At 44.8% G+C, this 123,600-nt stretch overlaps 1 protein-coding gene and 1 pseudogene across 2 annotated transcripts; both read left to right on the top strand.

The window, feature by feature from the left end:
• Window positions 1-20,446: 20,446 nt before the first annotated feature.
• Window positions 20,447-21,653, top strand: LOC113603276 (bcl-2 homologous antagonist/killer-like; annotated as a pseudogene).
• A 6,792-nt stretch (window positions 21,654-28,445) lies between these two features.
• On the top strand, window positions 28,446-110,892 carry GLRA1 (glycine receptor alpha 1). 2 transcript variants are annotated; one of them, XM_015063962.3, is made up of 9 exons: window positions 28,446-29,312; window positions 62,116-62,243; window positions 68,060-68,127; window positions 88,207-88,430; window positions 91,175-91,257; window positions 93,133-93,270; window positions 95,593-95,807; window positions 103,857-104,003; window positions 110,402-110,892. In XM_015063962.3, exons 1-9 carry the CDS (start codon window positions 29,257-29,259, stop codon window positions 110,714-110,716), a joined length of 1,374 nt encoding a protein of 457 aa, XP_014919448.1. In that variant the 5' UTR covers window positions 28,446-29,256; the 3' UTR covers window positions 110,717-110,892. The 2 variants fall into 2 exon arrangements, with proteins under 2 accessions (XP_014919448.1, XP_014919449.1); XM_015063963.3 differs by having other exon boundaries at window positions 110,426-110,892.
• Window positions 110,893-123,600: the final 12,708 nt, after the last annotated feature.

Raw genomic sequence — 123,600 nt, forward strand, 5'->3', positions numbered from 1 at the left:
GAGGGGGAGAAGAAAAGAAAGGACTCCAGTATGACAGACCCCTCAGCCAGGCTTGTAAGAGAGTCTTACAACCAACACCAGGATGTCTCCCAGAGGTATGACCAGTACCAAAGAACTGTAGTTATGGGCCATTAGCAGGGACCAGGGAGGAGACCAGAGTGTGCCCGGGAAACTGAAGCCCAAAGTCAGGATCCAGGGAAGGGCAGGTGGCAGGTTCCAGGAGAGCAAATGCTGACAACTCTGTTCACCCCAGGGGAAGGCACGGGGTTGCTGTGCTTAGCTCAGAGCTGTACCTTCTAAGTACCTAATGAAAGACTCAGACTTAGTATGTGTGTTTCTCTTTTTCAGGACACTACGGTCCCAAAGAGCCAGTACAGTCATCCCTTTCTTAGAGAAAATAAAACTAAGGTCCAGAAAAGGGAAGGTGTTGACCAAACGACAGGGTGAATTAGCACCAAAAAAACAAAAAACAAAAAACAAAACAAAACAAACCCCTAAGATCCTCCTGTTAGCCTTTCTTCAGCAGAAACATCTTCTGCAGCACCCAGCAGCCCTGGACAGGGGACCATCGTTCACTGGACAAGCAGCCTGGGAAATCCCAGCCATCTGGCCTCTGCTCCGGCTTGTCCCCAGCCTCTGCAGACAAACATGCCACATGCCACCATCTGCATGGAGTCTTGATGAGAGGACTGTGATTTCCTGGTGTCTTGGCCAAGCTGTTTGCCTGTCCCAGCAAGTGATCACCTCTGACCTAACCTAACATAGGCCGTTAGCCCCTACATGGCCTAAATAAATCACCTGGACTCCTCTCATCTGCTCTGTAATAAATAGCCTCCTTGGTCAGGGAAATACTTTTTTAAAATTCTGACAGCAAGAGAAGAATGAGAGAAATCCTGTCAGGTTTACAGGTTTGAAAGGAAAACTCCTAGCTTGGTCTGCCTTTATACAAAATGAGATTCTAAAGTGCCTCGTCTCCTGGGATCCCTTTGCTACAGAAGTTATGAATGGTAGCCCCACTCTCAGGGTCTTTGATGAGATGTCCACGAATAATAAGGTGTTTGAGGAAAGCAGAAAAGAGAGACTTCAGTGAAAGCCCACTAACGACTAATGTCCTTTGTCAGTAGAATGGTTTGACTCTACAGGACAAGGAGTCGAGGGGGAGCTGAATCCATAGGGGACCCTGTAGCAGATCCTATGTGAGTAGAACATTAAACAGAGGCCTTAAAATCCCTTCCAAGTTGCAGGTTCTTTTCCCATGATTTGTGGAGGGCAGCAGTATACACAGCAAAGATTTTAGAATCAGGACAGTGCAATTCAGTCCCGGCTTTTCTATTTAGAGGCTGGATGACCTTGGGTAAAGCATTCCTGATCAGTAACACATGGCTAACCTTTCCTCTACCTCTTTGGGGTATCACTGCGTGCCCCCTGTGGGGCACATAAGTACTCAGCAAACATTAGTTCCCTCCCTCTCTCCCTCTAAGGGAATATGCAGAATTCCAAGATCCCAACATTCCTAAAATCATTAAAAGTCTGTGATTCCAACAGAAACAGGGCAAACGAAACACGGATGTGCAAACCTCCTCTCCCGCCATTCCGTAACACGAAGGCAAGCTTCTCTCCAACCTTTCAGAGAATGCCCACGTTGATGTTTACTTTCAAACTTGCAATTTGGCCCCCTGCTCTCGCCTTTTCCCACCTTTTTCTTCAAGTGACTTAGGTTGAGCTGTTGCTTGAGCCAAAAAGAAAAAGAAAAAAACACCAAGCTGAAGTCTGCACCCTTCCCTCCAGAAGATAAATTATGTTGGTTTTTGCAGTGAGTGAATTGGGGCAGGAGAGAGATTTCACGAGAATAAAATGTTCTGGGCTGAAGTAGATCTGCTTTGTTTGCAGAGGCTCCCGGACCCCCTCGATTTGCAGGCTCCAGCCTCAGATTGCGGCTGTCCCCCAGGCCCTCCCGCAGCGCCTGGGGTGAGCCTCTGAAGACCTGAAGCACAGGTGGCCCAGTATGGAAGGGCCCTGAACACTGGCAGCCTGCCCTCTACCCTCTTCCCTGCCTTGGGACAGAGCTGTGTGTGGAGACAGGAAGAAATAGACCATCCCGATTCTTTTCAGGAGGAAGAGAGCTTTTAGCAGAATCATCTAACATATCCCACTCGAGAAGAGAGAAGGCCTGCTTCCTGATTCAGCATTTCCCAATCAGGGTAACACCGACTTCACACGGTGCAGGAGATGATTTTAGGTAAGACGCAGACACAACATTCAATCACACTGACTCACGTAGTACGGAGGTCATTTCCTTCCCAACTCTCTTTAAATTCTTCTCATTATGAAGAAGAAAGCCTCAGTTTGGCACCAGTGGGTCTTTAACCCTGTTCTCCCACTCCTAATCTTCCTTTTCAACAAAAAGCAGGCCCTGCTTCGGGTCCTGCTTCGGCCGACAACAGTACCTGCTAGGTAACTGCTTCTATTTCGGTTGTGTTTATTTTCACATCACCTGCTTTTTAAAGCAGATGGTAATACCTTCCCATTTATTGGAATAGTATTGAAAACTCCCTTTTAAAAAAAATACATGTATGATTTTTTAAGTGGGCTGATTTGTTTAAATATTAAGCAAATAATATTATGACTGGTACATAGGTATGGCAAAAATCACAAAGAGGGCATACAAAGGATTAAAATCGGGGGCGCCCGGAGGGCTCAGATCATGATCTTGCGGCTCGTGGGTTCGAGCCCCACGTCAGGCTCTGTGCTGACAGCTCAGAGTCAGGAGCCTGCTTCGGATTCTGTGTCTCCCTTCTCTCTCTCTCAAAAATAAAATTAGGGGCACCTGGGTGGCTCAGTCGGTTAAGCAGCCGACTTCGGCTCAGGTCATGATCTCTCAGTCCGTGAGTTCGAGCCCCACGTCAGGCTCTGTGCTGACAGCTCAGAGTCTGGAGCCTGCTTCGGATTCTGGGTCTCCCTCTTGCTGCCCCTCCCCTGCTCATGTTCTGTCTCCATCTTGCTCTGTCTCCATCTTACTCTCAAAAAATGAATCAACTTTAAAAAATTTTTTACATTTTTAAAATTTTCAAATTAAAAAAAAAACACCAAAAAATTAAGATTGAAAAAGCTCTGGATTAACTGGAAAGAAATACATGACATGAAGACTTTTTCCTCCTTTCTCAGTTTAAATAATAATTAAACAATATATCTTATCGCCTCATTTTTCCAACTGAAATGCAGACTTGGGCTCTCTCACTTCTTTTTTCCTTTCTTTTCCCAAGGCTTCCTTAGCGACTGCAGAATTTGCAGCTGGTGAGCCCTATGAGTATATCATTTTCCTTCCCCTGAAGTTCCAGGTGAATGCTTCGAGCTATAAAAATGCTCATTATACTCATGTATTCATTCATCCATTTAGTAACCATTTGGGGGGCACCCGCTCTATACCAGCCCTAAACCAGGTGCCATGATATAACAACAAGCAGGTCTCTGCCTCCCTCAGGCTCATAGGCTAGATGGGCAGACAGAGTACCCCACAGCGACTGCAGTGTAGTGTCACAAGGACTGGAGGGGGACCACGTGACACTGGGAGCACCAATAGGAGCTCGGGGAGCCCGTGCCTGGCCTGCGTTGCAGCTCCCGTGTAGTTAGACGTGGAGACATCCCAGCACCACCTCTTTCCTGCTGGGAGACTTGGGCAAGTGACTTCAACCCTCAGCCTCATTTTCCCAGTCTATTAAGAAGGGATAATAACCTTATCTCCTGCTTAATATTATTGAGAGGATCGAGTGAGACAATGAGCGTAAAATGCTTCACCACAGTGCCCAGCACATAGTAAATGTTCAATAAGTGCCAAATAATTTTTTAGCATCTTTCATCCAAGTCCTATTTCTCTCTCTCTCTCTCTCTCTCTCTCTCTCTCTCTCTCACACACACACACACACACACACACACACACACACACACCTGAAATTTCATTCAAATATCCCTACCTGACCGGAGAAAACTCTATTTGAAAAGCCAAAGAGAAGTCAGCATGCCCTTACAGCACACAGCAGATCTAGGACAATACTGAATAGAAAAATATGTTCTTGCTTCTGATCTGATGGTATTTCCTTAAGTACAGTTTGTTCTAGAGGAAGAATCCTGGGGTTGCAGTGGAATCAATTATAATGGCCGAGATGGGGAAGTTCAAAAGGAAAGGTGGGGAGGGAGGGGCTCCTGGGTGGCTCAGGAGGTTGAACATCTGACTGTTGATTTCGGCTCAGGTCGTGATCTTGCAATTCATGAGCTGAAGCCCCACGTCAGGCTCTGCACTATATAGCACAGAGCCCACTTGGGGTTTTCTGTCTCCCTCTCCCTCTCTCTCTCTCTGCCCCTCCCCTGCTCATATTCTCTCACTCTCAAAATAAATAAAAAAATAAATAAATAAATAAATAAATAAATAAATAAATAAATAAATATTAAAAGGAAGGAAGGAAGGAAGGAAGGAAGGAAGGAAGGAAGGAAGGAAGGAAGGAAAAGAAAAAAGGTGGGGGGACAGAATGCTTCTTGTAACCAGTGGTGGAGGAGTGGAAAGCAGTGTGGAAAATAGCAAGTTAATGAAAGTATGTTAGAAGCAGGAGAGAAAGGAGAGAATAGAAGAGGGGCACCTGGGTGGCTCAGTCAGTTGAGCATCTGACTCTTGATTTCTGCTCAAGTCATGAATCTCACAGTTCAGAAGTTCAAGCCCCACATCAGGTTCTGTGCTGACAGTGCGGAGCTTGCTTGGGATTCACTCTCTCTCTCTCTCTCTCTCTCTCTCTCAAAATAAACAAACTAAAAAAAAAAATAGAAGAGATCTTCAGAATCTGTTAGAAAATATGAGGAACGGAGCTGGCATTTATGAGCCCACACTGTGTCTCACAAAACAAAGGTTAGAACTATTAAGGGAAATAAAAATATCTTGGTTTTCTAATGCTTGCACATTTATAAAGTGCATTCGCACATATCCAATCCTCACATCAGCCCTATGAGGTAGGTACTATTATTAGCTCCATTTTATAAATGGAGACCTGAAGCTTGGAGAGAAGACTTGACTTGCCCAAGGTCACCCCATGACAGTCAAAAGTGCCAAGGGTGAAGCTCAGGTGTCCTGACTCCAGGTCCAAGGAGCCTCCAGAACAGAGGTCAGCAAGCTTATTTTGCACAGGGATAACAGTAAACACTTTACTTTGTACGTCTCTGTCACAACCGGTCCACTCTGTCGTTGTGGCGTGAAAGTAGCCACAGACGATACGTAAACAAATGGGCATGGCGGTGTTTACAGAACTTTTTTGACAATGAAATTTGAGTTTCATGCTCATGAAATATTATTCTTTTCATTTTGTTTTCAACCTTTTAAAAATATAAGACCCATTCCTGGGACGGGGAGCGGGGCGGGTAGTGGGCACCCAGAAATAGGCAGTGGGCCAGATTTGGCTATGGATGTTAGTTTGCCAACTCCTGTTCCAGAATATCTCTAAGATGAAGGAAGCACAGCCCCTCCCCTCACATACTTGAGAGGAAAAAAAAAGGCATAACCGACACTCTTCCTGGAGAATTTGTTTCAGCTCAATTTCAATCACTACAGTACAACTTCAACAATACTGGCCATGTCTGTGAGGACACTTATTTAATCCTTTTTTCCATCACCAACTCACTTTTTGACTTCAATAATTTTCTTTTTTAATGTTAAAATACTTTTATTAATGTGGGGTGCCTGGGTGGCTCAGTGGGTTAAGCATCTGACTCTTGATTTCAGCTCAGGTCATGAGCTTGTGATTCATGAGTTCGAGCCCCACGTCCGGCTCTGCACTGACAACACAGGATGGAGTCTGCTTGGGATTCTCTCTCCCTCTCTCTCTGCCCTTCCCCTGCTTGTGCTTTCCCTCTCTATATATCTCTCAAAAATAAAATAAACATTAAAAAAATACTTTTATTTGTGGAAAACCCATATTACTTACCAAAAATAGAAAGCAAACATAAACAAAAACAGTATAATTAAATGAACACTATTAATTCTAGCTACCTACAACCACTGTCAAAGACTCTGGGCCTGAGGACTGCTCTGCCCTCCGCCTTTATTTGAAAAAAAGAAAGTGAAAGGGGCAAAAAGGTGTGAAAGACATAGCGTCAGCAACATGAGAAGCTCTTCTTGATGAAGTCAGAAATACCAAAAGGAGAACAACTTCTATACCACATTCTTCAATCTCAGATCTCCGTCTCTGTGAGACATCCTCCGGGCTTGTGCTCCCATGCTCTGGGAGCTGCTGTAACACAAGCAAAGCGCTACAGGTTTGTACAAACAGGAGATAAACATGCAGGTGAAACACAGGAAAGGTGTTTCATGGTCTTTCAACTGGACTTTGAATAATGCCTGGGACTTCACTAGATCCAAATTCAGGAAGAGCAGTCCAGACTCACTGAATGAAAGAGTGAGTGGAGGAGGCACGTAGAAAAGACGTGGCTGCTACATTGTGAGTGGTCAGGAGAACCATGCCACGGGCTTTAGATACAACTTGCCTTGTTTCCTAAAATGTTCCCCAAGTCAACGATTGTATTTTTAGGCTCTTCTATGTGAGGGAGATAAAGAGATGTTGACCAGGCCCATGAGCATAGTGGGAATAAATTGGGACTGGTGGCTCTCGATTTTTGTACCCCGGAGGACCTGTTTCACATTCACCCTCGTGCACTCCTGGCTTCCAAATATTCCCATCTCAACAGCATGATTTAAGTCCTGATCATTGTTCTTCTGCATCCTTCACCAAGTCTCCCTAGTTGCCATGAGACTGATATCGACCACACTGAGTTGCTCTAATTCCAGCCAAAGTTAAGGAGGTCCTCTGACAGCAGGATTAACAGGCATGGTCTCCCTTGGGTGACTGTAGTGAAGAATCTCGCTGGTTCCACATCAAGTGCTTTCAACCCTGAACACCACTGCCCTGCTCTGATGCCACATACAGAATATCAATCAGGGCCACCAATTGTACTATATCACACAGAACTGGTTTGGGAACAGGAATGAGACAACCTTGATGGTAATTTTTTAAAAGAAAGAATGCTAAGTGTACATCAAGAGACAAAAGGGTAAAGATGTTTTATAAACACACACATACCTAATGGAATATTACTCGGCCATAAAAAGGAATCTTGTTATTCACAACAACCTGGATGGGTCTAGAGGGTATCACACCAAGTGAAATAAGTCAGAGAAAGTCATACCATATGACTTCATTTCTGTGTGGAATCTAAAAATAACAAACAAGCAAACACACACACACACACACACACAAATAGTTTCATAAATACATGATGGTCAGAGGGATGGGGGAATTGATGAAGTAGATGAAGGAAATTAAGAACCACAATCTTCCAGTTATAAAATAAATAAGTCATGGGGATGAAAAGTACAACAATGGGAATGCGGTCAATGATATTGTAGTAACTTTGTATGGTAACTACGCCCATCGTGGTAAGCACTGTTTAATGTACACAATTGTCAAATCGCTAATTTGTCTACCTGAAACTAATACAACATCGTAGGTCAAATATACTTCAATTTTTTTTTAATATTTAATAAGTAGAAGAGACAAAGAAAGAAAATAGAGCATCATATGTTCAGTTGCTTGCTTTTACATCCCTCTGGAAACCCATACATAAATATTGGAACTGTCCTTCCTTACAGATGGCACTGTAATCACTGGGAAGCAAATGTAGTTTGTGGGAGCTGCCTCCCACCTGCAGTGCTCCCAGAGTGTTCAATAACTCAATAACCTCATGATTGGCCGGTGGAATAGCAGCATAAGGCAATGTGGCTGCATTGCAGCTGCAGAAAATGTCCAGCAGGGCCTCTCCCAGGAGCTCTGCTGAGGTGGCCAGACTGGCCTCTGGCAGAATCAGCAGAGAAGCAAGGCCATTCTCACACCTCCTCCTCCCCCGTGAACACAGGGCTTTGGGGCTGGCAAAAAGCTCACCTTATCTCATTGCACACTCACAATTTCCTGGAGGACAAGTGGGCCAGCTGAGTCCCATTACCTGATGTGAGACGATCCCCAAACTCCCACTGCCTCCAATGATCTTTCTGGCCCTGCCCACCTACCTGGCATGGAAGATCATCTCATAAAAAACAAAAGTGCTACAAGTTTATCATAGCCTTCCCATGTTCCAGCAAATGCTTTCTAAGTGTGCAACCTCCCATAGGCCCAGGTCTGTGTTAATCTCTTTCTTTTTTTAAGTTTATTTACTTATTTTGAGAGAGGCAGAGAGAGCATGAGCAAGGGAGGAGCAAGAGAGAAAGAGAAGCTCAAGCAGGCTCTGCAGGGTCATCATAGAGCCTGACATGGGGCTCGAATGCACAAAACTGTGAGATCATGACATGACCCCAAACCAAGAGTCAAATACTTAACTGACTGAGCCACTCAGGCGCCCCAGGTCTGTGTGAATCTCTAAGGCAACATTGCCTACCTCATCTTCACCATCTTTAAATAGATCTACCCTATGACCCAGCAATAGCACTGCTAGGAATTTACCCAAGGGATAAAGGAGTGCTGATGCATAGGGGCACTTGTACCCCAATGTTTATAGCAGCACTTTCAACAATAGCCAAATTATGGAAAGAGCCTAAATGTCCATCAACTGATGAATGGATAAAGAAATTGTGGTTTATATACACAATGGAATACTACGTGGAAATGAGAAAGAATGAAATATGGCCATTTGTAGCAACATGGATGGAACCGGAGAGAGTGTTATGCTAAGTGAAATAAGTCATACAGAGAAAGACAGATACCATATGTTTTCACTCTTATGTGGATCCTGAGAAACTTAACAGAAGACCATGGGGGAAGGGAAAGAAAAAAAAAAGGTTAGAAATGGAGGGAGCCAAAACATAAGAGACTCTTAAAAACTGAGAATAAACTGAGGGCAGATGGGGAGGGGGAGGGAGGGAGGGTGGGTGATGGGCATTGAGGAGGGCACCTGTTGGGATGAGCACTGGGTGTTGTATGGAAACCAATTTGACAATAAACTTCATATTAAAAAATAATAAAAATAAATAAGTAATAATAAAATAAAATAAAATAAAATAAAATAAAAATAAACTGTTCTTCAGTGCTTTCAATTTGGACTCGAGGGTTCTCATCGGCTTTATTCCCCACTGGTCACCTCCATCTGCTTGGCTGAGTCCACAGGCCATCTTCTTCTCCCACCCTTGTATCCCATTAAGCGTACTCTCTACAACACTCTCCTCTCATTGATCTACCATCGGCCTGCTCCCAAAGTTTGCTGTCCACCTCCTTCAGGAGGCACCAAGTCCCTCTGGAGTGTGTCCACAATCCCTGCACGAGTGCCCTCCCCAGGACTCTTGTCCTCCCCTCCCCATGTTAGAGGGGTCTGTTTCCCAGATGATGAATTCCTCATGGGCGGAACTATGCCGTCCTCCCCACTTCATTCCCAGCTCTAGATCCGGGACATCCCCCAGTGAAGATACTCAAAGAAGGCTGCCTGAATGAATAAATTACTCATCAAATGAGCAAGTAAACACAGGCTTGGGAGTCAAATATAACCCACCTCAAACTCTGACTCTACTAGTCTTTAGAATAACCCATACGACAGTGGGTGAGCCACTTAAACTCTCCAAGTCTCAACTTCATCATCTGTAACACCTGTAAGAGAGCCAGAATACCCTCCCCAGGGGTTGTTGGAAGGAATAAGTGAGGTGATACATGCCACACTCAGCACATGACTAGAGCAAGTAAACCATTCAATAGATGGTACCCACAGGTATAGACCTAGAACCTCGACATTATGCCAAGCCCTGAGATAGGCATTGGGGTTCTGCAGCCATTAAAATACACTCCCTGCTTTGTATTTTAATTCCTTTATTTATATGTTTTATCTACCTATTTATTCAGCACTTACTATACTAATAAAATAGCACATGCTTTGTGCCAAACGGTTTATATTAATTATATCCTGTGATCTTCACAAGAACCTTATAAATTAGGCTCATTTAACAGATTAGGAAACAAGGCTGAAAAGAGTTAATTAACTTGCCCTAAAGTCACATGGCTAATGAGGGACCAAACAGACCCTTGAACACACATTTTCGGACTGATCTCTCAATACCAAGCTCTCTCTTATCTCCAAGCATTTATCATTGACCTTTTCCCACCCTCGCGCTGACCTCTGTTACACAAAAGTCACACTCAAGGTTACATAAACATCTATGAAATGCAATTTTGTTCATGAAGTCTGAGGTCTCTGGGGGGTAGGATAACTACCAATAAATGGGGTTGGGGAAGTGAGTGGTGAAGCAGGATGACCGGTTTTCAGGTAAGCTATACCCTTGGCAACTACCTGATGTACAACGAGTGGACTGAATGCATGACTGGGAAGAGGAGACTCAAAGCAACACCAGACTGGAGCCCCTGAGTGGTCAAGAGAAAGTTCACAACTCAGGGAATTGGGAAGGCAGGCAGGAAAAAAAACATGAAATGAAGGGGAACCAAAGCAGAGCTTCCTGTAAGTGTGAACGGCTGGTTCAAACCCATTTGCTCCCTGGTGTCCTTGTTTGACATCAGGCAAACCTCCTGACCTCAGGCCCATCATTACTGAAACAGGGTACCTAAAGCCTGCCCTGGCAAGCTTGCTGAATCACTGAGGGACTCCAAAAGATTCCTTAATGTGCTTTGAAAAAAATGAAAGAAGGCATATTTGGAGCATGAGGTTTTAAATGTATTTCTTATAGGGCGACAACCGTGACATGATGGAAGATACATCCCCCAACTGCTCAAGAAGAAGGGTTCACGGGCGCCTGGGTGGCTGAGTGGGTTGAGCGTCCGACTTTGGCTCAGGTCATGATCTCACAGGTTGTGGGTTTGAGTGCCACAGTGGGCTCTGTGCTGACAGCTCAGAGTCTGGAGCTTGTTTCGGATTCTGTGTCTCCCTCTCTCTCTCTCTGCCCCTCCCCTGTTCGTGCTCTCTCAAAAATAAATAAATGTAAAAGGAGAAGGAGAAGAAGAAGGGTTCGCATCCTAGCTTTGCTTCCTTGGGCAGACCCCATAACTTCTTGGCACCTGTTTTTCCTATCTATAAATCAAGAATAGGAACATCAGGGGCACCTGGGTGGTTCAGCTGGTTGAGTGTCCAGCTTTGGCTCAGGTCATAATCTCCCAGTTCATGGGTTCAAGCCCCGCATCGGGCTCTGTGCTGACATCTCAGAGCCTGGAGCCTACTTCAGGTTCTGTGTCTCCCTCTTTCTCTCTCTGCCCCTCCCCCACTCACGCTCTGTCTCTCTCTCTCTCTCTCTCTCAGAAACAAACATTAAAAAAAAAAGAATTGCTTAAATTTTTAAAAAAGAATTGAAAAAGAATAGAAACATCAAACTCTTGGGGTTGGTCTCACTGCTTAATGTGAAGAAGTACACATCAGCTCGTTGTACATGTTTGTTATCTTGTCTGACAGTTCTACAACTCTTTTGTTATTTTGTTTAATTTATTATATAAACAATTAGCCCTTGCCTGGGGTCCTCGTAACCAAAGGCAGCATGGGTCACCATGAATGGCCCCAACTTTGGGGTCAAATAGATCTGCCTTAGTGTCTCAATTCTGTCCCTTATTAGCTAAGTGGGGGGGGGAGGGGTGGGGAGCGGGAACATGCCTGTGTTTATTTTAAAGCAGAAGTGAAAACACTACCTCATTTCTCTTCCTTAAAATGGAGAGGATATCAAGTAGGTGAAACATACTCAAGTACCTGTGCATGTAATAATTTCTTATCAAGGAACTTATACAAAAGAAGAATGTATGTGAGAGTCTCTGAATCCATTTTGTTCCACTTTTATTAAGTCTCAGAACTCGCAGGACAGAGAATTACTCTGGGAACAATTTTGCTCTCAACCAAGGGGTGGGCTGAGAACTTGAGATGTCCTCTTGCCATTCTCTAAAGGACCAAAGGACAAGAACAGATTTTCCATTCCCAGGGCACATGTTTTGTTGATGCACTAATAACCCAGGCACTAGAAATTCAGGTCAGGGATTTGGGGGAAAACTGAAGAAACTGTCATCAATCTTTTGGGAACCCAGTGTTAGACTCTAAGCTTTTAAAACAAAAAAGGACCCCTCGCTTCTGAAATTCAGGAGAAAACTGTCTTTAATGAGTGCCGGCAGCCAGGATCCCAGAAGAGGTTGGAGAGATGATACTGTGTTTTTAACTCGGATTGTTGGCTTTGGCAAGCGGCCGGAGGCCTCACAGGCTCAGCTCTCCAGTCTCACAATCAACTGTCAACTGACTGCTCAAGGGGCACAAACTCTGGGGTCCCTAGAGGACCTGCTCAGCCCTCTTCTGCCTGAGACCTGAGATAGCACCAGGAGGGAAGGACTGAGACAGCCCTTGGCAAGTGCAAGTCACAGACCCAGCCTGGGGATCACCATGGGAGAGGGAGGTGGTGGTAACAGTCACAACCAGGAGAGATGGGCACTTTGCCTGTGCCAGGCTAAATGTACTTTGTGCGTTCCTACACAGCATCCCACTGAGGTAGGTCTGTGCCATTACCGCCATTTTACAGGTAAGGAAACTGAGGTTCAGAGATGTTAAGTAGTTTCGCCAATGTCACACATTAGTAAGTAGGGGAGCCAGAATTTGAACCCTGGAGCCTACACTCTTAGTCACTGTCACTACTGCCTGTGTGTATAAAATGACTGAGGATCTACCTCCTGAGTGTAAGCTTTGCTCCCAAGAGCATTCCACAGACAACCATGCTGAAGATCTCTTGAATACTACTGAATGAATAGGGAGGGGGCCTTGAAGCCCAATCCCTCCTAAGATGCTTGGATCTGCTCTGCACTATCCTTGCCAAGTGATCACCCAATACTTGCTTTCATACCCTCAATGACAGACTTTAACTTACATGGTAGCCCCTTCACCTTTGAAGAGAGTTGGCTACAGGAAACCCTACATTGAGCTGAAATGTGTCTCACTGAAATGTCTACCCAACTGGTCTTATTTCTGCCCTTTGAGATGTTGCAGAACAAATTCCACCCCTTATCCCCCTAACAGCCCTCTGGGGTTGAAAACAATTCTGGGGGTGCCTGGGTGGCTCAGTTGGTTGAGTGACCGACTTCAGCTCAGGTTGTGATCTCGCAGTCTGTGAGTTCGAGTCCCACGTCGGGCTCTGTGCTGATGGCTCAGAGCCTGGAGCCCGCCTCAGATTCTGTGTCTCCCCCTCTCTCTACCCCTCCCCTGCCCACGCTCTGTGTCTCAATAATAAATAAATGTGCTCTCTCTCTCTGTTCTCTCTCTGTCTCTCAATAATAAATAAATGTTCATGAAAACAATTCTGGTTCCTTCAGATATTCCACCCTCCTCTCTCCCTACCACGCAGGGGAAAAAAAATTAAGGCGTTTATTTACTTGTTCACACTCAGTAAACACGGTTTGAATACCGACCACAGATCAAACACTCTGCTATTTATGTGCCGAGGGAACGACAGAGCTTAAGTTCTAAGAGAGAAGATAAAAATACACACAAATGATTACATTACCAGATAGAAAATTATGAAACTGTAAGAATACCTGAAGGAGCGCTGCACGGATCCAGAAGGGAGATCTCTTCCCATTGAGGATGTGAAGATGGCACAAAGGAGATAATGTTGGAGCCTGGTCTTGAAGAATGAGAAATGTTACTGACCATCTGCTGTTGCACAGAACTGGGTGGCCTGAGGGTCCTGGGCTGGTGTGAGAGCGAAAACATCGGGCCGGGAACGGATCTGCTACGCTGCGCCTGTCTCTCTGCCCCTCATTCCAGCCAGAATCTGCAAAATGCAAATAACAGCCACCTGCCCTGACTATCCCCAAGCGGCCATGAGTATCAGGTGCAAGGGTTTTGAAAGAAGACACTAATGAGAGGAAAGTGCTCTGAGTAGGCAAGGAATTAGTAAACCCAATTTTCTCATTTGAAGATTACTCTGACACTTTCACAATTTGGTGAGAGCTGGAAGAATCGGAAGACACATGCTTTGGTGAAAGCCCAAAGGAGGGGCTTCGAATCCAAAACAAGCAGAAGGAGAAGAAAGAAAACTGAAATTCAGAGAGAAGAAATGTGGCCCAAGTGTGAGGCAAGGTAACCAAATAACAGCCTCGGCTCCTCGGTACCATCTCATTACAGAATAATCCTATAAGGCATGATCAAAGAAGGGATCAACAGCTCAAACATATTATCAGCCACCTAAGCCTTGAGAGGAGAAGGCCCACTGAGAGATTAAGACACTTAGGACATGTCTGAGAGGTTTTCCTGCAGTTAGAGCTTCACTAATTGATATCCAAGCCTCGGCACCACTCTGCCTGGCTTGTTATTACCACCACCTGAGAAAGGAGAGCCCGCCCTCACGAAGAGTCAAGGGGCCAAAGCAGAGAGAGGTGCATGGTGAGATTTTCTGCAAGGATCCATGAGAGGCCCTATGCCTCTAATCAGGCTACACAGATACACACTTGGTTTGGGTACAAGTTGCAAAGGCACATGGTCAATCAAACATCAAGAGGTGTATATTGAGCACTATATAAATCAGGGCTCTTTCAGGTGCAAAGGAAAAAGAAATCCAACTATCACTGGCTTCAAGCACAAAATCAATTAATTGGTCCATTTAACTAAAAAAGCCAGAGGAGATCATGATTTGAGGCTGGCTGGATCAGGCGATCAAGCAATATCACTGGGAAATTGGCTCTCTCCTATTCTTGATTCTGATTTCCTCAGTATTGGCTTCATCCTTTTTGTTTCGTTTTGGCGAGGGGAAGAGAGTGTGGGCTCTCCTGTTTACATCATCAAAGCATTAAGACTAAATAGCTGTGATTGGATAAATTTGGGTCATACGTTTATTCCTGAGCAAGTCCACACTCAGGGGCTGGAGTATATTGAGAATACAGTCCTGCCAGGCCCTCTCACCCCTGGATCTTTGGCTAACCCCACCCAAACTACCTGGACTGACAGTGGGTGAGGTAAGGGGTATTGGTATTCCTCAAGGAAAATCTAGGTGCTGTTACCAGAACAATGACAAATGGATGCCAGTTGGGCAAAAACAAAAGACATCTATTCGTAAAACTCTTCTGGTGGAAATCCAAAAAGGAAACCCACAAAAATGCTGTATTTTTTCATCAAGGAAATCATTCTTTAGTTGAGGGAAAGTTGTCACAGGTAAAATTGATAGAAAACCTAACTGATTATAACAAATAACCTAAAGTGCACACTATAGATCACAAGTCTGAAAAATGACATTAGCTGCTATCCTGAGCAAGACGCTTGATCTCTCTGTGCCTTAAACATCATTTCTCTGTAAAATGGGGACAATAATAGACTCTACTTCATAGAGTTATTGTGATAATTTAATAAGAGAGTTCTCAGGAGCATGAAGCACAATGCATGTCACATAGTAAATAAATCTTGTAGGACTTGATTCATTCATTAAATTTTACTATGTGCCAAGAACTACTATGGGTACTGGCAATACAGTGAAGAAGAAAGTTTTTACTATTGTGCTGCTTTAAATTAAATTTTAAAATGAAAAAGTAAATGTATACATAAACAAAAACTTTTAGATAAAGATAAATGCTATGAAGAAAAATAAAACAAAATGGATGATAGGGATGGGAAAGAGGTACCTCAGGGAGAATCATCACACAAGGCTTTGTTGAGAAGCAGCATTTGAACTGAGATATGAATGACAAAAAGATCTGGGCTCAAAAACAAGTGAAAAAAATTGGTAGCTTGGTGAGATAAGGGGGAGGTGTGGCACAAGGTATGGTCACAGAGGGGAGGTCAGGGCTGATCATCTAAGTCTGTGGTGAGGAACTGTATTGCATTCTAAGTACAAAGGGAATTCAGTGAAAAGTCTTAATATTTTAAATGTTTTTTTTAATTTTTATTTTTATTTTTGATAGAGAAAGGAAGAGAGAGAATGAGCAGGAGAGGGGCAGAGAGAAAGGAAGAGAGGATCTGAACAGGACTCTGTGCTGACAGCAAAGAACTCAATGTGGGGCTTGAACTCACAACCTGTGAGATCATAACCTGAGCTGAAGTAGGATGCCCAACCAACTGAGCCACACAGGTGCCCCTGAAAGTTTAATATTTTAAAGATTACTCTGACTCTTGAAGACAGAGAACAAACTGAAGGTTGATGGGGGCTGAGGGAGAGGGGAAAGTGGGTAATGGGCATTGAGGAGGACACTTGTTGGGATGAGCACTGGGTGTTGTATGGAAGCCAATTTGACAATAAATTATATTAAATAAATGAATTAAATAAATAAATATTTAAAAAATAAAATTAAAAAAATAAAGATTACTCTGGCTACTGTGTAAAGAATGGACTATGGGTTGGGTGTAAAAGTAGAAGTGAGAGCTAGAGAAGAAAAAATGCTTGATGGAAGCATAGAAGTAAAAAAGTAACTTTCCCCGAGGAAAGCATAAGGTAAGACAGAGATAAAGAGGGTTCATAAATGAGCTAGCTGAGGGAGACATGAGCATAGTGCAGAGTAGTGGTGAGAACCCTTCAGTGGTTCTCTACTCTCTCCTTACTCCCTCCTTTCTTTACTATGAAGAAGTAATTTGTGCCTGAAAACTATCCCACTGAGAAAAACTATAAAAACTGGGTCAAAAGTAAAACTGAATGTTAAGTTGGAGCAACCAAGGTGGCCACCATGACTTGAAGGGCTGAATCAGTGCCTTCTCCACTCGGGGCATTTTCTGAATCTCACTGCAGAACAAAAAGGCAAAACAAAAAACAGTGGCTTAGCAGTTCCCATGGGGTACAAGGCCCCTCAAAAATAGTTATAGGCAGCCAGAAATTGAAGAGCCACAACCCTAGAGAAAAAGCAACCACAGAAAAGTGAGACCAACATCCCGCAGGCAATTTCTCATCAGTGCATTTGCCAAATTCTCAAATGCAGGTGTAGGTGGTGAGAGTGTAAGAAACCAAGCAAACATAGGGGATAACTTCCTCCAAGAGGTGGAGCTAATTTCCCTCTCCTTAAGTAAAAGCAGGACTTAAAAACACATGGAAAGAACACAGTGTGGGAATGGAAAAATAGTAACTCTGCCATGGAGAAACCTGTCGGACACCACCTAAACTAAATGATCAAGGTCAACATCAACAGTGGTAAGTCAGGGAATATCATGTACCCACTGTTACCACATGACAAGGAGGGCACCTCACCTCCATGATACTCTTTCAAAAACTCATAACCCCAATCTAATCATTAAAAAAAAAATTAGACACACTAAAAGTGACTGGCATTCTCCAAAATACCTGACCAGCATTCCATGACTGCTCATGGTTAAGGTCATGAAGAACAAGGAAAGACTGAGGATCTGTCACAGTGCAGACGAGACTAAGGAGACGTGACGACTAAATGTCATATGGTGTTCTGGATCGGAGTCCAGAACAGTAAAGGGACAAAAAAGGAAAAAGGGAGAGAAATTCAAATAAAATTTATAGTTTAACTAATAGTAATATGCTAATGTTGCTTCCTTACTTTTGGAAAATATATCATTTTATGTAAAATGTTAACATTAGGGAAAACTAGGTAAAGGGTATTTGGGAACTTTTTTGTAAATTCCAAAATAAAACAAAAGTAATGATAGTGATGAGGGTAGTGCTTCAGGGAGGATGGTCAGGGAGGGATTCACCACAAAACAGAATTTTAAAAGATGGTTTTTGAAAAAGCTGCTAACAGGTGAAAATACTAAGTAAGGATTTGGGCAGCCCCAGAGACATGTGAAAACAAAAACTGGAATTCAGGACCCACCAAAAAGAATGTACTGGCCTTTCAGTTGAGACCTGATGGGCCATGCCGAAGGGGCAAGGCAAATCAGAAATAGACCCCCCTCCTTTGGTGACGGATAGTAACTAGCCCTTTGGTGGTGATTGCTTTATAGTGTATTCTGATGTCAATTACAATGTCGTACACTGAAATTTATACAATGTTACATATAATTTTATGCCCCAAAAAAAGTCACACTGAAAAAAAAGAGGGGGGTAGGAAATAGACACTCCTTACAAAGCCTGAAACAGAGCTTGAAATCATCTCAATACATGGTTGAATCAAGGTGATCTGTCCACACTCTGCCAGCCAGAAGGAAATTTAATCCTTTCTACAAGATAACATGATTCAGAGCCAGTGTAATTTTTCATATACAATTTAAAGTATTTACTGCAAAAAATACCAGGCATGACAGTAAACAGAAATGATCAAAATTCAATTTTTAAATATGAGGCAATAGAAAGATACCCATAGATAGCTCAGATTCTAGAATTATCAGGCAGGAATTTTAAGATAATTATGATGATTATGTTCCAGAAAATAAATGAAAAGATGGATAATTTCTCCAGGGAACTGCAATCTATTTTTTAAAGAAAAAAGGAGTGAAAATGCTAGCCTGGAAATTAAAACAATTGAAATTAATTCAGTATATAAGTGTAAAACCAGATTAAACTCAGCAGAAGAGATGATTATTGAAAAGAGTAGAAAAGATCCAAATAGATGCAGAGAAAGGGGGGGAAAGAATAGAAAATGCAGAAATAAGCATAAGTGACATAGAAACATCATGAAAAGGTCTTAGCATATGGATAATTGGGATTCTAGATGGAGAAGAGAAAATGAAGGAGTGATAATGGAAAAAATACTGACGACTGATGAAATACATCAAGACACAAATTCGAGGGAGAGTGGGACAGAGGACCTGAAGAGTTCTGTGAGTCTGAGCAGGATATTCACAAAGAAAACCGAGTCTCACCAGCCACTGTGGACTGCTTGGGTGGAGGCCACAGTGGGCAAGAGGCACAGTCCACAGTCCGGGTATTGCCAGGACCAGGCAGAGGGTGGCATAGGATGGACCGGGAAGAGAACCTGGCCGTATGTCTGCTTCCCTCCGAGTGTGTACTCCAGGAGGGAAAATCCCATCAACAGTGTTTGAAGGAAGGACACTCCAAGCTTTGAAATATTCATTCCTTGCATGTAAAATATCAATGTTGGATGCCAGATCAAGATTCAGAGGAAGAAAAGTTTATTGATACTATTATGTTTTACCAAGGTGAAAACAACAGAGAATTTTCTCTGGTCATTAAAACAGAGAACCAAAATGGAAAACCTATTTTCTACTAATACCTCTTTAGTTGAACCAGTTTCTTCCTCCATGGAACACTGGAGAAAATGGATGAGTTCTGTTTTTTCAATACATATAAAGTAAATGATTCTCTTACTCCAAGTTATTTTTAGAAGAAACACTTAATTGAGCAATTATGGGCTGGGAGCAGAATAAATGTGTTTTGAGAATTGTTCTAAAAGCAAAAAGAATGGAAAGATTGTTATTTTCAAACTTGACTCTTCAAGCAAATCACACAATTTGTACATCTTTTGTGAATGGTATGAAGGTGGCTAATGGGACTGGTATAATCCATAACACAGAGCTCAATGAGAAAATGTCTATCAGGAAAGTTCAGCTTACAACTTCATTCAATCTTTCCTATTTAGTTCTAAAATAGCGTTGGATGGGGATGAAAGGCACAACACAGAGAATGTAGTTAATGGCATTGTAAGTGTTGTATGGTGACTGATGGTCGCTACACTTGTGAGCACAGCATAACATATGGACTTGTCGACTCACTGTGTTTTACACTTCAAACCAATGTAACATTGTGTGTCAACTATACTTCAATAATATATATATTGAACACACACACACACACATACATGCAAAAAAATAATAATTCCTTAAATTGTGTTTCACTCTTTGGGGAAAAAAATCAAGCAAACGTTCATAGGCACATGATATAAATGGATAAAACCAAAGTCTGTAAAATATTAAAAACTACAGGAAAAAAAATCCATTGCCTTTAAATGACAAAAACTAAGGCCTATAGCTGACTTTTCAAAGATATTATACTAGATAGAAAAGAATAGAGTGATATAATTAACAGTACACTTCCAAATACCTCTAAGGATCAAAATCTAAAGCAGGGAAAATACTAGAAAGTATTTTGAACTGAATAATAATGAAACCATAACTTGTGGGATGCATCTCAACTAAAGCTCAGGAGAAAAGACGAAGTCTTAAATATATATTAGAAAATAAGAAGGAGGGGCGCCTGGGTGGCTCCGTCAGTTAAGTGTCTGACTTTGGCTCAGGTCATGATCTCACGGTGCGTGAGTTCCAGCCCCGCATCAGGCTCTGTGCTGACAGCTCAGAGCCTGGAGCCCATTTCGGATTCTGTGTCTCCCTCTCTCTCTCTGCCCCTCTCCCGCTCGCACTGTCTCTGTCTCTCTCAAAAATAAATAAAACATGGAAAATTTTTAAATAAAAAAAAAAGAAAAGAAGAGGGTTAAAAGTCAATGAAGCATCCATTTCAAGAAGCCAGAAGAGGGCCAAGCTGGGGCAAGCAGAAGCTGCATCCAGACATCGGGACTGCACTGATACCTGTTCCAGAAAGCTGGGCCTGGGCACCTGACCCCCAAGAGCAGCCGCTGGCCCCTCAGGATCTCTGGCCTTGGCCCCGTGAGCCATCCCAGGCCTGGGTGAGGGTCCTGGCAGGCTAGCGCTGCCCTCCGCTGGGACCCAAGAAATGGCATCCGAGCAATGCCCAGGTCCTCCCAGGCAGGAGTGTGAAGAGACTGCCCCATCTGCTACTTCGGAGGAGTAGGTAGCCTGGGACACCAAGGAGGTTTTCCGCAGCTATGTTTTTCACCATTAGCAGCAGGAGCAGGAGGCTGAGGAGGCAGCTGTGCCTACTGACACAGAAATGGTCACCTTGCCCCTAGAACCTAGCAGCACCATGGGGCAGGTGGGTCGGCAACTCACCATCACTGGGGACAACATCAACCAGCGCTACGATTCAGAGTTCCAGGCCATGCTGCAGCGCCTGCAACCCACAGCAGAGAACGCCTATGATATTTTCACCAAGATTGCCTCGAGTCGATTTGAGAGCGGCATCAACTGGGGCCGAGTGGTGGCTCTCCTGGGCTTTGGCTACCGCCTGGCCCTCGACATCTACCAGCACGGCCTGACTGGCTTTCTGGGCCGGGTGACCAAACTGGTGGTTGATGTCATGCTGCGTCACTGCATTGCCGGTGGACTGCACAGAGGGGCAGCTGGGTGGCAGCCCTGGACTTGGGAAATGGACCCATCCTGAACGTGCTGATAGTTCTGTCTGTGGTTCTGTTGGGCCAGTTTGTGGTACGAAGATTCTTCAAATCATGACTCCCAGAGGGGCCCTTTGGGGTCCTAACTGAGACCCTTGCCTGGGCTTCAGCCAAGCCTTCTCCCATCACCCCCCCTCCTTTACAGGGGTCCCCCTCAAGAATACAGAAGCTTTAGCAAGTGGGCACTCCAGCTTTGGGAGGGCCCTTGCCTGGGGGTCAGTCAGGCTGCCAGGGGTGCCCCAACATTGCATGGTGCTAATGGGCCCCCTCTCTGGGCCCCATCCTGTCAGAGAGGGGGTATAGCCTTCTTCCTCAGCTCTCTGGGACATCCTCAGCCCTATCTATTGGGCACTGGGGAGATTCACAACTTGGGGAAGCAAGAGGCTGAGAGTCACTTCTCCCCTCAAAATTTTTAACGGTTATATCTTTATGTAATACCCTTGGAAGGACCCTCCCCCCACCCATTCCCACCGCTCTGCCCAAGCCAGGAAGTCTGGGGTGTGGGGGTTAGTAGACTACCCTGTGTTCCCCAGGATTCAGCTGTTCTAGAAGATCAGAGCTCGATTGCTAGGCCTGGAGCCCAGTCCTGGCCCTTCCTAAGCTCTCCCCCTGCTCCCACTCCCCCCCACCCCCACCCCATATCACATTTGCAGTGGACTCGCAGGGATTCTGGGCCTCGGTATGGGGTAGAGATGAAGTTGGGGGCACGGACCAGGGCTGTCAGAACCTCATCAGCATCCCCCAAGCCCGCCTCCCAAGATCCTCAGTTCTCTCCCTTCCCCTCATCTATTACCACTTAAACCCAACCTGTTCACTACAAGTGAAGCCCACCCTGCCCCCATCACTCCAAATAAGGAAGGAGGGGTCTTGGGTAAGTGGAGTGCTGAGGTTCCCTCCTTGCCCAGGTACAGAATTTGGTTTGTTATTGTCAGGGAAAGAGGGTAAGGAACTCATCTTGAGGTTTCTGAGAAAAGAGCTATTAACGCCACTAGGAACCCCAGGATTGGGATCTTCCCTCACGGCCCAGGTACAGTGTAATCTGGGGGTGTGGATGGGGAAACTGTGAGTACTTGAACTCTACCGCGACCCCCCACTCTCCACACTCTTCACCTGCCTAAGCCCCTCCTGTGGGTGGGGTGGGAATGCCTTGTCTATCTTGCACAGTCTAGAGGTTTGGGGGTAGATTAAGCCACATGCAGGGAGGGGATGCAGACAGAGCCCACTGGCCAGCCCCCACCTTCTGAGTGTGTCTGAAATAAACTGCAATCTCTGAAAAAAAAAAAGAAGCCAGAAAAAAAAATTAAACAAACAAAAAAATGCGAGTTGAGAGCAAAAATAAAAGGAGGGAAAAGAAAGAATAGAAAACAAAGATACATAATATAGAAAAGATTTTAAAGCTGGTTATTTGAAGTGACCAAAAAAATGGCTGATCCCCTAGAAAGAACAATCAAGAAAAAAGAAGTACAAATTATTGTATGACAAACAGACAAGAAGACATCACTACAGATTCTAGAGACTAACAAAGTAGGAGGATTATGGCAATTTTATGCAAATAAATGTGAAAAATCATATTAAATGGAGAAGTGCCTAGGGTAAAAATGCAACTTACTAAAACCACCACAAGAAGTATCAATCTTAACAGCCCTATATCTATTAAATAAATTGAATCTGTAAATAAAAACTTTCCACTAAGAAACCTCCAGAAAAAAAAAAGTTAGAGAGGGGGAGAGCCAAACCATAAGAGACTCTTAAAAGTTGAGAATAAACTGAGGGTTGATGGGGAGTAGGAGGGAGGGAAGGGTGGGTGATGGGCATTGAGGAGGGCACCTGTTAGGATGAGCACTGGGTGTTGTATGGAAACCAATTTGACAATAAATTTCATATATATATAAAAAAGGAAACCTCCAGGCCCATATGGCTTCATCAATGAACACTTCCAAGCATTTTAAAAAGAACTAACACCAAATCTTATATAGATGTTTCTAAGGAATAGAAAAGAGAAAACATTTGCAACTTGTGAAGAAGCTACCACAATCTTTATACCAAAACCTGAAAAAGACATTTTTAAAAAGGAAAGTTATAGGTTAATGCCCTCTCATGAACGAAGATGACCTCGTTTAGCCAAAAGCAAGCAAAATAAAAGTAATAGAAATTAGAACAGCAGCTACCTTTGGCATGCAATGACTGGGAGGGAATGTGAGGTAGGCTTCGAGGGTGCTGGTAACGTTCTGTATCATTATATCGATAGCATCCATTTTATGAGTAACAACAAAACTTATGCACTAATATATGTGTATTTCCAGTTTAAATGGTTTTTAAATATGTAATACAAGAATCGCCTTCAACCAGCACTTATCATGACCCATTTGCCATAATTCCTAGCACAGAGAAGGTAGTTCATCAATATTTGTTAAAAACCAAATGAACAACTCTTTTAGTAGAGATGCAAAACCTCAGCACAGTGTCACACAGTTCGTGTGCAAAATATGTGTACTTTTTAAACGAATGAACCTCTGAGTGAAGGTATATTCTCTGCCAAGCCTTTTTCATGCCAAAACTCCTTGTGGAGGCAGTGAGAGACCCAACAAGAGGAACTAACTGGATAAACATGAAATAGGAGTTAAGACAGACAGAGCAGAAAGTAGGAAAAAAGAGACGGAGAACGTTTGATGGAAAGATAGGAAAACAGCACAAGGAGATGATGAAAAGTCTCACGTGGATGTCAAGCTGCTGGAACCCAGGATATACATATAGACTTGGCTGCAAAACTAAATTGGGGAGTCTCTGGGCAGAAAGCCAGGGGCTGATCAGTCTTGATATGAGGTCTTTCTTCTTCACTGATCCTACCTCCTCTTCCTTTATTTTAGGTCTCCAAATGCAGGGGTTAGGAGCCAGGACATGAGAGATGGGAGTCCTGAGTTCTAGATCTTGCTTTGTGGTGATACCTTAGGCCAGTCATTCCAATTTCCTGGCTTCTGTGTGACTAATCAGAAAAATGGAAGGAAAGGTCTCTCAATATTTTATGCATCCACTCCTTATGACTAAAAAATTCTCCCAGGGCCACTGAGATCTCCCAAATACTTCTGAGGTCCCTTCTTTAAAGCACAGAAAACATACTGTTGCTTTGCAATTCAGAAGAAGAAGAAGAAGAAGAAGAAGAAGAAGAAGAAGAAGAAGAAGAAGAAGAAAAAGGAGGAGGAGGAGGAGGAGGAGGGGGAGAAGGGGAAGAGGAAGAAGAAGAAGGTACCAAGTTCATTCTCTAAGTTGGGTTCGGAAAGGCTGGCAGTAGCCTCCAGCTCCTTGGAGGAAAGGCTTTTCCATAGTACTATTTGAAGACCCATATTCATCATAATACTTCAGCACAATTAGGCAAGCTGCTTAGTTGCTCCGAATATCTGTCTCTCTTTACAAAGTATCATTGAGGCCTGTCAAAGAAGTCTTGAGACGCCCAGACCTCTCCTCTGTGAATGTCATTATGGTCAGAGACTTGGCACTGTGTTAATTACATTAGCTGGTTCAGGCCTGCGTAATCTCACCTGATTAACACTATTCCTTCCTCTTCTCTCTTCAGGCCCTCTGCCTAAATCTTTTTGTTCTTCTTTCACTTATTCACTTATTCATCCTGGCAAGAAATATCTACTGAGCTCCTCCTATGTGCCAGGCACTGTGCAGGTGCTAAACATATCATCAAGAAGCCAGGTAAAGTCCCTTCCTTGTAGATTTCCTTTACCTACCCTTCCCATGCCCTTCATCTTCATGGGAGCAAAAAATGGTGGAAAGACCCTTCAGCTATAATTAGGTACCTGTATTCTTGTCCCAACTCTGCTACTAGTCTAGGGGGTGAGTCACTGAACCTCTCTGGATATAACTTTCCTCTTCTGTAAATAAAAGTGTTGAACAAGAACAGTTTCTAAGACTCTCTCACATGGACTTTTTTCAGTAGCTTCTAACTAGTATCCTTGTTTTCATTTTGCCCCCTCCCTCCCTACACATTTTATTCTAAGCACAGTAGCCAGACTAATCTTGTTAAAATGTTAAGTCAGAACTTGTTACTCCTCTGCTCGAAACCCTCCAATGGGTCTCACTCAAAAGTGAACCCAAAGTCCTTACTATGCCCTGGAGGTAGTGTATGCCCCAGCCCCCGAGCCTTCTCTAACCTGGTCCTCTCAACTTCACTCACTCCACCCAGGCACAATGGCCTCCTTGCTATTTCTCACACACTCTAAGCATATTTCCCTCTCAGACTCTTTACATTTGCTTTCTGCACTGCCTGGAAAGCTCTTCTTCCCCTCCCCCCTCCCCAAGGTTCACATGGCTCATTCCCTCACTTCCTTCAGTCACTTGTTCAAATGTTTTTCTTCTTTTCAGAAAGCACGCCCTGGTCTAACCACACTATATAAAATAGTGCCTCTATATCACTCTCTGCCCTGAGACCACTTTCTTCTCTTTAATCCTTATGATTGCGTAGTACATCATAAATTGCCTTTTTTTTATCTTCTGTCTCCCTCCACCGGGAGATACACTCCATTAGAATGGGGATCACTACCTGTTTTGTTCCCTGCTATATCCCCATTCCTTAGCACAGTGACTAACACATAGTAAATGCTCAATAAATATTTTGTGTCATTAATGAAAGAATGAATTGACTCTAGTAATAAGTCTCAGTATAGGTCAAAATGTATTCATACTTGGAAGGGTTCAAATCTGGCTACCTATAACGAGCCACTCAAGTATGGGAATTAGGCTACACAGAATACTTATCATAAGAAATGGACCATCTGCTGAAGCAAACTCATTCCATTCCATTGAGATTTCTGTTTCATAGCATGTAGTCACAATAAGATTAGACCTGAATGCCATTTCTTCTATGCAGCTTCTTGTGATGAGATGAAGGGATGTTACTCTCCCTGTTTGACTTAGGCCCAAAGAGATTCGGTCACTTACCCAACATCATCCAGCCTTTTTGAGGCAGAGATAAAATAAAAACATAAATCTCTGACCTCCAAGCCTGCAGGTAGTTTCGATAGCGACCTACAACAAGAGAGAAAGATCCGAGTATACCGCTTATGGGCATAAGAAATACACGAGATATGGGGTAAAAAGTGTAGATTCGCAACCATGAGGAGCTTTTCCCACTGAACCTCCAAAGTGATTTCATGTTCAGAAGTTCAAAGCACTGTTTCTCTTACATACTGTCATATCCCCAAGGCCCAGAACACTCTTACTTCATGTATGCTGATTAAATAAAAGTAAGGGCCTACTAGAAAACAGGTGCCCCCAGGCAATAATTACTCTCATCTCCAGAACAGCCCAAAGCCTTGGAGCCAGTCACACCCACTACAGCAGCAGCAGCAGCAACAACAACAACAACACACACACAAACACACACACACACCACACCACATCCCTTCAAGGAAAAGAAAAAGTAACTTCTACATGCTGCATCCCACCTGCCCACACAATCGCTTCCTAGCCAGGTAAGGAACAAGCACAAAGTTGTGACATCACAGTTTGTTTCAGTACCTTCAGGGGTACAAAAATGTCACAGATAGGTGCATACATATATGCCTTTGTGGACAGAGACCATTTACAAACACAAATGTGTAAATAAACATATGCACCACACATTTGCTTCAGAATTAGGGTGGCTACGGATCACAAATCAATTTGTACACGCAGAAATATACACGTTTGTCTTGCACAAGCTACTCACAAATGTACACAAATGCATTCACAAGGATAATATTTACGTCAAGCTATTACTGTGAGAAGTAGATGACATTATGGGAAGTGAACACTAGTACCTGATACGTAAAAAGCATGCTAGTAAAGGTTAGTGATAGATATGGGTGGGTAGGTAGGTAGGTAGGTAGGTAGATAATATAAATTTTTATCAGACTCCTATGAAAATCCACCTTTAAAGCAAAATTTCCTTTTCAGTCACTACTCAAACTCATGGAAATTCTAAGCAGCCCATTACTGTTCCAGTGTGTGGAAGCCAATAAAAGAGAGTAATGTGGGGTGTGTAACAGTGGTGTGGGGGGTGGGGGTGGGAGAAATCCCTGTTGGTAGGAGGCTGGAGAACAAAGCTTTCCAGGCTTCTTCAGGGAGAAAGCCTGGGCTTGGAGAGACCTGAACTGTTAAGAACTATTCTAGGGAAAATCAACCTCCAAAAACTCAAAAGAAGGCATTCCTAACACTGCTGAGAAAGAGGGAAGGGTTGTCCCCACTTGGTAGGCTAGAGGAGAGACCCCAGAGTCCCAGCCAGTTCAAATCAGCCAGAAAATCCTGCAAGGCTATTAATCTACTAAATTCTGGGAGCTTGGAGAAAATCTGATTAACTCCACCTCCCCAGCTGGGCTCTAGAGTGAAATCTATAGCTAGCTGGTTTCTGAGACTCAAATAAGATGGGAAAGAGAGAAGCAGGAGGAAGAGAAAAAAGGAAGCAGGAGTGGTTAAGTACTAGATACCTGTGTGTATAGCTTGGCTCAATCATTGTTTTGGAACAAGACACAGCTCTCTTAGGCTCTGTTGCCGTAGGTTGTGAAATGTAAATAAAACTGTCTCCTGTCCTGTTGGAAGACTGCATATCTTCCTTATCTCCTCTAAGGGCTCCAACAGTGAGACCAGGACTGCTCCCTCTGGACCCTGGGAAGTGCTCAAGGAATTTCTCCTGTATTTTCCCATTGCAGTGGCCCAGGGGAAGAGAAGCAGTCTTTTATGGGCCAGACGTCTTTTTGAAACCTCTCCTTTACTTCTGTACCAAGTATTAAAACTTCAGAGCTCTAAAGAAACTCAGGGATCCGGTTCAATTCTTCCCTTTTAAGATGGTATGCTGAGCCCAGAGGCAGGTCGGAACTAGGACCCGTGGTGTTTGTTTTCCTCACATACAACTACATTCTTTAAATATCAAGGCAATATTTTAAGAGACCTCAAGAGATTAACTCCATAATCTCCCCCACCCCACCGCCCGCTTGCAAAGGAAAGAAGAGTCGAGGATCTCGTCCAGCACTTTAAGCGTTAAACTCAACCTAGAGTCTAAAACGCGATTGGCCAAACACTGAGAAAAGATCTGGTTTTCGCAGCCGTGGGCCAATGAGCACCTCGAGTGGGAGGGTTTGAAGATACTAAGGAGTTTTTCCCCCCTTTTTTTCCTCTCCACCCCCTCCCATCGGCCTTCGCCCGCCCCCCTCCCAGCTCGCATGCCGCCAGTTTGTTAAATTAATGCAGTAAGAAAGTCTGAAGATCTGAGGGAGTCCTGGCCAAAGGAAGATGGGCGAGCTCAGAAAATCGAGATGCATCTGAAGCCCTGGGCTCCTCAGCCCCGCGGGGTCGCCATGGACCCTGACAGCCCCTGAAACTTGCCCTGAGCTCTCTCATGCCTGCAGCCCTGAGCAATGGGACACCTTTCCTGCAGCGATCATAACTTATTCGGCGGGGACCAGAGAACAGGGATCGCAAGGCGACAACAGACTCGCACGCAGGCAGGGAAACGAGATTCCGGGACTCGGTCGCGATGCGCCAGCCTGGCACATTCTCCGGTATTTAACTGAAGGCAGCACCGTCCATCGCTTTCCCTGGCCCCTAGCCCCCTCAGGCCAGCCCAGGGGCATAAAGCCCTGCTCTCTCTACCCAAGATGCTCGCCCAATCTAACGGTCGGAGGCCAGCGCTCTGATCGCCACAGAAGATTTTTTTCCCTTGCATGGAGCTGGCCGTTTAAACAGAAAAACAGGGGTAAAAAAGAAAATATACCCACCCCCAAACGTGCCTCCCCAGCGCCGCAGGGAGCCAACAGACAAGCTGGAGTTTAACAAACAGCAATACTCTTCGCGCTCCTGAAAAGCAGGGCTGGACGCTCTCCGTGGTGCTGAAACGCTTCACGGCTGCCTCTGTCCGTGGTACCTACAGCCCCCTCGTTCCAATTTCCCCTGGGGCTCTCCCTCCGCGCCCCTGTTCTCCACCTCCCCTTAGCATCTGGATTATTTTTTCAATAGCGCTCGCTGGTTTTGTAAGTGCCAATTTGAAACATTTTTTACCCTCATAACTCGTGGACTACAAAGCACAAGGACCTGAAAAATGTACAGCTTCAATACTCTTCGACTCTACCTTTGGGAGACCATTGTATTCTTCAGGTATGCAATTTTCTACTGACCACATCGCTGTAATGGAAATGGGGGAAAGGAGCACTGAGGCTGACTCTGTCCGTTATCCCTTCATTTTGGGGGGAAGGGGCTGCTGTATACCGCTGCAATCGGGTCCTTCCATCCCCCGCTCCCCCACCCCACCCCTCCCGCAGGGTGTCTGGCTTGTGCGTGGAGGTCTGAGACAGTCGCTGCTCTAGCAGCTGTTTGCCTGTTTTTTTGTGATTTGTTTGTCCTTCCATCTGCTATACCCCCGCCCCATCACTGGCCCCCAGCCCCTCTGCATATTGGCTTTCACTGGGCAGAGGACTTTAAGGGGAAGCTTTTGGAGTTACTCAGTTTAATTAGGACTGCATTCTCTCTAACCGCAGTGCCGAAAACCTCAGCTCTCCCGTCTGGGAGCCAAGTGACAACTAGCGGTGACGGGGAAGGTTGCACTCGAGCTCACTGGACACAGAACATTTCATTTTCTCTCCTTTTTTGTTGTTGTTTTCTTTTTCTGCGTGGGGCGGGGGGGGGGGGGGGAGTAGGCTGAGGCTTAGTGCTTGGAAACAATAGTGTTATGACCTCCGGTTGTAAAGCCCTGAACTTGGGTGCAGAGTGGATCTACTTAGGAACAGATTCTGGGAAAGATTTCCCTTTAGAAACTTTGACTCCCTCCTCTCACCCACTCACCTTTCCAAACTCTTACTTTGTTAGCTGCAGATCCTGAACTGATGGACAATTCTTGTTTGTTTTGTTTAATTTATGTCTGTCCCTGAATCTGTAGCTGAGTTCCCTCATCCGTTATCTCTTCAGGTTAAAATTTTCTGCCTACAGGCTTAGCATTCTATGTTAGTACAAGTGAAAAGTGAAAAATCACCCTCTTCAGGAAGCATTGAAATAGATAGTTCTTTTGTAAGTGGGTGAATCAGCCATCGTCAGAGATGGTTATGATAAATTCCATTTATATGAATTGAAAAAAATTATTCTTCCTCCATGACCCGCAGGGATCATTAATCTTCCTCATTTTAGATACCTGCCTCTCATGTTTTACCATGGCACTGTATTAACAGCCATTTGAAAAGCCCACTCTAGGTTATTTTTAAAAATAAGTAACCACCAAATATTATTCTCTCCCATCATAAACCAGCAACTAATTATTGCTTTTCCTTTTAACATTGTGGAGAATTCTGCATATGAATTGTTAGTTTGACTAACCTGTCGGTTGGTTTATTAAATGAATGACTCCTCCCCCAACCCCGGATTATAAGGGTCTATATGTGAACCTCTCTTCATGTCTTTCTCTTGAGATGGAGAAAAGACCCCCTCCTTCCCTGAGATACCCAACGCTAAAGCTTCGAATCTCTAGTTCAAATAATTCTTTGATAGGCCATAGTCCTGCCCACAGCTCAGAATGCAAATAGTCAGGGAGTCAGATAGAATGAAAAAGTGCAACGATCCAGGGCCCTGTGAAATGTAGCTACTTTATGGAGGAATGGGCAGGAAGTATCCTCTTAATATCAAATCCTTTCTCCCTTACATACATATAGAACTGTAAAATGCCGCGGAGGTGGGGTACTTGGTAACATTTGTATGCAAATTGATTCTCTGTTTGGCTTACCGAGACAGAACTGAACCAGAAAGATTAAAGAGCAAATTAATAGGACCAAGCACATCACTTCCCCCCACCCCGCCACCACACACACACACCCGACTCCTTTTTTATTGATGAACAGTACGTTTGATTTTCTTCTCCCCGACATTGTCTTTCACAAAAGGGAGACGCGGTCTAAAAGGTTTGCATTGTAATCATTTCGAGAAGGTGATGAATCCACTGTGCTAATTCTTTAAGTAAACTGGTGGTAGCCCATCAGGAAACATCACTCTACATCTCCTTCCCCTACATGTGTCAAGGCATATCTGAGCTACAATGTGTATGGGATTCTGTGTTTATAAGGAAAGAAAAGTCATGACTCTGGAGAGCTGGGAAGGGATTGGTACCACTGCACTTTCAAAATATAGGAATGACTACATCATCTGAGGAGTCAATGTTGTTTCAGAACTGTTCTGAAACATAAAATAATGAAGCTAGGAATTGAACTCGGGAAATACCCTCAGCAATTTTTCAGAGAGATTGGAAAAAAAAGGTCAAAAGGAGGGAAAGTATTATCCTTGTGTCATTGGCACTTTCATTTCTAACTCTCTCATTTTTTAAATTTTAGGTGAAAATACAGAAGCATTAAAATCTGGGGACTCAATAAAATTGTATGTGGGGGTAAATGGAGACTGGCAGCCTAGCAGGTTCCATGTGAATAACCCTTTCTCCCCCAAGGGACAGGCACCGTGTTGGAATGAGCCAATCCAATCATCTCAGGCACCCAGGTACTACTTAGATTAAATGATGCCAGCTGCTCACCTTGTTGGGGGAAATCTGGGGGCTAGAAAAGGAAAGGCCATCAATAACAGAAGTGCTGCTGCATTAGTACATCACCAGCGAAATGGCCATAATGACAGTAAACAGTAAAACAAAACAGCAGTCGAAGTGAGGCAGAAACCTCATATGGTGCCAACACAGAGAACGCATTGAGGCCTTCAAAAGAGCTGAAGGGGAGAGAGACATAGGGTACTGGGACACAAACAGCATTGCAGTGCTCATCAACTGTGACCCCATAAGTAAAATGAGGTGATTTGGCTGAAGTTCCTCCTTTGGTATTTTAAAAGCCTATGGTTCTAAAACCATGAGTGACATCCTAGGATTCGATAACCTAAATTTTGTCTCTTTGTTTGCAGTTGGAGATGGGGCTTTATAGCCAGACTGGCCAAAAATAATAGACAAAGATATGGTTTTTGGGGGTTTTTTTAATGGTAGAAGCACATTCCTTTCAACCTCCTTTGCAAGCCAAAGGGAACTTGCTTTGATTCACAGAACGCTTACCTTCTAGCTTATGGCTGGAAAGGCCCAGGAAGACCCCAACATTTTTTATCTTCTGGGTAATTCATAGCGTGTAACTGTGTTTCTCAGTCTCGGCACTACTGACATTTTGAACTGGATAATCTTTATTAGGAGGGCTGTCCTGTGCATTGTAAGATGTTCAGCAGTACCGTGGCCTCGGTGACATCCCCTCCCCCCAGTCATGACTATCAAAAATGTCTCCAGACCCTGCCAAAAATCCTGGGGTAGGGAGTGCAAAAATTGTATGCAGTTGAGAACCACTGGTATTGAATAACCAAATTCTTAATCTGCTGTTCCGATGTCCTAATTACAATGAGGAGAAAAGTCTAGTTTCCTTGAGAACATGCCCCCCATGAACCACACAAATCACCCCAATGAAGCAAAAAGGGACCTAGCTCATGCTTGCAAAGGGAATAAAGGGAGAGGAGATAAACCAAGTCTAACCCATGGATGGTTTTGCCATGCTTCCTTGCACAGGGCTTTGTGCTGAATATGACACTCATTTGTTAAGAAAGGTCACTAAAATCTTGAAGGAAAGATGTTTCTATTCACACAAGGGTCAAGAGAAACATGGCAGATAGATTGTTTCATATCTGGGTCCTGGAAACCCACCCAGTTGGAAGGTAAATGAGTTTTCTTTTGAGGTGCCCCCTCTGGATCTCTTCCTCCCAGTAGCATAGCTGTATTTTCCCTCAAATCTTACCCGCTGCATTTTGGGCACTGCAGAAAGCATTTAAGAGCTTCTGAAATGGGCCAAGGACTTTTTTACCGAGGAAAGAAGTTCCTTGGGCAAGCTTGCACCAGGCCCAATCAAACTGTCAGTCTACCCTCTTCTGGGGGCTTAGGAACCTTGAGTAAGAGAAAAGAAAACATCACATCTTTTATTCCCAAAGGATAGCTTAGATACGGCCCCTAGGCTGGTAAATAGAGTTATGAATTGGCGCATAACTTCTGTGTATTTGCAAAACTGGTGATGACCTATCAGGGGATATTTAGGGAATTTATCCCTGAGACCAACTTAACTCCGAAAGAGGTTGCAAATGTGGTGCAGTGGAGAAAGCAGTTAGGCTAGGATTTGAAAGCCCCCTGTTCTAAAGTGAGCTCTGCTCCCATCCTGCAGCATGGCTTTCATAAGACTCTGCATCATGGGGACTCAGTTTGCTTACCAATCAACTCAAATGACTGATTCCAACACCCCTATGTTGCCTCCAGCCTGGGATAAGGTCTTTGTGAAAGACAGAGGCCCACACCCACAAAGGCTCAGAATGAACTTGCTTCAACACTGACGCTGCCTTCATTTCTTCACTAGGCATTTATTTATCATGTATTTATGTGTCCAGTCCCAAACTCTGCACTCTATGGGGGACACGGAGGTAACAGATGCCACAGTCCCTGTCCTTGCAGAAAGAGGAGACACTGCTCCCTTTAAAGCTACATTAAAAACCTCTTTCCTTCTTCAGAGGGCCCGCAGAGCTCCTCTCCCGACAGCCTGTGTACGCGTCCTGCGACAGCATCGCATTTATGTGGGCGTCATTAACTTTATTTCCTTCATCAGCTGGCAGAAGCCAGAATGATTTTTAAGACGGATGGCACTGTCTCCCGCCTGGCCATCTTGACGCTATTCTGCAGGTTTTCTGCTGCTTTAGGCAAAGCGGACTTGGCCCAAAGGGCAGGAGACCTGGGATCCAGAATTTAGCTAGTGGCCTGACCTTGACAGGGTTCCATGACCTTTCTGGCCCTCAGTTTCCCCAGCTGTAAGATGAAGGGAATCAACACATCAATCTCTCTAAAATCATTTTTAACTGTGCCAGTTAAGAATTGTCCTCCTCCAATCTCCATGATAGAATGCTTTTGGTTAAAAAATATTGCCTCATATTTCAATTGTTATATGAAGTAGTGACATTGCATTATATGCAGACTCAAAAGTCTGAAAGAACTGAGGACCTCATTAAGCAACTTCACTCTGGAGGGTTATCACATTCTAGATACGATTATTAACAAATCGCATGGATATGTCTCTCTCCCCCAGGAAATGCTTTGGATGATGAGAAAACATGGTGTTTGATTACTGTCCCCATAGATCTGAAGAGGAGCATGAAAAGAGACCAAAAGTTTCTATACTTTTATCAGGGATTCTTTTTTGGTTTTTTTCCTCGCCCATAAAGTCTATGCTTTTAAAATTTTGTTAACCAAATCCTATACACCATTAACTTATTTTCCCCATTTTTATTAATCGAAGGCATCCATAACTGCCTTTGATAATGTTCAGAAATACTAAACATCATGGTATAGACAGTGTCGCCACACTGAGTTGACCTAAGAAAAAAACAAAAGCAAAGACACGTGATGCCTTTTAGTTAGTCCATAGAGCTTTGTCAGAAGTAAATATGCAATTTGTTAGAGTCTCTGAAATGTTTAAAATGGATTCCGAATCCTCATTACTATTTCATGAACCCCATAGGTATCCAGGGACCCCATTTGGGAAACATTAAAGTTGATTTATTCTATATAGCTCCAAGATAAGAACTGGAGCAAATTAATGGGTAATTATTTTACTGTACACACACACAAATTCTAGCTCAATGTAATTTGGAACTTTCTGACAGATTTGTCAAGTGGTGCAATGGGCTGCCTCAGTGGTAGTAAGGGTCCCTGTCACCGGAAGAATGAAGGCAGAGAAACCCACCTCCCATGAGAGATGTAGAAGAAATCCAAGCTGCTTTTGAGGATTGAGATTTGTAATTTACTGCAAAAAAGTAAATGAATGCAGGTCAGGGACAAATCTTTACGATATTTATATTCCCTCTTTTCCTGATCCTCAAATTACCCTCCGATCTTTGTAAGCTCTCTGGGTACACCCTAAACACACATTCACTCATAACTTTTCCTTCTTTAAAATGGACTGGTGACGAATAAATTGGGCAATGAATACACACACACGATGCAACAAAGGATTATTAAAAGAAACCACCTGGTTATGTAAGAGGCTGGTTTTAAGAAATGAGAAGAACCTCAGACTAAGAAAATGTCAGAGCCAAAAAAGACCCCTAGAAAATGCACTGGTCTACAGACAAGTCCACAGGCACGGCTCGTGTTCACAGGACCGATGGCCTGTATGGCTGAAGGCCTCTTGGCCCCGAACTCCCTCTGTCCCTTCTGAACCAACCCTCTGGTAAGCCCAACACACAACTGACCCCCCATAGGGCCAGCTAGCAAATGCGTTCAGAAAGCACGTTAGAAGGGAACAATGCCCTGAGATGCTGAGGAGACGGACTTATCCGCACAGTGCCTATGCTTTGTAATGCAAGCTCTTATGAGGGGTGCTGAGGCCCCAAAGCCTTTGAAACTCCTTATAAAGGATCGCTTTGTGGTTTTCTGAAGTTGATATTGTCCAAGTCTCCCGAGGCTAATTCAGTGCAATTAGATTACCACTCTCCGCCTTTGGATTCGGCTGTTTTTCAGTGTCCATTGCTAAATGAGTTTACCGTCTTAACAGGGAGCTGCTGACAGTCATTAATCCCAGCCGTGAAATGGGCAGCGTTCTCTCTTGCTTCGTGTACTGGGCAACCCACAGGCACCTAGAGTATAAGCCTCTACTCCCTTCCTGGCAAGGTCCGTCCTCAATTTCCCTCCCATTCTCCCCCAGAAAATCACACTTTCCCTTCAGCGAGTCTTAAGTACCAACAGAATCATGGAAACTTAAGGCAATTCTAGAATTCAACAGCTCTCCAATCTAGCAGTGAGCGGCTTGTCAAACGTAGAGTTCCCTACCATCGTACCAGACTACTGAAACAGGATCCTTCAGGCGGGGGACCCAGAAACCTATAATGTTACCAAGAGTCTCAAACTTTAGTGTGTGTATGAATCACCTGAGAATCTCAGTTAGATGCTGATTCAGGCTCAGAAGGTCTGGGCTGGGGGCGGTGAGAGTCTGCATTTCTAAGAACCCCCAGGTGATGCTAATGTTTCCATGGACCAACAGTTTGAGTAGCAAGGTTCTAAATGATCCTGGCTAGGGACCCCTGACATAGATCAACCCTTTTATTTTGCAGATGAAGAGAGGATAAATAACTTCCTGAAGGCTACAGAGTGAATGGCAGAGCTCCCAAGGTCCTGTGGGATTATGTTCGTCCCCCAAACTTACTCCCCCGCATGTCATCTCTAAGGGCTGTGTGCCCTCGACGCTGCCACTACACTTTCCTTCCTTTGGCACTCTCACACGCCGTCCTCCCTCACAGACACAAACCTCAGACAGCTATCCCCATTCCCTAACTGGTGGGTGGCCTGGGCCCTGAAGTCCTAGCACACCAAAAGCGCCCATTTACGCAGCCGGGCACACTAGCCATGTGATGCTGGATAAAGAGAAGGGGCACCTGAAGAATGGGCTTTAAAGCCGGGCACTGGGGGTGGGGGGTGGGCGGCCTAGGACGTAGCACTGAGAGTCTCTCGGGACTGATAGAGGAAGTAGATCAAGGTGATGAGAGGGAGGAAATCTGTGGTTTCTTTCTCCAACGATGACCCAACATAACTAGAGTATTGTTTAGGACTCCCAGATGTTCAGACACCATTGCCCCATTCTACCATCTGTCTGACCTCGGGACCACATCCTTCCTTCTTCTCTACCCCCTTTGACCTATTAACCTTTCCGCAAAGCACATTATGATCGTATACATCAAATGAAGTGACTGCTATGATCTTCGGCCTTTGCGAGCTGCGTGTTGATGGCGGTGTGCTCAGTTCTGCAACACTGCCCGGCTCCAGAGGAATGCGGCAAGTCCGCTGCAACCCTGGCTGCCGGGCAGAGGTGCAGCCCTCTCTTACAAGAGCACTTCGCAGTTTAAGGAGCGTTTCACGTTCACGATCCCATGGGAGCTTCCCAATCACCTTAAAAAACAGATACAAGACAGCGGTTACTATCCCCATTTTAGAGTTAAGAAAACTGAGGTTTGGAGAAGTGACTTGCCGAACACCCTGCTGTTACTCTCAGGGTAAATCCAGGATTCAAATATAGATCTCCTTTCTCCTAGCTCACCACACCGCCATATATATATATTCCTAAGCCACAGCCCTGGGGAGCCGGGGCATTTATCAGGCTAACAGCCCTCACCCTCTGCCAGTGGGCTGCAGTGGGAGGGTGGCAGGAAGCTCCTGACAGGAGAGCTGGGAATTTCCCATCAGGCCTTTAGTTCGACAGTCATATTCTTCTGATTCTGAGCCAGATACGGATTTCCCTTTCTCTGTTCCTGATCATTTTTAATTGTACAATATAGGCATATATTCTCTTTTCAAAAAAATCTAATACTAGACTTAAGCTTAAAACTCCCCCTTTGGTATGATCTCCAGGTCCCTCCCAGCTTTATGTTTCCTTAAGGGGTATTGTACTTGATCATTTTTATTCATATATGGGTGTGCATGCGTAGACGTATACATACACACATGTGGGTATCACTATTGAAATATATACGTGTAGACTATCATTTCATGGAATTATATTGCCTACATAAGTCTGCAATTCATTTCGTTCGCATCTCCACAGGTCTTGGGAAGCTTTACCTGTTGAGGCACACAGCTCACCTCATTCTTTTAACTATTGCAACCATTTCATGTTGTGTGTATTCCATTGTTTTCCAGCCATCCCCCCCCACTGATGGGCATTTATACTTTTTTTTTCTAAGTTTTCCACTGCCTTCAGTGCTGCAATAATCACAGTGTACCTACATCTTTGTGAACACATGTGACATTTTTCCAGGCAGATAACAAGAACAAGAAATGGAACGGCTGGGGCACAGAACATGTGCATCTTTTATGCTAATAGATACTGCAGTCTGCCATTCCTTTCTTCCTGAATCTTCCCTCCTCGCTCTCTTGTGCTGCTCCCTCTCAGCCTGGGCCGTAACAATGCACTAATAATAGTTGTTACTATTTATTGAACATTTATCGAATGCCAGGTACTGTGCTAGCAACATCACGTGCCTCGTCTCGTAAGCCCACAAAAACCCTTAGACAGAAGTACTAGTATATTCCCATTTATAGGTGACAAAACTGAGGCATAAAGAAGTTATGTAATTTGCCCAAGCTAAGACCACTAGCAAGAGGCAAAATCAAGATTCAAAACCAGGCTGACTCCATAAAACACTCTTTTAACCACTGCACTGACACTGTTACTCCCAGAATGAACCGGGAGGGGGAGAGAGGGGACTGAACTGGATGAGAAAGACAGAGGTAGAAAAGAGACTAATTTCCCTCTCTAGATGATCAGGGGCTCATCTCTTTCCGAGGGCCCATCTCTTTCTAGATCATAATAAAGTTAACATACATCCATAAGTAGCTGAGTTTTCAATCTCCACCCTTCTCACGGGAGGGGAATGGCACTAACTCCCACCCGCGTTCCAGAGGGTCATGGTTGGGGCTCTAAGGGCAGACAGGTTGCTGCAGCCTTTTCTTCTTTATGCACCTGCACCTGCCTCGTGACGAAAAGCGCTCAGATAAAAGAGCTATCGAGGGTTCTGTGAGAGAATTTCTGACCTGGTGGGGAGGAAAAGGAGAAAGCCAGCACCAATCCTGGCCCTTTTGTTTTTTTTAATTGTTAATTGCTGGCCCTTAGTACTCACATCAGAGCAAAGCCTCACATCCTAACCCACAAACACACAAGACCAGGAACACCAGTTTCCTTTTACCTTCCCTGAAGGAGGTTGGAGATACAGCCCGAGCTCCAGCCCTCACCACAGGCTCCAAATTTGCCTTTCCCAAGGCACACCCAATGATGGGCTTCTCAGAATATCCCTGGGAGGGGAGGGGCTGGGTTGCTCAGTCGGTTAAGTGTCCGACTTCCGCTCAGGTCATGATCTCACAGTTTGTGAGTTCGAGCCCCACATTGGGCTCTGTGCTGATGCTCAGAGCCTGGATCCTGCTTCAGATTCGGTGTCTCCCTCTTTCTGCCCCTCCTCCACTCGTGCTCTGTCTCTATCTCAAAAATAAATAAACTTAAAAAAAAAAAAGAATATCCCTAGGCAGGGGAAACCGCACCCAGGGCCCGAGGAGGGTGGTGGGTGGTGGGAGCAGAACGGGGCCAGGAGGCAAGGACGGGGCCAGCTCTCCTATCATGAGCTGCACTCCAGACCTGGCCTGTGGGAAGCCCAAAACTGTTGCCTCAGACACCTGTTTTCAACAGGCCTGCTGCTAATAGCAGAAAAAAACACAATAAAAACAAAGCCTCCAAATATCAACCTTGAAATAAACTTGCTGGTTTGGTTACATTATAAGCATTCCATGTTTGCCATAAAATATTTAAATCACATGGGGAAATATGTTTAAAACCAAAATACACTGAAATCTTACCCCCCAGGGTAAATTACTCAACAGTTTGCTATTCATCCTTCCAGATGATTTTAATAACATAATGACCAAACCATGAGTGCTCGCTTTGTGCCTGACATCTTTCTAAAAGCTGAATATGTATTAACCCATGGAAGCTTCAGAACAATCCTGTAAGGCATTATTCATCCCATTTTATAGATGAGGTTACAGAGGAGGAAACAGAGAGGTTAAATAATTTTCCTAGGGTTACCCAGCTTGGAAACAGCAGTGCAAGATTGAAATCCAAGCAGTCTGGCTTCAGAGAGCCTTCAACTGCCATGTTCCACTAGTGAGCGTTTCTGTTCTACAAAAATGGGATTATACTAAACACCATGTTCTGCAACTTACCTTTTTTCACCCAGCAATATGTTGTCAGTGTGCACACAGATGCATCTCATTCCTTTTTGCATTTGCGCTGCCCTTTGCCGAGAATGCCAGGTTTGGGCAGGATATGGCTCTCAGCTTGTCACAACACAGCCCCTACCTCCACTTCCAGCTTCTTGCCTTCCCACAGACCAAATTCCAGCCCAAACTGAACTTCTCACCGGTCTCTGTAATATGCCCACTCTTCTCATCCCTGTACTATTCTCACACTCTTCCCTATCCCTCCATAAATCGAGAAACTCCCCGCCCCTCATTTCAGCCCTGAAAGGCACACCAGCCAGCCCCAGATTCAAGCTAATTTGATTTTGAATCCTGCCTCTGGCACTTCCTTGCTGTATGATCTTGGCAATTTACCCAACCTTTCTCATCTTAAAACTGTTCCTCATCTTAAAAACTGAAGACACAGTTGAGTGTCTGACTCTTGGTTTCAGGTCAGGTCCATGATCACATGGTTTGAGCCCACATCAGGCATGGTGTGTTCGAACCCTGCATCCGGGTCTTCACGGACAGCGTGAAGCCTGCTTGGGATTCTCTCTCTCTCTCTCTCTCTCTCTCTCTCTCTCTGCCCTTCCCCTGCTCATGTTCTCTCGCTCTCTCTTGCTCTCTCAAAATAAATAAATAAAATTAAATTAAAAAACTGAAGAGAACAACTTCACCAACAGATAAATGAAGTTACCTTTCAAGCACTTTTTCCGTGCAGAACTTAAGCCTTTAACAAAGGACAATCCCTTTTCCACTTCCCTAAGATCTTGTCCATGCCTCAAGATCCACCTCTAGCCCCACTGCCTCTGTGAGGCAGCCCCTGGACTGCCACCAGCCCCCTAAATGGGTGTAGACCCTCCTTCCTAAATCCTCTTGGAGAAGTAGGCATTACCCTTGGCACTCGGTTTACTCAAAGTGCCCTTACATACATTTGGGTGCCCTTCTGACTTCCCTACTGGACTGTGAGCCCTTCGAAGGCTAGGAACTGAATGAATTTTGTGGTACGTGTGGAAAGGGCAGCAAAAAGAAAAAGAACCCATCCCCTGGTGCTTCCCAGAATTTTCACCTTGTTCTCCCTCTTCCTCATAGACAGCATCATCCCAGCGGTTCATATATATTAGGTGTTTGGTGCTTGTTAAGTTGAATTACTTTGTCCCCACGTGCCTGCTCCCATCATCTTCCTGTTGGTTCTACAGAAGCCCAGGACCGGAAGGCTTCCAACCAGCCAGCCCCAAAACACTGCTGTGTCTCACCGTGATCCCTTTTTCCTCTAAGAAATGAGTCACAGTGAGAGGGAGCTGGACTCCCTCTCCCTGGCTCAGTAGCCATTGCAGTGAGCTTCTCAGTTTTATCCTCGCTGTCTGGCTGAGCAGGTTCTAACTCCAGGCCCTGCAAAACACCTGAGGCATCACAGCTAAAGTTGCTTCCCACCATGACTGAGGTCTGCAGAGAGGCTCCTTCCACGGGACAAGGCAAACTTTCTAAAACAGTTTTTAGTTGTGCCAAAAGCATGAACTTCAGTAGAGATAGTTTTCTTGATGTGACCTAAAACACTTAGTAGAAAAGAACAATTCTTGACAGGAGCCAAGAAAGGACTGCATCATATCCAGAGCAAAGGGGCTTGGAGGAATTCGTTGAATAGGCCTTGGAATATAGAAAGCTACACTTCCTGAAGAGGAGGGTGACATGTTTCAATAAAAGGGGTAACCCCATGCTGCCTCAAGTAAGACTGCACTAGGTAAAGACTATGGGTCTTTCCAGCATAATTCTTAAATTTTTTTTAAGTTTTATTTTTATTTTTTTTATGTTTATTTATTTTTGAGACAGAGAGAGACAGAGCATGAGCAGGAAAGGGGCAGAGAGAGAGGGAGACACAGAATGTGAAGCAGGCTGCAGGCTCTGAGCTGTCAGCACAGAGCCCGACACAGGGCTCGAACTCACGAACTGTGAGATCATGACCTGAGCCGAAGTTGGATGCTTAGCTGACTGAGCCACCCAGGTGCCCCTGCATAATTCTTAAATTAAGTTGGCTCATAGGACACCCAGCAGTTAAAAACTCTTGGGAATCAGATATATTCTAGAACCCTAGTTATATTACTTGATTCCTGTATGTCCTGGAGAAAGATTGTTCTTAGGACTCCTGAGCCTCAGTTTTCATCATCTGTAAAATGGCAATGATTAGTATCTGCCCCCCACACTGAAAAATCACCTGAAGGATTAAATGGGAGAAGGCATGGAGAGTGTTGGTGTGTGACACACAGAAATCGTGCGAAGCAGGAAACCATGATTACTATATTACAAGGGGAGAGGTGCAAAGCATTGTGGGAGCACAAAGAAGAGTGTAACTCTGCCTGGAGGTGGGAAGACAGCAAAAAGTCGAAGGAGCCAGGACACTTAAACTGGGCCACAAAGAATGACTAATCCACCAGGTGGCAATGAGTGCCAAGAGAGACTGTTGCAGGCAGAGAGGAAAGGCTTGCTGAACAGGCAGGCTGGAGGATGTGGAGATCAAGGGCACTGGATGGGCCAGCTGTCCACTGTTAACTAGGCTCAGTCCAGTCCTGCAATTCTTTGTTCTCTCCCAGTGGGCCTTTTGTCAACTGGAAGCCCAGCTGAGAGTAGACAATTTGCTCATTATCCAAAAAATATTTCTTGAATTCCTGCTATAAGTCAGTGATTGTTCTAAGTCCTGGGGATAGACACAATGATGAACAGAAAAGACGTAGTCCTTACTCTCATGCAGCCTAACATCTAGAAGGGTCTACAAACAAACAGCTTGGGAAACCACAGACTTTCAGATCATGGGCAGTGCTACAAACCCAGTTAGTCAGATGATGGGACAGAGAATAGTCCATTGGAATCCACCCCAGGCTGCCTACACTTGCACACATCACCTCCCTTAAGACTTACATCCTAGGGAGATGGGCAGATGGGAAAAGTCCATTTCCTTTTACTGATGAGGAAACTGAAACCCTGAGAGGAGCAGTGATTCATCCAAAGTCTCAGCCAATAAGTGCCAAAGGCAGGTGACCTCATTCCATGCAGGGAAGTCAAAAATATCCGGGACAAAAGATGAAATAGGGGGGCGGGGGGAGACGTGCAGAGAGAGTAGCAAAATGGTGTTTACGATAAGATCCCATTTTTATTTTTTAATGTTTTATTGTTCTCATATGGGAAAAAGAAGTCTAGAGAAATGGACCCGAAACTGTTCATAGTTGTTATTATCTCTTGAGAATGAGACTACGGGGGGCTTTTCTTTCCTACATTAAATATTTTGGTAATGCTTGAATGTTTCACAATAATGTATTACTTTTGAAGGCTGAAAAAATAGATTTTCTATAAAGAGATATCAGAGAGAATGGGAACACAATCAAACTTAGAGCCAACCTAAATAAAAGACACATGTACCAGGTAGGGAAAAAAGACTTTTGCAGTGGTCTGAACCAGTGCCCAGTTGATTGGTTTTCTCTGAATAAAAATGAACCTAGAGGCTGAGTCTGTTTCGTGTGTTTGGAAGAATTTTCTGAGCAAACAGAAGTAGGTTTTCCTACTGAAGTCACTGTTCTAGAAGTAAGATGTCATTGGAAAATGGAAGGCCAGAGTTACATTATAGACTTGGGTTTTTAGAACCAGTGATAGATGGAATATATTTTCATCGGCGTGATTGAAGCCCTAACCAATTCTTTTTGTAATTTCATAAAATCCTCATGGCCTTAAAAAAAAAAAGTTAGAGATGGAAAGAATTATCTGACCCAATCCCTTCAATTCCCAGGGAGGAAAAGAGGCCACAGGGAAAAGGATCTGTCTAAAGTCAACAGTGAATTGATGCCCAGCCCAGACAAGGACCAAGGACTCTAAGTCTCTTTTCACTATGACAATTTTCCCTTACACCTAAAGACTGTTCCACTAGTAGTGTGCATGACAAATTTCAGTGGTACAGGATAATTTTCTTTTATTTCACTAATCATGAATTTTATTTTACTAAGTACTAGAATTTACCAATTTCATTATAATATTAGTAGTTTATATTACTAAAAACTCAAAGGTAAATTAGGGGCGCCTGGGTGGCTCAGTTGGTTTAGCATCTGACTCTTGATTTCGGCTCATGTCATGATCTCACGGTTTGTGAGTTCAAGACCCGCATTGGGCTGTTAGCACAGAGCCTGCTTGGGACTCTCTCTCTCCATGTCTCTCTGCCCCTCCCTACTCACACTCTCTCTCTTTCTCTCAAATAAATAAATAATTTTTTTTAATGTTTATTTAAGAGAGCAGGGTAAGGAGCAGAGAGAGAGAGGGAGACACAGAATCCAAAGCAGGCTCCAGGCTCTGAAGTGTCAGGACAGAGCCCGACATGGGGCTTGAACCCACGAACTGTGAGATCATGACCTGAGCTGAAGTTGGACACTTAACCAACTGAGCCACTCAGGTGCCCCTTCACATGCTATTATTTAATTTACCTTTTTAAAAAGTTTATTTATTTATTTTGATGGGGTACCTGGGTTATTTTGTTGGAGCACCTGGGTGGCTCCGTCGGTTAAGCATCTGACTTCAGCTCATGATCTTGCAGTTTGTAGGTTCAAGCCCCACATCGGGCTCTGTGCTGACGGCTCAGAGCCTGGAACCTGCTTCAGATTCTGTATCTCCCTCTCTCTCTCTCTCTCTCTCTCTCTGCTCTCCCCTGCTCAGGCTCTGTCTCTCTCTCTTTCAAAAATAAATAAACATTAAAAAATAAAAATAAAATAACAGCATGTGAATTGGGCAAAATTGGTCATATGCTATGCAAGCCATTTGGGTTTCAAGAATGCTGTTCTCCACCATTCCATCTTAAACACTGCCCTTGGATTGAATGGTAAATGCCAGAAGGACTTGTGAAACCCAGTCAGTTCTGAACAAAGCCTAAGTCTCAAACGGCTTCTCAGTGTGAGTCATGGACATGGGCTGCTATTTGAATTTAAATAGTTGAAGGAAAGATGGCACATTTGGGTAGTAAGTAGGCACACTCAGCAGACAGCTCATGCATAGCAGGGACGGGGTCACCAACAAGGACCTGTTTAAACTACAGTTTTCTATTCCCTTCTCATGTTAAAACATCTGTGCTCCCACCCTTTGCCTTACGAACAGAAATTCCTCTAAATAATGTTTATAATATTATCTGATAACATGAATTTAGAATCTACTACATGCCAAGAACTTTTCTAAAAGCTCCAGATGCATCAACCATTTAATCTTTAAAGCAACTCTATTAGGTAGGTACTGTTACCATCCCCGTTTTGTGGACAAGTACACCAAAGCGGTGATTTTTACCAATCTAGGATACCTTGAGCCCAATCCATTTCAAAGTCTTCATAGGCGGGAAGACATTGCACAAACCTCTCCAGAGAGGTGTAGGGGGAGGGTGGAGAGAGTAGAGGAAGAAAACTGAGAGACTCATCCCAAGTCATAGCCCTTCCCATGAGGAAAGAGGGTGGGGAGAACTTGACAACACATTTCCCCTCAGTTCTGCCACCGAAAGTCCTGATTTCCTTTCCATCCGTCACCATTTGTCTCATGAAGAGACAAAAGAGAATAAGAAATAATATGGCGCAAGACATAAAACGTGGGGAGGGGAGGGGTGTCAAAATGAGGGGGTGAAGAAAAGGAGAGACAAACAAAGTAATCAAGAGGGAAGAGCGCTAACTCAGGTCTCCTCCGGGTTCGGCCAAGAACTCCCTGTGTAAGTTCTCCCTCCCTTTCTGGTCCACAGTAGTCTCATTTGTAAAATGGACGAGAGGACTGGACTAGCTGACTTTTAAGATCTCTCTCAGCGCCAACAGTCTAGGTTCAGAAACACATGAAGGAAAAGGAAGAAGGCAGAAGGCCAGAAGGGGAGAGAAAGGTAGGTGGGAAGAAGCAAATGCTAAGGAGGAATGATGAAAGGGGAAGGAAACAGGAGAAAAGAGAGAAGGTACTTCCCAAAGCAGATGGAGTCTGCTTTCTTGTTGAAAGAGGAGAAGAAAGACTCTTGTATCAAGAATTATAGCAATAAAATCTTTATCCTCAGGCAGTCAGTTCCATGCCTCCCCCTGGTGGGGGCCATGACTGATGGTGGTGGGGGGTCTGAAGCAGCCCTGGGAGGCGGGAGGGGCCTGCCTGGTTCTGGACGTCTAGGAAGGAGGACAGCCCCTCCCCGTGTGGGTCTGACAATGGACAATGATGATTAGCATATTCCCAGGCTCTAGGGCATGTCCTGGGGAAAAGACTAGAGGATGTGCCCAAGGGAGCTACAGTTGCAACATTATCACCTTGTGCCTGCAAGGATGTGATCCTGGGAACCTCCAGAGGATATCCCAGGCCAGCAAGAGATCTTCCAAGGTCATCTTGTCCAACCTCCTGCCTCTAAGCATCTCTTCCCTAATAGCCCCATGCCAAAGAATTTAGCACAGAATGACACTTGGTCCTATTCTCTAGTTTTCATACTTGTCTGAACCATCCCAGGCCTTGAGGCTCTTGAAGACAAAGACAGTGCCTCTGGTTGATTAAATGTACCCTTAATCCACAGGGCACAGTGCTGGGCACCCAGTGGGCTCGCCAAACCCGTCTGATAATTGGTCAGTAGGTGAAATGGCTCTAATCTCTCTCTCAACAATATCTAGCCTGCTGCTTAGCATTTCAGTCTAAACATTCTTCCTTTTGTTTATTCAAAAAAAAGGAAGCATGCTTCAAAGTCCAACCTGTCATTTGCCTGAGAGGACAGAGCTGGCATATAACTGCTTCTGTAGAAGTAAGGTAGAATACCCACTCTGCTGGTGACATCTCCAAATCTGGAACTGACCCCAGTGAAGAAGTGAATAGACAGTGTCACTACATAAATGAGAACCACAGGTGCAAAGACAAAGACCATAGATCATTGTTGGCTTGACATACAATGAGCAACTTGCGTATTCCAGGTATTTGGCTAAGCAACTTATCCGAATTTTTTATGCTTCCCAACATTCCTAACATTAGCATGGAATATTCCTAGTTTACAGGGGAAGAAACTAAGGCTCCGGAATGTTACACAACTTTCAAGGTCATAAAGTAAGTAGTGAAGTCACAATTCTAGCCCACTCCTCAGCTGGCTCATCCTCACACATTGCTCAAAGTTCAGCCTATCCAGGAACACTTCCGGCAACAAGAAACCACCTACTTGTGTTGCATCTTCCATTATTGGGCATTGTTTGACCAGCTGATCAAAACAGCCTTTCCTCACACGTGTCGGGCAGCCACCTCCCTCTCTGAAAGGCCCATCCATCTTCTCTGGCCACCTGGAACAAGTCAGTGGGCTGTAAAATGTGCCTCAGCTATGGAATCAGAAAAATCTGGTTCTGTTCCTATCTACCACCTCCCAGCCACGTGATTTCAACCAAGTCACTTCTGCCGTCTGGGCCTCAGTCTCTTCATCTGTGTCATAGGAACACAAATAGGTACCTCGCCTAGAGTTTGGGAGAAGAAAAAATAAATAATGATTGCAAAGGGCTTACCTCAGTGCCAGACAAACAGTAAATATTCAAGAACATTATTTTACCGAGTCCCTCTTCCCCATGACAACCCAACAGAGATTTGTAAAAACTGATCTCTCTGCCTAAATCTTCTCTGAGCCAAACACCCACAGAGTCTTTAATTATTCCTTACAGGTCAATTTCAAGTTTGTTTACCAGCCCTGTTGTTCCTTTCTGGACCTGCTCCAACCTGTTAATGTCCCTCTTAAAATGCAGGGCCTACAATGGAATATAATAAATTAGCCAAGATTTGAAGCACAACCCACATCCCATGTTTCCTGCCATACCTGCCTCTTTTAGTCTTCATATTTTTCTGAAGTTCTTCAGAATGATTAGGTGTAACCTAGACTGGCATAAAAGTTTAGTGAAGAACGTTTGACTCTCACAAACAAAAACTTCAATTTTTATTTGTAATAATGGCTAACACTCGAAGTGGTTTCTATATGTCTGGCACCACATCAGCATTTGACACACATTTTCTCCTTTAACCCCAACAATCCTAGGAACACATTATTACCCTCCTTTTTCTGATAAAGAAATAGTTTTGGGGGCACCTGTGTGGCTCAATCGATTAAGCGTCTGACTTCAGCTCAGGTCATGATCTCACGGTTCATGGGATCGAGCCCCGTGTCGGGCTCTGTGCTGACAGCTCAGAGCCTGGAGCCTGCTTCGGATTCTGTGTCTCCCTCTCTCTCTGCCCCTCCCCTGTTTTCACTCTGTCTCTCTGTGTCTCTCAAAAATAATAAAGAAACGTTAAAAAAAAGTGACTAAAAAAAGAGGGAGAAAGAAACCGTTGTGAAGAGGTTAAGTGACTTGCCCAAGATCACACAGCTATGTGGCAGATTGCAATGTACCATGCTATACTACCTCTCATACCAAGCATTTAGGGGATGTTTATTATATATAAGTAGTTTCAGGGATAAAAAAAAATGATACAGGCAGAAGACATAGGCCAGGGCAATTTAAATAACTTTAAAAAAAAAAAGACATACTACACCTGCAACATGGGACTTCTGAACTATACTATCACAATGGTCTCTCTTCTCCCCTCTAGTACACTCCAATGTCTATGGCTTCTTGGGCAGTATGAGTATATGGAGAAAAAAGAAAAAGGTAGAAGCAGTCATCTCTCCTCTTTTAACTTCCACTGCCCCACCAATTCCTTCTGCCCTTGACCCTTTACCAGACTCTACCTTGTGAAGAGTTTTCAATGAGGAACCTGCTGGTCCTGGGGTTGGAGGAGAAGGGAAGTCCCTTTACACTGGTGTACTCTCTCTACCTTAGAAATGGTCATACTCTTTGACTCAGCACTTTTGCTTGTGGGACATGAACAGAGGTTTGTGACCAAGGGAGGCTTTCACAGCATAATTTATAACAGCTAAGAAGTGAAAATAATATGAATGCCCATCAACAGAAGGACAGCTACATGAATGCTAACACACCGACATAGGCAGTCATTAATAATAATGTTTCTAAAGGTTTAATAACAGGAGAAAATTTTCATTTAGAATCTTCAGTAAAAAAAAAAAAAGGCAGGAAACGAAACCAATTATAATCTGTAGAGGAAAAGAGAAAACCCAGAAGAAATGTACTAATGTGTTAATAGTAGGTATCTAGATAATGGAATTTCCAGATGGGTTTTGTTTTGTTTTGTTTTTTCCTTGAACCTCATTGTATTTTCCCAATATGCATTTGTTGTTTTAACCATCAGAGAAAAATGTTTTTTTAAATGGTTGAAAGAATCTGGCCTGAGGGCAGCCAGCCAGCATGTAAAGAACAGTTTTGGCCACTGAGCACTTTCCATCCAAGCAGCACCAATTACTACTCCGCCACCATCAGATCATCTTAATCCCATTGATTGAAATGCCAGAGTAATGCTATTAATTTACCACTTGACAGATAAATTACTAACAGCATAGTAGAAGGATCCCCCAGGGAGTGTTCCTTTAGGTGTGACCGTGGGTGGTCCTTGAACATTCAAGTGCAAAGCACAAAGAAGCCTCCAGAAGTTCATCTGTTTATCCCTCATGATAGAGGCTAGATCAACCAATTCTCTCTGAATCGATACAAATTGCATTGGACATTCACAGTGTGCCAGGCACTAAAATAAGCATTGCTAAAGAATTATGTATTCTTTACATCTCCCATGAGCAACAACTACTATTACCCCCATTTTACAGATGCAGACACAAACACAGGATAAGTTACTGATAAGGCCACTCAGCCAGTAAATGGCAGAGCCTGAAATTGATGGCAAAGTCCATGGAGCCTGCCCGTGTTTCAGTCCAGAAGTGAGTTTCTATTTGTGGAGTACCTCGTGCTTTCTTCAATGTGACTTCAAATAGTAAATATACAACTTAGCACAGAAGGTGACTATACTCTATGGATGAGTAAACTGATGCTTAAATATGATGCTTAAATATGATAAAGGGCTTGCCCAAGATCACACAAGAAAGGAACAGGCACAAGTCAAACCCAGGATTTCTGACTCAACATCCACAGCTTACCCCATTTCCCTGAGCTGTTTCTCTTTGCCTCTGAGACACACAGCAAGAAGCAGGAAGCAATGGAATTTGGCCCCCTGTGGGGTCCCCCAATGAGCTACAAAGAGGTGACCCTGCTGCAAGATCCTGCAGGGTAGAATGGAAAGAAACCCCAGAAGGAAAAGAAAGAGTCAGCAGCGACCCTCACGTTCCTTCTGCCATTAAACCTCCTTCATCTTAAAACCAGAAAGGACACCTTGTCCTTCCCTCATCATCCATCTACCTTCCTTATGTCTCATCGGGCACCACAGGCTTCATGGACACATCTTGTCCTGACTTCTCCTCAGTGAATATTTCTTACAGAAGCTTATACTAAATGGAACAGGAACTTAACACAGTGCATATTCCAGTGAAGTGAGCTGTTTTAGCACATGTGAACAGCTGCTCCAAAACTTATGCCCAAATCCCACCTCAGAGTCATGCATCAGTTCTGCCATCAAAGCACCTTGATTAGGTTATTTAGTCTCGCCAAGCCTCTGTTTCCTCATTTGAGAAATGAAGGAGAAACCAGTACCTACTTCATAGAGTTGCTGGATGAATTAGAAAGCACGTATGGAAAAGTTCTTGGCTCTGTGTGTGGCACCTAGAAAGTGTTCAAGCATTGGTGGCGATTGTTATTATTCTTAGCTAACCTCTGAGTCTGTTTCCTCTTCTCTAAGTTGGAGATGATCATCCCTACTGACTTTGCAGAGCCGCAAGATGCAGTCATTAACTTATAGCAGGTGCTCAATAAATAAATGTCTTTTTTTTTTTTTTTGATGCCCAAGATGACCAGATCTCATAATTCTATGACTCTTTTGCCTTCTTCTTCCCCAAGATTTTGGAACCTGCTGAGTGAGACAAAGATGATCCACCCCACTGAGCATAGCTGCAGCTGTCTGTCTTAGAGGATTGGGGGAGGGGGAGTGGGGAATGAACAAGGGCTATTTAGAGCAGTCTCAGAACCCTGGAGCTTCCTGTAAAACTCTGTATTTACATACAAATACCCACTTCAACTAAACCCTCTCAACTCACAGTTAAGTGCTCTCTTTCTGCAAACCAGTCACTCAGTCTATTAAAAGGCAGCTTCAGATTTGAATCCAAGCTGCTCTTTCTACAACTTGAGGTCATTCTCCCTGAGAGCCCAGTGAGGGTTGTTTATTTTCTCAACATCTTTCTTTGAAATCAGTCTCCCGGATGCTTGAGGGCCACACACCTTCAAACTCCCTCCACTCATGAAAACCTCTGTTGAGTCTGGGATAAATAGCTCCCTTTTTGTGGATGCATTTCCTGTGGCTTCATCAAACCTACTTTCCACTGTAGGTTTAAACTAATACGGACTTGGGAGGGAAAAGTGATAAGCTGTTTCTAATAGCCCCGGATATTCAAGCACGTGTCTTCACGTAGGCTTTCCTCTTTTAGTTTGGGAGTTCATGCAAAGCAAGGGCTATGGCATATTCACTATCTATACAGTTAAGAGAGAAATATGTCAGGTCAGAAGTACCTATAGAAGTTACTTAACCTCTGTGAAACTCAGTTTCCTCACCAGTAAAATGGGAGTCATGACCCCCTACCCACAGGATTATATTAAGGACTAAATATCAAAAGTAAAGCTCTTGATGTAATGCCTGGCACTTTATAACTGCTCAACACAGGCCAGCTCTTATTATTAGATTATTTCTATTTTGCTTCATCACCCCATCACCCAGTATAATCTCTGACTTACAGTAGGCACTGCATAAATCATTTGGGATAAATAAGTAAATAAATGAAGTAATAAATTAATACTATCTCAAATGAGATGATGATTACCTCAAAATGCCCGGTGAATGAAGAAGGCTGACCTGAGAAGGGAAAGAACTTATTTTCACAGCTTCTGTAGAAGCACTGGGACCTTTGGCCATTCACACAACACCTGAAGTTGGTAAAGGCAGATTGTATTTTTTTTTATGTTTATTTATTTTTGAGAGAGAGACAAAGCATGAGCAGGGGACCAGCAGAGAGGGAGACAACAGAAACCGAAGCAGGCTCCAGGCTGTCAGCACAGACCCCGACGTGGGTCTCCAACTCACAAACTGTGAGATCATGACCTGAGCTGAAGTCAGACGCTCAGCCGACTAAACCACCCAGGCGCCTCAGTTCATTCATTTTTAAAATACAATCTGCCTTGGGTGTCTGGGTGACTCAGTCGGTTGAGCGGCTGACTTTGACTCAGGTCATGATCTCCCAGCTCGTGGGTTCGAGCCCCACGTCATGCTCTGTGCTGACAGCTCAGAGCCTGGAGCCTGCTTCAGAGTCTCTCTCTCTCTCTCTCTCTCTCTCTCTCTCTCTCTCTCTCAAAAACAAATAAACATTAAAAAAATTTTAAGTAAAAGAAGTTTAAAAAGGAGTGAACTGAAATGAAAAACATAAATAAAACGAAAACGTTAATGCCAGAAACATTCCGAGAGAGAGAGAATTTAATGGTCAGGAAGGGTTTGCCCATCCCCTTCCTGTCTTTTGGGAGTGGCCACATCGTCAAGAAGCCCCCAAGCACATCTGGAGATGCCGGTCATGTTATGGCTCTGCCACCCGAGACCCAGAGCAGGTCTCTTCCTCTTTCAGTGGAGCCTCAATGTCGTCACCTGTACACAGAGATGCTGTGGCAGGAATGGCGCAGGGAGCCAACGCAGTGATGGATCTGGAAGTGCCACGTAAACAGAAAGCATTATTTGTGTGACAGCGATCATCACACTGTTCTCAACCCACACTTTTCCAATTCCCAGAGTTCCAGGAATTCCCACTGGTAGTTCCGAGAGTCATGCAAACATTTCATCACGAAATCACGAACCAGAGCAGGTCCTCAGAGGGACTTTGCAATCGCTATCACTTAGAAGAGTCAACAGAGTATAACGGTTAATACCACGGGCCTTACAGGCCAGTTGACTGGTGGCCTTGTCCTTCATAAGCCATCCAACCTTGCCTAAGTTTCTGAAATTCAAGCTTCCTCATCTGTAATGATGTCATCTTCATAGGACTGTTGGGAAGTTAAATACAGCAACACATGTAAAGTACCCGGCACATAATAAGCATGGAGTGAACGGGAGCTCTTACATATCTTTGCCCTGAGCTCCGTTCTCTGCAAAGACAGACTTTTCCAGTGAGATTCATCTGATTAAAAAGAAAGCTGCCTCGAAGGTAATGAGAGCTATTTGCTCTCCTGTCCAGCTCGTGGGATGCATGCTGATTACGCAGGGCCTGCTAAGAGCTTTGACTCTGGCACAGCAACCCCCATAGGCCTGTTCTCCAGCATCCATGTCTCTGAGGAATCCCCCTGGATTCCTCACACTGCAACTCAACTTGGGGGGACACGTTGGGGCAGGGGGGTTGGGGGTGCTACAGGCTTAAGTCAAGTATTCTTTCACCGTGGAACCAGACAGCAGAATGGCACTGATGGTCAGAGGCTAGGAAAATTTCCCCAAGTGAGACATATAGGAACAGTCAGGGCAAAGTGAGATGGTAGCTGTAGAATTGTGATCAGGGACCTAAGTGGGCAGAAATGTGAGGTTTATGCATGAACGTAGGTTTGACCTAGGCCCCTGGCCTGAGTCAACCCCGTGGGACGGATGCTCCCAAAAGAAAAAGAGTGGCTTCTTCCCCTATTTTCCTGCCTTGGATTTTCCCAGAGGACATCAGTATTTTCCCTAGGGACTGACTAAAGGTTTTGGGGCCAGAATTTGGGACTTTTTTACACCACTCAAGTCACATCACGGAGGCCCAGTACCTGCACAGCTAAATTCTGCTCCCCCTGGAAAGCCAGCTGCTGGTCCCCCCATTTAACAAATATCTACTGGGCTCTGACCACATGCCAGGCTCTGTGCTCATGGAAATCATACTTATTAAGAGCCTGGATAGAAACGCGGTGGGAAAAAAACATTCCTTCAAGGTGTTGCCTACATAACACCTTGATTGCCCCTATCCCGAGGACGAGGAAGGCCAGAGAGCGGAAGGTTGAGCTTGACCCGGAAAGCACCAAGGGCTGCTGTGATTCCAGCCTTAAAACAGACACAGGGAGTCAGGAGAAGAGAGGCAAGAGGAAGGAAAACACGTAAGTTAGGCAAATGCAGCAAGGTGCCCTGCAGCTGGATCACCACGCAGTTTAGCCTTAATTGTCTCTTCTGTAAAATGGGACAGACATCTTACCTCTCAGGCTGTTGGCAGGATAAAATGAGATAAAACATGCAGTACCGTTTCTTGCCACTAGACAAGAAAAATAAAAACAAAGCTTTTTAGAAATCAAATGAGAGGCTGTCAGAAGTCTAGACTCCCTCTCCAGGTAAATGTATTCAATTACCTATAGGAAACCCTACCCGAGATGGACCAGGTTTGATGTTCTCTGATGCTGTACTGTAGCGGGAACAGGAAAGACTAGGGTGAGACAAGTGAGACTCCCGAGACACAAAAGTTAAAAAGGTGCTCTGTCTCAGGCCCCTACACGGGCACGGTCGGCAAAGCCCTGACAGTGAGTGCCTCCTTCAGTCTCGCTAGGTGCCTCCTTCCCTGACCCTGCTGCTGCCTGCATTATGGAGATACATAAAATAGAGCAGAAGAGTTAGTGGACGGAAGGTTATGCAGAGGAACAGACCAGAAGCAACGATAAGGAGTATGAAAGATCCCTAGAGATTCCGACTTCCCTAGGGGCAGGGGAAGAGCCAGATGGAATCTCAATGTTCCCTCCAGCTCCAAGGATCCAAGATTTTATCTTACTGCACAAGAGAATCATATTCAAATACATGTGCTTTCTCACCCAGATAAGGGGTTTCGTTTTTGTTTTTTTTCCTAGGAAGCAGGTATAGCTGTGAGAGGTAGGACAGGAAGGGGGAAGGATGTCTTGTGCATCAGACTCTGGGGAGAACTGGGCTCAGAGCATGCCAACTCTGACATTCTGTTCCCAGGGGTGCTTAGCAAATCATGAAGTGAGAGTAATAAAATGTCAGGCACTCTCTGGCCAGCCTAAGCCCCTTACTGCAATCAAATAAAATTGGAATCGCACAGCTGGCCATGAGAAGCCAGATGTTGGCCTAAGGATGCAAGCCAGGAAAGCTGAGGGTGACCGACAGGACCCACGCTGTGCAATGACCCCCAAGTTCCCGGATGTCAGAGGCAGGGACACGAAACTGGACCAGTCCATAAGGACAGAAAGTGCCAGCCCCATTTCTTCCCAGGAGCCTAGGACACAGAGCCAACCGCACCACCTCTCCCCATTCCTATCCCGAGGAGGGCCCACCGGTGGAAGAAGGCTTCCCTCCACAGGCGCAACATGGGCAATGGCAAATGTTGGAGCTTTCTAAAGGTGCAGAGGCTAAAATTTCATAAAACCCAGAAAAATTCTCTGATTCATGTCCCCATCTCCCCCGAAATACTGCCTTCCTCCTCCAAACCACCACAGCAGTCCGATTATGCCACCTACGCTGGGTGGCCACCTTCGATAATTGTTTATGTGCTTAATCTATTCCATCTGCTCAACAATGAACAACAAGAGGGCAAAGGCCAGTCATCAACAAATGATTATTGATTGCTACCACATGCCAAGCACTGAATGAGACAGACACAAACTCTGCCCACGTGGAGTGCTTTTTCTGTAGGCAGTGACATGTTCACCTGCACCCCTCCATAGTACCTTACGCATATGGTGGGTGCTCAATTAATCAGAAGGGTCGGAGGATTTCAGAGCAAGCGGGCCTGCGAAACTAAGACAACCTAGCACTCCACAGTCTAGTCCCTTGGCAGACAGATGACCCATCCTGCTACCTTCCCTGCTGGGTCAAGCCCCAGAGCTGTTCTCTGAGCAGCCACCACCAGTTGGATGGAGTGGGTACTCAACATACAACTGTTCGTTGTGCCTCATCTAATGCGAAACTGCCATTTCACAGATGAAGAAACTGAGGGCCATGTAAGACAAAGAATTAGCCCAAGACCATGTGGTTAGAGACGGAACTACGACTATACCCATGCTCCCCAGCTCTCGCCTTACTGTTTTCCTCTGTTCCACAGTGACCTTCAAAACTCTGTAGTAAGTAAATGCCCATGGAAATACAGAGCAGACTTTCCAACTTTTGACTAGTTGACCAGGTGCTTTCTGCACAGAATAAACAGCAGCTCATTGGATCACCTCCCTGCCAAAGCAAAGGAGATAGAATTCTGACCCAAGTCAGAGGACAAGTTGCCTGGAAGCCATGTCGGACACCCTTCATTCAGAGATGTTTTTGGAGGGCCCGTTTCCCAAGCTTGGCCAGGCTGCAATTCAGTATAACCAGCTGAGAAATCAGGATGGATTATTTCTACTATAAAGGGATTAAGGGATGGTAATCTTCCCTAAACTCTTAAACCCACCTCTAAGCACACAGACCAGGGTGTCCAATCCCTACTATTCCAACCTCCTCACCTCTTATCATTGTTCTCTCTCTCTCTCTCCCTCCCTCTCCCTCCTTCTCTCCCTTTCTCTCTCCCTCCCCCTCATTTCCTCCCTCACACACACTAAATGTCTTTCAGTTCTCCAAGTCCTCTCTCACCTCTAGACTGGATACATGCTGTTCCTTCTACTCAAAACACTCTTCCTCCCGTATTTCTTCTAGGCCAACTCTACACCCAGCCTTCAAGTTCTACTGTAAAAACTGCTTTCCCCACAAAGCCTCTCAGAAAGCCCTCGCCTTGCATTAAGTGAGGTTGCATGCCTGTCCCCTGTGTTCACTGAACCCCTCGCTCCTAGCGCTGGCCAAACCTCAGACACCTTTACTTGCATATTTTCCTCTCCCCATTTCACTCCCCTCCCCTCCCAGGCTGCACCTGCAACTTCTCCTCCAGCCCTGAGCACCTCTCCCTTGGCTGTCCTCTACCCCTCATCTTGTGCTTCCTCCCCTTATCCCACCCGTGACTTCCCGACCGACTCCGCTGTGCATGTTGAACCAAGGAGATGGAATCTGTCGAGGGGGCTCCCTCTGCTAACCCAGAATGGTTCCTGGTGCTGTGGTGCCTCACAGGGTGAAATTGAAGTTGTTTCTCCCCAGTATGGCTGCCAACCCCAGCTCATTTGAAATTCAGATTGACAGCTCCCTATGGATTCCCTATGTCCAATTGATGTTGCAACAGGAGGAGGAGAACCTGAGCATTGATCTGGCCTTTCTTCCAACAAATCCCTGAAAAATGAATCGTTCCACTGGAGAAAAATCTCGAGACTGGATTGGGAAGAACAAAGACACAAACACACTCACATTCCCCCAAAAGATTCCAGACAAATGCAGATCCCAAGACCAGATGTGTATAAAAGGGGGGGGGGGGGGGGAATATGACAGACTAATAAAATGATGCACTAGGGCCAGAAGGACTCTTAGAGATTATTCTAACCCCCTTATTTTATAGTTTGGGAAACTGAAAGCCTCAAAGGGAAGTGACACCCTGAAGGTCACAGAACCCCCACTTCACCGGGTCACTCTGCCTCCATTCCCCCTGACCCCCAGCTTGGACGCCTACTCCTGGATCTTTCCATGGTCCATTTCATTAGGAGTCAAAACTGAGGTCCTTTAAGTACCACAGTCTCCCAGTATGATGAATCCCCTGGCTAAAAGGTGATAGTTTAATGCTCTTTCCAGTCGGGTGGCTTTTGCCATAAAGCCTTCTCAGAGAGGGGCAGAACACTTGGTCCCAGAAGACCTCACTGTCTTTCTGAAATCACTATTAATCAAATCTGTCTAAACTGAGTCTGATTCACTGCATTACATTGCAGTAAATCCCTGGAACAATTTGCATCATTTCCAAATACTCTTATAGGGTCAGCAAATCCTAACAATCAAATGTTTCATTTCTCGGATTCATTCCCAGCTTCTCTGTTCAGTAGCTCACAGTCTATAAGCAAAGGTTCAAGTTCACCAGGGGTAGTGGTTCTAAAGGTGCACCAAGGGCTTCTTGATGTGTGGATTTACTATAGGGGGCCCTTGAACTAATTCTGTGCAAAATGTGCTTTCTAAATATAGACCGAAATGTCCATTGATTATCAAGTGGAGGGGCATGGCTATTTTGACATTCAAATAGAGACTTTGTATTTGAAAAAGAATTAGGGAAATTTGGGTCTAGGGCGGTAAGAAAAGGGGGCGGTGCTTGAGGGTGATTCACACATAATACAGGTGAATTATTGTTGAGAAATTTTTCTTTCAGTTCTTCTCATTATCTCGAGAAGAAAGTCTCAATCAGGTGTTAACACGTCTCCAAACTTTTCCCAACATTCACTGATCCTCCCTGAGGCTTGGGGCAAGCTCGGGCTCCGAATGTTTGTAAGCCACAGCATGTAGCTAGAATTTTAGACTTCTCTTTTGGTTTTGTTTTCACTGTTCTCACCGTGGTGGTTACGTCTATTATGGCAAACAATACTGCTTTTTCATCTGTAAGCCGTGACTATATAAAGTTCTGTTTTTAAAAAGAGTAAGTTTGAAAGAAGCGAGGCAATTTAAGGAAACATTGTAACTGACTAGCAGAGGTGGTATAGAAACAAGGCAAAAAAAAAAAAAACCCCATATTTTTGATACCCAAAAGAACCCACTGGTACATGATACATGGTCAAGCTGGGACTCACAAATCTCAAAATTTCAAAGAATTCCGCTGCGACTCCCTTGACAAAACAGATGGCATGGTGGTAATCCACGACTGTTTCTCCTCCGTTTTTCAGTGTGGCAACCTCGGTTGTGGGTATCAGAATGGCTGGAAGTCAGACTCGTGTTTTGAAGTTTCTGCATGTCACAGAATGTAACAAGCTTCAAAAACAAATAGGAGTAATGGCAACCATCACCCGTGGCACTCCTCCCAATTTATAAGCCTTTCCCATACACTGTAGACTTTAGATGAAGCGACCCTTAAAAAAAATCTGAGTTCTAAACCCTTCTCTCATTAAAGTGCTGTGTGACCCAGGGCCAGTTACTTAACCTCTCGGAGTCTCCACGGCCTCAAGTTCAGGTCCGCATGCCAGGGCTTTTAGTGAGTCACCTGCCAGGTAGCCAGACTGAAATGCTGTACAGCAGACATGGGAGCTAGGAGAACCAGAACACTCTTCAGCTTGGGGAGAATTCGGGTATTAAATGGCACATTTTGCTACCAGCAAATGGTAGGGGATAATTTGGGGCGAATTCATTCTCTCACTCTACGGCATAATAGGATTCAGGATTATGAAAGAGGCCTAAGGGCCAAGAGGGGGCTGGTGCTCTAGTAGCTGCTGGGAGGGAGTACTGTGTTCCCAAATCTTATTATCTGAGAGGAGGGGCAGGAGAGAGAACAGGAGCTTATGAAAGCTTCATAACCACCACTCCTAGAGAGGTTCTAGAAGTGAATTATAGCAGCAGAAAAGTCATAAATCACCAGTTGTGCGCCTGTGGTCCCCTTTGCTCACACCACAGCCACAGAGCATCCAGGAGTCTGGTGTTGAACGGAGAAAAGGCTGGGACTGTGGTACTGACCGAGGGCCACGGAAGGCATCTGGCAGGACTTCCCAGCCACGCGGGGCCTGTGGTGTGGCTGAAAGCGGCACTGAGACCAGAAGAAGCCCCCAGACTGACTCTGAACTGCTTCAAACACACACACACACACACACACACACACACACACACACACACACAGAGCAAGGCAAGAGCAAGCCAATATATTGAGTGAGTGCCCACTATGTTCCAAGAACTGTCCTAGGTGTTTTTGAGCTGTGCCTTCTCAGTTACTCCTTGTGTAAAACTAACGTGACCTGAGGCAACTGACTGAAGTTCCGAGAGGTTCAGTAACTTCCTCAAGGCCATACAGCTTATAAATAAGTGAGACAGAATAAATTCCAGTCGTCTGTTCTTTCCTCTTTTCTTGCACTATTCTGTACTATCTCTCACGTTTCAGAAACACATACATGCACTACACATGCCACATCTATACATCCACTAAAGCATTCGACACATTCACACCCCATACCCCACATCCACACAGACGAACGCCATGCTTAACACACTCTCACATGAACGTCAGTGTTCATCTGGTTGCACACACATATCCATGTAACACAATCCACTGTGCATACACAGACACCTCCATCACACCCGAACCCCCGCACACGTCCATGCACATCTCCCCACTTGTACACATCACATCCAGAAACCTGCCCACATCACACCAACTCACAAACATCCATGCACACAAAACCAGTAAAATGCATTTGTCCCTCACCCTGTTAATCAAAACTAGTTCTTCAGTATATGGATGAGGGGATCTACTAAATAGGAGTGTCTAAATAATCCAGAAATACCCTCTGAACCTGCAAAGGAATACCAGATTGCTTTCAGTATTCTTCATCGCTGGAGATAATAGTCTAATGATTTTAAAGTTGTTAATCCATATATGAATATTTATGAATACCCTATTAGCCAGAATATTTGATTAATTAAAGTAGCATATTATTCATTCATTCATTCACTGTACAATTACTAGGTACCAATTATGCTTGAGAAACCATGGTAGACACAGTAGGGGATTAAAAGAACAAATAAACGATAAATGAAAACACCATGATTCCCCATCTTCAAAGACAAACACAAGTAACTATATTACAAGGTAACAGGGTCCGGAACCTGATAAGGGAGGGGATGTGAGAGGAAAGGGCACAAGGAGATATGATGGCTCTGAAGATTCTGGACCTGGAGAATGGGGACCTGAAGCTTCTGGACCTGTGCCATCCGGGGAGCAGTGGTCTGGAGGAGCAAGTTCAGAGAGGAAGCCGTGGCATTGAGGTTGGGAGATGAATTTGCGGCACAGGCAGGACAGCTAGGTAGACAGCCCTGCGGGTGTTTGCAAATGAGGAAAGGGGGCTTCCGGGAGCAGCCAGGCGGAGACACAGATGTGAGAATCATCTATTAGAGGTGATCACTTAAACCGTTACAACTGTGAGATCAGAAACAAGCCAAGGCGAAGAACGAGAGAGGTTGAGTGCAGATCCTTGGGGAACGCAATGTCGTACTTGGCTGGGTGACAGAAGCTCCCATCTTACACGACACACACACACACACACACACACACACACGTGCGTGCGCACTCTCATCTAGGCGTTCACCTCCTCAACGTACCTGCTCCCCAGCACTACACGATAGGGCTGTGTTTGCTCCCAGCTCTCTCCTGGTGTAATTTCAAGACTAGGAAAGCTCAGTTGCCCAAAGCAACCCAAGTGATTGTTCTTTAACCCTTCAGCTTCCAATCTTGACTTTTCTAGAAATCTGTACACCTTTGAGCGTGTGGCAGGGGGACAGCAGCCACTGTTGTCAGATGTCAGTAGTTCATGCTATGGCTTGAATGAGAACCTGAAACCACTTTGTCGCATAGGAATGGGGGTGGGGTGGGGACAGAAACACTGTGAAGCATCCCACAGTCTGATCTTAAATCCCCCAGTCTTGAGACACCAAGGCAGACTGACTTACTCTGAGACCTATGTCGGTCTCTTCCAGTAACTGTGCCTCAATTCTCCCAACCGAGCATTTTCTAAGGTGTATGTTTCATGAGATGGTAGTCCCATACGGATAGGCTTCTAAGCTCGTTAAAGCTTCTGAGAAGACTCCAGGTACAGATGCCTGATTAAATTTCTGTTCCCAAATGCATTTGACTTGGGCAACATTATTTTTTAATTAGTGACTCTGACTCTGAAGAGAGACGCTGGGGAAAGGCTGGACTATTAGGTCTCTGAGATTCTGTCTGGTGGTGCTATTCCCCAGGAACACCTAGAAGAATGCAGGGGCCTAAAATACAGAGCGGGACCTGGTGGGAAGTTAACCCTTCAGTCTCCTCTCCAGGGAGGCCCGGCAGCCATGACTGCTCAAAACCTCAGCCTGAAGACAAGGCAGCTTCTCAGCAGCAATCAGATACCCAGCTGCCTGCCAGCATCCCACATGGGTGGATATCTGGCCGAGTAAACCACAGAAGCTGGCCTTTCCTCTTTAAGGACCCACACTGCCTATTTCCCAGGCTGAGAACACTCTGGTGGTTCTCGGGTCTGGGCAAGGTGGGGATAGGATCACAGGGCCATCATTAACCCGCTGCTTTTCTCTCTCCCTTCTTAGCCTTGCTGCTTCGAAGGAGGCTGACGCTGCCCGCTCCGCGCCCAAGCCTATGTCACCCTCGGATTTCCTGGATAAGCTCATGGGGAGAACCTCTGGATACGATGCCAGGATCAGGCCCAACTTCAAAGGTAGAGAAAACTTTCCGTCCAGATCCTCAGGGGTCTGCTTTCCTAGATTACAGAAGCAAGCAGCATGGTATTATAAGCAGACGGTAAACACATGGTATGAATCCCACGACTCTTTCCTCTCCCAGAGGCAGACATCGTTAGTCAGTTCTGTCTTCTCCCCACCAGGACCGAAACAAAGCTGCAGAGAATCCAGCTCGACAGTACCCTGGTTTCCAGGAGTCAGTATGTGCGTGAAAACCTGTTTGCTCCCTCTGGTTATGATGGACAATTGACAAACGCGGAGAAATGGGTTCACGTTTTGTTTCAGGCACAGACTTTACACTCTGAACTTGGATAAGCCTCTTCCTGTCCCTGGGCCTCAGTTTCCTCATCTCTGAGGTGATAGAGTTGGCTGGATCTGTGGTTTTTATAAACTACGTTCCACGGAGCCCTCAGGCTTTTCCCACCATGTGCCCCCAAAAGGAGCAGAGGGCATAGCGAGCAAGCCCACCCTTGCTCCCCCCCACAGGCAGCTCTGGTTGTATTTGTTTCAGAGAAGAAACTTCCAGCTAAAATGCATCTGCTGAAAGTTCCCAGGGATTGCTATATAATTTTGAGACGTTCTAGCCTAACTCAGAGTCATGATTTCAAATGGCCACAGGGACTGCGCAGGTTACTTAAATGAGTGAGGTGAGCCAAGAGGAAGGCCAAAGGGAGTCGTAGCGATTCTGGAGAAATAGAGGTGCAGGCCTCTCTGAAGCGGGCGGCCTCTCCCCAGCCCCAGCCCCAGCCCATAATTACCTGCAGGAATGAGGGAGGGCCCCATGTTGCCAGATCATCCAGTAGTCTAAGAAGAGCCAGAAATCAAGATTTATGCAAAATGTCCTGATTCCTAAAACATGTGAATTCAAGCAAAACATGTTTGCAAGCCAGATACACTGGGGGTGGCGGGGGGGGGGGGGTGCAATTTACAAATCCTCACCAAACTGATCTGGAAAGCTTCTTTTAACTCTCAGAGTCCTCTGAGATCTTAACGTCTGTTACAAGAGGAAACCAGCTCCCTTTGTCCATGGATGCTCTGGGAAGTTGTGGCCATCTCAAACTACTGAACAGAGTTCCGCAGGTGTGGTCCTTAAGGGGCTCCCTGTGCACGCCTGCCTTCTTCCTGGTACCCCTGCTGAAATCTTATTTCGAGGACCAACTGCCAGCCTCCTAATCAATTCTTGATTCCAAATGCCCTTCCGCACTGTTCCTTTTGGCTCAAGTGCAAGACCAAACAAGGGATGTGACAGCTGATAACAGCTTCCTAATATTTGCTCACTTCGCTCGCCATTCTCCAAGTACCCTTCTCACAGTGCTCTGCAAGTGGGGTTGGTTGTTTGGCGCCCACCTCCCACTCCTGTTTACCGTGAGGCTCCCCTGGCACCTTCTCTGAGGCCATACCTTCCAGCATCATTTAGCATGACCTTGCCTCCCTCAGGGACAGGTAAGTCAGGACCAAGGTCGTGGCCACAGGGTCTGGGCCCAAGCCCTTCACCAGGGTCACGATTTCAAACGCCCAGGGGGATCAGGTATGGCACATGAGTAAAGCAGGATGGGGAGAAGGAAAGAAAACCAGTAAGCACAAATTCACCTAAGAGTAGCCATTTCTCAGGTCCTAACAGTAGCTGCCAGGTAGGAATGTAGGCCCTGGGCAGCGGGCCTTCCAAGAGAAGACTTGAGGCTGGAGTTTGCTGTCAAATCGTCCAAGTTGGCAGCTAAATCACATCTTTTAGGAACACCATTGGCCAAACCGAATACATTACAGACCTGACCACCAGGTTGCCTCCGTCGCCGCTGGTGGTTTTCGGGAATTCCAGCCCAGCATGCCCCCTGGTGGGCTCTCTTGGAACTCCATCCTGAGTGCCCTGGGCTAGCTCTCCTAAGGAGGAAAGCGTGTGTTGGACGTGTATGCATCCAGAGTACAGGTGTTAGCTTTCCTCTATGCATAGCACTGTAAGTGGCACGTAGATGGCCCTCAATAAACCTTTCAAAAATGAATGAATGAAACAAAATATATGCTAAGGCTTAGAGCATCCCAAGGGATGCTGTCAAGACTTCAATTCAGCTACGTTTACTCAATTCTTTGTCTAATGCTAGCAATTTATTTGTGTATTCACTCATTTATTTACTTATTTGCCTATCAATGGACTTTTTTTAAATTTTTTTTAACGTTTATTTATTTTTGAGACAGAGAGAGACAGAGCATGAACGGGGGAGGGTCAGAGAGAGGGAGACACAGAACCTGAAACAGGCTCCAGGCTCTGAGCTGTCAGCACAGAGCCCGACGCCAGGCTCGAACTCACGGGCCACAAGATCATGACCTGAGCCAAAGTCGGCCACTTAACCGACTGAGCCACCCAGGCGCCCCTATCAATGGACATTTTTAAGGAGTAAAATTTCACCCAGACTATAAAACTATTGAATCAGCTGAGAACAAACTGAGGGGTGATGGGGGGGGAGGGGAAAGTGGGTGATGGGCATTGAGGAGGGCACCTGTTAGGATGAGCACTGGGTGTTGTATGGAAACCAATTTGACAATAGATTATATTAAAAAAAAAAAATTATTGAATCAAGCAGGGCCCTTCTGCTCCCCAGTCTGAGAACCTTACTTTGAATATCTGGGCCCCAAATCTACAGGACTAGAAAATGTCTTAGACTTTTTCCAAACCTGCAGTGTCTCTCCCCCCTTCAGTCTCCTCCAAGTTGGGGGAGGAGAGAGAACACCCCTCTCCCCACCTCCCCTTCCCAAGAACTAGGAGGCAAGGTTTCTCCGCTCTCCCTTGTGGTGAGAGCTGAAACATTGGCATGAAGTGTCCCCTGCCCCCGAGCCCCATGGTCCCTTCACACTCCCACTCAGGCACAAAGAAGATTCCCCACAGCCCCATACAAACCGCAGGGCTCCTGAAAAGGCCATGTAGATAAGGCCCCTGTGACCCTAACACAAGAGGAAGAGGCCTGCATTGTTTGAAAACTGCACAGAGTGATTAATCACTCAGCAGTTTCCTTCAAGCACCAGAAATTTTGCCTGCTCCTGAATCTCCTGAAGGCAGGGGTGGCTGGGAACAGCAGGCTGAGTCTGCAGAACACCGTGGCAATGCAAAGCGTTATATGGAAGTACAGAGCACTAATATCAGAGTCCAGTCCTCCCCCTACCGACCCGATAGCGTGACCCGGAGAAAATCACTTGACATGTCTGGGCCTCTGTTTCTGCATCTGTAAGATGATCCAGTAGGACCTAGGCCCTTCCAGCTCTGATGTTCTGTATCTTCTCTAAGACTCTGTGTAGGATAATGGCTCCCAGGATCAGGGGCACAGCCTAATACAAACACATACACAAAAGCAAAATTAAACTTTAATATTTAATGAAATATATACATTATCCTGCTGCCAAAGGCAGCCAGATTGTAATTTTCTCAAGGATAATTTAATTTCAGATTTATATCAATGAACCGCACCTCCCCCATGGGGTCCCTTCGGCTGGTACCCTCTCACACACATAAATCAGGATCTAATTTGTATGGGAGTCACAGCACCACACACTTGCAGGGCCTGGGTGGGGGCTCTGGGTGTGTCATTTCAAGGCATGGGCAGTAACTTTTGGGGGCATCTTAATGGTATGAGACTGAATGAAAAGAAAAGCCCAGTCTGAGTCTAAATGAGGACCAAAAGAAAAAAAAAAATTAATGGGCCTTCGTTGAAGTGGTAGTGACAAGGAGGCAGGCTTCCTCTCAGCATAAGGGAAATTTTTTAGCAGACAGAAGTACCCAACTATGGAAAGGGCTGCTCAAGACAAAATGAGTTCCCCAGTACTGGAAGTGTTCAAGTGCTCAGCCTCGAATGGGTAGCTGGTGCCACCATAGCAATGGTTCCTAACCTTGGCTGTACATGGGAATCACCCAAGTTAGCTTGTTAAACAAGAGTGTCTGGGCTAATCTCCAGGGATTTGGGTTCACTGGGTCTGGGGTCAGGCTGAGGAATGTGCAGTTTAACCAGTTCCCCAGGTGATTCTACTGCAGACAGCAGGCTGGGAAGGAATTGATTAGGTGACCTTTAAGAAACCTTCCAGGCCTGAAATCCTGTAACCTTGTAATTCAAATGGAGAGCTTCCTTAAAGGAATTCCAAACCAAAGGAGCTCAGAGTGTCTACCCAGGTCAAGAGCTACTGTCCCAGACTGATGAGGAAAGTGTTACCCAGAAACAAGAAAAGGCATGCCTAAATAAAGTAGCCAGTGCGTATTGGAGCTTTATCGAAAACCCAGGGAGACTGGCACTCCCTTGGAGGGAAAACCTGGATTCCCACCAAAGACTGAGTCTCTTCCTACACACCGAGATTTCTGAAAAGAAGGAAACTTTGGCTGAGTTTGGGCAAAATGTTTGGGCTACTTTTTAAAGAGGGACAGAAGGGAGGGGGTAACAGAGGACACAAGGATTGTCTGCTTCCTTCTTTCCACAATCAGAAAACTTGGATTTGACCCCTGGCTCCACCACTTGCTGGCTAAATAAACCCAAGGAAGTTTATTAAAACTCTCTGCTCCACAGCAGGGACGATAAATTTTTTCCGGCTCCCACAGGACCTCATGGGGATCAAAAAGAAAGCAGACCTGAAAAAAATTCACAGATTGCACATTGCAATCTTCACGTGAAGGATTATGAGTTCTCATCCAAGTATTACCATTTTCAAGGTCAGCTCAAGGTTTATCACCTTCCTGAAGTCTTTCCTAATGACTTCCTCCCCAGCACCTCTCTCATACCTAGACCCCTATTGCTTATGGCAATCTTAACCCGTAGTCTCACATTCCTCTCTGGTTATTTTATACTGGTCCCCTTGTCAGCTCATGTGGAAGCCCAGCGCTTAAAATCCTGGATTCTGCCACTCTGTAACCTTCAGCATGCCCCTTCCTTTCCTCGAACCTCTTTCCTCCAAGTATAGTGAGCCACCAGCTTTGGAGTTAGATAAATCTGAACTCAAACCCTGGCTCCACCATTTACTAGCTGTGTGGTCATGAACAAATAACCTCTCTAAGCCTCTGTTTCCTCATCTGCAAAATGGAGGTAATAACCATGTCTTCTTATGGAGTTGTCAAGAGGATGTAATGAGACAATATCAGTAACACTCTTAACACAGCAGCGAACCCTGTAATGCTCAGTAAATGGTAACTGCTACAACTAATACTATAAAATGAAGAGATTGGGCTTCAACTGGACAGAGGTCCCCTAACAATGAGATCCCAAAGAGCAAATATCTCGCCATTTGTGTCCTATCCTTTTCAGTAGAATTCAAAAGCTTGCCTAGCAAGTATTTAACAAAGACTTATGGACTTCCCTGGAGGTTCCCTCCGGATTCCTCAGCTGGTAATTCCCATCAACGCCCTTTCAGGCAATCATTCTTGGTTCATAAGTTCAAGGCGAGGAACTTGCTGTTCCTGGCGATTCCCAAGATGGCCTCCAAATGTTGTAGCCGTAAATGCATTTCAGCCACAAATTAGAAGACAGCCGATGGGGTTTGGGGAAGGGATTTCAACCATATGGCAGGATGATGAATCATCCTGTGTTAATGAAAGTACATCTCAGCTCAGCCTCTGGTTTTCTGTACCTGGTGCTCACTTGGGGACCAGGGAATCTGGCATAGCAATGTAGCTGGGAGTCCCAGCTGCTCAGGGGTGGGGTGGAGGGCAAGCAAGGGTCTCCACCACCAAGAGGGATCCATCCCTGGAGTCAGTGTCCCAACAATGGGTCCTATCCTGTGGGTTTCTTCCTGACCATGGAGCTAAGCAGCAATCTCTCTTGATTGGCAGGTCCCCCGGTGAATGTGAGCTGCAACATTTTCATCAACAGCTTCGGCTCCATTGCTGAGACAACCATGGTGAGTGAGTCAGAATACAGGCTGCTATTTCCCGCTGGGGGGTGTATCTCTTCCAGAAATATGGCACCCTCTGCATTGCGCTTCCCCGAGGAGGCGGGGAATCTGGTGGGGTTTGGGGTTTCTTTGTTTTTTTGTTTTTTTTCAGATCTCTAGTATATATCAGACTTGGACATTTTTACTGTCCTATTCAATGTTTTGGGTGAAGACATGCATCTGAAAATGGTCAAAGAGCCGGCAAGGCTAGAACATGCCAAACACCCAGGATCACAGGAACATTATAGCAACAGGCTGAAGTTTTAGATGAAAAGCAAATACAAAGAGCTGCTTATAAGTTTACAGCTCAACTGTACAATAGCAGAAGACAGCTTATAGAAGCTGCAGTGGGTATACTGGGTTGATTCTACTCCTCTCTCTGTTTTTGTGTGTCTTTCAAAATTCACATGGTAACAAGTTTAGAATAAGTCAACTATAATGGGGGTGCCTGGGTGGTTCAGTGGTGTTAAGTGTCCAGCTCTTGATTTCTGCTAAGTTCATAATCTCACTGTTCATAGGTTCGAGCCCCACATCAGGCTCCACATTGACAGCTGTGGAGAGAATCCCGGCTTGGGATTCTCTCTCTCCCCCTCTCTCTCTGCCCCTCCTCCTTGTGCACACTCTAGCACATGTGCGTGCTCTCTCTCTCTCTCTCTCTCAAACTAAATAAATAAACAAAAATAAAATAAAACAAAATGAAATAAACAAGCTATACTGGGAAAAAAGACTAGAGGGGAAAGTACAAAAATGTTAAGAGCAATTATCCCTGGATTGCAGATTTATGGATGATTTTCAATTTTCTTCTTTCAGTATTTCCCTACTTTCTGAATTTCTGCAAGGAGCCAACATTACATTTGTGATTATAAATAAATGCAGTGATGCTTTAAAAAATTTTTTCTCAATCCTTGGGGAAAAAAATCAATTGTACTTGTTTTGAAAGGAGTGATCTAACTCATGAGAAAAGAATTAAAGCAACCTGAAGAGTCCTCTCTTTAGGAGCAGACTAAGAGCAGCCAGCCAATCACCAAGTCCTATAGACAGATGTTACTGCCAGGAAATCCTCTCAGCCACCCATTTCTGGACATCCCCGTCCCCCTAGTCTCATTCAGGCTTCCATGGGGCTTGCTCACATTACTGCAAAAGAGTTTTAACTCTCATCCTGCCCCACGCCCATCCTTCTTTCTCACACACTGGTCCTTCTAAGACCACAGATTTGACCACACCACTGCCCTGCTTCCGCACCTCCCCTGTGGCTCCCCCCGGCTTCAGCATTAAGCCCCCTTCCCTTGATGACTGCTATTCTCCTTTAAGTCTATACTTGAATTACCTGCAGAGGCAGACTTCACATTCTTAACACGGGTGTACATGTGCAAGTTCACATGTGTGCTTGACCCAAGGCTACAGTGAGTTCTTCCCACCCATTCTCGTGACACGTTTGACAGTCCCCATACTAGCCCTTACCACTCATGCGTACCACCATTAAGAGTCTGCTTATTCGTCCCTGTTCTCCCTGTAACGCAAGTTATTCTGGGCTGGAAGCTTGTCTCGTTTCCTGTGGTAACCTCAGCAGCTGGCACAATGATTTAATAACGGGTACTCAATAACTTTTCAAAATAAATAAACCAACTCAAATATATTGTCGGTTGATTGACACGGTGATTCAGTCCTAAACATTTAGAGAGATTAGATCTAATCTTTCAGTCCCAGACTGGCAAAAATCACTGAGCTCTATAGATCATGGGGCAAATGGTCCAAAATCTATCCTTTTGTAAAGAGGCCTGTCTTCATAGGATCACGGAGACCCTGCCCACATCCAAAGGATGAATGATCAAACTCCTTAAAATTAATAGGCGTCTTACCTCCAAATGGAGATGATCCCACCTGTTGACTAGGAACAAATCCAGCTGCTTTTCACTGGGTATCCAGGTCAAAAAGCCAGGTTTTCCTGCACTTTGAATGGGTGTCTTAAGAGCGCCTAAGGAGCCCCCCTGCTTTTCTTCTTGTCCCTCCCAAATCAGAAGCTCATTGACACTTGCATTATTCAGTCTTTGTGTGGTGAGTATTGATACTTCTGCTCTTCTTCTGGAATAGTAAATAGTTATCAGATCAAGTCAGGGGCCACCTAGCTATGTAAAGAACTTGGTTATTTGAGGACAGGTATACATGTCTGCTCTCTACCCCCACCCCAACTTGTTTCTATATGATGGCCACAGATCTTGACACAGATTCCTAATGGAAGAGCAGTCTGCCTTTATTTTGTGTGGTGGTTAAAAGCCAGACTCTGGTGCCACATAGACCCAGGCTCACTCACTATATGTAAGGAGCTGATTTGTTTCATGTCTTTAAGCTTCAGTTTCCCCGTCTGTAAAATCCCAGTGGTGACTAACATACTGACTTCCTTGAGACATCATGGGTGGAAATTATGTGCAAGAGAGTGTTTAGCACAGTAAAGAGTTTTTGTAAGTGGTTTTCATGTTTCCCATGATAATGCTGATGGTGATGGTGATGATAATGGAGACCCCAAATCTATCACTGATTAGCTATACGATCTTGAGCCTCAGTTTCCCCCTCCCCCATGTCTCCTGTCCACCTTTCCAGACTTCACTCCTGCTGCAATTTGCTCTCCACAGAGACAGTGTAACAATTAGGACACAGCCCTCCATGGCCAGACCAAACCTGAGGTTCAGCTCTGTGACCTCGGGCAGAGTAGCCTGAGTCAACCTTCCCATCTGTAGAGTGGGGTACCATCCGCCTTGCGATGTGTTATGAGGACTAAGAGACAAAGCATAGATAATGCTAAGCACAGTGCTTGACACAAAGTACACACAATGAATGTCTGCCATTACTCTTAAACACTCCTCGTAGTTTTCAACACATTTCACACTCACTCTCTCTTGTCAGATTCCTTCACTAAAACCTTGGTCCTGCAACCACTGTCTATACAGTAGACATGGTGGACACTATGTCCCCCAATTTGCAGCTGAGGAAACAGATTTGGAGGCATCATATCACAGAACCAGTGAGCTCCCAGGCAGGGATTAAGATCCAGTTCTCGAAAGCCAGAGAAGGTGTCTGTTGTGCATCAAACCACCACAACATCAAAGGGCCAAGACATAGGAAATGGAGGGACCACAGACCCACACAGCACGCTTATGCAACCACCTAAGTGTCATCAAACGTCGAAATCCAACCTCTTTTAAGTCGGCTATTGTTGAAAGTGCCAAATTAAAAGAGGTGGGATTTCTATGTTTGACAACACTTAGGTGGTTGCATAGAAACCAATTTGACAAGAAATTTCATATTTAAAAAAATGGTAAAATAAAATAAAATAAAATAAAATAAAATAAAATAAAGAAATCCAGCCTCTTATGGTGCCAGGCTCAGTATGCCTCAGGAGGGAACAGTCAATAATGAAAATCGAGATAACCAACAAGGGAGGCCCAGGGGGCCATGGTCCCCTGGGGTGGAGATACATAATCTCTAGACAAAGAATGAGAAACTGGCAATGATGTGCCTCCTTGGGAGTGTTCCACAAGGGACAGAGTTTACTCCTTAGTAATTAAAGTTAATCCAAAAGAGGAGTTACCATTTTCAGCTTGTACATTCCACAATCCTGTGATTTTTCCCCCCACTGGGTCCTTAATTATCTGTATGTGTTTAATTTACTTTGCAGATGAATTAGGAAAAACAAAACATAATACCTCAGAACTAGAAAAAAACCTTAAGAAATTGTCTAAGACAGGCCTTCATTTTACAGAGAGGGGATCTGATGGCTAGAGTGAGGACATCACTTGAGCAAGGTCACACAGCATGGAGCAGGTGGGACAGAAACCCAGGTCTAATGCTGTTTGCAGTAGCCAAGGCCTCCCCTCCCTCACAGCTTCTTTCTAATGTAGCTCCCACCAACCAAACCCTTTGGACCACTTTCCCATTCAAGCCTCTCTCCTTGTCACTCAAAATGTGTTTGCAGAGCAAGACTGGACCCATATTAACACAATAACAAGAGCAACAACCATGTCTAAATGCTACTATGTGCCAGGCAGTGTGCAGAGCACTTTTGCCAATTTCATCTCATTCAGACCTCACAAAAGCCTCTGTGAGGCAGGAAACGTAATCCCCATTTTACAGATAAGTAAGCCAAGGCTCAGAAACATTAAGTCACTTGCATGAAGTCACACAGCAGATCAGTGGCAGAGGTGGAATTTGAACTGAGATCTGTCTCACCCCAAAGGCTGTCTTCTCCTGAGCCAAATATAAATATTTAATCCCTGGATGTTTGTAATTACCCAGCCCTTGCTTGTTTCCTTTCATCATAAGGAAATCAGAGATGAAAGGGAACTTCACTGAATAGACAGGCCCAAGCCCCCAGACTTCCAGCCCAGTACTCTGCCTCACCAAAAGCACACAGAGCTGACTGTGCTTCCTGGGCCCATGGTAATATGAGCATAGTCCCTGTGCCAGAAACTTTCCAGCCTGTGTTTGTTCTCCAAGAGCAGCGGGAGTGCATAGCAGCTCTATAAACAGCTGGAGTCCCCAGGCCCGACTGTCTGCCTCCCAGGGCCTGGCTTTATTCACTGGAGCTAGCAGACCTGAGAGCAGAGAGAGGCAGCCAGGAAAGCAACAGGGGTCTCTATCCATTCCCGACGAGGGGAGGGCTGAAGCTGCCAGCCCTTCATCTGACCTTTCCAGGCAGTTTCATTGAGTCTACACAGAAAACGAAGGTAGAGATTGGAACAGGAATGGGAAAGAGAGAAGAGGGAGAGGGGTCCTGAACTAAACAGCCCCTTTGACAAGCCATGAGAGAAAGATCTGGAACTAGAACCCAGAGGGATCCATCCAGCTTGTCTGGACACATGTAAGTCCCTATACTGCAGCATCTATGTGTCCGTGTAGTATTTACACATGTGTATATTGTGGGATTGTGCATTTGTGCAGATGTACAAAGAGGCATGTGTAAATGTGTATGCTAGCTTACAGAAAATGAAACAGGGAACATCAAAGAGAAATGTGTATGACCAAGCACAGATACGAACGTAAGTCTGTTTCTGTGGTGATAAATGTACATGTAAATAAGTGTGGATGTGCACATATCTGTGTGCACACATATATGTAAAAGTACTTAAGAGTGAACACACATGAGGTATATTATCTTCAGTTATGCAATTATATATGGATATCTGTGAATATATGAGCACATATTTAAGTACAAATCAGCATCTGAGTGAGCACATTTATGTGTGTATGTATGCACACATGAATATGTGTATGTACAATTACATGTGAATAAGTGAAAGAGAATTTAAATGTGTATCGGTATGTGAGTATGTCCACACACATACATGCGCAGGTACACGTGTGAGTGTGTATATGTGGGGACACATGGATAGCTGAAATTCATGTAGAATATATGTAAACAAACGTGAGAGAGAGAAGAGTGTATGCGTGTGTGTGTGTGTGTGTGTGTGTGTGTGTGTATGTGTATGTGTATGTGTATTGACACCGTCTGGGCACGAATCCCAGTGTTTCCATTATTAGGACATGTGCTCCAAGCTCTCTTGCCAAGTCTTGGGCTGGCCTGGCATAGAGACAGGCACACTGTGTCCATGACCCCCAGTGACTGGTGAAAGTCTATCCAACTCTAGTCTACAAGTTTGGCCTCCTTTGTAGATATTAAGGAGCAATGGACAGAGTCCTGAACCAGAAATCAAGAGACCAGGAGTTGAGTTCTAGCTCTGCCACCATTTAATGCCACTCAGACTCAGTCCCCTCTAGGTATCCGGCTTTAAGAATGGTGTGTAGGAACACATGAGTAATAGGTATGAAAGCCTTCTATGAATGCTACAGAAATACAAAGGATTCTTAACTATTTTTTTAAATTTACTTATTTATTTTGAGAGAGAGAGAGAGAGAGAGAGAAAGCAGGTGAAGGGCAGAGAAAGAGGAAGGGAGGGAATCCCAAGCAGGCTCAAAGCTGTCAGTGCAGAGCCAGTCGCGGGGCTCGATCCCACAAACCGTGCGATCATGACCTGAGCTGAAACCAAGAGTCAGACATCTAACCGACTGAGCCACCCAGGCACCCCTAAAGGAGTTAACTATTGAACCAATCAACCAAGGACTCCAATACATAAGCCTAAGGAAACACCTTCTTAGGTTTATTTCTTCTGTTCCCTATTTTATTCATTTATTCTTTCCACCTCCGTTATTAACCACATCCTATACATGCTGAATATGGCATTAAGCTCTAGGAATAGAGTTCTGTTTTACTCATATTAGGCTAGGCTTTCCTGCAACAACAAACAATCCCCCAAATCTCAATGTCTTCAAACAAAGATTGATTTATCACTCATCTAAAGTCTGCTATGGATATTTGTGAATATATGAGCGCATACTTAAGTATAAATCAGTATAAAGCAGATGTGGGGGACTCTCTAAGACCACTGCCCTCCCTGTGGTGGCCGAGCATTGCATTTCCACATCAATGTGTGATTTCACATTTGCCACGCAAGGGAAAAAGGCACCAAAGGCTTGAACACCGGCAAGTCGATGCTTTCCTCCCAGAAGTGACACAGACCACTTCCGCTCATATCTCACTATCCAAAGGAAGTCATGTGGCCCTGCCTGAAGAAAAGTATAATCCCCACCCCCTGCCCCTGACCCCATAGGTCTCTGCTTTCTCTATGGAGACAGTGAACAACAAAACCAAAGGTAACAACACAGTGTGATGAGTGAGATCACAGAGGTTTGCACAGGATGCTATGGGACATAGCTAATAATGACCACCGATAGCAATATTAGCCCTCACTTATACATCTTATGTGCGGGGTGCTATGAAAATGCCGCTGTGTGATTCTGAGCAGTTTTTCTAAAGAGGAAATCTGATCATGGTACTCTCTCTGTTAACACCTTCCAGCAGAGAATGATGTCATGGAATGACTCAAAGGTTGGGAGGTGGGGGGAGAGGTTAAAAAAACTCATGTATCCAGCAGTGCTAAAAGAGGGGGCAAGTCAAGTAAGAAAAGACAACAGCATCCGATGGGTTTGGCGATGGTGGATGGGGAAGGGGAGGGTGTGTGAAATTCGGGAATGTGATATCAGGGGCATGAAGAAAGCAGAAGACAAAGTGGAACAAAGACAGTAGGAAGACAGTTCTTCCAATGAAGAGGTGAGGCGGCAGTGACTCTCACGTATTGACTGCTTTACTGAAAACCAGGCATCTGCGGTTGGCAACTTATGGGGATTAGTTCATGTAATCCAATCATCCCATTTCATAGATGAGGAAACTAAAGCTCAGAGGGGCTTAATTCACCCAAGCTTTTCCAACCAATAAATACCCTTGCTAGTTACTATCCCCGGGCTGCCTGACTTCTGGAGCCCTGATCTTGGCCACGTTCACCTGCTCAGCACTGGGCAGGAGGAAAGGTGGTGGAGCCAAGGAGACGATGGGCCATGGGTCTCCTGCACTGTGGTCTGGTTAATCAGTAGGATTTGTGTGATTCTATCAGAACTTTTATCACAAAAAGACCTTGGCCATCCATCCCTTCGGATATTTGCAAATGAGGCCTCAAGACACACGAAAACAGCTACCACTTAAGGAGATGAAATGCCCCTTAGCCCAACCCTAAATGTGACTCCATTGTTTGGGCAGCACTATTTCACAAGGCCAACCTACTTCTGGGGTCAACTGATTGAATGAAGTACATGCTTTGAATCATAGAAGATAAAACTAAATCCATATACTTTTCTCCAACTCTGCTGCTGTCAACTCCAGTTAAACTTGGCATCGTCTCTTTCCTACTTGGCTAAAACTACCTCCTAACTTGCCCCCATGCCTCCCTTCCTCACACCCTACACTGCTTCCCACTGTGGCTAGAGGAATTTTTTTAAGCCCTAAATCAGATCACAGCATCCTCCTGCTTCAAACCCCACAGCAGCTTCTCTTACTCTGTTCTGCTCCCTCTGTCCCCAGAGATCTCTGTGTGAATGGCTCCATCTCACCCTGCAGGTCTCAACTCAGATAGCTCTTCAGAGGGCTCTTCCCTGACTCCCTATCTAAAAACGTTCCCCTCTCCAGTCACTATCACATCACTGGGTTCCAGTATCCTTGAAGCGATGTCTCAGATGTGAAAATTCACTGTTTGTTTATTGTCTTGTTTGCTCTTGTGTTGGGGGGCTTATCTCTCTCAATCATCTCCATATTTCCAGTGCCCAACACACTGCCTGAACCATAGGAGCCCAATCAATATTAGTGGGAAGAATTAACCTTGGAGGTTCTCTGGTTGAACCGCCGTCTGTTGTAAGAATCTCAGCCACAAACACTATGGCCAAGTAGTTTCTGCTTGGATACCTCTAGAGACAGGGAGCTCCCTGTCTCCCAAGACAGCCAATCCCATATTTGGACAACTCTGAAATCTCCATTTACCCATGGCTTTCATTATGATTCTAGGGCCACAGAGAATCAATCTATTCACCTGACAGCCCTTCAAATAACTGAGGTCAGTCCTCTTGCCGCTTGCCCACACCTGGCTTCTTCAACCATTCCCCATGGTGCCCAGTCCCTTTACCATCCATGGTGCTCTCTCAGAGTACATCCAGTGCCATTGCCTTCCATCTTGAAATGAAAGGTCAAGAAATGAACCCCGGCCCCCCAGGACTGCTCAGAGCAGACCAAAGTGGAGCCATCATTATCCCAGTTCTGGGTTAGTAGGCTTCAAAGCATTGTTTTTAATAGCAGCCCTATCACCACAGTTCATTTTGGGCTAAATCTTATGTGGCACTTTGACAAACTGATTTTTTTTTTTACAAAAAGGCCTGTTCTGGATGAAGTGGAGCAGAGGCCAGGAATCTTACTCCTTTGGTTTTTCCCTCAATCCGTGCCTTCCCAAGGCGGCCTCAGGCAACCTCCTCAGAACCCTAAAATCACTTCTATGCATGCCACTTCAAAGACGTTTCAGTTTGGGGGTGATGGGTGACTCAGTCAGCTGAGCGTCCAACTCTTGATTTCGGCTCAGGTCATGATCTCAGGTTGGGGGGTCAAGCCCTGCATTGGACTCCACACTGACCATGGAACCTGCTTAAGATTCTCTCTCTCTCGCTCTCTCTTTCTGTCCCTCTGTCCCTCCCCCACTCACATCCTCTCTCTCTCTCTCAAAAAAAGAGACATTTCAGTTTAAGTAATCATGTCACAGTGTTCACTCACACTATGCTACAGACAAGAAAACACTGGAACATCTTTTTACGTACATGAGTAACAGATGAAAACAAGCTTTTGTAGTAAGTCCAATAAAAAAGAAAAGACAGAGGAAGAAAACAGGAATGCCCCTGAGTCCCACTGTCCTAGCCTGTGTTAGCCACTACAGCCGAGCAAGTTAGTGTACGTCCTACTACCTTCCCCAACCACACATACATATATGCACATCGACGCAACCTTCATTTAAATAGGACTGTGCTCTTGCCATTTCCACCAACCCTTGGGATCTCTCCCATCACTACATATGGGTCTAACTCATTCTTAACTCTCTGCACACCACCAACGTGGAATATAAGTGGCTTATATTCAAGATACGACAAATAGGGCACCTGTGTGGCTCAGTCAGTTTAGCGTCCAGTTTCGGCTCTGGTCATGATCTCACACTTTGTGAGTTGTAGCCCTAAACTGGGCTCACTGCTGTAAGCACGGAGCCTGTTTGGGATCATCTGTCCATCCCCCACCCTGCTCTGCTCCTCCCCTGCTTGCGCTCTCTTTCTCAAAAATAAATATTTTTAAAAAGATATGACAAATAATTTTAATCTGTGTCCAAGCTTTATGGCCTGCCTAAACAATCCCATGCCATCATTTCATGGTATCGATGCACTCTTTTCCTGATGGATCCTTTGCGTTTATGTAACCTTTCACTAATACAAACAACACCCCAAAGGATAGTCGTGTCTACAACTCTGTGTGTTTCCTCAGGATATATTCCAGAAGTGGAATGCCTTTATCAAAGGACATGCACCTTTCTTGTTATTTCAACAGACATTATTGTCCAGCTCACTTACAAAACAGCTTCCAATTTACTGTCCCCATAACAGTGTTCATTTCCCTTTATCCTTGCCAACCCACAATATTATCAAGCCTTTTCATTTTACCAAACGGGATTTTTTAAATGGTACCTCATTGTCAGTTTTAATTTTCATTCCAGATTCCTAGTGAATTTGAGTATCTTTGCATATTTTTTTTTTTGCATGCTGGGCATTTTCAATAATAGTCTAGATTTCTTTTTTTACATATACCTCCTTCATACAGTTAGGGTTTAGTTTTCTGCATAGTATTTGGTGGTGGTTTAACTCTATATTTCTCTGATTAGATAGTAATTTTTCTATCATTATGCCTAGGTCTGTTTCTAGTCTCAGTTTATTATTCCATTGCTCCTTTTGTCTGTTTCTGCACCAATACCACACTATTTTAATTACTAAGGCTTAACATTTTATTTCTACCTCTGCTAGAAAAGTTCTCTGTTGCTCTTCTTCTATAGGTTTTCCTAATGTTTCCAGTCCATTTTCTCTTCCATATAAACTTTAGAATCCACTTGTTGAGGCTGATAAAAATGGCCTCAAGTTTTTATTGAGATTGCATTGAGTTTATAGATTAATTTGGTAAGAATTGAAATCTTTACAATATTATGTAAACACGGTACATCCCTATGTTTATCTAGGTATTCCTTTGTGCCTTTTCAGTAAAGTTTTAGAATTGTTGTTGTTGTTGTTGGTGGTGGTGGTGGTGGTGGTTTTTTGCTTTTTTTTTTTTTTTATTGTCTACAAGTCACACATTTCTTGTTAGGTTTATTCCTAGATATTTTGTGTGGTTTGTTGCTATTTGGGATGAAATCTTTTCTGTTGTTGCTTTTTTCCATTACACTTTCAATCTTTCTACACAGCTAATGCTTGGTCGTTTTTTATACTCTTGGGTTTGGGGGATCCAAGAGAAAGTCTATTAAATGTCATCCAATTAGATACGGCTCAACACTCCACAAAGCCTTGGTAAACTGAATACTTAAAGAAGGCCAAGGATAGAACACTCAGAAATGCCATTAGAGTCTGTTACAGGCAGGAAATGGGGCTTCAGGCAGCTTTGGTATCCTCTGCTGAATGCTTCTCTCCCAGCACCCCACTGAGGGAGGCATCACAATCGTGAATTTATGACAGCTCAGAGTTGGCTCTCCATCAGATCAGATTCAGGAAGGCTGACTCATGACAGTCAAACCCAGAAAAGACTAAAGTGGGTAAATAAGACTGCTAAGTTATTTAATTTACAGTGGGGCTCTCCATTTGAATAATAGGAATGCTCTTGTCCTCCGTGAAAGCACTCCCTTGCTATTCTCTGAATACCAGGGAAGCCAATCAAAAGTTGCATTTGACATACGTGGAACTGGACAAAAAAGAAGGAAGAAGACTGACAGTCCTGAGGGAAATTTTGTCCATGCCAGAGAGAGGTCTAAGAAACCATCCCTGCCTTACCATTCAGAAACCCTCTTTCCAGGAATGAAAATGTTGATGTTCCCCCATCCCGATGATGCTAGATTACCAATTGCCAAATTCTTGTTCCTCAAATACTCTTTTCTCATACTACTGAGTGAATGTCTCCCATATGTTTATCAAATAGTTCTCTAAATGAGACACGATACAGTAAATTAGGGTTCCAGTTATTAAATTACAAGCACAGGCCTGTTCTAAATCATTGGGATTACATGTGGGACTTTGTGATTGATTCTGGGCCTTGCCAAGCTCTTCTACTGCATATTCTTCTCTGCTGTAGTTTAACCCACACAGAGCAACCAGTTTTCCATTTTTCCAAATGGGCTAATGGCATGTCTCACTACTGTGCCCTGTACTGACAACACTGTCCTCTTGCCTTTTTCCAGGGTAACATCCGCCCTTCAATTTGCACTCCTTGACAACCAGTTATGAATCCACCTCACTGTTTAATATCCCAAACCAAAGTTCTCCACCTGATAATTGACTATAAAGGCATGTATGAGCCAACCAGTCACATGGGCTTAGTGGGGTCCCAGTATACTATATCTACCATATTTCTTTCACCTACCCACGTAGGAACTTGGTTTTAAAAAAAAAGGAAATAAAGAGGCCACATGTAATTGTCAAAATAATGTGAAATTGAGAGCCAGATAGTCCTGGGCTCATGTCCATGCTCTAGCACCTACTAGCTCTGAGAGTTTGGGCAAGACACTTGACCTCTACTGAATAATAGAATTATTATCAAATAATTTCTGGATTTCAGTCTCCTTCCCTGTAAAATGAGTATAATACCCAGTGTGCTAGGTTGATGAAAGGCTTAGAGATACAATGCATATAATGTTCTAGCAAATGCCAGAATCCCAATAAAAGCAGCTGCTATTAGCATTTTTATGTAATTATTAAACTCATGCTGTGTTTTAGTGATCCCCTAAAGATAAACAAAGATGCTCAGTTCCACTGGTCCAACCCACCTACAGTTCTTTACAACAAATGTATCTCTGATTGTGTGAGATCCAAATCAGAATGCACCAAGCAGGGTGGTGACTTGGGAGAGGTTCGAGGCACAGAGCAGGCATCTGGAACCAAGAAGACAATGGGACAGGATCTGGGGATTCTGCCAGCACTGGACTTGAGTGTGGCACAGACAACGGGTCAAATTCAAGGGTCAGATCATCAATGAAGTAGGAGCACTGGTGGACTGCGGGACCTGGGGCAGAAGCTTTTTGTTTCTTGCCCCTTTTAATACGTCCTGATAATTATGGGTATCTACAAACCCACAGCTGCATAACCACAGCCAGAGATAGTATCAGGTGGCATTAAAGTGTCATGAAACTGTCATTTGGGGCAAGTCTAGGAGATCCTGGGCAGTGTAGTCTAGGAGTTAATTGCTTGGCATGAACATCTTAGGTCCAAATGTCAACTTTAGCACTTGCTAGCTGTGTGATGTAGGAACAGTACTTTAACCTCTGTGTGCCTTGATGTAACTAACCATAACATGGGAATGATAATAGAACCTACATCGCAAGATTACCATGAAGATAAAATAACACACATCATGCTCTTGGCATCATTCCTTACACGTGGTCAAGTCTCAAGCCTACATATCAGTATTATCAATCCTGGATCTACCAGTAACTAGTGGTGAGAACTCAAGATTTTAGGGCTTTAGATGCCACATCTGTCCAAGGTGGAGAAGAATCTTCTCTTCATGCCAAACTTCACAGAACAAAATTAACATAAGGGTGCCCTGAAAACTAAAAAGCAGCAACCCCAAATCACTCATCATCAATAAAAGAAGCCAGTGCAGCATACTACTTAAAAGCAGACTTTGGAGTCAGCCAGTCATGGATTCAAGCTTCAGCCCTGTCACTAACTGTAGATGAAGCACAAGATAGCCCCCGGCCTCAGTTTATCTATAAAACGGTGTCACTGTGAGAATTTGATGAGAGGGCTCACTAAAGCTCTTAGCACAGTTCCTGGCACTCAGTCGGGATTTGGTAAACTCTACATGTGCCAATGAGCCAGGTCCTTACTGTGAAGAGCTGGGGCTGACTCATCTCACATTTGGAGACCTCGTCTATGACTCTGGTTCCACGGTGCTTTTCAGAGGGCTGGGGAGGGCAGCTCCCTCCTGGGGTGGGAGAGGAAGAGGCGGCTCATATAGCAAGGCTAAGCACCCTCTACTCAGATTCCAATCCTCCTGATTACTGTGTAAATTTGAACAAATTACTTAACCTCTCTGCCTCTCCTTCACCTATAACTTAGGTTGGCTATATGTATGCTATAGGGTTGTTTTAAAGATAAAACGAGCTGAGGGGTATCTGGGTGGCTTAGATGGCTAAGCACCCAACTCTTGATTTTGGCTCAGGTCATGATCTCACAGTTCATGGGATGGGGCCCCATATTGGGCTCTACACTAACAGCACAGATCCTGTTTGAGATTCTCTCTCCGCCCCTCTCCTGATCACACATTCTCTCTCTCTCTCAAAAAATACATAAATATTATTTTTTAAATTTTTCATGTTTATTTTTAAGAGAGAAAGAGTGTGAGCAGGGGAGGGGCGGAGAGAGAGGAAGACACAGAATCTGAGGCAGGCCCCAGGCTCCGAGCTGTCACCACAGAGCCCGACGCAGGGTTCAAACTCATGAACCATGAGATCATGACCTGAGCCAAAGTTGGATGCTTAACCGACTGAGCCTCCCAGGTGACCCTAAATAAACATTAAAAAAAAAAAAAAGATAAAAAGAGCCGAAATGCATGGCATGCTTAGCACAACACCTGGAACATAGTAGGTCCTCAGTAAAGGGGACCTTTTATTACTTATATGGCTAGTGGTTAAGCTAAGCTGAATGGTTTGAATGCCCCTACCTACACACCTCTGTTATTCCTTCTACACGAGATTCCTTTGACCTGCAACTATATATATCCTAATCTAAATACACTGAGGCCACACCCTAGTCCTCAAGCCCTGTCCTGCTCTAAGCCTGACTCCCCACCCCTGGACTTCCTCCTCACACATCAGTGGCCTCCTTTCCAGCTGAAACTAGATATTGTTCCCATCTCAGAACAACACCAGACCTGGAGGTGCTAACATCGGGGGGCTGGAACAGACTGAAAGGGGCTATTTCCAAAGTCACCTTCCCTCTGAAAGCTTTTCCTGATTCACCCAAGCTGGCTGGAAGTCATCTCAAAGACTCGAGAGCAATATCTAATAGCAATTTTTTAGAACCTCTTTGACCTTTGTCACTGCCAGTGTTGTGTGGTAGTTTTTGTATCCATATCTTGCATCACCCGCCAGATAATTTGAACTCTCTGAGGGTAGAAACCAAGACTTTATGCCTCCACCCTCACTGTTCTTCCTCTAAGCCTAACAAATATTTATAGAGTAGAATTGAGTTTAGACAGAAGACACCCCTTTGAGAGCTGGATTCGGAGACCTAGGAAGGTATGAGAATCTGGCCTTTGTCCATGCCTTGGACACTATCTCTTGGCTCTGATTGCAACGGGAGCACATCCTGTCTACCACATTCCCTTCTCACCACCACATTCATCCAGGCCCCTTCCTATTAAGACACTTCATGCTTCCTAATTGACCACAGTGCTGAGTTTAGGAGAGTTTAGTGGGAAAAATTGGAGCGTGAAGTTAGACACAGCGGGGATGGCAGTGGGGGGCAGATCCCACTGCAGTGGCACACAGGAAGCCCTCAATAGATGTTTGTTGAGGGGTAGAATGAGTGAATGAAGGAATAAATGCTCTACCTTAGTCTTATAAGCAAGGTAGCTGCCCCATTACCAGAAAACAGACCATCAGCGACTCTCGGAGGCAGGATGGGTGAATTGATCCTAGAGACTACGGAGCGAGAGCTCAGGAAATCCCTCACACCCCAGACCTAGATGGGCCAGCCTTGAGAGCTCGAGACCTGGAAGCCAACTACTGGAGGTGGAACCTGAGGCTCTAGGGTGGAGAATTCAAGTGTTGCTTCTCTGGCCCCTGACCCTGAACGGAGACCCCGAGCATGTCGAATGCTGACCAGTGTGATTGCAGGACTAAGTAAGCAAAACAGCATCTAGCTTTCAGCCTATTACACCAATTACATTGATCTCTTCTGAACTGCATGTCCCACTGCTGTTTACCAACTAAGGAGGAGAAAATCAATGGCAACAGCTTGTTTGGGTAGCAGCCTCTGAAGGGAGGAGCAGGGGGCTGCTGGGAGGAGTCATGCTGCTTGTGGACACCAGATACATTCTCCAGGTCTCCCGCTTTCCCTTTGCACTGGTCATTTCCTAATGAGGCCCCACCGTTCTTGTTTTCTTTTCTTACTTTTAAGTGATGTACCTTTATCTTTTTTGCGATCAACATGCATTTACTTTTCTTATAAGAAAAACTAATATATCTTTTTAAATATCAGTAATAACATGCAAATGTCATAATGCCCTCCCCTACTTAAAATTTTTCAAAGGCTCCGCATGACTCTCGGGATGAAGTCCAAATCCCTCCGGAGAGTTTGCAAGGCCCTGCAAACACCTTCCCCTTAACACATCTACTTGCTGTTTTTTCCAAAGGACCATGCCCTTCCTTTTTTTTTTTTTTTTAATGTTTACTTATTTTTGAGACAGAGACAGACCATGAGTGAGGGAGGGGCAGAGAGAGAGGGAGACACAGAATCCAAAGCAGGCTCCAGGCTCTGATTTGTTAGCACAGAGCCCGACGCGGGGCTCAAACTCACGAACCGTGAGATCATGACCTGAGCCAAAGTTGGACGCTTAACCGACGGAGCCACCCAGGCACCCCTAAAGTGCCACATCCTTCCTTTGCCTCAAGACCTCCCAGTATGCGGCTCCTACTGCCCAAAGTGCTTTTCCCCTCTGGCTCAATCTTATTTGGCCTCACCTTAAATATCGCTTCTTCTGGAGCCTTCCCTGACCAGATTTAGCCTCCTGCCCTAAATCTGGCTGGAGGGCCTGTCTTCTACATCTCCATGGCACCCTGTATTTCATCCCCATCACAGCCCTTGTCTCCGTGTGGTGTAAACATTACACTTAGGCTCTGGGACTGCAAGAATATGTCTGTCTTTCTTGTTCTTGGTAGATTCTCCAGTGCCTAGAACTGTGCCTAGTCCTTAAAAGAGGCTCAGTTAAATGGAAAAATAAAAATAAAATAAAATAAAATTAAACTAGTAACAATTAGCTGTTCGATTTGGAAGGGTTCTTAGAGACCATCTATCCCAACTGTTTTTTTTTTAGAGAGACATTGACAGTGCAAGTGGGGGGAGGGGCAGAGAGAGAGGGAGAGAGAATCCTAAGCAGGTGAGGCAGGCACTGTCAGTGCAGAGCCCGACGCAGGACCTGAACCCATGAAACCATGAGATCGTGACCTGAGCCAAAACCAAGAGTCAGACGCTTAACTGACTGAGCCACCCAGGCTCCCCTATCCTAACTCGTGTTAACACTGAGGCCTAGAGAAGCCAATAGGTCCTTTACTGAACCGCTACGTGACCTTAGAAAAATGCCTTCCCTCTCCAGGTCTCAGTCTCTCCACTATAAAATGAGGAAAGCTGTTCCTAACTCTAACTTTTTCTGGCTTTGCTTCCTCCTCCTTCTGGGTATTGGGTAGCTCGTAGGTGCACTAACTGCATGGGTAGGTGGGATGGTGCAGGAGAAATATAAGGTCAGACTCATCCTCTCAACTTGCTGCCGATCCAGTTGAGAAGATAAGGTGCACCCAGTGCTAAATTAAATGTTCCTGGTGATTCCGTCTTGCCAAGGAGATCAGAAAAGGAAGAGGTCGTGGAAGTCTGGAGGCATTGAGACTCCTGCAGGAGACAGCACCTAAGCTGAGCAGGCAGAATTTACCGAGGCAGTGAGGAAGACAGAGCAGTATCTCTGGCACAGAACTGGCTAGTCACACCTGTGGGACATAACAAAGGGCCTGGCTGACGCATTCAGAGCCCAGCTCTGCCACTTACTAGCTCTGGGCCTTGGGCAAGTTTCATAACCTTTACAAGCCTCAGTTTCTTTCCCCTCACTAAAGGAACTTGAATGTCTGGTGTGCAGGGGTTTCATGAGGATTAAGTGTGTGTGACAGTACCTAGAACAGCACCTGGTGCCTAACAGACCATCTTAAGAAATGCCACTTTGTTTTCTTCCTTCCGGTCACGTCAACAGGTGTGACGTATCACTGGCAAGAACATCAAAAGTGCAGCTGGGGTTTGGGGACCGAAGGCTCTTCCTGCCCAACCACTCATAGTCTCGTTTACTCTGACATGACTTGTCCAGTGCCCCGTTGCACACACAAACACATGCACGCAAACACATGCGCGCGCGCACTTCACGTAAAATCCAAGAGAGAAAGAGAGGCTAGTTCTAATTCCCCAATCAGATGGGGCCAGATTGGGAGCCGTCCATTACTGTCAGCAGGAAAAACAAAGTATCAACATCCAGGTCTGGCCTAGAGTTCTCCCTCCACCACGGGACTTATAAGACATGAGATTATGAGACCAAATGTCATTTTCTATAGGGCTGGAGGGAGAGGCCTCAATGAAATTATAGAACAATCCTATATAATACCTTGGAACATTTTATGAAGCTATGGATATTTCTGAAGGAGAACAGAATGAGTCATGTGCTGTGGGGGATGCTGGCAGGGGTGAGGGTGAGGGTGGGGAGGAGGATTGTTTTAGTCCATCCCTGCTGATGACAGACCCAGAGTGATTAGGAAAAGAAAATGTAGCATGATCTCATTTATCCAGCACCTTCAGGGAAAGCAGCAGGTGCTCCTGTGTGGAGACTATTGGTGAAGGAGAGCATTCAGAGTTGGACTTGAACTGAGGTCATTAATCTTTTAAGGAACTATAGACCCTTTTGAGAATCCAACATAGATACCCATGTTCTTCTTCCCGGAAAGCACAAATATGTCCCAAATTCTACTTGCAGTGACATAATATTCATAGATCACAGATTTACAATGCCTCCCTAACAAAACTGAAAACGTTTCTTCATGAAGATATTTCTTAACTTCATTACCCACTTTCCTGGCACAGAGACCCACCACCCCACTAACTGCTTCTCAGGCTGTGAATGGAAACTAAATGGACTCTTTCGGCTCCTCTAGAACCAAGTGACCAAATCCTCCGCTAGGAGTCAGGACTCTTGTGTTCCAGAATCAACTCTGACCTGCTTTTTCAGAGTGATACCAGGTCGGTCTTAACTCTGGACTTCATTTTGTCCATCTGGAAAAAAAAAAAAAAAACAAAGGTGGAGGGTGGGGGAGAGAGTTTCGACTAGGACCGTACTTCTTCTCGTAGGTTCTATAGAAGACAAGCATCATGTACAAACACAAGAGCTCTATAGCCAAAATAAATCGGGGAAATAATGCATATTCTATTCCCTTCTTGGAGATACGTACAAATAGTCAGCATATTAAGGTCTCTGAGAAGTCCTACAATAAAAAATCCATTGCATTTGGTTTAGTCCAACATTTCCCTCTTGGGTTTGATCATGACTTTTTCAGCCACATAACTCCACTACAGTCACATCAGAGAAGCCCTTAACCAAGCACTGAGTTGAGAACCCAGTAAGGTATAACTCCACAACATCTATGCATTCTCCCCAGGGGTGGCTGGGTCAGTTGGAAGAGCATGCAACTCTTGATCTCGGGGTCGTGAGTTCAAGCCCCACATTGGGTGTAGAGCTTACATTTAAAAAAAAATTTTTTTTTGAGAAAATTCTCCCCAAAGAAATAAAGCAACATATATGATAGAAGGTTGCAGAAGGCTGGTATTGAAACAGAGAGATGTGAAGCCTACGACCATTGAATTCACCTATCCTTCCTTCGCTGCTTGGGAATCAATTGCTCTCTTTAGACAGAATAGTGTGAATGCTCAGGCATCAGCTTTTAGCCTTTCCTTTTGCTCCTTCAATCCATCTAGAGCAGCGACTCTCAAACCTCAGTGTGCATGGGAATTACTGCCCTGATGGCATCGATAATAAAAGGGAGACTTCAACCTTATCAGTGATGGACTATTAATCTCACCTAAAAAAATGAAGCAAACAGGGCAAAATGTCAACAGGATGAAAACAGGTGTTTATTACATCAGTCGGTGCTTTATTTTTTGTTTGTTTGTTTTTATTTTTTAAGTAGGCTCCACGCCCAGCAGGGAGCCCAGGGTGGGGTCTGAACTCACAACCCTGAGATCAAGACCTGAACTGAGATCAAGAGTCAGATGCATAACCTACTGAGCCACCCAGGTGCCCCAGTTAGAACTTTATTATTTTTTTTTAATTTTTCAAAAGAAAACATTTAAATAACTCAGTTCAGAACTAAATGTACTTAATTTAAGAGGATTTCTAGGAATGACTCCCCTGACTTTTTCCTGATGCACAGACTTTACATCTCACCCCATATTAGGCGCAACCACACTCATAACTCTCCAGAAGGGACTTTGGGGCATGCTGAACAAAAGCACCAGGGGTCCTCTGAGAGTTGACATCCCAGGGCCTGACCCTGACTCTACCTCCTCATCTCCTGGCTCTAGGACTATAGGGTCAACATCTTCCTGCGGCAGCAGTGGAACGACCCCCGGCTGGCCTACAATGAGTACCCGGATGACTCTCTGGACCTGGACCCATCCATGTTGGATTCCATCTGGAAACCCGACCTGTTCTTCGCCAACGAGAAGGGGGCCCACTTCCACGAGATTACCACAGACAACAAACTGCTGAGGATCTCCCGGAACGGAAATGTCCTCTATAGCATCAGGTGAGTTCCACACAGGTTTGCCCCCACCCTCCTCCTCAGAACACACCTTGTCCCATTGCCTTCGGGGAGCAGATACTAAGAAGTGAACCAACCAGGCGTGAACAGGCCCTGGCAACCAAGCTCCTTTGCACAATACACAGAGCCAGCTCTGTAAATGACACTCAGCGACTGAGAATCCAATACCTTGAGAAATCCTAGGAGTGAGTGGTTCATTATAACCAGGGGAACCGAGGAAGCATCCTAAAGAGCGGGAGGGGGGTTAAGGTTAGGCCCCCTAAGCTCACCCACAATTTCAATAAAACAAAAATGGAAAAGAGTATTCAAAGGCAGTGCTCAGTGGCAGGGCTGTTCAGTTACTCAAAATGAAGAAGTTCTAGAGAGATGCCATTCAACATTATGCCTACAGGTAACAATGCTGCATTGTACACATAAACATTTGTTAAGAGGTTGGATCTCATATTAAATGTTCTTATCAGAATAAAAAAAAAAAAATAGCAGGAGCAAAGGCACAAAGCCTGAAAAGTCATAGCCACTTCAACAGCCAATGAAAGGTGGATGGTGCTACTCACAGATACGAGCCAGGGCTGCCCCAAACCCTTTCTATCTTCCATACCTTGCACTGGGTCTAGGAAGCTAGGACCCCCTTCCCAGCTGGGAAGTATCCTGCAGATGCTGTTTAGGGGCAAGCTTTCAGAGTCTCCTGCCAACTCTCCCCACCTCATTCCCAACTTCTTCCCTCGAGCCATGGAAAAAATGACCAATGTCCATTTTAGATTCTTACATACCTGGCATCCACTGAGAATTTATTTATTAAGCTGGGTATTTTACATAAATTATTTGTAATCCTATCAATCCCATGAAGTATTTTTTTATTATGCCCACTTTGCAGATTAGACAGGTGACGATCTTAAAGTTTAAGTCATTTGCCAAAGTTCCCACAGTCAGCCTAGATTCTCATCTGTTAGCATGGATCTGATGCCTGCTCAGGACCTGGAACAGTATAGGGCATTCGATAGGTACTCATTTGATGAATGAATGAATATGTTTTTATTTCAAAGAGCTTAAAAGGGACCCTGGCCCTAAATGACTCCTCCTCCCCCTCCAGTTCTTTGGCGGAAGAAATCTTCTTGTTTCAGAAATCTTCTTGTTAGCAGATGAACTTTAAATGTCCAGGACTATAGGGGAGTCTGCATACACATCCTAACCCTTAGATGTGACTGGACTCGGGGTGTCTCCTGAGAGCAGGCCAGGTAGGAGGGGGGTACTTAAGAACCTCAGCAGGGAAAGGAGGCACTAAGGAGGGGATGGCTGGGTAGAGCCAGAGGCCGATGTGGCCTTCCTCACCCCGGAGCCTGTCCTGCTAGTGCACATCCAGATGGAAGGGTGATGGGCTCATGAGAGCCACCAAGTGCCCTGACTGGCTGGGGCAGGAGAGGTTACCCTGCTTGGAGTTTGCTGCTGCCAGGCTAGTTTTGTATCTCTACAAAGCTAAGCCCCATGCAGCATGACAGAAGGACAAATCAGCAAAAAGTGATGTTCCCAAGGTCATTCAACTTCAGGAAATTAACCTAGTGTGACAGCTGCCCCACTTTGGAGCTTTTATCTGCAGAAATTCAACTGTGTTCACTTTCTCTTCACCTTCCCCTTCCCTCTCCCACCCCATTCTTCCCTTCCTTCTCACCTCCCTTTCCCCCCTCTTGCTTCTTACCTTGTGCTTAAATGGGACCCAAATCCAGAGCAGTTGGAAGTGAGCTGGAGGGAGGAAGTGAACACAGGGCCATGCGCTCACTGTCTGCAGCTAAGATGCCAGCAGCTAAGTGTCACTAGACCACCGCCAGTGAGGTGCCTTTCAGGCTGGCAGTGTTGGAAAGCAAACACATGAGCTCAGAATCCAGTGGCCAGGAGACAAAGTTTTGAATCCTGCCTTTGAGCCATCACTTGCTGTGTGACCTTGCATGAGTCCCTACCAATTCTTCTCTGTACCTCAGTTTTCTCACCTGTCAAATGAGGGAGTTGGCCTGATGATCTAAGGCTCTTTGGGGCTCCGAGAGCCTTTCTTCTCCATCCTCTGCAGCAGGTGCTCAGATGTTGGCACAGCCTTTTAAGCTGAAGCCTTGCATCCTAACCTGAGCTGCAGACTTCAGCTCTGTTAGGGGGACTCCGTCTGGGTCTAAGGCTGAGCCTCTTCAAGGGTCTAACAACCCAAAATAAACGGCTATCCCAGAAGCCTGGGGGCACCCACCACTTCCCAACTGACTCCAGCGTGAGCCCACAGGTGTGAGCCAGCTCTGTTTGGACACCCAGAAGGGCCTCTTTGAAATGGCTTTTGATAAGTCCAGTGTATGAAGGGAGGCAGCAAAGAACCACTTGAAGCACCTGACAGGTGCACCTGGGAAACCTGAGACCTGGGGCTACTCAACTTAAAATCCAGACTCTGCAGAAGATAGCCCCTGGCCTCCAGGCCTTTAGGCAGCTTGCTACAGGCAGATGTCTAGAAGCCAGATAGTCTCCAAAGAAACCCACGAATTCCACTGACTGTGTGACTTTAGGCAACCTACTGTATCTCTCTGAGCCTCCACTCCATAGCTGGAATATAGAAATAGACATGTATTATTTCAATACACGCCAGCTCCCTGCCCTCCTTGACTTGTCCAAGTTAACTGATTTTCTGGTAATCACTAGCACAGAGGCACAGCTTCCCTGGTCTGTGGGTCTACCATCATCCAATTCTTTTCTCTTCCCAGAATCACCCTGACACTGGCCTGCCCCATGGACTTAAAGAATTTCCCCATGGACGTCCAGACGTGTATCATGCAACTGGAAAGCTGTGAGTCCCTTGCCTGAGGGTTTTAGAAAAAAACAGACTCCCCTTTACCCAGGGGACGAGCAGAACTTCCCATACAGCTACTCCTAACTGCTGGACCCCAGGGGACTACTGCACTAGCCCAAAATACCAGATGAGGGGCTTTGCTTTCGAAAATGCATTAGAAATATAACCCCCCTTCCATTGTCTGGCTGAGGCCCAACTTTGAAGCCAGCAGTATTTTCCCAAGACTCTGTTCCATGTCCCTTGCGGACATGCTCTCTAGGAGTGCATCAGGAAGAGTTTGAACAAGCCATAGTCCTTGAACTCACAGGACTCACAGATAGACAACTAGATGCACAAGTAACTCTAACACAGGGCGGCAAGCGGTAAGCGTGTTGTGAGAAGTACAAATGCTGTGGCCTCATGGCAGAAGAGTGCTTCCTTCTGGTTGGGAAAGAGAAGGGGTGCTAGGGAAGGTTTTATGTAGGAGGTCACAAGTGAACCTACCAGAGGAGGTAGCTGCCTTCTTTGATTGCAGACAGAAACCAATCCAATTTAGAAGATGGAAAGAAATGGAAGGACATAGGGGGTCCTCATGGACTTGAAAGAGAAGCTGAAAGCACAGGAACCAGGGCAGAGGATTTAGGCAGCAGGAACCAATGGGGCAGCCCCTTGGAGCACCACCTCTGAGCGGAATTGGCACCAGCCCACTCTGAACCTTTTGTCACTTGCCTCAAGAATCAAATCAGGAGACTATAAATGCTGGAGAGGATGTGGAGAAACGGGAACCCTCTTGTACTGTTGGTGGGAATGCAAACTGGTGCAGCCACTCTGGAAAACAGCATGGAGGTTCCTCAAAAAATTAAAAATAGATCTACCCTATGACCCAGCAATAGTACTGCTAGGAATTTACCCAAGGGATACAGGAGTGCTGATGCATAGGGGCACTTGTACCCCAATGTTTATAGCAGTACTTTCAACAATAGCCAAATTATGGAAAGAGCAAAAATGTCCATCAACTGACGAATGGATAAAGAAGATGTGGTTTATATATACAATGGAGTACTACGTGGCAATGAGAAAGAATGAAATCTGGCCATTTGTAGCAACATGGATGGAACTGGAGGGTATTATGCTAAGTGAAATAAGTCAGGCAGAGAAAGACAGATACATCTCTCCACTCATACGTGGATCCTGAGAAACTTAACAGAATACCAGGGGGGAGGGGAAGGGGGGAAAAAAGTTACAGAGAGAGAAGGAGGAAAACCATAAGAGACTCTTAAATTCTGAGAACAAGCTGAGGGTTGGTGGGGGGTGGGGGAGAGGGGAAAGTGGGTGATGGGCATTGAGGAGGGCACCTGTTGGGATGAGCACTGGGTGTTGCGTGGAAACCATTTTGACAATAAATGTTAGATAGATAGATAGATAGATAGATGATAGATAGATAGAATCAAAGTCCTGCCATAGAGGATCTGATTGATATAGCTGAGGCATTAACTCACACCTTGGCCCCCAACTGATAGTCCTACAACAGTATTCTATAGAATCATTCCCCAGAGGAAAAGAGGGAGCTTGCAAGGATGGTGTGCAGGCAAAGTAGCAGATGTGAGCTGAATATGACCATGGGGTAAGTATTGGGGATGAAAGGACAAGCCAGTGTCAGATGGTGGGAGGGGTAAGAAGCACGGTAGAAGGGCAGGGGCTAGAAATAATTAAACCAGTTTTAACCTCTTTTGTTGCAAGTGGGCTGGGAGAGAGTGGCAGCAAGACAACACGGTCTCATGAGTTCCATCTAGTGCCCAATGCCTCTTAGTCTCTAACCCAAACCAACTCTGACATGCTTCAAATAAATGCTTCTGGGTGGTGACTGCTCCTTCTTCTGAACCCCCATCCCAGTTGGCTATACCATGAATGACCTGATCTTCGAGTGGCAGGAGCAGGGAGCTGTGCAGGTGGCAGATGGACTAACTCTACCCCAGTTTATCCTGAAAGAAGAGAAGGACTTGAGATATTGCACGAAGCATTACAACACAGGTAGGTGCAAGGATGTCCTCCTCAGGTCCCACCCCCAATCAGGGCCAGAGGTCATTTCAAACATTCATTCAATCAAGAGGTGTTCTTGATGGACATAGCTTTGTGTTAATTACCTCATGGTTAAGAGAATAGGCTTTGAAACCAGAAAAGTGGCTCTGACCCTTTCTTCCTGGATGTTCTGGGGCAAGTCACTGAAGCTTAGGCCACACTTCATTGCAAGGGAGTCTGGGAGATACAGTCTCCATCCCAGGTAGCAGCATGCCCAGTCAAAATGAATCCTACTCCTAAGGCAGAAGGGCAGAGCTGATATTAGGAGGACATCTAGCAGAGTCTGTCACAGGGGAGCTCTCATTTCTGACAGAGCACAAGTACACAGACTTCAGCAGGAGGGAGCTGAGAGGTGGCACTGAGGTTATAAATAAGTGCGGTTGGAAAGCGTCCCCTAGATTGTGAGCTGCAAGAGGGCGAAGAAACCACCACTGTTTTGCTCAGGTCTCTGTTTCCCAGGCACAGCACAGCCTTCGTTGGAAGATCAGACACAGGAATGAACTGGAGTCAAACCAGGACTGGCCTTCCCTGCCCTGCCTCAGGCTGGGAAGGAGCTTCATGGAGGCACAGTGGAAGAAAGACAGTCAATATGCCAGCTGGAGGGCTGGGTAGGAGGCTGCTGTGTGAGCCCACCTGAGGAGAGTAGAGGCATGAAATAGGCTGATGACAGATGCCAGAGAGAAGAGGAGGTGAAGCAGGGGTGTTGAGAGAAATCACTATGTGCTCTGGTGCAAGGAGAAGGCCCAGAGCAAGGGCCGGTGGCATGAGCTCTGGGCTGTCTGGGACAGCTGCCCCTTCCTGTGTAACCTCCGAGGTGTCTCAGAACCTTGAAAGATACTCTCTTGATCCCTGGGCGCGCTGAGCCTTAGAGAGGTAATGGTACTCCCATTAGCAGCCATGAGAACAGTGACTTCCCATGAATCACATAACCACACTGACTCTCACATACCACAGCCCATCACCGTTTACACAGCACTTTCTCATTCACTACCTCATTTGTTCTTGACTATTCCTATTGAAGTGAGAGCAGAGTTCTGTGCTTGTGCTAGGCCCTGTGGTTACAAGCGAGAAAGGCTGATAAGGCCCTGCCCCATGGAGCAGACAGTCCAGGGAGCTCTAGGAAATCACCTAGTAACTGCGCTGCAGTGGACTGGAGCTGAGAACACCCCCATGGGACTGGCTCTGTCTCAGTTCCAGGGATGCACAGGTAGGGAGGAGACCAGCTACCCACAGTCCAGTGCAGAGAACAGAGAACGTTGTGCCTATACACTCACTGTATTGTGCCCTAAAGGCCCTGATGACCATGTGAACAGAACTGAACTGAAGGAATCTAGGGGTTTGGGGGGGGGGGGGTGTTGAGCCTAGGGCAGACCACATTCAAAGCATCACAGAGGAGCAAGGTGCTTGCTTTGTCTGGTTGTGGGAAGGAGTCTGGGCATTCCAGGCAGAGGCATTAGCAGGAGCCAAAGCCCAGAAGTGGCAAAGTGCAGGACATGCTCAAGGCAAGGGATAGAATAGAGGGGGTCATGATTAGGGTGAAGAAAGAAGGGAAGGATGGAAAAGCAGGCCAGAGCATGTCTGTGAAGAGTGGACTAAAAACTTTGAACTTTTCCCTGTAGGTAAAGGAGACTTTCTGGTCTGAGGAGAGAAGGAAGGAAAGAAAGGTTTTATAAGAGGAAGTAAGAGGGGCCACCTGGGTGGCTCAGTCGGTTGAGCGTCCAACTCTTGATTTGGGTTCAGGTTATGATCTCACGGGTGAGTGAGATTGAGCCCCATGTTGTCAACCACACTGTTAGCATAGAGCCTGCTTGAGATTCTTCCTCTCCCTTTCCCTCTGCTCCTCCCCCCACCCTCTCTCTTTCAAAATAAATAAATAAATATTAATAAAAAAAAAAGAATGGTCTACTTAGGCCCACTCTTAGCAACACAATAAGGCTGATGAGGATGATGGCAACTGACATTCCTGAGCATTAATGATGTGAGGACCGTACTAAGTTCTTTATAGGCATCGTCACAGTAACCAAATGAGGTAGGTACCATCACGACCACCACCACCACCATCATCATCATCATCACCATCCCTACTTTACCATAGATAAGGAAACTGAGACACAGAGCGATTCACTTGTCTTGTCTGAGGACACTTGTCTGAGGACACAGCTAGTGTGAGCCTGAACCAGGCCCCAGCTAACCTCAAAGCCTTGGTTGTTTTGACCTCAAAGCCTTGTTCCAACCCACCAGGCGACTTTGCCTTCTCACTATAATTTCTCACAGGGAAATTCACCTGCATTGAGGCCCGGTTCCACCTGGAGCGACAGATGGGCTACTACCTGATCCAGATGTACATTCCCAGCCTGCTCATTGTCATCCTTTCATGGATATCCTTCTGGATCAACATGGATGCCGCGCCAGCCCGTGTGGGCCTGGGCATCACCACTGTGCTCACCATGACCACCCAGAGCTCTGGCTCCCGAGCATCCCTGCCCAAGGTAAGTCCTACTGCCCAAGAGCACAGAACACCTGGACAAAGGACTCTCATCTCCCCACCTTGCCTGAGATAAAGAGAGCGCAAGGAATTTGTCACTATGTATCTACTACACTTGGCAGGATCCAGCACTCTGGGGGTGTTTTTGTTTGTGTTTTGGAGTTATTGCACACAGTAAACTTATTTGCAGCAAATAAGGAGATCATGGGGAATAACTTCCAATGCCATGAGTCCCTGAGTGAGGGTGAATGGGTTCCTTTTATTTAGGGTCAGGATGCATATAGAAAGGGGAGCCTCATCATTGTATGTAGAGACGGGCGTAAGGTTGCGCATGTGCCTTAAGGAAACATGCCAATACGTATATTATGTGAATGAGGCTTGTGCTCCCCCTTGGGTGGAGATTTTAGTATTAAAATGAGGGAAAGGTAATGGTAGGTCACTCCACAGGTCACTCCATGGTCCATCTCCACAGACATGAAGCAGGGGTTGAAGCCCAACTAGGATCCAGCATTCTGATCCAGCAGACCTCTCCTCCAGATGTGCATTATGTTGTATACAGTTACCAGACAACACAGTTTGCTCCATTCCCTGCCAACATTGCACACACGTCCTGCTTCACTTACTATTAACGCTCAACTCCACTTCCTCCTCCATTCCTTTTTAGTGCTAAATGCAACACCCCGCTTCTTTCACCAGTAACAGTAGATACTTGGTGTTGGGTGTCTCCAAGACCATCCCTACATTCAGAGATTTGATACGACTCACAGGACTCAACATAGCACTGTACTCACAACTAAGATTTCTTACAGTGACGTATTAAGGACATAAGCTAGGTGATAAAGGGAAAAGACACAGGCAGAGTCTGGAGGAATCCATGTGCAAGCTTCCTTGTTTTCTCCCTCCCACGAGAGGGACCACACGGAGTACATTCTTACCCCAACAATACAAAAGCAGTCACGCGTGTGAGATGTTTCTGCCCAGAGAGGCAGAGAAATTGCTTTGAGATTCTTTTAAGATTCTGTATCAGTGTTTTTTCTTGGGTGCTCGTCACATGCTCTGCCTAGCACATATGAAAATTCCAGACTCCCAGGAGGAAAGTAAATGTTCAGCATAAACCATATCGTCTGTACAGGCATTCTCTGCACAGCAAGGCCCCCTGATCAGTTAGGGGAAGTGGGAACATTCCCCAAATCCAAGTTCCCAGATGTCAACCAAGGGCCAATCTTACAAGCACGTCTTTCGAAGTATAGCAGCATCATCTTAAAACTCATATGGTAACACTTTTCTGCCCCTATTTCTTACATTTCTAATGTGCAACAACACATCCTGTCACTTTCACTGTTCACGCTTGAGCCACAGTCTGCTCCGTTCACTATTACCACTAGACACAGCATTTCACTCCATTCACCATTAAAGCCGGATACACGTTCTGCTCCATTCACTCTGTACTAGACACAACATTCTGCTCCATTCTTCTAACACCAGACGCGGCATTCCACTTCATTCATTACCGACACCACACACTAATTCTCCTCCAGTCACCCTTACAATAAATGCAACATTCTGTTCCTTTCACTGCTAACACCAGACCTCACATTCTGCTTAATTCACTTTTAACACTAGACATAATGTTCTGCTTCATTTACAATTAACGCCAGACACCACATAGTCCTCCAGTCACCCATTCGTGAGGTACAACATTCTGTTGCCTTCACTATGAATGCTTGATGCCTCATTCTGCTTTACTCTCCTTTAATGCCTAGACACTGCATTCTACTCTGTTCACTACTATCGTTTGTGCCGCGTTCTGCCTTAATCACTCAACAGCAGACAAAACATTCAGCTCCACCGTTAATGCCAGACTCCATGTTTGGCTCCCTTCAGCCTTATGCTAAATGCAACACTGCACCATTTCCGATTAAGGCCTCACTTAACATTCTGTTTTGATATAGAAAGGTTGGAAGACCATACAATGAGCGCTTGAATACCCTTCACCTGGATTCCAATTGTTATCATCTTGCCACATTTACTTTAGCTCTCTCTATACACAGGTAGGTGGGTAGGTAGGTAGGTTGATGGGTAGGTAGGTAGGTGGGTGGGTAGGTAGGTGGGTGGGTGGGTAGGTAGGTGGGTAGGTAGGTAGGTGGTAGGTAGGTAGGTGGGTAGGTAGGTAGGTAGGTGGGTGGGTAGGTGGGTGGGTGGGTGGGTGGGTAGGTAGGTAGGTAGGTGGGTAAGTAGGTAGGTAGGTGGGTAGGTAGGTAGGTGGGTAGGTAGGTAGGTGGGTAGGTAAGTAAGTAGACAAATCTTTGCTGAGTCATTTGATGATTACACACATCATGACAAGCTATCTCTAAGTAAGGAATAAGGATCGTGATACTTGTCACATCTGAAAAAATTAGCATTAATTCAATAATAATTATATTTATATAAATTATATATATTTACCAATTTTATATCAATAATTATTGAATTAGAAATAATTCTGTAGTGTCATCTAATACAGAAACTTTATCTAAATTTCCCCAGTTGTTAAAAAGCATCATCAGTAAATATGGCAAGAGATCCAATCACGGATCCAATAAAGATTCATGTTGTTCATGGTTTCTCTTTTAATCTAGAACATTCTCCCTACTGTTGTTTGGTTCTATGACCAAACTGTTCTACTGTTCTACTAACTCTCAACGTGAGAGAAGACATTCTGCTTCATTTGCCATCCACAGTAGACACCACTGTCTCCTCTCTTCACTCTTACACAAAGCTCCCTAATCTGCGCTTTGCGCTATTAACACAAAACTTTGCATTCTGCTCGATTCACCATGGATGCTTGAGACCAAATTCCGTTTCCTGTTACCACTTGACAACACACTGTGCTCTGTGCAACTGTAACAGCAGCTATATCTGCTTTCTTTTCCTTATGTTAGACTCAACATCCTGCTCCACTGTCTATTCATAGTCGATGCCACATTGTCTTTCACTTATAATTTACGCTAGACTCAACATTCTGTTCCACTCACTGTAAACACCAGACTCAGTATTTGACTCCATTTGCTATTATAGTAATACTCAACTTCACATTATTCCCCCATTCACTTTTTTTAAAGCATAAAATTCAGTGACTATATGTTCACAAAGTGTACATCCTCACCACTATCTAATTCTAGGACATGTTCATCACCCCAAAAAGAAACCCCTGTGTTCATCAACAGTCATTCTTCATTCCGCCCTCTGACCAGCCTCTGGCAAACACTACTCCACTTTTTACTTCTGTAAATTTGCTTCTTCTAGACGTTTCATATAAATGGAATAAGATAAAACGTGCACTTTCACTTAGCATAATGTTTTCAAGATCCATCTGTGTTGTACATTCTACCAGTATTTCTTTCTCTTTGGTGGCTGAATAATATTTCCCTTGTATGGGTCTATCATATTTTGCTTATCTATTCATCGGCTGAGGGATGTTAGGGTTATTTCCACTTTTTGGCTATTTTAAATAATGCTACTATGAACCTCCACGTACAAGTTTTGTGTGGACAAATATTTTCAACCCTCACAGGGTGTATATCTAGGAGTAGAATTGTTGGGTCATGTGGCAACCATATGCTTAACTTTCTTAGGAACTGCCAAACTATTTTCCAAAGTGGCTACACCATGTGATAATCTCCCCAGGGTTCCAATTTCTCCACTTCCTCACCAATGCTTATTATCATCTGTCTTTTGGATTACAGACATCTTAGTGGATATGAGGTTGTATCTCACTATAGTTTTGGTTTGTGTTTTCCTAATAATAATGTTGAGCATCTTTTCATGTGCTTATTGGCCTATTCTAGATCTTAGGAGAAATGTCTATTCAAATCTTGTGCCCAGTTTATAATAGAGGTATTTCTTTTTGTTGTTGAGCTGTAGCAGTTCTTTGCGCATTGTGGATTTTAATCCCTTATCGTATATGTGATTTGCAAATATCTTCTCCTAATTTGGGAGTTATCTTTTCACTTGATTGGTAGGGTCCATTATACACTAAAGGTTTTAATTTTGATGAAGTAAAATGTATCTATTTTTTCTTTTGTTGGTTGGCCTTTGCTATCATATTTAAGAAACTAATGCCTAATCCAAAGTCACAAAGATTTCTATCTATGGTTTTTTTCTAAGAGTTTTATAGTCTAACCCTAAATTTAGGTTTTAATCCGTTTTGATTTTTTCATATGGTGTAGGGGAGGGATATCACTCTTTTTCATGTGGATACCCAGTTTTTACAGCACCATTTGTTGGGAAGACTATCTTTTTCCCTCCGTTGAATTTATATCCTTGTCAAAAATCCATTGACCATAAACATATGGGTTTATTTCCGGACTCTCAGTTCTGTTCCGTTGATCTGTGTATGTATCCTTATGCCAGTACCACACAGTTGATTACTGTTGCTTTGTGGTTAGTTTTAAAATTGGGAAGTGTGAGTCCCCCACCTTGGTCCTTTTTAAAGATTGGTTTGGCTGTTCTGGGTCCCTTGCCTTTCCATTGGAATCTGAATATGAATTTTAAGCTCAGTTTTGTCAATTTCTGCAACAACAATAAAAAAGGAAGTGAGACTGAAAATGCACTGAGTCTGGACATGAATTTGGAGAGTATTGCCATCTTAAAGATATCAAGTCTTCCAGTCTATAAACAACAGATGTCTTCTCATTGACTTAGGTCACTCCACTGCCTTCTAGACTGCTTAGTTTCTGATGAGACATCTCGTTCCTCAGAATCACAGTGCAGCTCTTTCTGCCCGCAGGTCTTGTCCCATGCTTTAATAATCTCGAGCTGCCTCCCCCAACTTAAAAGTATATAATCAATCTAACGAGGAATAAGCTGTTATTCTTATTGAGGATCTCTTGTACATGATGAGTTGCGTCTCTCTTGTGGCTTTCAAGATTCTTTGTCTTCTGACAGTTTGATTGTGAAGTGTGCAGGCGTGGATCCCTTTGAGTTTATTTTGCTTGAAGTTCATGAACTTCTTAGACGTGTACATTAGTGTTTTTCTTCAAATTTGGGGAAATTTTGGCCATTACTTCAAATATTCTTTCTGCTTCTATCTCTCCTCTCCTTCAGGCACACTCATTAGACACATGTTAGTATACTTAATGGTTCCTCACAGATCTCTGAGTCTCTTTTCATTCTTCTTCATTCTGTCCCTCAGACAAGAAAACCTCAAGCTCATGGAATCTTTCTTCTGTCTGCTCAAATATGCTATTTATCCTCTCTAGTGAACTCCTCAGTTCAGCTATTTAATGTTCAACTCCAGAATTCCTATTTTGTTCTTTTTATCATTTCTATCTCACGTTCTATGTGGTGAGATTTTGTTCTCATGCTTTTCTTTAGTCGTTTATACTAAAGGTTTAAGCTAAAGGTTTCCTTTAGCTCTCAGAACATGCTGAAAATAACTGATTTAAAGCTTTGCTTAAGTCCAACATTTGGGCTTCCCCAGGGGCAGCTTCTTTTGACCGCCTTTTTTTTTTTTCCTATGGATGGACCTGTCTTAGTCAATTCAGGCTGCTGTAACACAGTACCAGAGACTGGGTGGCTTATAAATAACAGAAATGTATTTCTCTCGGTTCTGGAGCCTGGAAGTCAGGTGCCAGCATGGCAGGGCTCTGGTGAGGACCTTCGTCCAGTTGCAAACTGCCAGCTTATTATTATATCCTCACATGGTGGAAAGAGAGCTAGCTATCTGGCCTCTTTTTAAAAAGTCATTAATCCCTTTATGAGGGCTCCATTCTTATGATCTAATTACTTCCCAAAGGCCCCACCTCCAAATACCATCACATTGGAATTAGGATTTCAACCTATGACAGGGAGACGGGACACAAACATCTAGTCCACTGCAAGGCTAGCCTTTATTTCTTTGCGTATCTTATAATTTAGGGTTGAAAATTACACACTTAACATAATGTGATGTGGCATCTGTGGAAATCAGATTGCGCTCCCTCCTCAGGATTTGTCGTTTTTGCTGTTTGTTTAGGAACTTTTGTGAACCAATTCTGTGACATCTGTATTCTCTGTTGTGTGTGGCCACTGAAGTCTCTGCTCAGTTAGCTTGGCCATTACCTAAAATTGGGCAGAAATTTCCTTAAGTGCCTGGAACCTATAAATCTCCTGGCCTTTTCCTAGGGGCCGTACATATATATTCGAACACACCTTCATCACTCAGCCAGGCAGTTTACAGTTTTGCCTTACCCTTCACTTGCAGCTTGCTCAGTGTGTCAAGGTTAGCCAGAGTTGAGAGCTAAGGGGCCTTCCCAGTCAGGTCTTCCCTGAGTACCCACACAGGCCTGTGCATGCACACAGATTCCCATGTATATGTCAGAGCTTTTTCTAAAGCTCCCATAAACATCGCATTCCCAGATTTTCCTTTTAAGCTTTTTGATCAACCTATTGTTTGCCTGAACTGTTACCTACTACCTCAGGAGGATGTGATGTTCAACAATTGCCACTGACTCTTTTCAACAAATGCCCCCAGGGAAAAGGCCGTTCACACTGGGCCAGTTCCAAGTCAGCTCAAATAAAAGACTGCCTAGTGAGTGAGGTCTTTCAGTGAACCACAAGACAGGTCAAATAATGACAGTTCTCTGGGAATGAAGCTTTAAAGAAGCTCTAACTCTGTTCTGCCCCGGCCACTGATTGCCTGGATACTGGTTTTCACTGTGCTTGCAGGCTGTTGGTTTTCAAGTCTAGCACAGAGCTGGGAAGAGGAGGATGCGAATATGGCAAGTTGAAACACCACAAGGCCCCAAGAGAAATAAATACACATGTCCACACAAAAACTTGTACATAGATGTTCATAGCAGCATTATTCATAATAGCCAAAAGGTAGACACAACCCTAATGTCCATCAACTGATGACTGGATCAACAAAATGTAGTATAACCATACAGGGAGATATTATTTGGCCATAAAAAAGAATGAAATAGGCTACAACATGGATGAATCTTGAAAACATTATGCTAAGTAAAAGGAGCTAGTCATAAAAGACCACATGGTGTATGATTCCATTTATATGAAACGTCCGGAAGGGGGAAATCTGTAGAAACAAAAAGTAGATTAATGGTTGCTTAGGACTGGGGGGAGAGGACTTGGAGGAATAGGGGAAAGAATGATGGCTAAAAGGTATTAGGTTTCTTTTAGAGGTGCTAAAAATATTCCAAAAGTGACCGTGATGATGGTTGCACATATCTGGAATGTATTAAAAACGATTGAAATACACACGGTAAGTGTGTAATATCTCAGTTAAGCTGTTTTCTTTTTTTTTTTTAATGCCACCAAGTTTGATGCTCTTGCTGGCATTCAGCTGACTTTTTAAGTAAATGCTTTCAAGATTGCTGTTAGCCTTGGGGTGCCTGGGTGGCGCAGTCGGTTGAGCGTCCGACTTCAGCCAGGTCATGATCTTGCGGTCCGTGAGTTCGAGCCCCGCGTCAGGCTCTGGGCTGATGGCTCAGAGCCTGGAGCCTGTTTCCTATTCTGTGTCTCCCTCTCTCTCTGCCCCTCCCCCATTCATGCTCTGTCTCTCTCTGTCCCAAAAATAAATAAACGTTGAAAAAAAAAATTAAAAAAAAAAAAAGATTGCTGTTAGCCTTTGGTTAAGAGGGCTTCTGAGAAAGTTGATTCTGACCATTTTTGCTGTTGTCCTTGTTGCTTTTATAGAGGAGAGTGTTTTTGAAGATCTTACCCTGTCACTTTTGCTAACATCCTCTGTTTACTTTTAATGTTAGGTACACCGTTCTGTTCCTATCACCCTTAGCTAAACACAACATTCCGTTTCGCTCAGTGATGATGCTCGATACACCATTCTCCCCTCTCCTCTCTCTAGTACTCGTCTAGGTACCATATCTTATTTTCTCCAATGTTTCATGCCGTCTTCCTGATGCATTTTTCTTCTCTTTTCCTCTGCACCTTCCTAATACCCCAGCTGAGGAAGGGGATAGCAGTGGGTAATGGCAGAGTTACTGAGAAGCAGAAATACTGAGATATTTCATTCTCCTCTGCCCTCACCCTCCTGTGTTCGTTCCCACCCCCACTCCAGGTGTCCTATGTGAAAGCCATTGACATTTGGATGGCGGTGTGCCTGCTCTTCGTGTTCTCAGCCCTGCTTGAGTATGCCGCTGTCAACTTTGTGTCTCGGCAGCACAAAGAGCTGCTCCGATTCAGGAGGAAGCGAAGACATCACAAGGTAGGCCTTTGGATCCCTGCCTAAGGAGGGACAGCTGGTGATAAACACAAGAGTTTCAGGCAGCCTTGTCTCATGATAGTTGTTTCGCTGGACCATCCTTCTCAGGGGGTAAGGCAGACACAAAATAGGGATTAAACTCCTGGAAGCCCTAACTTCCCCTCCCATAAACAATGCCTTGATTGAGTCTGTGGGCAAGTTATTCTTCTAATCGTAATAACAGTATAGAAATTATCAGGTTACACCTGAAGACAGAACTGATGGAACACTGATGGGGTTACGATAATAACTAGCTGTGACCTTGAAGCTTGGCAGGCTAAAAGATGATTATTGGTGCCTTCTTCAAGGCTGCATTATTTCCAGGGGTTTGGTTTCAGATGGAATTGCACCACAAAAGGTTAAGATCTTTGAATAGAACGTCCAGGTGCCAGGCCTTTGCTTCCTACTTCCAAGAAAGGGGCATCGAGCAAAATGCTCCCCCAAAGTGGGTTCTCTCACTTTATGACAGCTTGAATAAAGAAATACTTGGCAGGCCATCTCTGCAAAGTCACCAGCCTCTGCCAACTCAGAGACTGTGTCCCAAAACCAGCAAAGGCCACTGGGGAGTGTGCAGTCTCTGGGAGCAAACTGGCTGCATACCTTGGTCTAGAACTACTTTTCCAAAAGAAGTTTCCCATGGAGATCAGAAAACCTACTTTTCTCTCCAGCCTCATCTTTACACTGCTTTCGCCTTTTTTCTCTGAGCACCAACCACCCTAGTTTTTCCCTAGTTGCTCAAGCATTTACATGGGACTTGTTCTCTCCGGAAATGCCCTCCCAGCGCACTTTGCTTAATGTTAACCAAGCGCTCGCTTTCCAGCTCTCAGCCGAGGCATCTTCCCCGAAACCTGAGTCAAAGTCAAGGTCCTGTATTGAAGTTCTCATGCAACAGTCGAGTATGGCAGCACAGATTGTATCCTACACGGGCCCCTAAGCCACGAGGCACTTTTCTCTGAAGTCCTGCCTCAGTATGGACTGAACAAACGGACAAATGGATAAACTAAAGAACCAAGAGGAGCCTTTCCAGTCAGAGAGCCTACCAAGAAGTGTTTCCAGCAACAGATTAGGGCGAACACTATGAACTGTCAGGCCACACCACAAACCTGACGCACACCAAGGCCCTCCAAGTTTCAGACTGACCCACTTCGAATAGCTGTCTACTCAGCTACAATGTGCTGTGGCAGAGGACTCTGTTTCTTTATCACTGTTTGGTACGTGACTTCAAGCTAGCCTTTTACTGGGCCCGTTTTCTCCATCTGTAAAATGGACCAAATTGGCACAATTGGGGACTGTGGTGAGGATTAAATCAGATTGCAAAGCAGCTTTAAGTTTTTGTTCCTGCCACACAAATGCCAGGGAATAATGATTACACACGCACAGGTTTCCATTAGTATGTTTCTTGAACATCAGCAATCTGATTCAATTAACTTCTAGCAGGTTACCATAGGCAGGAGGTAGACGTTTCAAGACAGAAGATGTCCGTGGGAGTTAAGGTATAACCACCCTTTTAACTCCACATTAGAAGAGAAAACTATCTTACGTGCAGTAAGCCAGACAGGATTTCTTTCTTTCTTTCTTTCTTTTTTTTTTTTTAAGTTTATTTATATTGAGAAAGAAAGTGAGCCTGAGCAGGGAAGGGGCAGAGAGAGAGAGGGAACAAAATCCCAAGCAGGCTCCATATAATCAGCACAGAGCCCAATGCAGGGCTCAAACCCACAGACTGTGAGATTCTGACCTGGGCCAAAATCAAGAGTCAGACACTTAACCAACTGAGCCACTGAGGCACCCCAATAGGATTTCTTTAAAGACCTCTAGTCTTAGTCCTTACTGCTCATTGGATACTGAGCCCCTGACTATTACACTAATCTAAGCAAGAACTGGCCAAACACAACTATCTTTGGAATTTATTATTTTTCCTTTTTTTCCCACTGGCTAACTGCTTTTTGCATTTTCCTCTGCTAAAAGAGGGTTAATACATTTGTTGAAGAGACACTTATTTGGGGAGACTATGTCTGAAATATTTGACTAGCTCCAGGCCACTAGACTATGCATGGCACAACCCAAGGGGGCACTATGCGCATAGACTAAAATGTAAATGGAGCCCCCTGCAGATATGTAGCATGACAGGCCTGGAGGACCTCCAAAGGCTGCCTCTGCTCTCACCAAATCCTTACCAGTTGTGCGCACTAGAGGAAAACAAAACTTTCTCTTGGGTCGGGGGAAGTGTAAATAAAGCCACAATCAGATTTGATCAGATAACCCTGCTCAGTTCCTTCCTCATTCTCTCACAGCTTGTTAGTGCTAGAAGAGCCTTAGAGGGCATCTTGTCCACTCTTCCCATGCAAATGACAACAGTGAGGAGGGGCAAAGTGATCGCTAGGATCACAGAGGCACTGGTGGCAAAAGCAGGGTAGGTGCTGAAGGTCCCATGGCTTTTCTCAAAAATACTGACCACACACAGTATTCATCAATGGTTTCCATCCCGAAGTGGATAAAATAGCCCTGTATTTATTAGATGACAAATAAGAACTAAGAGTTACCCAAAGGCAGAGGTCAAAAACCAGTAGCCAGAGATCAAATTCAACATGCAACTGTCCCTAATTTCACTAGCAGTGTCTTAAAAGTCTAGAATAAGGGGCCAGCATTTAAAAATCACACTTCTATCTTCAGTCAAAAAGTCACAGCCTCTGATCCCACTGCAGTCCCATCCCACCTCATACTGGGGCACATTCTCCACTTTGCCACGGTCCCTTCTGACCGGAGATTTTTTTCAGCTCTGGTTCATTTCTTCCCTTACATTTCTCCTGCGTGGCCCCTGTGTGTGGTTGAATCAGTGTGACCTTGTTCCTAAGGGCTCTGAAATTGACTCAAATGTCAGAAACTACAAGGATACAGAACTGGGCTCACCATAGAGCAGCACTTCCTCTGGAGTAATCCCCTCTGGATGTGGCTTGTATGTTGGCAATGTAAGAGCCTGGGCTGCAGAAACCTCCCTTCAGCCGGATGTTTGCAGAGGGGGTTTTCAGCCCCAGATGGTGAGTGAAAAGGAGCTAGCTCCATGCCTGAGTTTCTCAGAGCCTGTGATCTTGGCCGGGCTCCTCAACTCCCACCATCCTCCCATGTTACCTCATTTGTTGGGCACAAAGCATCTGGTCCTCAAATTCCCTGGCCGGCCTCATTAGTCAGATTATTAGGAAACCTGCGAGCCCGGCTGGGCAGACACACTCCCAACCTCCCTGGGTTCTAGATCACACCTGCTGGATTTCCCCTGCTCCATCCCTAAGCTTTCATTTCCTGCCATCTGCTGGGGAGAACAGGAATAGCAAGCCTTTCTCCAGTCATTCCCAGGGAATTTCCTTTCTCCGGGCTACAATGTGAAATTGATGATCATCTAACTAGATGGGGCCTCCAGGCCACACCTCCACCCCTTCCACGCCTATGTTTAATTGATGAGGAAGGCAGAGAATAATTTGCCCAAAGCTGTATATAAAATTAATTTGGTGCTTCCCGTGCATAACTAGAGCCCAGTGAGAAAACACTTTCAAGCACCCTATCCTGCGGCAAGGGCAGATTTACACTGATAAGCAATAGAGTTGGGTATCCCTTCCAGGCACTGGGTCCAGTAATTTGGCCAGTTCCCCCAACTCCTTTCCTTGGCCCTGCCACAAACACCCTATAGTCAGTCGCCCTATTCACAGACAAAAATTTATTGAGATCTATTTGCTCGGCACTATACATGTTCTTTCCCATTTGCGCAGTGAGGGTGTTGGACCAGATTCATCCATTTGCCAAAGATTTCTTGAGCATTTTTCATGTCTCAAATCCTCCTAAGTGCTAGGAATAAAATCCCATTTAAAAAAGGGCGGGGGAGCACCTGGGTGGCTCAGGCGGTTAAGCATCTGCGTTCGGCTCAGGTCATGATCTCACAGTTTGTGGGTCTGAGCCCCGCATCAGGCTCTGTGCTGACAGTTCAGAGCCTGGAGCCTGCTTCGGATTCTGTGTCTCCCTCTCTCTCTTCCCCTCCCCTGCTTGCGCTCTCTCTGTCTCTCAAAAATAAATAAATGTTAAAAATTTTTTTTAAAAAAAGGGAAGCTAGGAGTAGTGAAGCTATACTGGTAAACATTTACTTATTCAACAAATATTTGCTGAGTTTTGAGCTTATGTTCAGGAACTCTTCATATGTTCAGTGTTGCAGGTACAATGAACATGAATAAGACTGCCTTCATGGAGCTTAGAGTCTAATGGGAGGACAGACATTAATCAAGAGCTTTAAAAAAATAGAGAGGGATGGGGCGCCTGGGTGGCTCAGTTGGTTAAGCATGCAACTTCAACTCAGGTCGTGATCTCACGGTTTGTGAGTTCGAGCTCTGCGGCAGGCTCTGTGCTGACAACTCAGAGCCTGGAGCCTGCTTCAGACTCTGTGTCTCCCTCTCTCTCTGCCCCTCCTCTGTTCATGCCCTGTCTCTCTCTGTCTCAAAAATAAATAAACATTAAAAAAAATTTTTTTTAAATAGAGAGGGATGTACAGGGAGCTATGGAGCACACAGCAGGGACACCTAGTCTATCCTTGCCCTCAGGGAAGGCTTCTGAGTCAGACATTAGTTCAGCGGAAGAGGAGTCAGGAGCAGAGGTGGGGGTAGGAGTATGTTCCAAGGAAGAGAGAACAACTTGAGCAGAGGCCCAGAGTTAAAAAGAAGGAACATGACCCTTTTGAATATATGTAAACATTTCAGGGTCACTGGTGTACAGAATGCCAGATGGAGGATGGTGCAAGATGAGATGACGCTGGAGAGGCAGGCAGGGATCGGGTCATCTACAGCCTTGTTTCCCATGCAAGGATTTTAATCATCCTGAAGCCAGTGGCAGCCCATTAAAAAGTTCAAGCGAGGGACGCCTGGGTGGCTCAGTCGGTTGAGTAAGCGCCTGACTTTGGCTCAGGTCAAGATCTCATGGTTTCTGAGTTCCAGCCCCACACCAGGCTCTGTGTGGACAGCTCGGAGCCTGAAGCCTGCTTCAGCTTCTGTGTCTTTCTCTCTGCCCTCCCCGGCTCGCACTCTCCCTCTATCAGAAATAAATATTTTTACAAAACAGCTCAAGCGAAAGATGACCAATCAGATCTGTGTTATGACAACTCAGGTGGCTTGGGAGGGCCAGACCGGAGGCGGTAGGAAGACCGGGCTGGAAGTCATCGCAACAAGCTTGTCTGGTGGCCCACGCGAGCTTGGCAAGAGCTGAGCCGGACAGGGGTTCTTATGCCGTGTTTCCTGCTGTCTGCCAGCCCTGTCATGCACAGGAACAAACAGAAGATAGACTTTCTTCTCTAGAAGCCCTCACTACCTAGGAGGGCAACGTGAGCTGGTAAAAATTCCCCAGAGCCACACGCTGAATCAACAGCTCCGCTGAGACTCTCAGTGCCACCACGGAGCTCACACGGGAAGATAACGAAGCCAGACATGATGCAAGCGAACAACAGTGTCTCCATGAGTCAGATCAGGAAAAGATCCCCGTGAGCTGGGAAAGGGAGAAATTAGAAGAATAAGGGCAGCAGGCATGTTGGTGGTGAGCATAAGGCAGGGAGGGAGAAATGCACAAGGGATGGCTGGCAAAGGGCAACCCAACTGGCAGGTGTGCAAAGCAGAAGGTAAGGGGAGGGGCAAAAGCCTGTAAGGTAAGTTGGAGCCAATTGATGAAGGGCTTTGAACAATAACTGAACCCGGAGGTATGTCTGAGGTCACAACTGCCAGGGATATGGGAACATGGAGGCAGAAAGGAGCTGCGGCTTCCCCGGCTTGTGAAAAGGAAGTAAGGCTCTTGCTGTCTCCTGGGCCATTCGCCCCCTCCCCCCCAACCCACTCGAGGAAACATCACCTGGGGGGTGGGTTGGGTAAAGAGGGCAAGGAGGCAACAGAGGCAAAGCAGGGGATCTCTCCAAATTGTCTCCTCGATTTCTAACCAAACAGCATTCAGAGTATCTGCTCATCTGTAATCTCTGATGGTCAAAAGAACCTTTTGATATAGCGGGGTGAATCTTCTCCCCCACTTATAGGAAAACATGAAATAAAAAACCCCGAGACTCAAATAAAGAAGTGACTTGCCTCGGGTCACACAGCCAGCAAGTGACAGAGCCAAGACTTGAACACAGGTGTCCAGACTCTATGCCACATTCCTATCCCCTGGTTTGTATCTGTTTCAGCAAGCAAGCGGCGCCCCTCTATAAGGCATTACTCCCCAGCCAGCCTGAAAGCCTTCAGAAACCTGGAGTGGTAGAGTCCAAGAGGCAGGGAGAACCAGATGGGCGAGGCCAGGCCCCCAGGGGAGTGCCTTGCAGGGAGGGTGCCCAGCCCCTGTCTTATTTTAAGTAGAGCCCCATGCTGAATCTGTTCCAGGAGGATGAGGCCGGAGAAGGCCGCTTCAACTTCTCTGCTTATGGGATGGGCCCAGCCTGTCTGCAGGCCAAGGATGGCATCTCAGTCAAAGGCGCCAATAACAACAATACCACCAACCCCCCTCCCGCACCGTCTAAGTCCCCAGAGGAGATGCGAAAACTCTTCATCCAGAGGGCCAAGAAGATTGACAAAATATCCCGCATTGGCTTCCCCATGGCCTTCCTCATCTTCAACATGTTCTACTGGATCATCTACAAGATTGTCCGCAGGGAGGACGTCCACAACCAGTGACGGGTCTGGGATGGGGCGGGAGTGGGGGAGGCTGGGAGAGGGCAGAATGGAAATAGCACAGGAATCTGAGAGCCTAAGGAAGAGAAGGGAAAGAGAGGGAGGGGGCACACATACACAACTCCCTCTTTCTCTGAAAAATGTGCAATAGCAAAATGCAGTGATGCATGAATCTTAGAATGTGGCACTATCTATTTAACCTCGGGTGGGCTGGTGGGGGGGGAGGGAGGGGCTTTTCTAATACGGGAGCAGAGGGGTCGGGAGGAAGGGGAGGGGTGGGTGGGGGTTAGGGAGTGAGGAAAAACAGCTTTCAAAAACTTGAGTCCATGGGCTGTGCAGTTTTCCTATTTGGAAGGAGAGTGCAGTCTGCCCCAGAGCAGAAGGAAAGCCATGTAATATATGATATATATTCATGCTTAATATTAATGCAAAATCACAAGAACAAAGGATTTGTTTCTTAACCTATCAGCCTAGTAACTGCTTAAGTTTTTCAAGTCACAGAAGTGATGGACAATTTTTCCCAGAGTGGAAACAGTCACAAATAAGCTTTTGCTCTGCTGTGTGTCCTATACCATGGCCTTCCGAATGCCATGCCTGTTTTCACACTGGCCTGGGTGGACACATGCCAAAAAGGCAGCCCACCTCTGCTTCAAGAGGGTTGTGCAGCCTGGGCATGGGCAGTGGAAATGGGGCAAAGTGGAGAGAAGAGAGGGAATGACTAAGGAGATGGGGCATTTTCAGAGGCCCAAGGATTGATAATCAAGAGAACTGCACCTCAGTCCTCACGTCTCAAGGCTAAGGACCACACCCGCCCCTCTCTGAGCCCCTCTCGCTTCTGTGCTTCAACGCCCACCGCACTTACCCTCCACTGCCACCCAGAAATGGCTGCCACGGTTTCTCATTATATTGCCAATATGCAATCTTTTTTATGGTGACAAAAAAAAGTAATAATCTCAAGAAATAATATGCAGATAGACTGAGTATAAACCGATGCACTTTTTTCAAATGTCTATTTTTTTGGAGAGTCTCTTTGGAATTGCAAGTGGGTATATATTTGGGAAGGTGGGGTCAGTGGGATGAAATGGACTTCTTACAGAGTGGTTCTACAGAGTGAAGTTTTAAGAGGTGAAAGGGTAGTAATGAGGCTGCCACAGCTGAGATATATACGGGTGGAAAGAGATGGTATGTTTAGAAAGTCTGTTCATTATATTTTGACATTTCCTATGCCACGACGAATGTGGGAAGCATGGGGAGATGACCCCATTATATTTTTATAAGTCTTTTGTTTGTTTTCCTTTTTGGTGCTTTGCTTAGCTTTAACATTTAGGCAAGTTAGACAAATATTTCTTTCCCTCTAACTCTGATGTGCCAGAACTATCCTAGGTTGGCTAGGGCACTCCAGGAAAAAAAAAAAAAAAAAAAAAAAAGGAGAGGGATTAGGAAATGAATCGTGAAGGGTGGGGGACCCTGCTGAAGGACACAGAGGCTCACAGTTGGGAAGTCTGCAATGTGGACCATGGGATTAAAGACGGGAGTTGCCTTCAGCAGCCTCTGTCCTCTCTGCCAACAATGCCACGCCTGTAATGATGGCACGACTCTCTGGGGCATGCTTCCCACTGTGGCCTGTGACCAGTGTCCTGGGGTACATTTCTTCCTTTGCACTTCAGTGTCTTGGCTTTGAATCAAAGTAGCGGTAGATGGTGGGACACAGTGGCCAATCGGTTTGCCCTGAGGCTTGGGGTTTTATATGTGTCTTTCAAGTATCCCCAGTGTGGGGCAGGAGAGAGGGGAGATGTTGGGAGCCTAACTCTTCCCTAAAGCCCCTTCTTCCGGAGAAACTTCTCCCATTTCCTGTGGCACAATTGCTAATACCTCTAGAAGCCCTCCCCGCCCCCCACCCCCACCCCAGAAAAGCAAGTCAAGACAATGATCTAAGGTGTTTAGGTAAAGAAAATGCACTAAGCAGCCAAAAAAGGATCTGGCTTTGAGGCTTGAATGATCAAACTGTTTACATCCAGGTTCAAGGTTTGTAAGTCATTGCCTTCCTTTCTCTTGGCCTGTGTAGACCAGGAAGTTAAATTGTATTCTAGCCTTGGATGATGTGGGATGGAACCCGGCTCCTGAGGGATGGGAGCCATGTGGGTAGGAATCTCTCTTCTAAGACTATCCTGTTATCCTTTTCCCAACCACAAACTGTCTAAAGGAGGAAAAGGGAACCAGAGGGATTTGAACAAGTACAACCAGTTCAAGACTGGAATATCAGTGTTTGAACTGCTATCGGCACTATGTTCACTTTATTTAAGGGAGGGAATCCTCAGCCCTGCAGTGATGCGTGAGTCGCTGAAGAGGCTATTTGCCCCTTTTACTAGCATTTAACTCACTTTATTTAAGGGGAAATCATTTTTTTCATTAAAAAAAACTTAAGAAGCCCTTTTCCCCAGTTCGCTCATGACGGGACTAAATTCAGAACGTCTTGAAGTCTAGGTGATCGGGCAGCGAAGGCATCAGGCCTCTATCAGGGACTAAAGACAGTACCAATTGTTTCAAGGCATTCTGCCTCTGCTTGAATGGCAATATCTACAGATTTCAAACCGGGCTCCTTGTATGAGGTGTCTGGAATCTCTTCGAAACAAAGACATCACTGGGCTGTTTGCCCAATCTCTGCTGGGTCCTTGAACTTCTGCCACCATATTCAACCAGTGGCCCCACTGGGAATGGCCGGGTCTAGTTGACAAGATCTAGCAGACAATAGAATCATCCTTTTGAGACACAGAGGGGGAATGTCGCTGAAATCTTCTCTCCGACTGTTCCAAATTTGGTATCCCTCATAGAGAATAAATGTGAGTGAATGCATTACAGCAGTGAAAGGAAGAACCTGAATTTTAGTCCTAGCACGAATATGTTGGGGAAACTTGGATAAATGCTTTAGCTTTAGTTCCTCTACAAACACAGTGGGGAAAGGGGTATAAACCTCTAACCCCTTCAAGTCTAACTGTTCTGTGTGCTTGAACCGATCTATGGGAGGTTTACACAACAAAAGGCTTAATGCCGCTTTTGTTTCCGAACCCTCTCAATAGATCTAGATAGAGCCACACATACATGGATCCACACAATCCTCATGGCCTTTCTTCTTTGGGAAATTTGTGGAATCGTTTTTCCTTTCGCTCCACTTTATCAAAGATGAGCAGTGGCGGGAAAAGAACATCCATCATTGTAAAGTCAAAAATACCCTCATGAATTAGAACGGAGCATGCTCAAAGAGAAGGCGTTGTCATTAGTGTATAATGCAGTGAGGATTTAGCAATAAACTACATGGATTTTATCATTATAAAAAAATCAAACTAGATAATTTAGGCCAAAAACGTTTTGTAGGTGGCTCCAAGAAATAGGACAATACTTTCTCAATTTCCTCTTCAGTCTGTACACAGAGGATATCATACCTTGGGACTACATACACCAAATGCTGTGGTAGGGAGAAAACTGACTAAGGTATAACGGGTGGCTTACTGGTCTTCCAACATCTACATGGTTAGACCAGTATTTATGCATGAGGTAGAACTAGACAGGGCATAGGGCGGGTGGTGATTTCCCGCATCTCCAAAACTGCAGCTATTCCTAGGAATCCAATTTGAGAAACATCAATTAAGCAGACAGATAATGCCAATGACTTCTCACCTTAGTCTACAACTTACCTTGATTAGTTTCAAGAGCAGCCAAAAGAAATGGCTCATCTCTGCCAACCTCTGGTCTTTTCAAACTTTCAAGAGTCCGTGCTGGGCTAAGGCTATAGAGAGTAACCCAAGGACAGGAGTGAATATAAAGATGTGGTAGGGTGTGTGTGTGTGTGTGTGTGTGTGTGTGTGAGAGAGAGAGAGGGAGAGAGAGAGAGAGAAAAGACAGTCATTTAATCCAGATTATTTCTTCTTCTAAACTGTCAATAAATAAGAAATGTATCCCTCTAAGAAGCCTATCAATATTTTTCATAGACTATGTTTTCATACTAGGGAGAAAACAAATGAATATGACAGGAGTTGGTTACTTTCCTTCAAAGTACACATTTTTATGGGCATCATTAAAAAGAGATTGTGTTTTGTGAGCCTCCATGATATTAGATTGCAGAGCAGATTAGTGTCCCAGCTAAGCTGTTACCATCACTGATAAATCAGTCTTTTGTGAAAATGACATTCCTTAGTTAATTGCAACACACTGAAATTGAAGGGAGCCATCCTTCTGTCTGCAGCAACTGCCTCCTTAGTAGAAGAAGCTCGTAGGCAAAGGGCTTGGTGGTGGTACCATTTGTGTCAGCTGGAGGACTGGGGTTGAGAGCTGAGGTCTACTTGTCCCCATTCTGGCTGGAATCCCGGCCCGGGGACAATGAATACCACTCTGGAAGCTATCGGGTTTATTCAAAAACAAGCACCTTCTGCACATTCTGCCTGCCCTCTGCCCCAACTCTGAAGAGGTGGGCAAGATGGGGTTTTCTCTACAGGCTAGGTTTCCCAGATTGACTAGAAAGCTTGTATTGAGGGGCTGGTAAGATCTGCTGAGGAAGGCTGAATGGCCCTCTACCCTCCAAGATAAAGCATCCTTAATTCAGGAACCGATGACACCAAAACAAGCTTACTATAAACAAGCAAGTAGAAACCATGTTCTTAAAATATAATTTATCTTTTTTTCCTCCACTAAGCCCTTTCTCTGAGAAACCAGCTTCAGAAATTTGAATTGAGAACCCTTCTGTTTTCCTGTAGCTCTACAAAGCCAGAAATAGGAGCTCACGCTGACCAAAGGAAGGATTAAAAGAAACGTGCCTTGTTTTGTTTGAGCTGACTTGCCCAACGACTTGTATCTGTGTAAGGAACAGTACACGTTGGAAAGGCTTTGGTTTCACAGTATCCTGAAATCCCAATGAATAAGGAATATCGTTAGATAGGTTGAAATTCAAATAAAGAACTTGGAAAAATCCTGAAATGCTGCCGTCCCCACCTAAGTAATCTAGAGTCTTGGGGGCCCAGACTAGATGATGCCACTACCACATTATTATCCCGTTGCTTCCTTTGGGATTTCTCAAGCTGTAAAGACAGCAACGGCAGGAGACAGGTTTGTTCATACGTGGGTGCTGTTACATGCTGTTTTGATGGAGCTGTGTGGTTATTTAAAGCAATAATTAAGGTGCTTTATCATTCTTTAGAAAAGCAAAATGAGTTCTGAAGTAGATATTATTGCCCAATAATTTCTAGGATCATTAAGGCTTCTTCAGTTAGCATCCAGACCATTACTTCTCCCTCTCGCACTCTCTCTCTGCCTCCTCCCACAGCCTCCCTGTCAGCATCTCCTCTGCTTCATCATCTGTGCCTCTCATTTGGTGAAACCAAACTCTTCTAGAAGATGCTGGTTTATTTCCGAGGGGGTGGGGGGTGGGGAGGACTAGAATGGACGTAGCAGCTCCTGTCTCATTTGTTTTAAGGCTGCGATTTCTATTCTTCCTCTTCCCTGTGCGTTTTGAAATTTCACTGCTCTGGAAAATTTCCATTGGAACATCGGGTCGAGAAGTCAGAGTCTAGAGAATGGCGAGCCAAAAATATACCCAGTGATGAAAATTATGTTCTACATAAGGCCATTAACCGGCTACAGAGCAGCACCAGGTAACTGATGTGGGGAGGAAAGACATTTGCTGGATGCACATGGATGCAAAGACAGTGGGTCTCCCGTTCCCACACTTGCCCTGCTCCACGCTTCCCTGCGTTGCCTTGTGTCTGGCTTGCCTTTCTTCAGATTCCACTGTTTTCTTAAGCAACTTCAGAAACCCTGTACCCTCTTTAAACACACCTGCCTTCTGAGGCGGACAGAGGCCGGTAGGAAGTGGGTCCTTGTTCTGGCATCACCTCAGGCTCACCATGGAAACTGCAGGTAAGCTACTTCATCTTTCTAGGCCTGCTCACTACCCTGTAAAAAGAGGGAGTTAAAGGAGATTGCTCAAAGGCAAACCCTGGATACTTTCATGGGTTAAAGAAAAGAAAGAGTATACCATGCGTTAGAGAAGATTTCATTATTCCCCCCTTTTCGGTCAGGCTTGGAATCCCATCCCAGGCCTTTTGGTGGACAGGTGGGGAGAGGTTAAGAAAGAGGAGAGTCTTGGCCCTCAAGGAGGTTGCAATCTTAGTTTTTTGGTGGCTCGTTGTGGTGGTTGTTGTTGTTTGCCACGAAAGTGAAGGTATTTCACGGCACTGATGGACTTGCCTCTAAGACTGGCTTCTCACCAGAGAATCCCATCAAATACCAGGACAACATTCTACTCTGGTATTTTAGCATATGTGTCCTATGAAGGCTGTAACCCATTTCCCATGGCAGGTGAGCTCTGTCCGCCAGAGCCTCTGGAAGAATCAAAGAGAAACACAATCAGAGCAGAACTCGTGAAATACCCCAAGGGAAATACTGCAATGACTCCAAGTCCCCTCTCAGCCTGTTCCCCGCACACACAATTTAATCATAACGAGAAACTTCCAGCAAGATTTAAGAATATTTTCCCATTTGTACATTATGCTAGCTGCAGTTACAGGCAGAAAAAAGTGGGATTGTTCCAGGCCACTAGAGACATTCATCTAAATTCATACCATTAGCTAGGCTACCCTAACAAAAAAATAAAAAATATTACAGCAGGTGTGGCTGAAGTTGGGCGAGCTCACTGCACATCCTCCCCCCCCCTCCCCCCGCCAAACAAAACCTCACCCTGGCAATGATGTTTCTGAAATTGCTTCCACACTCCCATAGCTCCAACAAACACTGCTTATAATCAGAAAACACTGCCCCTATCTTTCCCAGCAAGGACATATTTATGCTTTCTATCAGTGGAATCACTTCAAAACATTTATAGGTTGACATTATAACAAATGATCTCTACTCTGTCTTCATCTGGCCCTGGAATTAATGGGAATATTGCAGACTGAAACGTTTTCCTTGTTCCCAAGGTTGAGTTAACAGGCTTTTTAAAAAAGGTAATTTTAGATTTCCCATAATAAAATAGAAACCATATGGTAACCCAATCACTTCCTACCCTTGGCCCCCATCACCATATAGCCACTTCCTTCTTTGCCCCTGAAAGACTCAAATAAGGGATTTTAAAAGACCTCTAAAATGGAAGTGTGATAGCACAAATACAGGGAAATGGTAATTGTATAGTCTAGGTGGTTAATATATAGTCCCTATAAAATTCTTACATGTTTTCCCCTTCGACCCTCAGTTTTCCTATCTGTACAACAGGAGTACCGAATTTCCCACTCTTCATCTTACCCTCTCAGTTTTCCTCTCTATACCCATTTGTGGTTTTCTAGTGCAGGGGAAAGGGTACTCGCTTCCAAGAAGGCTGAGATGCAACTACCACAGGCACCTGATCTTGAGTAAGACCATTATCTCTCTGCCCCTCAGCTCCTTTATGTATTTGGAGACAATAATGCCCCCCTCACACGTCCATCTTCTAGATAAAATGAGATAGTACACATTATTAACTCCACCCCCACTGTAAACAATGTAAAGCACTGTCACTCTCTCCGTCTCTCCCAAATTCCTATTTCTTCCTCTTTGCCAGAAGAGGGCAGCCAAGAGCTTCCTTTTAGAATTGAAGCTGGCTCCCAAAAGGCCAAATCCACCTGCCCTAACAGAGCAGCCTATGACCCTTCCGGACTGGCTCCTCTGTGCTTCCTCTAGCTTATACACCCACTGAAGGGACCTACACTCTAGTGCTGATCTCACTTATCAAGAATCTGCATCCCTTTTGCCCAAGTATCATTTGAATATTACCTAAATAGAAAGCACACCATAGCTCTGCAAATAGCTGTCACTCATGTAAATTAGTAAGATTGTGAATGAACCCTGCAAATCCCAATACTGCTACTGAGCACCTACTCTAGGTCAGTCTCTTTAAATTACATGATCTAGTTTCAACGATGGCCCTGATCTTCTCAATTTGTACATGAGGAAACCAAGGCTTGGAAAGTTTATCATATTAGCCCAAGTCAAAGTCTTGCCAAAGTTTGGACCTGATTCTATAGACAACAGGAAACTAAGTTTTGGAAACAGGCATGATGTGTTTACCTCTTCCACTTACCTGTTTTTGACCTTCAAGAAATTATTTTGCCTTATTGATGACCTTAGTCCCCACCCCCCCCCCATAAAACACTCTATCTTCCCAAATTATTGAATATAAAATCAAGACATTGATGTGGTAACTTACTTTGTCATTAAAAAAAAAAGTATACAGGTGTTTATTAGTTCATTTTAACTTAAATGAATCTTATAACTGCTGCTAAAAAAGTATGGACCCTTTTACTTTGGTAACATTCTACTACACAAAAATTTAAGCTCCTGTAACGTGTTGAATGCCAAGGAATACTACCTTTACTAGGCTAGAAATCAAACATATTGATTAAGAACCAACCAGACAATCCTTAGCCACCTTCTTTTCAGAACTTGGGTAGAAACAATATAAATCTATCAGCCCACCTTAAGAGGTTGAGAGTCTACTAATCAATCCAGTTTGGGGCATATGAGGGATTTAGACTTGATATGGTACCATTTTCTGGGTATAGCATTGTGGAATAGAATAAAATAAGTAAGCAAAAAGGCAGGGTGGGAATATATGACATTTGGAAGAGAGTGAAAACACCCTCGTTTGTAGTCCTGCATGAGAGACCACTTGTGTGCTGGAATGGCCTGGATTTGGCCAGCATCGAGAGTTAAGGACTAGACTTATTCTGGAAGTCTTTCCTAAGTCTAGAATCCCTCTAAAATATTCACTCAACTAAGAGCCTACTACAAACATTGCCAAGGCATAGGAACGAAAGGTAAACACCATCCCTAACTACAGAACTTACAATTCAGAGCAGTGAGATGTGATATGGATATGAATACATAATTTTCAAAGGATGATATGGTGACGAAGGAGGCAGAGACAGAATTCAGAGAAATGGTACCTCACAGGGACAATCCAAGGTCTCCTGGAGAACAGAACATTTGAGCTCAGACTCTAAAGCAAAAGAATATTTTCCACAGCAGTTTACTAACTGGATTTATGTAATTGTGGTCTCATCCACCTTTCAAAGGGTTAACACAGGTAACCATTTCCTCCAGGCAGGTATTCAGGTAAAGTGGGAGCATCTCTCCATATGAGATACCATTGCAACAAATGTATTAAAAATGGCAGGCTGACCAATGTCCCAATCAAGGAGGGCCTCCTAATGGTCCTTTACCCCCATCCAGGCTCTGGAAATAAAGTGTGACAATGGAATTACACGAAATGCATGAACATACCCTGCCCCCCACCCCCCTACCCCCCCCCCCCCCACCACACACACACAAAGTACTCTTAGAAGCTGCAGCTTGTCTCCAAGTCCTTTTGTTCCTGACTTAAGAATCCCCTGGGTGATGTGTAGGAATTAGCCAGACCAGTTCATGGGACAAGGCCTCTGCTTACATTTCCTAGGTTGCACTTGCGTCATCCACATCTCGTCAGTTGTATCCAGAAGCTCGGGCTTTGGCATAACAGAACCATGAGCTATAGGGCAGTGATGCCAGGAATGTCTTAGTGCTCTGTGGACTAGGACAGCTCCCTCTGTGCAGCTCTGAATGCTGGTGAGGATAGGAACGTTCTGAATGGACCCTAGTGACATCAAGTCAGATTCAGCGGGTGTCCAGGTCAACTGCAACAGACTTGCCTTTGGATGATTTTTTGCAATGTCCCAGCCTGGAGGAAGCAGTTCAGCCTTTCAAAGTTTGAGTTACACATGGAAGGTCAGGGAACAGGTCTCAAAAATTGTCAGTCAGGACTAGGAAATGTACGCTCTCTTACTTTTCTATCAGCTTTGTTTTTAACCTCCCTTGCATTTGCCTGTCATCCATCCACCTGTTTATTAAATCTATTATGGCAAGGGCAGTGTACCTTGAAAGCAGGGCATCAGAATGAACTACGGCCCCTTTTCTTACAACATAGGAGGGGATGCTACAAGTGCCAAAATAATCACTAATGTGGAATGAAGAAAATATGTTAACGGAGAAAGGAAGGTGCCGCAGAGCAGGCAGAGAATAAACCATAAAATGTTTCCAGGCTTACAGGCCATTTGAACAGTGGTACCTTAAAGATGAGATTTTGACGGATGGGGAGAGTCTTCCAGCAAAAGGAACAACATGAGTAAAAATATGGAGGTAAAAACCAAAGGGCATATACGAGGTATAGCGATTATCTGTTTGGCTGAAGTGTAATGAATGGAAACATGTTTGGAAAGATGATTTGGAGTATATCACAACCACCTTAAATATAGAATAAGGGATCGGGACTCTTGAGTATGGCAATTCTCAAAGACCAATCAATAAGGTATTCATTCCTTCATGGGCAGAACAGCTCATTCTGTCTCCTTTCCATTAGCTGACATTTCCAGCCTAAGTCAGATTTTCCTGTACTTATTTCGGGAGAACTTACCTTTTCCTCCATCTCAGAAGCAGTTATTGTACCCACTAGAAATTCACATCTTCAAGGGCATCAATTCAACCCAACAAGTATTAAGCATTTAGTTGTGCTGGGTAGGCACTAGAAGGGGGATAACAAAGGTATAGTAAAGTCATGGTTCTACAATGAGCTCACTATTCTACAGTGATTCTGAAAAAGTTACTTAATCCAGTGCAGATATTTCTAAAGGAGTGCTTGTGGTCCAAATATTATAACCTTTATGTTGGTCTGAAATATTAAACAGAGCTGACCTAGAAGGAAAATATAGTCTAGCGTATCCTTTTTATTCTCAGCTGCACCTGAAATGACTTCTAACCTGGAGAGCACTTCTCTATTCAAACCATGAGATCACGTCCGTAAAGAAAAAAGGGTATAGAGGTGGGGAAAGCCAAATATGAACAGAAAGAAAAAAAAAAAAAGTAACTGGTTTTTAATCAAGTCATTGCTACGGGAAGTATGCAAAAAGAATAGCTTGTGGGATTTTTTTTTTCAGAACAATTTTTCTTAGGCAAATTCATTAGAAAAAATATTGTGGGCAAATAGATTAGTATAACCTACCCTAGTAAATCAAAGACTACCCTATAAGTCTTCAAAAGTATTACTATCAAGTAAGTAGTTTGCTAAACTAAATTTTTTCCACATTAGGTGTATTTCTACCTCATTTAAAAGTGTACCATGCTCAACATGCCTGAATGGTATGTAAAAAGCTGAAACACTGATGTTCCCACAATCTCAGAACATTTAAAATTCATATTATTTCATACTTTCACGGTTCAACCTTCCAATACTTACTCCATTATTTTCAGCACTAATGGTAGTTAAAGTGAGATGAGTGAATTAAACCCCAATGGGTGCATCTTGCTTAATTAGTCTATAAAATGCCTACCTGAAGAAAAAAAAAAAAAAGCTAAACAGCCAAGTTGTACTTTCAAGACAAATACACCAGGTACCTCAGCAGCCTCCAAGTAAGTTTTAAAAACTGGACACGATACAGGTCTTCAACTGCTGTAATTAGACCTGAAATGTACAAAATGAACCACAAAGTGACCAAGACAAGACGCTTAATACTTTTAAGCCCTCTAGGTAAGAGTGACAAAGGATGTCCATGTCTCAGTGTGTAGGTCGGCATCATAACTGACCAGTTGGCTAAAATCACTTTGTCGAGAACTGATGCAAAGTATCAGTTGGAAATTGCTAGCATTTTCAGTCAGGAGCGGTTGAGGCATGATTGGGAAGGACAGTGAGGGCTTACTTTCTAAGTGTGCAAACATACTCCAGTGCTTCCAAATCACAATTCTTTGGTCTTCTCCCAAGACAAGCCATTTCCAGACACCTCAAACTCGACTGGCCCAGGGAACCCATGGGAGGAGACCCAATTACCTTGCAGCCATAATTGTTGCAAACATGCTGGAGCCATAGTTGGAAAATGGTCTACAGAGAAACGGGGACAAACAGGACCACTAGGGATTTTCAATTCACAGCTACATCAACATTAATGAAAAAGCAGTATTAGATTGATTGAAAACATTCCACGGGACTTATTATCAAATAAAGGCTCAGTCACTGTGGAAAAGCATATTTTATTGACATAATTTATCTTAGACTTAGTAACTTTAACTCAAGATTCATCCACCAAGGTGGGCCAGCTTCTGCCCATAGAACCAGAGTGCGCACTCTCGAGAGTCTCACCCCAACCTTGACAAAGCAAAGGACTTCTGCCTAACTGGAAGTCATCTCCAAGGGACTTGCCCTTATGTTTTCCCCATTTCACGCACTTAAGATATTTGCACAACAGATGTACCCTTTGTCTTAAAAGTTGCCTGATTTGATGTTTAGACAGAAGAGCAAACCCCATGTTATTCTTCTGCAAGTGATTTTACATTTCCTTTTTTTTTTTTTTTTTTTCCAAAAAGGTAGCTACCGACTTACGGATGTCACGACATACAGGGGATAAAAGCGTTAACTTGCAACAGGTCCAGGGTATGTTACCTTGACACCTCACAATTTGGTTCATTACACTTTAACTACTCAAAGTTATTTTAACCCCAAAGAACAGACAGGCACCGTGTATTTCTTCAGGTCACAATGCCAACACTGGCTGTGGAGTCTGATACAGGTAAGACGACTACAATTTACAATTCTGACTGTGATTCCAATACTTTTGGGAGATATAAAATATGCTGGGCTGGGCAGTGTGAGTTAGTTAAGCTACAAAGTGCTTCATCACCCATAATGGAAGAGGTTCAAGATGATTCATACTTCCACGTAAGACTACAAAAGTCACAAGCCCACATTAAAGCAACTGACAGCCAAAGTAGAAGAGATTTCAGGAGCCTGGGGGCATCTTAAACAATTAATTGGCCTGGAAAATTGGGTCAGAATTACTCACAAA

Source organism: Acinonyx jubatus, chromosome A1 (genome assembly GCF_027475565.1).
Source record: "Acinonyx jubatus isolate Ajub_Pintada_27869175 chromosome A1, VMU_Ajub_asm_v1.0, whole genome shotgun sequence".
Classification (NCBI taxonomy): domain Eukaryota; kingdom Metazoa; phylum Chordata; class Mammalia; order Carnivora; family Felidae; genus Acinonyx; species Acinonyx jubatus.

Coding starts and splice junctions, on each gene's coding strand:
- GLRA1 (XM_015063962.3), top strand. CDS start 29,257: ATGTACAGCTTCAATACTCTTCGACTCTACCTTTGGGAGACCATTGTA. Junction 91,258..93,132: donor TATCATGCAACTGGAAAGCT/GTGAGTCCCTTG, acceptor CCCCCATCCCAG/TTGGCTATACCATGAATGAC. Junction 95,808..103,856: donor CCCGAGCATCCCTGCCCAAG/GTAAGTCCTACT, acceptor CCCCCACTCCAG/GTGTCCTATGTGAAAGCCAT.